General features: G+C 44.3%; 1 protein-coding gene across 1 annotated transcript; it reads left to right on the forward strand.

Moving 5' to 3' along the window:
- Nucleotides 1–25,709: 25,709 nt before the first annotated feature.
- Nucleotides 25,710–116,148, forward strand: LOC146857420 (uncharacterized). The gene is made up of 5 exons (XM_085647917.1): nucleotides 25,710–26,284; nucleotides 27,585–27,634; nucleotides 111,815–112,024; nucleotides 114,468–114,686; nucleotides 115,764–116,148. Exons 1-5 carry the CDS (start codon nucleotides 25,852–25,854, stop codon nucleotides 115,836–115,838), a joined length of 987 nt encoding a protein of 328 aa, XP_085504043.1. The 5' UTR covers nucleotides 25,710–25,851; the 3' UTR covers nucleotides 115,839–116,148.
- The last annotated feature ends 28,031 nt before the right edge of the window (nucleotides 116,149–144,179 follow it).

A 144,179-nucleotide genomic window follows, 5' to 3' on the forward strand; every position in this document is an offset into this window, starting at 1 on the left:
TCTGAACTCAGTTGGATGCCTCTGTGTACACTCTCCTGAGCCACTGACCTGACCTATGGGGAACCCTTCTGATCTGTGAACCTCATATGTGCAGCACCTAACCTTAGCTTGCTAACAGATGCATCCCATTAGGCAGACAGTACCACTACCAACAAAGTGATGGGCCTATTCCACCCTTTGGATCAGGCTTCTGTCCCCATCCCAAGGAAAACTCTTCCATTAAGGACAGTAATCAACAGACACCACTGACAGCTGTCAGTGCCAAGAGCCAGGTACAAGTACATCCAAGATTCTCTGACCTCTGAGGTTTCTTAGCGTCAGGGACAACAGCCTTGGGTTTTAGTCATCCTACTTCCACTCTCCTTCCCACCAGACCAGGGGTGATAGCCTGGGATTGGCTACTCAGCCCAGGGTCGGAACCCAGAGGCTGAATGGGTGCTTGTTGAGACAGAACCTCAGGGGTGACACACTCTGTCTGTGTCATGCAGGGGTCTGCCCAGAGCATATCTCCAGCCCTCTGTCTCTGTGACAGCTCAGGGAGCACTCCAAGTGAGAAGTGGCCTCACTATGGTCAGTCTTGGGGTACCCTGGTGTCAGAGATGGCAACCTCTGATCCACTGTGGACTGGGTCCATGTCTTGCCCCTCCACCTGGGCCTCTGTACTCTCCCTTTGGAGTGGTAATCCCAGAAAACTGAACTATCAGGGCACACCTGTTGGTAATTCCTCCCAGCTCTCCTAACACTGGGGGCAACTAATTCCCCTGACGGGAGTCTTTGCGGCATCTGGGAACTAACGTTAACCCTTCTCTAGGTCACATCCTCACCTCACTCCAGGGATACCACTGCCATGGGGCAGAAAAAGTCCTGCCCCTGGACCTGAACTACCCTACACACCTCGTTGGTGTACTGCCCTGGAGAGACCAGCCTTTCCATTAGTATGGTCTGGTTCAGAGAGGTAAAAGGGATCCCATTCACTTTTCGCTGGTGGAGGTGACGACCCCCCCCACTCAGGGATCAATAGCTCACCCACTGAGTGTGACTCTCAACTAAGGGAGATCATGGCATGATCTGTGACATGCCCTTGGGGACTACTTACTCCTGAGGCCATATTAGCCACACTTGTAGAGGTCCCACCAGTGTGTAATTTCCTAGGACTGACAGAGCTCCTACCTGGGAGCACTCAATTCAGCTGGGTTGGAAATGGGATGTCCTGGACCACGGTCCACCAGAACCTCCTCCCTATTTCTCAGAAGGGGCATGCGAAACCTTTCCCTCATCTTACTCTTGTCTTGGTCACTTTTAGCCCTTCCCTCACTCTACTGGGGGGAACCTGAACTACCCTTCTTTGGGTCTCTCCCAGGTACCTTCTTATGGACTCTCTTACTGAGCCAGGGGTCCTCCTCCTTAGCAAGCTACCTGGGATCGTAAAGCTTACCATCAATCAGGTGTCGGTGCAGATCTGCAAAACAAAGACTGAACATGTGCTCTCTAGCACTCTGCTCTTCACCCAACCACCATCCAGTTCCTTGCAAAAGGAATCTACACACATCACCCATGACTGATGGGCCAGCATCTGGCTATCCCTAAACGTTTGCTTATACTTTTCATAGATTAGATCATAATTCCTGCGAAGGGATTCCTTTATGGGGGAATACCTTATCCTGTCTACCTCTCAAACGCGGCATGGTGAGCAAACAAATGATGGATTTAGGTCCAGGTCTCTGTACTGGGGTGAATGTATGACATTGTTCTGCATTCTGAACCTCAACTGTTGTTTTTGCATTTGTCACCCCATGTGGGAAGGGTATGCCCAGACATGGGTCCCGTGCTCTCCATGCCACTGGAATTAAGCTATCCTGGCTGAAGAGGGGTGAAACCCCGAAACCGGTCCTAGGATGCTTGTTTCCAGTCCAGGGAGGACCTGACTTGGCAGTTTGGGCTGGACTGTACCCATGAGGCATAGGATCAAGACTGATTTGCATATGGCTGATTTCAAACTGGAACGGCATGGTGAGCAAAACAATTATGGATTTAGGCCCAAATCTCTGTACTGGGGTGAATGTATGACATTGTTCTGCATTCTGTCCATCAACTGTTGTTTTTGCAATTGTCACCCCGAGTGGGAAGGGTATGCCCAGGGGTGGGTCCCGTGCTCTCCATGCCACTGGTATCAAGCTATCCTGGCTGAAAAGGGTTGAAACCCCGAAACCGGTCCTAGGATGCTTGTTTCCAGTCCAGGGAGGACCTGGCTTGGCAGTTCGGGCTGGACTGTACCCATGAATCACAGGGTCAAGACTGATTTACATATGGCTAGGTTCAAACTGGAACGGCATGGTGAGCAAAAAAACGATGGATTGAGGCCCAGATCTCTGTACTGGGGTGAATGTATGACATTGTTCTGCATTCTGTCCATCAACTGTTGTTTTAACCTTTTGTAGGGCCAGTAGGCCATCCCTCCCCTCACCAGGAATATGCTTCCAGAGGCTATCCCCTAAATCCTCCTCAGGGATCCTATGCATCTGCGAAGCTACCTCATGACCTCCAAAGCACTTGTCAATGTCCTCCCTCATAACAAATGCAGGCATCAGACCATTAGGAAGGTGAACCCTCATCTAAAGAGGGCACTATAAATATGCTGCCATCAACAATGCTGGGCTCTGCCTGCCTGTCCCTGATGTCCAGCTCCTTATGTCTCAGTTCATGAGCAAACAACATGTTTCTCTCCTCCATAGCCAGTTTTACTTCTCAAAGGCCCTCTCAGCCTGATTTTCCTCCATGGCCAGTTTCTTTTCTTCCATCTTTAACTGGGCCATCTGCAGCCTAAACTCCCTTTCGGTCTTCCTGTCCACCAGCTTCTCTGGGCACAGGCCTTGAGAAGACATCTGCTCTAGGTTCTGGCAGGGAGCTCCAACTGAAAAGAGAAGTCATTCCCCTCAGCTGACTGCTGAATCTTAGGACATCTATCCAGGTCCTCTCCTTGCCTTTCCACATCATCATCTTCTTCTGTTGCTGTAACCAGTGACTGGTGGACTTCCACCCTGGCCCTCAGCACTTTTTGGGGCACCACTTTCCTGGTGTTGCTCTTGGTTGGAAGTCCCCTCTCCTTGCAAAACTCTATAAGCTGGGCCACAGTGTAGAACTCCATGCTGACCAGCTCATACTCCATCCTTGCAAGTGTGGTTTCAGGAGCTACATTCAAGTAAAATGAGAGGGAATTTTTGAAAAAGCAAAAAGGAGAAATGTAAAACTCGAAGAGGTCTTACATTATTTATCTGGGATTTTCATTGTAACACAAGATTACTGTATACCACTGCACAGACAAAAGTCCAAATCTTCATCGCTGATCACCAATGTAAAAATAATTAGGTTAATGTTAATGTTATCAGTACCTATAAGCGCACTGTGACCCAACGGGTATCCTGGCGCTAAGATACGTATGCCGTTACTGATTGAGGGGGGTTAAACACTACTCGTAAAGCAACCACGATCCTTGTCAGGGTGAAGTCATAAGCAAATCCCGAATTCACCTGTGCTCAAACCTCTGGTAGCTTGGCACAGAGCAGTCAGGCTTAACTTAGAGGCAATCAGTAAAGTGTTTGTGCAGAATTTCAAACATTAATAATGTGAAACCACAACACAGGCAGAATCCCAAAACAATTAAAAACATAGACTACATTTTAATAAATAAAACAAGACTAAACCTACAAAATTCCAATGTGTACAACCAGAGATATGCAAGTTTAAAGATGTTGGTGATAATAGCACCAAAAAGCTCAAAGTTCCAACCGTGGCTATCTGATCAAGCCAAACCTGAGCAAAGTCACTAGTCCAGGCCGAATGCGATGGAGCGCAGGACAGCTACGCGGCCCCATTTAAGCCCACTGAACACAGTACCTATATCCTGGTTGCATAGAGATGCAGAATCCCGTTTCACGGATGTGTCGAGCAGCAGAATTGATGCGAGGTATGGGCGAGATAATGCCTTGCGCAGCGGCAGTTCCAAGAAGCTGCAAAGTGATGTTCTTGTGTGGAGATGCGAGCATGCAGTAGTGGTTCAATGGGCTGCAAAGGCAATGCAAGGTCCTTGCATCAGAGAAGTCTTGCAGCAGGTGACGCGTCAGATCCTTGGGTGAGGGGTCGAGCAGCAAAGATGATGTGCTGGTTCTGTGGGAGATGCACCGTGGAGAAGATGAGTTGGTTGAGCACCTTCAGGCATACTTCCAAGGGTCCAAGACTACGGTGGCACCATTTGGGAGGGCAGGACTCAAAGATGTCAGAATCAAGGTGCTAGGTTCAAGATTGTTTGAACCTTCTGTCCTTGAGGTTTCTAATCAGGAACCAACTAGACCTTGAAATCACTCTGGGGTCTGGGTTTAAAGATGCAGGTCCAGTCCTTCTTACCCAGGAAAGAGGGAAGCAGGTCAGCATAGCAGCAGTCCTTCAGGGCAGCAGTCCAACAGGGTGGCAGTCCTTTCAGGAGCACAGTAGTCCTTCTTCTTGGCAGAGTGAGTACACAGGTCCAGACGTGTACTGATGAGTTGGGACTAAGGGTCCAATGCTAAAACGTGGTGTCCACTTTGAAGTGGAGGATGCTTCTAGAGGTTTTCTGAGATGTCAGACATCCCCTTCCACCCTGTCTTGGCCCCAGCTTATTTGGGTTAGAAAAAGACCAGTGACCAGCCCCTTTGTGAAAGTGCTCAAACAGAACCATTGTGATGTGCAAGTGTGGTAGTTGACTGCTCCTCTGCCTCATTAACACAGTGTGACACATCCTACCAGCACCTATCTTCCCTTTGCCTCACTGTCTGGAAGCCATACACAAAGACCAACTGCCAGCTACACCCAGTCATGTGACCCAGGATCAAGCTGCTGGCACCAAGGGTCTGATTACGTGTTTGGTGGTGCAGGAGTAGGACGTTTCCAGTCACTGACAGCCAGTTCTTTGGCGTTCCCACTACAGTACCTATGAAATAGGCACTGCAATGGGAACGTCAAAGAAAGTACCTACACGGCATGGACTGGTGCAGTCCATGCCATGCACTTACTGGGGTGCATACACACAACTTGTGCCCCCCTGCATGCACCCCATGGCCCAGAGGCAAGAGGGGACCCTATAGAGCCTGCTTTGTTTCCTAACAGCCACGGTTTTCATGGAGTAGGAACTGCTGTGAAAATCGTGGCAGAGAGGAAACTCGTAATATGATTGGCGGGACTGCGGCATGTCCCATCAAGCCTATTGCGGCCTCAAGAATGCCGTGCCACCGCCAGGGATCTCTGATCCCTGTCGGTTGCACTGTGCAATATCGGTCCGACTGCCCTAGTTGTAATAGGGTGATCAGGAGACGACCACTACTGCGCCTTCGTGAGTCTGGCAGTCCATTGACCACCAGATTCGTAATCAGGCCCCAAGTGGTTAAGACAAGAAAATGCCAACTTTCTAAAAGTAGTATTTTCAGAATTGTGATTAAAAATCCAACATTACCATTAAAGTAAGTTTTAAGTTACAAATCTTTAGACACCATGCTCGACATTCCTACCTGCTCCCAATTGATTTTTCACTATTAGGACATGTAAAACTTAAAAGTACATGTCCAACTTCTCTGTGCTGTTTAATACCAACACTAGGGGTGACTTATATGTATTAAAAGGGAAGGTTCAGGCCTAGCAATTGATTTATTTTGTCAGGTTGAAATGGCAGTTCAAAACTGCACACACAGGCTACAATGGCGGGCCTCAGACAAGTTTAAAAGGCTAGAGGTCCACTAGTAACATTCAATTTACAGGCCCAGGGAACATGTTGTACCACTTTACTAGAACTTTCAAATACAATAAATGTGCCAATTGGGTATTAGCCAATTTTACCATGCTTAAAGGAAAGAGCACAAGCACTTTAGCAATGGCTAGCAGTTGTAAAATGCACAGAGTCCTATGAGCCAACAAAAATGGGTTCAGAAAACAGGAGGGTGAAGGAAAAAATATTGGGGATGAACCGGCAGACAGGGCAAGGTCCAAGTAGTAGTAGTAGGCAGCTATGTGCTATTTTCCACCAGTACTTTTTCAGCATTCTGTCAACCTACCACGATGAAGTTCTCAAGTTGCCCATTTCAGGTGTTAAGGTTTCAGCCATGCCAAGGTTATTAACTGATATTCCTTTTCATTCTGTTATGTGTTGTCCTGCATTCAGAAGTGCAAAAATAAATCTATAAGTACCAGACTGCAATGTTATACGAGCACAAAGCTAAGGCTGTCTGTCAGCCGCGGCCCGTGGAGGGAGTTCCGTGGGGCAGAAAGGCGGGGGGGGGGGGGGAGGGGCAGGGTGGGGGGTACTAAAAACTGGAATATGGATAATTGGAGGTAAGTAAACAATTAAATAAATAAAACGAATTTCGTAGCGCACGCTGCATTGCATTTTGCGATGCAGCGCGCACTACGAAATTCGTTTTATTTATTTAATTGTTTACTTACCTCCATTTATCCATATTCTGGTTTTTAGTATCCCCCACCCTGCCCCTCCCCCTCCCCGCCTCTCTGCCCCACGGAACTCCCTCCATGGGCCGCGGCTGCTGTCTGTCCATTTCCCTCCAGTTATGATCCCCATTTGTTCCTCTCTCTTATGCAGCTATGTGATTGGTTGTTATAAATCACCATTCTAGCAGGTGTGCTCTTTTTTTTTCATCTTAGCTACCTATTGAGAGCATGACTATGATTTATAGAAATCACTGAAAGGAAAGAATGCAACAGTAGTACTGGAGTATAATCCAACATTTCCCAGAACCTGAATGGTACACCCGCCATTTTTAAAACATTGTTTGTAATTCTACATAGCACAATAACTAGCAGTGTCAAGTTTCCAAGGTCCCTGTGTGACTTGATGTTCAAGTCAATGTTTTTACTTTGCATTCCTTTACTTGAAATCATGTTTATCCCATTATAAATCCAGGACTATCAGTCTTAGAATGGAAAGAAAAAACATAGGTGGGAGTAGCTAGCCATACATGGACATCAGAAACTCAACAGCTATGAATAGCAGTGTGGTCCTTTTATGCTCTGCTTGCCCGTTGTGACACTGTTACCTGGACAATCAAACACAAGTGTCAATAGTGCAATGCACATTATAATGTGCACCTCATAGTTGTTGTGACCCCTGTTTTTTGTGACATCTTGAGCATGTGCTTTTTTTTATCTGACAGCACTTTGCATGTTTGGGTTTATGATTGAATACTTACATTGATAAAAATGATTCTACAAATCTCAGAGTGCAAAATCTTTGGTTAAAAAGCCAGGACTGTTGCAAATGACATGGTGCCACTTGCTATATATGGTGCCCTCATTTCAATATGTTTCTGCATATATTGCATTTCTGTTCTCATTCAGAGAGCTTATTAACCATCCATCGCAATTTAGTTCACTTTGCATTTTGGTGCTTGTATTTATTTGTAGTACAGAAAACAATTGGTCCAGGATCTTTCTTTTTTCAACCCTAGCAATTTCTGGGGGAGGTAATTATTTAGATGTAACTTAATGCATTCATATGGTCAGCAAAAGGTTACTTAATCCAGACAGAAGACCTTGATGTGCATTAGGCCTGAAAACATTCGGCATCTGTTAATTTTTGTAAAACACTTATTTATTGGTCACAGATTCAATTCAACAAATGGTGGACATTCTACCATATTCATTGTTTAAGAAGGAGAGGTTGCTCCACAACACAGAGAGAGTGATCATCTGTAGCTCGGGCTGGGTAATGGGAAAGTGTGGTACAGGCCTACATGGGGGTGAGCGTCAACATTTCGACCCGACTTAGAAGCAAGGAGGGTAATTGGTTCCTCAGCTGATGGGTCTTCCTCAGGACAGGAGACAAGGGGGAGAGACTCTTTTCGAAATGTACGTTGATCAAGGCTCCCGGGGTAGCGACCCGTACTCACATTACGGTTCGAGGGTCCAGTATTTCACATCACAAGGGATGGAGGTATCCTCTCGAGTCCATGTAAAAGATTGGTGAAACAATCGACATCCGCAACCACGTTGCGGTCTGGAAACAATGTATTCAGTATAGGGATTTCTCTTTTGCCTATGGTGAATGGATATTTTGAAGCAAATTAATCGCCAACTAAATTGTCCGGCAGCCCGGGACAAAGTCAGCACCTTTCTTGGCACCGTAGGCCTGTACCACACGTTTCTATTACCCTGCCCGAGCTACAGATTACCGCTCACTCTGTGTTGTTTGCACATTATTTGAACTAATTACTTGGATATTGATTGATGTTCGACAGGCTTAATTTGAGTGGTTTTGCTATCAGTTATATCCAGAATGATTTCAGTGATGTTTGTTCCCTGAATTTCTTTGACTTTGATTTTCCTTCCTTTCTCTTTCACTCACTATACACTTGAGCACAATTTCCCTGCACCCCCTCTGTGGAGCAACCTCTCCTTCTTAAACAATGAATATGGTAGAATGTCCACCATTTGTTTGATTGAATCTGTTATTTTTATTATTATTATTATTATTATTATTGATATAATACATAGGCAAATCACAATATATGCAAGAGCCATTCAGCAATGTACAACACCATATCACATCAATTGAGAATTAGAGTCACTTGGAACACAGCTGTACAAGCAAAGGGAGCCATCCACCACCTTAGTGGCTCACACCTTAGTATTGTACAGGAACATCAAATGCCAGGAATGTCATATACGCCTATACAGGCCAGTGATTGGGATAACATCCACAAGAGGTGGACGGCTGTTACAATGAGGAGAACAGACCATGTGGTGTAAGGGCCGGAACTCATACTTATACGGGTGGGCTTCCATCTTCCTTTTCAGTGGTGATTGGGTGTTCCAGCAGGTATTTCTGAAGTATGTCTGAAGTGAACCCCATATGTCCCTAGGGCGTGAGGAGGTTGGGAGACGCTCGGCATACATGCATGTTTGGTCCTGCCATAAAATCATGTCTCCCATCAATTCCTTAAACTTAGGTGCCCTCCCGCGACCCCATCTACAGGCCACACGTCGTTTGGCCAGCACAAGTCCAAAGGACACAAATTTGCAATGTTTCACTGGGATCTGCTCAGTATAGCTGAGTAAAGCCACCAGAGGAGACTTCGAGAGAGAAAGTGATACCATGCGGTCTAATGCTGTTTAGACCTGTTGCCAGTATGTGTGAACATCCGGGCATCCCCAAGCGAGGTGTCAGAAGTCCTCATCCTCTGCCTTACATCTATCAGATCTGTGTGTGTCTCGTAACCCAAACCTATGTAGTTTAGCCGGGGTGTAGTAGCTTCGCTGGAGAAATTTGCAGTGAGTTATAGAGAGGCGGCTGCTAGAAGAAACTTGTTCAGTTTGTTTGCAACAGTATACCCATTGTGTGTCAGAGATGGGATGCTCCAGTTCAGCCGACCAATTTTCCCGTGCAGCGCAGTATCTATGTATAGGCTGCGATATAATGCGGACACTGAGATGCAGTGGTTGCACGTAGTACATGATGGAGCGGGGTTACCATCACAGGCTCCAATGGGTAATCAGGGGTACAATCCTTCAGCCCATGTCGTAAGCGAGTGTAGAGAAAGGTTTCCATAGTAGAAGGTGGGGATTTGAATAGAGTTGGTGAAGGGTACGGAATTTACCATTTAAATATAAATCCCCTCAGTAGCAAGTAGTGGACTTCCTGAAAACCCCCTCCTGAAGTAAGGGCATCTGTGGGTGATAAGCAAGTGGGAGCAGCGGGGAATATAGGCAGGGCACCTGTAAGCGGTCAGCTATGCGGTGCCAGGCTTGGAGCGTGCACTCCACAGAAGTGGGGCGAGGCTCACGAGTCTTGATCGTTGAGAGTATAACCCCCTCTAAAGGAATGGGATCTGCAAGCCAATGTTCGGTTGCCACATGAGGTGTATGGAACCAAAAGTGAGCGAAATTTGCTTAGGCGCATATGTGATACAGTTCAAAGTTAGGGATATCAAAGCCCCCCTGTGAGTATGGTCGCATGAGTGTGTCCCATTTTATTTGTGGCTGTTTGCCTCCCCAAACCAGCCTGCTCAGCTCCGCACGGAGGCTGGAAAAAAAATGTTACCTGGATCATATGAAATGTTTAAGAACAAATACAAAAATTTCGGAAGTACCAACATTTTAATTAGGGAGATACGGCCCACCATGGTTAGGGGGAGGGCATTCCAGTGAGTCACACAGTCAGTGATGTGATCCAATGTAATTGTAATTGTAATTGTAATGGTATTTGTAGAGCGCGATTGCTGCCCGTGGGCGTCCAAGCGCTAAACTGACCAGAAAGTGACGGAGGAGGTGCTATGGTACAGTGGGTTTGTCAAACAGCCATGTTTTTAAGTTTTTGCGGAATGATAGAAGATTTGAGTTGGACCGGAGTGAGAGGGGAAGGTCGTTCCAGAGCCTGGCGGTATTCAGCGAGAACATTCTTCCCCCTGCTCTGGCTCGCTTTACTCTGGGAATGACGGCAAGGAAGGCCTCCTTTGATCGTAGGTTCCTGTTGGGATGATAGGGGGTGACAAGATTTCTGTTGATCGCTGGGCTTGTGTTCCAGAAGGTGCGGTGCGCCAGGCACAGTGCTTTGAAGGCTATCCTCTGCCTCACTGGCAGCCAGTGGAGAATTTTTAGAGCAGGTTTAGCAGACTGAGTGCGCGGGATTTCTAGCAAGGAACGAGCTGCACAGTTTTGAACAACCTGCAGTTTTCGAAGTGTAAACTCAGGTGCCCCCATGTATAGGGCATTGTTCGAGTCAAGGCGAGACTGGATTAGCCCTTGGACCGCAACCTTTTTGGCTTCTAGTGGCAGCAGCGGAAGAACCTTCCTCAAGGTTCTTAGAAGGCCAAAGCATGTGGCAGATAGTTTTGTGGCCTGGGTGGAGAAGGAGAGTTTGCTGTCCAACCACACTCCCAGGCTCTTCACGCTTTCCTTTGGGGTGGGGGGGGGACCCAGTGCATTAGGCCACAGGGAGGTGAATGGGACTGGAGAAGGTGGGCCTAGGAGCATGAGCTCCGTCTTATCTCCATTTAATTTAAGGGAGGAGTTGGTCATCCAACCCTTTATGTCCTCTAGGCAGTGTAGCAGATCGGCAGGGGAGCACTTGCTGTTCTCGGTGGCCAGCGAGACCACCAGCTGGGTGTCGTCGGCGTATGACACGATTTTGATGCCATGCGGTTCGACGACACTTGCCAGCGGCCTCATGTAGACGTTAAACAGCACAGGGCTCAGGGAAGAGCCCTGTGGTACTCCGCAGCTCAGGGGTTTGCTTGAGGATACTGTTACACCGTCGAAGATCTGAAACGACCTCCCAGACAGAAAGGATTCCAGCCACCTTAAAGCGTCACCTGAAACTCCGATGTTATGGCGACGGTCCAGCAAGGTGGAGTAGCTGACCGTATCGAATGCGGCACTTAGATCAAGGAGGATCACTGCCACTGATCCTCCTTGGTCCAGAATCCTTCTAGTATCTTCGGTGACTGCTAATAAGGCGGTTTCTGTCCCGTGTTGTGGTCTAAATCCTGTCTGGGATATGTGTAACAGCGAGTGATCCTCCAGGAACTGCACCAGCTGTGCATTTATGTGCTTCTCTAGCACCTTGCTCGTCCAAGGAAGGAGTGAGATGGGACGGTAACTTGACAGATCGTTTGGGTCTAGGCTAGGTTTCTTTAGCAGTGCCCGTACCATGGCCTGCTTCCAGGCTGTAGGGACAGAGCATGCAGAGATGGACGAGTTCAAGAGATCCAAGATTACAGGCAGGGTGGCTTTGCTTGCCTGCATCAGGATGTCTGGAGGGGCAGGGTCACGGGGAGATCCTGACTTGACCGCCCGGGCCACTTTGCTTAAAGTGTCGAGGTCGAGGGGGAGAAAGTGCTCGAGCGACGGCTGGCCTGGACGGGGAGGAGTTCTGAGGCGAGGTGGTTTGAACGCTTCCGGGGGGGTGGCTGCAGGTGGAAAGGTGGAATAGATTTTTAAAACTTTGTTATGGAAAAAATCTGCAAGCTCGTTGCATTGCTTCTGGGATTTGATAGGGGGGGGAGCCGTGGTGGCGCTAGAGCATTGTTTTATGATTTGGAAGATTTCCTTGGGTTTGGACTTCGCTTCCATTATTTTCTCTGAGAAATAGGTAGCCTGGGCTGCTCTAATCCCTTCTTTATATACCTTGATGGCCTCTTTATAAGAGGTCTTCTTTTCTGGGAGGAAATCTAGGCGCCAGGCTCTCTCTCTTTGTCTGCAAGTGCGTTTAAGCTGTTTTAGAGAGTCAGAAAACCAGGGGGCAGATTTATGAAGTCTTTTAGAGGAGGATTTACGCATCGGGAGAGTGGAGTCTAATGAGCGGGTGATCCAGTCTCTATAGATGTCATTTCCCACATTAGGATCCGAGCAGGGTGAGGGGCAAATGGAATCCAGTTGGTGCAGCCAGGATTCCAACGGGAGTGTTGACCAGTTCCTCCTGATGGTCACTTGAGGGGGTGCTTGGGGATTTTTATGAGTGGCCCACGAGAAAGGGACCAGAAAGTGGTCTGACCACGGAAGGGGAATGGGTTGATCAACCGTTAGGTCCAGGCAGTTGCTGAAAATGGGGTCTAGCAAAGTGCCTTTTCCATGGGTCGGAGCCGCCACCAGCTGGGTGAGTTGGAGGGCCTCCAGATCTTCTAGTAAGTCCTGTGCGATGTGATCAGCAGGGGAATTAAAATGAAGATTGAGGTCCCCCAAAATCGTGTGGTTGGCTGATGTGAGGGTTCTTTCCGCAATGATTTCTGGCAGGGACCTGTGGAACAGTTTTGCAGGTTCCGGAGGGCGATAAATCAGGGTGCCTGAGAAGGAGTTGTTTGCATCGAACTCTAAGCAGAAAGCTGCGCTTTCACAATCAGGGATAGTGTCTGCCGAGAAACGGCATTGGTACTGGTTTTTCAGAATGATCGCCAGACCTCCGCCTCTGCCGACCGGTCTATCCACTCTGAGAATGTGATAACCTACGGGTAGTGCTCGCACCACGTCTGGATCGGAGTGGACAGTGAGCCATGTTTCTGTCAGGAAGATTGCGTCAGGTTTTTCCTCCTCGAGCAATATGGCAATCTCCGTATGGTGTTTCGGTAGGGAGCGGCAGTTTAATGCAAACATATGGAATACTTGTGCCTTGGCCGACGGAGTTTTGTGGAAGAGGTGCTTGCATCCCTGACATGAGCCGGGTAGTTCGGTGGGGGCATATATAAGAGGGCATTGGGGAGTACAATTCCTACCTATTTTGTGTAGGGCCGCCGAGCTATAAGTCCTGCTCTGGGCGAGGAAGGGGCCAGGGGTTGTGGCCCTGGGTCCCGGCTGGTCGCGGACGGGCGCAGACGGGCTTGCCTTAGGCGCGCCTTCGGCGCGCAGACGGCGCTCCCGCTGCGCTCGTCCGCTGCGCTTCCTGTAGATGCACATTTGTAGGGCCAAGGGGCGTGGCCTCTAGTGGGCGTGTCCGGCGAGCGCGCCTGCTCTAATGGCGGCCGCTTTGTTGTTGTAAGTAGCGCTACAGCGTATGCACCGCTGAGTGCTTCAGGGGGTATTTGGCAATTCAATTTTTGTTTAAAAGCACAGATTTAACAAGTGACACCACACAAAGGTTTAAAACTTGGATTAGCCAAGTGTTCTTCGTTCAGTACCTCCAGCTCCCGGCTTCCGCCTCAGGACTGGGTCAGCTGATCGGTCGTTGCGCTGTGGAGCAGCGTTTATATAGTCAAGGGGGCGTGGCCTCTAGTGGGCGTGTCCGGCGAGCGCGCCTGCTCTAATGGCGGCCGCTTTGTTGTTGTAAGTAGCGCTACAGCGTATGCACCGCTGAGTGCTTCAGGGGGTATTTGGCAATTCAATTTTTGTTTAAAAGCACAGATTTAACAAGTGACACCACACAAAGGTTTAAAACTTGGATTAGCCAAGTGTTCTTCGTTCAGTACCTCCAGCTCCCGGCTTCCGCCTCAGGACTGGGTCAGCTGATGTACGTCCATAAATTAGCCTCATCAGTTCCTCGCGGCCCGCCGTGATAGTGATCCTGAGGTATTTCACCTCATCAGAGCAGCATGCAATGGGAAAGTCTGTGTCGAAGGGCGTGGCGGCATCAGTCAATGGTAAAATCTGGGATTTGATCCGATTTATATGAATACCAGAGTGGCCACCAAACTTAACAAATTCCCTGAGGAGTGGGTTAAGGTTTTGATGCGGCTCTTTTACATAAAGAGTGACATCATCTGCATAAAGAGATATGAGAATGGGGTGAAGGAACAGCAAAGCCCTTTTTCCCGATGGTGTTGCCGGATCTTGGCTGCCAGTGGCTCCATTGCGAGAGCGAATAAAAGGGAAGATAGTGGGCATCCCTGCCGGGTGCCCCGCGAAAGAGAGATCGGGGAAGAGATGTGACCATTATTCAGGATCTTTGCTGTTGGTGCTGTGTATAGGAGTCAATATAGGCTAAGAATCCATTGGGAAGTCCCATACTTTGGAGTATAGTGAAAAGGTAATCCCATTCCACCGAATCGGAGGCCTTCGTGGCATCGAAGAACACCACCACAAGTGCCAATTTTGGGTCCACATTTTGCAGTATAGAAAATAGTGTCCTGAGATTATGAGAGGTTGCCCTACCAGAAATGAAGCCGGCCTGATCTGGTAAAACTAATTTCTCCATGAGGAGTTTAAGACGGTTGGCTATTAGCTTGGCGAGTATCTTGACCTCTGCGTTAATTAGCGAGAGGGGCCGATAAGACTCTCATCGGTCTGCAGGCTTCCCAGGCTTTAGTATTGAGATAATCCGTGCTTCCCTCATTGACACAGGTAATGTCTGAGTTTCCTGGGCTTACAGGAATACTTCTTTCAATACTGGAAGAAGTTTCTCCATATACATTTAATAAAAATCTATGGGGAGGCCATCGGGCCCAGGTGCCTTTCCCGATGGCATCTGCATGATGGCTTCACGAAGCTCATCATCGTCAATTGGCGCCTCCAAAAATTCCCGCTGGTTATCTCCCAGCCATCCCAGCACTATATCTTCAAGATAGTGCAACAGATCCGGGGGAGCAGTATGACATGAGCTATACAAATCTGCATAGAAGTCAGTAAATGTATGGAGAATATTTCGGCTATCCCTATGTCGTGCCCCGGTCCTATCCACCACATCCAGGACAAAATTAGAAAAACTTGGTGATCTAATTTCAGTCGCCAGTGCCCGCCCAGGTCTCTCCTCTCCCCGCATCTGCGGGCAGTAAAATTCTTGCCACTGAATTTAGCTTCCGGGTCTACAGTGGTAGTATAGTCTGTCAGTTTTTCCCTTAGTAATGCCCTTTGGGCGCCTGACATCTTGTTCCACATACTAAGTTCAAGCTGCTTCAGCTCAATTTCAAGAGTTCATAAGGTTCGTCGTATGTCGCGTAAGACCCCAAAACTTTTGGACATGCATGTGCCTCGCATAGTAACTTTAAAAGCCTTCCAAAACATACCTATGTGTGTAACAGAGTCCTTATTTCTTGCAAAAAAGTCAGCTATTTCTTCACCTAACTGCCTGAAATAGAGCATCCAATAGTGCCTCCGGCACAAGTCTCCAACATTGTAGGCTAGCAATCAAGTTAGGTGGTGTAATTTTGAGGAACACAGGCGCATGGTCTGAATACGTTCTGGCCATACGCTCTACTGTGTGTATCCAAGTGCTAAACCCTCTGGAGCACACCCAGTAATCAAAGCACAACCAAGTGTGGTGTCCGGCCGTGTAAAAAGTGCCCTCTCTGTCAGATGGGTGGACATATCGCCACGCATCTCTAAGCCTGTGATCAAGAAATTATTGAGAAATTTCATCTTGTGTGTTGTTATAGTGGTGTGGGAGAGGATTGGATCTGTCCAGGGAGGCACCTAGAGCAGTATTAAAATCTCCACCCCATATGACATGAGTGGATCCTACTTTGATTCTCTGTCCCCACAGTGTAGTGAAGTAATCTGGATTGTCCTTTTTTCGGACCGTAGCAGCAGGCCAGAGTAATTGATTGCGTGCCCAGTGTACCCCAAAGTAAGCAGATTCTCCCTGAAGGATCACTATATGTTCCTCTGAGTATAAACGGTGTGTTCTTTTTTACCAATATGAGTGTGCCCTGTGAGTATGTGGAATAAGAAGAGAATACCTGCGTAGAGGCCCATTTACTGCCAAAACAAGGAACACGTCGTGGGTCTGTGCGTGTTTCCTGAAGCATTGCAACTTGTATATGGTGCCTGTCCAGATACGCCAGTATTTGTCAGTGCTTGCGGGGATCCCCAAGGCCTCTGACATTCCACGTAATCAGTTTAATTTTTCGAAGAGGCTCAGTGTGTGTCGAAATTCCGTGTAATATGCTGTATCAGGGGGTAGCGCTGTGTTGTAGTGCGTGTAGCAGTGTCCATGCGTTGTGTGTATGTTCCACAGAGATTCATCATGGCTATCAGATGTTGTCTCTTATACATCAATGCAAACATTAACATTCCCACCCTGACACCCCTCCCCAACATTTTCCCTAACATGTCGGCAATAGGTCGACTAGATAACACCCGTTCCACCCCCTCCCACAACAGCACCCCAATCGTGCTGGTACTTAGTTGCCCACCCATAATCCCCAATATGAGAACCGTACTATCTAGCACAAGAAAATCCAACCCAGTAGGGTAAAATACAACAAGAAAGAGTACATTATAAGCAGTAAGGGGGGATCTCCCATAAGGGGGTGTGCCAGGGGGCTACAGCAAACCTTCCCATGGTCCAACTCCAATGTGTTACAATCCCCATGTATACCGATGTGAGGGGGGGAGTAGAGCGGTAAGGGAAGGGTGCTTGGCAAAGCTGAGTTCAAGCCTACCAAAACAATGAACTTTTCTTTTCAATCATACAACTTAGACATTGTGTAAAACCCCAAGGGCACTTAGCTATCCATGTTTATCCTGTATGCGAGGTGGCTCATCCCAGAGGGTGGTCTCAGTCTCTCTCTAGGGGAGGCAGGGCGCCTGGAGCCCGTCAGTGTATCCTCCCCATCCAGCCACCGCAGCGAGGATGGGAGAGGAGAGATCAAAGCTGGTTCTTGTATTGAGGACAGTTTGGGCTCAAATTAATCTGAAGATGGAGAAGGAGATCTGGAAATGCAATCCTGTTGAGGCGATCGTCGTTGAATTGTCTTCAGCAAATCTTCCACTTGCTGCGGGGTATTGCAGAATGTGTCCTTGCCGTGGTACGTAATCCAGAGCCATGCAGGATACATGAGGGCATATTCGATCTGAGACTTGCGAAGTTTGAGTTTGACTGGCAGAAATTTGCGACGCGCCTCCTGAACCATCATAGTAAAGTCAGGGTAAATGGTGAACTCATTACCCTCGAAGGGCATTGTCTTTTATTCACAAGCTTTCCTGAGGGCCACATCTCGAGCGCGATAATTTAAAAGCTGTGCAATCATGGGTTGTGGATGACCTCCCGGTGGAGGCCGGGGGACCAGGGTGCGATGTGCCCGCTCAACCACCAGTTGCGATGAGAAGGAGTCCGCTCCAAAGGTAGTGGTCAGAAGGCGCTCAATGAAGTCCTCCATGCGCCTGGTGTTCGTGCCTTCTGGTATGCCAATAATTCGGATGTTGTCCTGGCGGCTTCGAGCTTCTAAATCTTCATTTTTGGCAGCTATGACTTTCAGCACTTTATCCATTTGTGACATTTGCTTTTGCATCTGGGTTGGGGCATCCTCATTTTCTGCGATTCGCCTTTCGGCCTCCTTCAGTTGTCCGTCATGTTTGTCAACCTTCTGAACAAGAAAGTCCAGTCTATTGTTCATCGCGTCCTTTTTCCCAGATAGGTCGCTGAGGCTGTGTTTCATAGCCAGGAGCTGCGTTTTTTACCTCATCGTCCGGGGTCGGCAAGGGTGCATGGGCCTGATCCGTACCGGTCTGTCCGGAGTCAGCCGAGGTGGATCTAGTAGTGGTTTTTTTTGTTGTCAAAGGTGAGTCTAGGTTGGCGGCCATCAGGCTCCCCCATGATGCTTTCGTGTTTGGTATATTTATTTGTGTATTTTTTTTTTTTCCCTGTTTTATCTCATTAGTCTCATGCCTTGCGCCGAGAAGAAGGGCGGTATGAGGAGTACAGTGAGAATCCGAATGTTGACAAGCCAGTCAAGGGAAGCAGAGATCAGACCATTAGATATCCGAAGATGGCAGCATTTCTTTCTAGGTTGGTCCTGTGGTAGTAGTGAACAAAGAATTTCAGAGGTGTATGGGCATGTCCCCTGCATGTAAGTCACGCATATCCTCAGGCAGGGGGCCGGCCCGTTTGGCGAGATGGCAGGCAATGATGGCGAGTCCTTGTGGTGAGGAGGTCGCCAACAAGGGACCTCCCGCTCTGCAGTGTTGTCTAAGCAGGTAGGGCTATGCCAGTAGGGCCAGCCAGCAACGCACCAGGCCTCAGCGGTGTATTTCCCTTAGATGAGATGCCGAGAGAAATAGTAGCCTTGCTGTGGAGTGGTGCCCAACTCTTGTCAGCGCATCAATGGGTTGGTCGCACCCAAGGTCGTAGCGCATATGCTCAGCTCTCCTTGCAGCTCCAATCTCCCACACAGTCTCGAGAGGGCCCTACGCATTCCCCAAGGATTTCCAATTGTCGCCGTGCATGCAGCCGGTAGCAGGTCTCAGTCAATCAGGCATGAAGCCAGTGCAGGCAGTTACACCCGAGCCCCAGCTCCCCAGCAACAGTCACCAGCCACCCGGCCAATGGAGATATACAGGTAGGCCCAGGATGGAGGCGCCTTGGGAGATGCGGGTAGGGTAAAGGATTTTGTCCTACTGGCTGTTAGAGGTTTCGTGTGTTCACAGCCTCCGCTGTCTCCCTACACTTGTAATATGGTGGCGTTGCACCCGGAGTGCTCTGTTGTTGAGGCGGAGATCCGAGTCAGAGCAGAGGTCCATAGAATTTTACGCGGCTCCAGTCGCACGCACTGGAACCAGAAGAGAAATGGCGCCAAACCCCTAGTCTCGTGCAGCCAACTCTCCCCCTCATCTAAACAAGGTTCATTCGCACTCCACCTGCCCCCGAGATTCATGGCATAGCTTGGGTCTGATTTGTCTCTATGTGGTAACTGTTCCTAAAAGTAGATGTAAGTGACCAATTTGGTCACAGAGATGAAGATGAGAGGAAAAAGTCTCTATAAGTGGTGTCCCTTGTAAATGCAGGAGTTTCTCTTTTAAGCATTAGTGCCCTCACACACCCTTATGAGTGTCATGCTTCATCATCGCGCATTGCTCCTCGTGGGGGTGGCGCTGCAGTCCCCCACGGGCCCCGCAAGAGGGCCCGTGGTCAGAGACAACGCACACAACACCTGAATAAGAGGTACTATAGGGATAAAGGGCGTCTATTCTCTATTCCTATTTCTTTTGCATTTCACACATATGGTCCTGACAAAGCGCATGGGGATCCACTAGGGACCCAACCACAGGTGAAACATGTTGACCAGCACACACATTCACTCACACACATTGGCACTAGGAGCAGTGGAGTAATACCCCGACCTCTATGCTATCTATTAATAGATGTGGCCCCACGCCCCTGTACCAATTTTATCCTTACCTCCCGGACCCACGAATAAAATTATCACCACGGTACCGGTGGGTAATTTCATAGCACCACCACATTCCCCTTTTAGGTCCACACACCCGCATGCACAACTGCGGCATCTCCTGAAAAGATCTCCAACAAAGAGCCCTCTTGCGGGGCCCGTGGGGGACTGCAGCGCCACCCCCACGAGGAGCACACCCGATGATGAAGCATGACACTCGCAAGGGTGTGTGAGGGCACTAAAGTTTAAAGGAGAAATTCCCCCACCTGCATTTACAAGGGACACCACTTATAGAGACTTTTTCATCTCATCTTCATCTCTGTGACCAAATTGGTCACTTACATCTACTTTTAGGAACAGTAACCGCATAGTGACAAATTGGTATTTCTTGGGAGTAACAGAACTGGACCTAGCTTTTTCTAACATACTCCCCGTCCCCCCTCTTTTAGTGTTACATAGCTTGGGTCCGCCCAGGGCTTTGTAGGGCACTCAGCAAGGGATCGGGAAGCGAAGCACGCATCACTGGGCCTACTGCCTCGTGAGCTTCCCGGGGCTCCGGTAGAGACATCCGCGCTCAGGTCAACCGGAGCAGTGGTGCCTCAGTCCCTCGCAGCCGAAGGTCCGCTCCCAGGGTGCCGCTATAAACGTGAGCGGTCCGATTTTTCACTCCTCTGCAAGGGTTCAGGAGGCCAATTATATAGCGCAGGGCCTACCACCTCGTGGGGTCCCCGAAGCTCGAGTGGATACGTCTGCTGCTAAGATCACTGGAGCATTGTTGTCTCAGTCCCCCGCAGCCTTAAGTCTGCTCCAGAGACTCCTCTCTTCATGCAAGAGGCATGAAATTCACTCCAGCATGGCTCAAGGTTCCGAGGACGAGATTCGCCGCCTCACTGTGCGATTTTGGGTGGTAGAAGAAGGATAAATGCCGGAGCTTTGTCGCCAAGCCTCCAAAGCCTCACAGGTGTGCGGCCATCTTGGATGTGCGCCACCTAGCGCCCCCTTGTTTGATTGAATCTGTGCACAATAAATAAGTGTTTTAAAAGAATTAACAGATGCCAAGTATGTTTTCAGGCCTAATGCACATCAATGTCTTCCGCCTGGATTAAGTATCTTTTTGCTGACCATATGCATGCATTAAGTTACATCTAAATAATAACCTCCCCAGAAATTGCTAGGGTTGAAAAAAGAAAGGTCCAGGACCAATTGTTTTCTGTACAACTCGATACCCAGGTCCAAGGACATTGTTTGGCTTACCCCATTACTTGATAATGTGTATTTATTTGTGAGTCTCCCTCCTCAAAAGTCTTAGAAATACAGAGCTAAACGTTTCAGCAAAATGTAAAACTGTAGTCTTCAAATTTGGAACTGACTGACCATCTCATAACTGACAAGGGTAATTTTAAAGCTGTAGATAAATGTAAAAAGGTGCTGGCCAGTGGTGGATGGCAGGCTGCTTATCAGTAATGTGCATTTTCTTCAGCCCCAAAAGTCCTCATCACAGTCATTTCTTACTAAAAGAATTCACCTTCCCCGGAAGAAAGGAATAGGAAATAAGCAAAGCCCCGCCGAACCAGAGTTCTAAAAGCTACCCTAGGTCATTTCCTGTAAATATCAAGCCGTATGAAGGTCAAGATCAAAGGAAGAGGTGGCTGGGTTGTAATGACTGTGACAAGGACTTCTGGAACTGGAAGAATTCTCTACATATATAATTTAGTAGAACTCCCTGATATTCAGCCCGGGAGGTAGCCACCCCGAGTAGCAATGCTAGACAGAAAGTAACACAATGATATAGTAAAGTGATATATCTACTAATAGTCATATTCAATGCCTTGACTCCCTGGTTAGAGTTTCCAAAAGTAAAAACCAAATGGTCAGTCTTTCTGAATGTCTTAGATCTATCCAAATAAATGGGAAGGGCATGTTTAACATCCAACAGATGTAAAACCCTATCTTCTATCAAGCTGAGGAAGAAATAAAAGTAGCTTAAAACAATGTCCTGCTGTCAATGTAACCTACATAGAACATTTGGTTAAAAAAACAGGGTTGGGCCTCAAAATTATCTCATCATCTAGAATGGAGAGAAAAGTAGAGTTACATAGGATAGCTCCAAATTCCTCAATCCTTCTAGCAAACATCACAACAGCAAGGAAATAAACTTTCATTGTCAGGGATAGTAGGTCTACTGAAGTTAAGGGTTGAAAGGGATCTACTTCCAAAACTCTTAATACTAAGGGAAGATCCCAAACAAGAACCGAAGGGCTGTTTAATAGTCTAGCAATAATAATGATTTTCAGACATTTTACAATTAGCTGGTCATCTTCACCAAAGTCTCTTCATGGTTCTCTGAAGGTTTTAATGGCAGCCCATTGAGATCTTAAAGTGGCTACTGCCAAATTCTTATTGAACCCATCCCACAGAAATTTGGAGTATCGAAGAGATGTTACAGGGCAGAGTAGTAAAAGAGAGATTCCCACTACCTTTGAAACACAGTCCAGTGTTCAGAGTAAGAAATGAATGTGGCCAGACAAAGCCTGTAGCACCTAAGCTAAATGCTTTGGAATTTCCTTGTTTTACAACTCTATCTTCTCAATCCCTGAACCGACATAGAAATCTTTGATAGAGGAACACACTAGGAGTGCATTGAGAACAAGAGTCAAGAGAAATGTCCTAGTGAAGAGCTATCACCATCTTCTTTGCTACAGGAAACCAGGAGTGGTAAGACCAGATAGGGAGAACCGTTATCACTGCCACCGCTTCCTCCCGAATCTTGAAAAGCACCTGAAGGAGGAGAGGAAAAAGGAAAATGAATAGAGAAGCTGATGAGGTCATAGTAGAGACAAGGTGTCCACTCTCAGAGATCCTGGTGCAGGAAAGTGAGAAGAACTCTAGTACATGATTGCCTTCTTGGGAGGCAAATAGGTCTACAGAATGTGTTCAAAACCATAGACTTATCAGAGAGAACACCTGTATGGAGAGGGACAGATATTTACAGAAAAGGAATATTCTGCTTAAGCGATTTGCCATTGGTATCAAATAAATTATTTTTTGCAGAGTTTCCATTTTAAAAGGAATGCTCCTGATCCACAATTCCAGTCTACATAGATCTATTATCTTTTGTAGTCTCCCAGAGGTTTTGGCACCAAAATACCCTGTAATAGCTGCCTTTCCCCTTCTGGTTTTCTGGTACTAATGTGAGGGCCTCAGCTCTTGCAACATCAAAAAATGCCTGAAAGGAATTGAATCTATTTTTGATTGCTTCCAAAAGGTCAAAGCATACTACTCCCTGCTGAATAGTCTTGAAAAGTCTTTAAACTCTGAAAACATAGACTATCAGGTATACGCTCCATAAATTCCAATGTGACATGAAAGGAGAGAACCTAAATAAGATTGCGTGAGAAATTGATCAATCTTTTTATCCATGCAGCCTTCCCAAAAACTCTCCTCAGTCATAGAGGTACAACCCACTAAGTTGGCCACCAGTGAATCCAATACCATTGAATCTGGCACATTCCTATCCATTTTTTCCAGGAATACAATTTTGTCATAAACCTCAGAATGGAAATGTTGTCAGGGTCCTTCCATTTCCTGAATCCAAAATCCAGCATTAGTACATGCATGGGAAAATCCATGGAAAGAGCTTTCTGGAATTGCCCAGGAACAGGATCCCCTGAAGTGCCAGGAGTCTCACCCCATATTGCTCCTTATTCTTCTCAAAATTTCAGGTAGATGCTCTTTATCTACATATCTGCCTTGCTGGTCTGGTGGTTCATACTCTAGATTCCCCTCTTTAGAGCTTGATACAGAGGAATCAAAGATAGAAATAAATAAATTTAAAAAAGATGCTATGGCCCATTGCTTTAGATGAACGAGGAGTTGGAGCGTGCATTTCTTTCATTGCCTTCGTTAAAAAAAATGTACAGATATTTCAAGGGTTGGTTCCCCCTCGACACTCCTGGAATTCTTAAAGGCAGGGGGGTGGCTAAAAGAAGAATGGGAAGTGGAATCCACATATATATTTTCTCTTTGTTGTATCTGCCAGTATGCCAGTCTTTTCCTGGCATCTTAAATTGGCAGGAAAAAACACAATCACTGGCAGTCTGACAAACAGTGCGCTTTCCTTATAAAAAAACAGATCACGCACCCCAAGAAAACGAACGTTGGTGCATGCACAGTCCTACAACTGACTGCATACGCTTCTCTCTTAAGCTATATACCCAAAAAGAGGCATGTAAAAAAAGCAGCACGCAACCCAGAGTACATTCCAGCAGAGAGATACTTCATCTGATATCGGTGGCCTGACTCCCCCACATCAGAAAATAAACCATTAAATCCAATAGTTCCAGCTCTCTTGAACATAACAGTTACACTTACCTACTAGTTTTCCTGAACTTCTTCCGACAGCCTGTCTTCAGCAGAGGGTCTCTATACTGGCTAGTACACCCTTCCATGTAGCGAGGCTTCGTTATGTATTGCACTACCCCTACACTCGTGCAGGCCACACAGTGGTACGTGGGAGTGATCTGCATAACTCAATCCAGCAAGGGTCCCCATCTCTCCACTTCCCTCTGTCCCTGCCTCGGACATGAGAAGAAGAAAGAAACACGAAGTGACCTAAGGAAAGCTAGCTTTTAGCACCCTGGGTGGGATCTAGCTCACTTCCTGTTCCCTTTTCCTGTGAGAGGTTGGTTAACCTAATAAGTATTAAAGGGACAAGGAAAGAGGAATACAGGGAAAATGAGTCTGTGAGTGTAGAACATTTGGCAAGTTCACTCGCATACTGAACAATTCAAAACATGTCACATGAAATGTGACATGTTCACTCAGTTATTTCTATTTTGGCCAACATATCTCATTAAGAGAAATGGGCCTTCACTACAAGTGGCCAATAAATTTGGATATGGGCAATAACTATGGCCTTCACATATGGGAAGTATGAGTTTTGTGCCAAATATCAGTAGGTCAAACCTGTCAATATTTATTTGGGTGCAAAATAGCCGGTAATACCAGAACTTTTGCATTTTTATGCTATAAGCACCAAAAGCCGCAGATTATTCCCCAAAGCACCAGAATTCCCAAAGTCTTGTGAAGGATGATAATCATCAAAAACAATAAATATCGAACACCTTTGTGTTCTAATTGAGTGTGATAATTATCGCATTGAATAATGGCCAACTCAGATTTAGAGCCTAGGAGCCCCATACTTTTAGTGCCAGTGGCTAGCTGGAGAAAAATGTAGCACACAAAAGCCAGAAGTGACTGTAGTGATCAAATATGAGATTGGCCACTGCGAGGAAATATGCAGCTGGACAAGCTGAGTTTTAAACTGACCCTATGCCATTAGGTTTAATTTCAGCCAGTCTTTGTTTTGTCATCCAAAACATTATCAAGAAAATTATAAAATTGAAACTTCAAGTTCCAGAATGCCTAGTCGTATTGACTGCTTACTGGTGGATCCTGTGTAATACGTCAGGGTGGCAACAAGGAACCAAGTTTGGGTCTCAGCATATCTGCTTAATCTTTGTTGTAAGCATCACAGCTGCCAAGTTTTCCAGGTCCCTGCTAAACGAGTTTGTCTAGGTGTCTGTTATTCTTAGAATTCTGGGACTTGTGGTCCTGGTTTTATACTCGGTTAAATAAGGCTCAAAGTCCCATTTTTATATGGAAAAAAAGGGACTTTCCTAACTAGTCATGCATTGACATGAGAAACTTGTCAACTATGACGTATCGACATACATTTTTGCAGAAGTGCTTTTTTAAGCATGGTATATGAGGCTGAGTTGCTTTCTTGAACCCCAGTTTATAGGTATCGGTTAAGACACTGGGTGAAATAATCAGATCAGTTTGGGAGTACTGAAAACGTAAAGGAAGACAGGTCTATCTCAGAGCCTCTTTGCTAGCCTATGAAACATGATTAGGACTATAGTTAGAATGTAATGTATCAAACAATAAACATTTTGACTGAGTACTGAAAATGCAAAGGAGTCGGCACATTTCGTGATAACCTATTGTAGAAATGGCCGTCGTCAGCACGCTAGATTCTCTCATTCAGAATGATGAAACGGTCAGACACGACGAGAACTGTGAAGCTCAGCTGGGAGTCTCGAGGCCATGCCCCGATTGACATCCAATAGCTAAAGTCGGTCGAAGGAAAGACAGCCGAGCCCCGCGTTTCCTTCGAGGAGATGGGCGGGGATTTCAATTAGTCTGAGATGCACCTGGTCTGGTTCTGGTGTGGGTTTTTTTCTGCATTGTTTGGTTACCTTTGAAGGAAAGACTGAGGGCAGTGATGCCTCCAAGGAAAAAGAGGGCTGTTCCGGAAAAAGGAGAAGAAAATGGCAGCCCTGTCGCTGTAATCGTAAATTCTATTCGGAAACACACTGGAGAGTCACCTCCGATGCAGGAGGATTCGCCAGCGAGGCCTGTCACAGAAGACGCATTCCCAGAGCAGGCAGGAGCTGCTGAAGCGAAAGACCCTTACAGCAAGATACGGAGGAGAACTTACGACGTTTACCCAGGTGGCGTTTCGGGGTACAACAGAAGGGAAACCTTTGTTGTTAGAGTGCGCCCCCCTTTGGCAGAGAAGACCAGTAGTATCATGGCTGCCTCGGACACCGCCCCGCGCGGTGCAGACTCCTTCTACGTTGGTGACGCTGAAACCTCGCCACAGGGTATGCACGAAGAAACCACTGCTACGGCCCACAGTAAGGATGGCACCACAGGTAGTTCAATTTTCTTGTACATTGGTTTTCAAGAAAGCCTGATGTGTGTAACGTGTCTGAAAGGTTGTCTCTGTTGGTTTGGGGCAGGGTGTGTTTATTTGTGCAATAAGGTTGTTTCACATTCTTCCGCACGGAGCCAATTTACCAAGCATCCCTGTCCCTTAGTAAAGTACAGTTTCAAAACTGAACACTTTAACGAAAGAACACTTTTTGACGCCAGTATGCAAGTGAAACTCTCCTTTCGTAATGGCTTGCGTGCGAGTAGCTGTTCGGGTTTGGCCTTTACATTTTAGAACGTGTTATCTAGTTGCATCCCATTATGTAAGTACTGCAAATTCTAGATTGTAAAGTAAAAACCTGCACCGGATAAACTGCTTAAGTGTGGCCCTGAGAAGCTTGAAGCTCTGGCGGGGACTCAGTGGTAAGGATTGCAGGTGCATGTGTGCCAACAAGGAGGCAGTGCCCCAGGCCTGAGCTTTCAGTTAACCCCATAATTCATTTTGGGAGTTGTGGTCCTTGTTCACTCTATGTTGACTAACACACCTGAAAACAATGGTTTGAAAAATAAAATCCACAGACTTGAGCAATGTGTGCTCTGTGACAGGGAGCCATGTGGTAATCTTTTTCCCTGCCGAACTAAAGACTTGCCCCATGTCCTGAAGGTGACTTTCAGTCAGACCAGGTAGTATAGCACTAAGCATTCTGGGACTTATGCTTTATTCTCTTCACAAATATAGGCCAATTGAACCCAGAATGCGTGGACGCTTACTTTTTGGTGGGGTGGGGGGGCGGAGAGGGAATGGCTGAAAGTCTGCTTCATGATATGGGAGCTCGTTCATTGCTATGGGAGAAGAGAGAGGCTGTGGGTTGGAAAGGGTCCTTTGGCAGGGTAGACTGAAGGCAGGGGGCAGGAAAGATAACAAGACTTCAGGGAAGTGACTGTAATTTTACCAGATTACCCCATCCCACGTTATACACCACGTTCAGTCTTGGACCTTATGCACATTGGTATGCTAGTGGCAATTGTTATGAATTAAAACTACAAGTCCCAGAATGCGGCTGTATTTCACTTGGAACTGGGTATTAGTTGTAGTCATGAAGTCTTCTGGTAACTTTAAATGCTTACCCCATTTGGTCAAAGGTGTTGGTGATATGGAATATGTAAGTGTTGCTTGCTTCTGGTTCTGGTTGTCCTTTTCGAGTGTGAATTCGCCCTCATTGTTTAAATACATGACAACCTCTTTTATCAATGGGCAAAAAAGGTAGTGCCTCCAATTTGTTCTGCTGTGTTCTCTTGTAGAAACCAACATTATTGAAAAACAACCTCGAGGAAGAAAGAAGAAGGGGCCGGTAAGCTCTGTGAAGACGAACTGTACTTTGTTATAACCAAATGTGGTGTTGCCAAGGCATGTTTAAATAATCGGCAAGTCACTTTGTGCTAAAAACCGACACTGATGCTAAACAGTTTGTGATGGAAGTGCAACCGGAAGTGGATCCTGCTCCAACTCCCTCAGTTTGGTATTAGTCAGGCCTGCGCCTGTAGGCTCAGCCACTTCTGTAACCCACACGTCGGTGGGAGGGTGGGGGCCAGAAAGGTCTCCAGCATGGATTGCAGAGAGATATTCCCGTATGCTCCTGGTGTGTGGCTATGGAAGCTCTTTGCCAGCCCCACTTCAGGGTTACCAGGACTGTGCAAACAGGGGTTTAGTAAGCTGGCAAGACCAGTTCCGGTTAGGCCACAACCACAGCTGCATGCAACATCATAATTGCAGCTGACCATCTCAGTTAGTATGGAGTGGTGACAATTAAGCAGTTGCTGCAAGGGGTCTCCAGTGACCTCTTTGTCCACGTTTGGCAATGTTCGGGTTTGCCAGAGTTCTCTCTACGTCCACTTGGCAGCTCATTGCATTCTGATAACAAATGACTTGTAAGACGAAATACTTGGGGAATGTCTAATTTTCCCCAAAATAATATTCCAACTCCAGTTCTGGAATAAACAAGCATCCCGGAATGTTTTAGGAAAGTTGCTCTCTCCCCCCCCCCCCCCCCCCCAAATTTCTAGTACTGGCGTTAGAATAGGAACTTTGTACTTCTTGTGTCTGCCACGCCCACTGCTACTCGGAGGGCGCAGTTCGGGGCCAGAAACACAAACGAGCCAACAGTGGCCCTGGGGACATAAAGGAATTTGATTTAGGGAGCAGGCGATGCTAGAAGACACAAACCTTCACCTGGGTGCAACCTGTCTGCAACATAATGTATTGTGCTTACCCATGAGGTGCTTACCCATGAAGTAATATTCTGAGAACACATTTCCATGGTCCATTATTAAGGGATGCGATGCCATTACTGTGTAGTGCTGTGGGATATTGTCAACGACCTTGCCTATGATGGCAGAATCTATCCATCCCAATAGGCCTTGATGCTTTTTCCCCTCAATATTTGAGAGCAACACTACGTTTCCGTATGCATTATTTTTTTCTGTGACTCGTGTTTCCGAATGACACCATTTCAGAAACTTCGCACACTATGCACAAGTAGTTTTTCATGGAAATATAAGCATTTTGAAGTACCTAGGTGCATTTTTGATTATTATGAGGTTGTATGATTCCTCAAGGTCACTATTAGACCTGTTCTGTTTTCACGTTTTGGGTATTTGTGCATGCTGTAAAGAGGCCATTTCGTGAGGACTGTGAACTTGCATTCCTTTAGCAACAGATTTGTAGCGTTCTGAAAATATTTCTTCACAATTACTCTGGCAATGGCAAATAACCTCCCTACCCCCCTTTGCTAATATTGCTCCCCCTTTATCAAAGTGAATGATGCTCTTGGGTTGGCGTTCCGAAATATGGAATATATGCTATCTGTAAATGCCATTCTTTCATAAACCTACCACACCATGTTTAGCCATATGTTTCTGAATATGCAGTACCAGTCCAAAATTCTCTACCACCCCATGAATTTAACCTATTTTGTACACAACATTCATAAACCCTGTGCCTTTAAGGAAGGTGATGTTGGTGGCCAGCACCCCCACAATGAAAATAGTTCAACACCACTCAAAGGACGATGCAGTATATGACACAATCACACGTTGAATGTTTTAAGTCCACTTTCAAATATTGGTCAGTTTAGAAACCAGCTTTCACAGAGAATTGGGACACTGTAAGTCAATTAACTTCACGCACCGTACAACCATTAATTATGTTCTGTATGGACAAGAACTTATTTTCTTGTTTTGTTTCCATCGTTGCTGCATGGACAAGGACTGGGCACAGCCGATTAGCACAAGTGTGACTTTTCTGCTCTTCTAGGTCCTCCTGCTGTGCTTTTATTACAACTGGAAATAATCGAAATGTTTTTTGTGCAGATATTGGTGTTATCTCTCTTGAATCTTTGTGACGGAACATCCAAAGTGATAACATTAGTGAGGCGGTGCAAGGGTGGCCTTTTTCATTTACCCCAAATTGGGGGGTGTCTTATTTTTTTTTATTTTTTTTTTCCGGTCTTGTTCAAATTTTCAAAAACGTGTGTGAGAAGGAAAAACTAATCAAAAACCAAAGGAAATGATGGACGGAGTGTTGAACATTGCAAGCACTCACCCCCAGTCAACTGATCTGGGTTTAATCCATCACCGTTCTTTAGCCCACTCTGCCACCCCAGTTCAGACATGGCCATATGCAAATCAGTCTGACCCTGTGCCTCATGGGAACAGTCCAGCCCGAACTGCCAAGCCATGTCTTCCCTGGACCGGAAACAAGCTTCCTAGGACCTGTTTCTGGCATTTCAGCCGTCTTCAGCCAGGCTTGCTTGAATCCAGTGGCAAAGTGAGCAAGGGACTCACGTCTGAGCATACCCTGCCAACTTATGGCGAACAAAGCAAAAACCAAAGGAAATGATGGACGGAGTGTTGAAGGAAAAACTAGACATTAGTTAGATGGATACGTTTATTTTTTTGTGATTGCACAGGTGAATTTTGCTGCTTTGTCAAGTTTCCATAATGTGAAATTCACCAGTAGTGTAGTCATGAGTCACTAGTGTACACAATGTTCAATGCTGATGCTTCGAATTTACCTAGTGAGAATTTGGCCCTGTCCTTAAATACATTGTATTCGAGGTGGTACTTCAAGGACTATATACACAAACCTACCTTGTAGAAATAAGGTGTGAATCTAGTCTAGAAGACCATCCCCTACCGATAATATCCGATCAATTAACCGCATCATCTTCCCATGCTAGACTGTGGAGCCCCTCGAGGCCCTGCAAGCCCTTCTCTGTAATCTGTTTGTGTTACCTTTTGCAATTTTTCGTTAGTTGGACCTGGTCAATTGTATGATTGCTAAAGGTGCCTGTGTTCTGGTTGACCTCAGAAACCATACCAATGAGGAAACCAGGTCACTGAGTTGCTACAGAGGAATTTAGAGCCAAGGGCCATAGATATCATTAGACATGGCATTTACCCAATTGCCATTTTCTGTGAATCGCAATTGGGTAATTGCTATTTGAGTGTATGAAACCCCATGAGTTTCATTTAGCATTTCCGAATGGGTTGCAAATCAACCTACCTCATTAATATTCATGAGGTAAGTGCAATTTGCGACCCTTTAGGAAACACACAAATCACAAGGGTGGTGACCTGCTGGGGATCAGCAGATCACTGTCGGATTGCTTTTAAATTAGTGTTTTTTTTTTTTTGTTTTTTTAAATGCAGGAGGACGTATTTGGAAAAAAAAATGAAGTCTTCTTGTAGTCATTTTTTATTACAATAGACAGTGGTCCTTTGGGCCACTGTCGGTTCCTAAAAACACTGTTTTGCTACCATTCACAAAGGAGAAGGGGATCCTTGGGGACCCCATCCCATTTCTGAATGGGTGACCACCTACATGAAGTAGCTGGTACAAAGTGAAGGTTTTGCGACCACATATTGGGCATAAAACATTCCCACTTACCGCTGTGATTCGGTATTAGAAAGGTTTGCCCTGAACATGCCCTTCCGAATACCGAATAGGTATGTCTTAACAATTCCAAATTGCGATTCGGTAAAATGTTATCGCAAATTGGAATTCATACATACTGAAATGCATTTTTGCGGTCCCAAACTGCCCTACCGTGTCGTTTGCAACTGCAAAAATGCCTGATACATATGGCCCCATGCTATGTTTTATCCCTTTGTATTCTTGACTGTTCTTCAAAATATAATATTACACATCCAAGTTGTAGAATATATATATATATATATATATATATATATATATATATATATATATATTCACTTAAAAAACCATAGGTTTCACACATGTTCTAGTTAGGTGGATATTTCACTCGTAAAAAACCAATGAAATTCCCCTGTTATAGTTAGTTCAGATAACTATAACTCGCGCGCCCGCAATCCACTGCTCATGACGTCACATATTACATCACTCATGACATGGTCAGTGGCATCACTCATGACATCACTGATGACATCATCCTTGTGATAGAGTGGCGGGCGCTCGAGTTATAGTTATCTGAACTAATTATAACGGGGGAATTTCATTGGTTTTTTACGAGTGAAATATCCACCTAACTATAACGTGTGAAACCTATGGTTTTTTTAAGTGAATTTGCAAGGTTTTTTAAATGCTAATTCCTAACTATAACGTGTGTGAAACCTATGGTTTTTTCAGTGAATTTGTACGTTTTTTTAAATGCTAATTTATTTATGTAATATTTTTTTTATATATTTAGTTTACAATAAACTACGTATTAAAATTATTTATTTATTTTTTTGGTTTTCACCGTGCGCGTTTTCTGCCTTCGGGGTCCTTCAGGGACCCCCTGACAAAGGCTAGGGGGGTCAGGAACTCTCTACCCTGCCCCCTTTTCACGGTCGCCACCTTCCTTTTTCACTCTCGCACAGAAAACAAACAAAATGGCGGCCGACACTTCCTGATTTCGACCGATTCGAACGTTGACTAACATGTAACCACCATGTAACCACCAATCAGAATTACGCTCGCGCACGTTAGGGTGCTCGCACGGTGCGCGCACCCTGCATGCGTATAGATATTGATATGCTTTTAAATGCTATTTTCTCAGGAAATACTGAACAGATTTACACCAGACCTGCAAAAGGCACTTCCTTGACCTTATGGCTACCTCTCTGCCAAATTTCAAGTAATTCTGTTCAGCCGTTCGGGCTGTAGCTGTGTCTAAAGGTCCTATGGGAAAATGCATGGGAAAAACGCGTTTTGGGACCCCCCTTTTTTCTTGGCCCCTACTTGACGAATCACCCCGAGACTTTCAGGGTAGGAGCTGAACGGAGCGCCCCATTCGTTTTGAAAATTTCGCGAGGATTCGTCAACCGGCGCAAAAGTTATTCAAAATAGAATTTTCAGATTTCCTATGGAAACACGATCCTAACTATAACTATCTACTGGCGACCGCCAGTAGATGATTATTTATTTATTTTATTTATATATATATATATATACACACACACACACACACACACACATTTTACCTACTGGCGATTGCCACTAAGTAGTTATAGTTGGGACCTATTTTCCACAGGAAAAGCTTTTTTTTGACTTGCCTTTATCTTTGCTGCCCTTTTGACGAACTTAACGGAATTTTCCAAAAAGTGTCAAGTCTTTTTGTGCATGGAATGTTATGGAGTGATCTGGGGGGCGAGGGGGTAAAGGAGTATGTTTCCCATAGAGATTTTGCACACGACTTCAACCCAAACTGCTGGATGGTATTACACCACATTCGACAGAAAGGTAGCTCTTGGTCCAGAAAGAGTGACTTTGTTATTTGGTGTAAATCTATTCAGTAGTTTTAGAGCGAGTTAAAGAAATCCAAATTTGGATTTCCATGGACTCGAAGGCTCTGTGAACCCTCCTGATCTGGTTGGCTGCCAACCCTTCAACTAGGAAGTGATGACTGTCAAATTGGGACTCCGCTTCAACTGAATCCCTGGAAAAAAAATGTTAAAAAGCAGAAAAGAAAAGGGGGAAGGGTGGGAATACTCTGATCCCTTAGCTCAGGGCAAAAAAAAAAACTTATTTTTTTTTCTTTTCATCGTAAATTGCAACGGATCTTTGAATCCACAGTGGAGAGAAAAAAAAATCAACGATGTGCCTGACATCTTGTATTCCAAATGCAACAGCAGAATGTTTGGATCCACATTGAATTTGTAAATTGATAGTGTATCGAGTACGCAGTGGAGACAAATTTAATTTAGGAGTGCAACTGGAACATGTGGTCTTGTTAATGAGCTTAAATAGTGACAGGCCACAGGTATATGTAAAATGAGGTCTCGCACTCGGGAGGTACTAATCGGATAGATGCTGTGGATATATACCACAGCGGTTAAAAACAACTATTATAAAGTGCGTGCCTCCCATATTTCTTCAAGTTTGATTTTATCAACATAAACTGCGAGGAAGCAGCACCTGACATCTGTTGTGACAAATGCAATAGGAGGTTTGATATTTTGAATCTACATTTTAAAGGGGAGTCGATGATGACAATGCACCGGTAACGTACCTCTTTGTTAATTAGCTTGAGGATCGACACGCTGCAGATATACTCTAAAGAAGCCTTTACACAGTACAGAATGAAACAAAGCCGCTGCATTTGAAAAGAGGGACTAGAAAGTCCATGCCTCCTACATCTTGTCGAGTTTGAGTTGATATAACGGTGAGGAAGCAGCACCTGACATCTTATGTGCCAAACTTAGCAGGCAGAAGCGTCCAAAGTGCCAAGATTGAAAATCCGCAAAGTGCAACAGCAGGAGAACCACTCACATAGGTGTGAGGACAGGACCAACATCGTTCTGAGCTGAGGTACAATACTGGGAGAGGAGACTGACCATGGGGTGGGCGGGAGTGTAGGGACTCAAAGGGGGAGAATGCTGAAGAACAACATGTCACTCGAGAATGTAGTGCTAGAAGCCTAGATATGCATGTTTGCAGATGCTCTCTTTCAATAGATATCGTGACAGCGAGGCACATTCATGCTCGTGACCACATGGAAATTAGAGGGATAGGTGGTGGTGCAGTGTAAAAATCTGGTTTCCAATACATTGTAACAGCGGAATGCTGATGCATTGGAGATTGTAGGTGATACGGAGCTAGCTTTTTTGGATGCACCGGACAGAGAGAAGAGGAGCCTAGTGTGAGTAGATAGTGGGTATGTCAGACGCTGCACAACAGATGTGTAGGTGGGGTTTCAATATTGCCACGGTTTCACAGTGCACTGTACAGGGGGGCTGACGGCATAAACCACAACTTCCATGTTTCGGTTTGTCTGTTCTTTTGAGAAGTGCTCCTCTTGCCGCAGAAAGAACATTGTATTCAGCAGCCAAGGGGTGCGGACACAGTGTGCTGATGCACAGACAATGCAAGCCAGGGAAGTGGTGTATTACAGCCTTCTTCCAAATCCCGCATTGGTGGCAAGATCACTTTGTCTATGGTGGATGGTTTCAGTGAGCATCACTTACATTTGTTCCACTATAAGACCACATGTGCAACCAGTGAGTGTGACGCTTTTGGCAGAACAATAACACTCTAAAAGTGACCTACAACACATGCCATACTCCTGTTCACAACACCAAATATAGGTAATGCATTCCACAAAGTGCACAGGTTCCTATTGAGGTCAGACCGGAGTGACCATGGGCGGCAAAGGCACCATGTAGGAACTTGGCTGGCTTCCAGAGCAATCATTTCAGGCAGTGTTTTCCTCCCCTGCCTGCTTGCACCCCCAGGGTCAGGGCAGCCAGGTAGGTTCCTCTGTGTGGTCAATATTTCATTTACAAGCTATCTTGTTTTAGGACATGTATTACCAAGCATGCTTTTTGTATTTCTTCTAATTGGCTATCCACTTTCAGAGCTGCTGCTTCCACTGGCTGTGAAGCTTCATGGTGCAAGTAGAAACAGTCTACAATGGCTCAGCGAGCGATGAGCCACTAAGACGGAATGCTTGAATACTTAAGCAGATTACACTGCTTAGAATTATTATGTATGGATCACTGTCATGGCATAGCATGAAGCCAGTGTGTTGTACAAATACATCATGTGCTGTTACCTGATCCGCTGCCCTGTTAATTGCTTTACAAGCATGGTGCAGAGGTGGCAGCTTCCTTTTGGCAGTGGCTGCTTGGAAACGCATACACCTCAGGAGTGTTTCTCTGCTGTCTCAGAACCTCTGTGCCTCACTTACCTTGGAGCACCTGGCACAGGAAGTGATTGAGGCCTGTTGTACAATGCACAACTGTGCTGCAGATCGTCTCTAGGTGCTTTAATGGTCAGGAGGTGTGTTGGAGACGGTGATGTTTGGGTGTGAGAGAGGGTACATGGCTGGCTGTATGGGTGTGTGAGGGTGTATGAGTGGCTTTATGGGTGAGTGGGAGAGTAAGTTTCTGTATAGGTAAGTGAGCGTGAGAGAGGCTCGATGGTAGTCTGTGGTTGTTTCAGTGACTTTTTAAGTGACTGAGTACATGTTAGAATCTGTATGAGTAAGTCAGTGGGTGTGTGATTGGCGGAATGCACGAGTACTTATATGGGTCTGTGAATGGGTATATGAGCAGTTGTGTGGGTGTATGAGAGGCTGTATGCGGTAGTGAGTGGGTGTGTGAGTGGTTCTGTGTATGATGTCATCAGTGATGAATTATGTGAGGTCATAAGCAGTGCATTGCAGGGGCATAAGTTCTAGTTAGCTGAGGTAACTATAGCTATAACTGCTGAATTTCCCTGGTTTTGCATGAGTGAATTGTGAACTTAACTACATCGTCCCTTGCAACCTTTGTTTCCTTCCTCTGTGTGTGTGTGTGTGTGTGTGTGTCTGTGTGTGAGAGAGAAATTCTGCAATTATAGCTACCTCCGCGAACTATAACTTATGCCTCCCGCAATGCTCTGCTTATGACCTCACATATTTAATCACTCATGACATGGTTAGTGACATCACTGACCTCCTTCAGTGAGTGTAAAGTTTTTCATAAATGTTTGCAGAACTTAAATCTATATAGTAAGCTACTGTAGAACTTACATTACTATTATTTCTACACTACTAATGACTGACATTTCATCTGAGTGGGTGTGTAAGTGGCCATTTGGGTGTGTGAGTGGCCATTTGGGTGTGTTAGTAGCTGTGTGAGTGGCTCTATGGGTGAATGACTGGGTTTGTGAATGACTGTATTGGTGAGTAAATGCATGTAGTGGTGAGTACGTGGGTGTGTTAGTGGTTCTATGGGTTTGTGAATGGATATGTGAGTGGTGGTGGTGTGTGTGTGGGAGTTTGGGGTGTGAGTGATTTTCTGGATGATATCAGTGATGTCACTGACCAGTTCATGAGTGAAGTAATATGCAAGATCATAATCAGTTCATTGTGGGGGCGTAAGTTATGGTTAGCTCGGGTAACTATAACTGCTGAATTTCACTGGTGCTGTATGAGTGAAATCTGAGCCTAACTATAATGTCTCTGTAACCTTTGTTTTTTTTCAGTGAATTTCTATGATTTTTAAAAATTATATATTCTAACCATAACCTTTTGGCAGTAGGGGTGTGAGTGGCTGTATACGGTGGAAAATGGGCATGTAGGGGTCTGAGTGGTTTTGTTGGTAATAGTGGCAGTATAAGTCGGAGTGAGTGTGTGAGTGGCTGGGTCAGTGAGTGGGTGTGTGAGTTGTTTTGTGGGCATGAGTAACACGGAGTCTGTTAGTGTGTGTTTGAGAGGTGGAATGGATTGGTGACTAGGTGTAAGTGCTGCATGGAGGTGTATGTGGTTGGATGGGCGTATGAGTTGCATGCTAGAAAAGGAGGGCGGGGCCAAAAAGTGAATGCCTCCAGTTGATCCTACAATTTTACACCTTATTAGTCCTTTACAAGTAGAACCATGGACTTCTCTAGCCAGGAGAGACCAAAAAAACTTATTTGTCAGTCATTACAGATTACGCTCTGATAGATCAATGATGCCTTCACCTTTATCAAGTAAGTGCTAGCTCTTTTGTCAAATGCCAGGTGCTGCTTCTACACTGTAACTGTATAATGGATCACAAGGAAATGTCTGTAGTGGACTTCTGTGCAATTTGGCAATGTGATTGTTCCTAGTGTGTCTTCCTCCAGAAATCGGTGATAACATGAATTCTTTGATAGAGAAGGCAACAAGACTAAAACGAGGTGAATCTCCATGTACTTTTTTTCTAGCTCTGTGAAGCAGGTGCTTCTTTGTTTGGTGAAGATGTCCTCATTTTCTTGGACATCGAGAAAGCAGCATCGTTTTCTTCTGCATCAAGAAACAGATGTGCCCAGAAGGCCTTTATATAAAAAAAAAATTTGTGAATTTGTTGTGAAAAATTGCAATACGTTATTCCGTGGATATTGTAGACGCTCTAGCCGGTGTGTCTTCTTTCCCTCACTTCCTGTCGAGACACTGGGTGAGCGCCATTTTGGTTGGCGCTCTAGCATTCTAACTCAATAACGATCCTTCCCTCTTTAAAAGGGGGACCCATGCAAGCGCGCAGCGGGTGCGCCAATGGCATGCCAGAGGCAAGCCCGTCTGCGCCCGTCCGCGCATTGACCGTGCACAGTGCCAGTCATGCTGCCGGATCGCTCTCCCGGCCCCCACGCCCTGCTAGTGTTTGCTATTCCAAGGACCAACGTATGAGGCTTGGTGGGCAGAAGTCCGAGGTAGGGGTTAAGGCTGGGAGGGAGGGACACCAGGCCTTGCGTACTGAGGGCTCGCTGATTTGAGGTAATGTGTGGTCTTGTGAATGCCAGGTCTCTCGTTAAACACTATCCGGAAATACACATCCTGCTGGAATGTCACGACCTGGACGTATTTTTTATCTCCGAAACCTGGACCCGCACTGATTCTTTAGTTGAACTAGGACTTGCTTGCCCTCCTTGGTATAATGTTTTTCACAAACCCCGTATATCGGGGAGAGTAGGAGGGTTGGGAGTAATCTTCAAAGATAAATGGAACTTCACCCCTCTTGAATTAGATGAGGCCGAAGGGTTCAAACTCCTGGTGTTTTCCTTAAGGGAAACTCACGGCCATCTATTAACCGGTATGCTTTGCTACAGACTCCTAGGAGGACCTAACACTAAGTGCTCTGCCCTGATTGATGTGGTGTGTAACCTGGCCTTGACACGCTCTAAACTGATCATCTTGGGTGATTTCAACTTGTGGGCTGATGGCCCGCTGGACACGGCATTTAAGGAATTGTCGGAAGCTTGCGCAAGCTTCGATATGCTCCAGCTGGTGTTGCAACCTACGCACCAGGATGGACATATATTTGATCTACTGTTTGCTAATTCCAACATGGTTACAATTACAGATGTTCTACCACTGTGCTGGACTGATCATAGGCTGGTAAATTTTAGGCTTACTCTGCCTAATGTGTGTTGTGTAATCTATCATCAGAGACCATATTGGCTGGGCAGAGAATGGGCCACATTGAGTAAGCTTAAAAATTCCTTGCATTGCAATTACTTAGACAGCCTGGACCCCAGTAGGTCGGTGGACTGGAATTACCAATTCCACTGTGTGCAGATCAGAGACAGGCTTGATAAGCATATTCCTGCAAAGAAGCTAAAAAAGAGAGAGAAACCTTCAGCCCCCTGGTTTAATGAGGAACTGCGAGCACTCCAGATGGGTTGTAAAGTGGCCGAAAAAGCCTGGAGAAAAGGATATAGTGATTCAGATGAGAATGCTTTTAAGAATCAACTTAATCTGTACAAAAACAGTATAGCGAAAACTAAAGCAGAGTATTTTGCTAATACCATTCTTCTTGCAGCTAATGGCACCAAAGCTATATTCAGCTTAGTAAAGAGTCTGTCTAAACCTGACTTTGCTAATAACAAAATTCCTGTTACTCAAGCTTTATGCGACAAGTTAGCTTCCTATCTGGAGGATAAAATCGACAAGATTGTTAGGGATTTTGAACCATCAACAGCGGTGGAAGAACCTGACCCTCAGTTGTCAAATGCTGAGCAGTGTTCTCTGCCATCACCAGACTCTTAAGTCCAGCAACCCAACCATTTTAAAACCCTGCCAGCATACTCTGGATTGCGTTCCCATTCCGGACAAGGAAACTTTTTGATACCTTAGCCAGGGGTGTCTCCTCTGGGTCCCCCTTGGACCCCCTTCCCCACAGAATCTGGAAAGGAATACGGGGCAGAGCTCTTTCCCTATTTACGACAGATTTGTGCTCTATCCTTGAGTACGGGGAGGTCCCTAAAAACTGGAAGGAAGCAGTTGTGACCCCTCTAAAAAAAAACAAAAAAAAAAAAAAAAAAAAAATTGACCCCGGGTGGGCCAACTATCGGCCAATTTCTTTATTGCCATATCCTGTGAAAATTCAGGAACGCATGGTCAGTAAGTCTCTATCCCAGTATTGTGAGGAGTATTTGCTCCTTGACTAGATGCAATTTGGCTTTCGGCCCAAGCACGGTACTGAAACGGCACTTGTTACCGTGCTTGATGATCTGAGGATGCGGGCGGACCGTGGCCAGTCCGTGATCTTGGTGCTGTTGGACATGTCAGCAGCTTTTGACACTGTAAACCACGGTATAGTGTTGGAGAGACTTAAAGACCAGGGTGTGACCGGTCGTGCCCTTGACTGGCTTTGTTCTTATCTAACAGAAAGGATACAGACAGTGTGCCTTCATCCGTTCTCTGCTAACACGTCTTCCTTACGACAGGGGGTCCCGCAGGGCTCCGGAATTAGTCCTGTGCTCTTTAACATCTATTTGCAGCCTCTCATTCCGCTTATTAGATCTTTTGGAGTGGAGGTGGTGAATTACGCGGATGATACCCAGCTCGTGTTTTCCTTGGAAGGGAATGATTCCATTTCCTTGGAAAGATTTCACAAGTGCATGACTAGCACCACGAAGTGGCTTAAGAAGAACTGGTTACAATTTAACAGCTCTAAAACGGAAGTGGTCCTGTGTTCTTCCAGAAGATCTGATCAGCCTGTTTTACCAATCTTTCAGCTGTCCCCTACTGGCGCACCTATTACCCCTTCTAGCACAATACGCAATCTGGGGGTGATGGTGGATCAGGACCTCCAACTGAATTCTCAGGTTAACAAAACGGTTGGCACTTGCTTCTCGCTAATCCGAGTGCTGAGAAAGATCCTCCCTTTTTTCCTAACTCTGCTAGAACGCAGGTTGTGATATGCGTAATTCTCAGCAGACTGGATTACTGCAACTCTCTATATCTGGGTGCACCTAACACCCTTATTGGGAAGCTGTACAGAATACAGGCCATTGCAGCGAAACTCCTTTTCAATAGGCAGCGAGGGACCTCCACCATATTAGCCTTGCGAGATTTGCGCTGGCTGCCGATCCACCAGCGAATTCAATTCAAAGCTCTATGCACTGTCTTTAGGGCAGCTCATGGAATGGGCCCTAAGAACCTGCAAAGAAAATTCAGCTGGTATTCTCCAACTAGAAACCTTCGTTCTGCTTCTGCATTTCTGATGAATGTAGTCGGGTTCAGGCGGTCCAGAACAGGTAGCAGATCTTTCTCTGCCGTTGCTTCTCGGCAATGGAACACTCTCCCTTTGGATCTACGTCAGGTCCAAAGTCTTATGGATTTCAGGAAAAAGTTGATGACGCTTTTATTCCCTAGGCTGGAGTAATTTCTCCTTCTGATATTATCTCTCTTTCCCTCCCTTCCTGTGTCACACCTCGGCTGCCCCTATTAACCTCTGGTGGGGACTCTCTTTTTTTTTTTTTTTTTTTAAGCGCCAGGGTACCCGTCGGGTGATAGGACGCTATATAAGCACCTCATTTCATATTCACAAATTCGGAGTGATTTTTTTGAAGGTCTAAAAAACATATATACACACATTGTAATTGTTTGTGATCAGTAGTTTACTAATATAATATGAAGTGAGATTTTCATAAGTAATTTTATGGTTCAACTCTGTTCTGCTATTTCTCGTACTTGCAAATTTGTTCAGATTCATGAATACCCCATGGCTATATAAGAAAGGGATTTCATTGGACAAGATGCATTTCATTATTCTAGAAAGGAAGTCCCCACCCAGTTTTTATTTTTTTAAAGTTCCAGTGCTAAGGTTGGAGGTTCTATTTCAACACCTACTCTTTTGAGGAAACTTTCCAAATTAAAAGGCATCTGGTTGCACAGAACATCAGCAGCCAAACCCTGATAAAGACAGTTCTGTGGAGGAAGAACCCCCAGCAAAGCATTAATCTATTGCATGGGAATTTTTCAGCATTGCCCTCCAGGGGGGAGAAAACTGTGGCGAAGCACGTGAAGTGCTCTTTGTGCGAGAAGACCCTGTCCAGGGGTACATCAAAGAAATATTCATGTGGCACAACCAGTATGTTGACCCACCTGAAGACGTAAAATTCCAACCGCTTAGTCAGAGACCAAAGGTATTGTTGTCCAGCAGATGCATAGTCGGGACGACACCCATTGCACCAGGGGACTTTATACCTACTGAGGTTCAGCAGCTTCACCCTGAAGTCCCTGGAGCTGCTAAAAATCGGGACCTTATTTTTGGACTGCAAAAAAAGCCCCTACTGTAGGGGATCAATAAGTTCCTGTAGTTCTGGAGGCAGTGTAACATTTTTTTTCTAAGAAGTCACCTCTGTCCCCAGTCCACAGATTTGTCTGCTAACCCTTTTTCCAGTTTACATTTTATTTGTGGAAAAAAATAAAAAAAAGTTAAAAGTTCAGAAAAAGGCTCCTGTTAGAACCACCTTTCTTGGTTTAAAAAAAGATGAACTGTGTGCGCGCGCATGTATATGAGCATGAGGGAGTAAGATACTTTGTGGCTGCATGAGTGAGGAACTGGATGTGTGCTTCTGTGTTTATGTGGATGTAACATTGGCTGTATGGCTTCATGAATAAGTGTGTGGGTGTTTGTATGTCAGTGAGTGGGTGTATGAGTGGCTGTATTGGTTAGTGTGTTTATGGGTGCTTCAATAGCTGCGTGAGGGCCTGTATGGATGAGTGGATGTATGACTGACTATATGGGTGATTGAGTGGGGGTGTGTGTAGATGTGTGTGGCTTTATGGCTTTGCAAATGTGTGATTGTTTGTATAGTTAAGTGAGTGGGTATATGAGTAGCTGTAAATGGCATATGATAGGGTGTATAAGTGAGTGAATGGGTGTGTGAGTTCCTGTATGGGTGAGTGATTTGGTTTGTTAATGGTTACATGAGAGAATGACTGGGTGTGTAAATGATTGTATGGGTGACTGTGTGGATGTGTGAGTGACTATGGGTGAGTGACAGGGTGCATGAGTGTCTGTATGGGTGAGTCATTGAGTGTGGGTGAGTGTGTCCGTGACTGAGAGACTGAGTGTGTGTGTCACTAGATATACGGGTGACTTATTGTCTGCATATGTGACTGAGGGGGTGCATGGGTGAGTGAGTTTGTAACTTTATGGGTGAGTGAGTGGGTGCATCTGTGTTTGCATGGGAGAGAGTGACTGGGTGTGTAGGTGATTGTATTGGTGACTAAGTGAATGTATGAGTTGTTTTCGGCAGCAGGCAGGAATGTCGGCAGGCGGGAGGGACGCCTTACCTTCGCCGTGAGGGCAACGGCCAGCAAAACCACAGGCCCCAGACGCCCCAGCCGGTCGCTTGCAGTGACGCAGCCAAGCGCGCCCGGAGGCGCTTTGAAAAACACCAGCAGCCTCCCGCAGCGCGGGAACAGTTTTCTGCAGCAGGCAAGAGCGGCAGCAGGCGGGAGAGATGCCTTACCTTCGCCATGAGGGCAACATCCAGCAAAACCACAGCCCCCAGACGCCCCAGTCGGTCGCTTGCAGTGACGCGGCCAAGCGCGCCCGGAGGCGCTTTGAAAAACACCAGCAGCCTCCCGCAGAGCGGGAACCGTTTTCGGCAGCAGGCAGGAGCGGCAGCAGGCGGGAGAGACGCCTTACCTTCGCCGTGAGGGCAACGGCCAGCAAAACCACAGCCCCCAGACGCCCCAGCCGGTCGCTTGAGGTGCTTTGAAAAAACACCAGCAGCCTCCCGCAGCGCGGGACACTCGCGGGCAGCGCCCGGGCCAAGGGCGGGCCCGTCCTTGCCCGTCAGTGCCAGAAGGAGCCAGGGCAGGGCCTCCCCCCTAACATTCGCAATACCTCTATGGAACTCTTCGTACACCTTATGCAAGGGTAGGTACCCTAGTGCCATAGACTCGTGTATATCCCGATACACGAGGGAACTGCCTTGACATTTACAATACTACTATCTCATATACGGATCCGGTTCTTTATTTGGATATTTTTGTTTTTATTTTTTATTTATTTATTTATTTTTTAGCTGCTTATTGGCAGTTATAATTTTGGATCTTTTTTTGTTTGATTCAGTGGGGTTTTAAATAATCAAAGTGTATTTTCATGTGATTACTTGATAGCACGTGTCACCTTATCCCGGCCCTATTTTCCTTGCAACTGCACTTTATATCCAGGAGGCTTGATGTACTTCAGTACTGTATTTTCTGCTAGCACGTGACACTTTATCTGACGGCCCTCTTGCTATGTATTTGCACTTTCTATTCTTAGAGGTTGCTTAAACATTTTACACCCAATTTTATGCTTAATAATTATAGTGTGATAGATTATTCCACCCTACCTTGAATTTGTATCGTATATAACGGACTGCGCTATTTTTATTCATTTTTTTTATTTTGGCTTCCGCATTTGTATAGTTTTCCCGGTAGAATTATGGCCAGGAGGAAAGTAGTGAAGCCCCCTAGCGTTCGATCATGTAGTACGATCGATTCGTTTCTGGTCAAAGCAGTTACAGTTCTCTCAGAAGAAATTAACCAAACTGATAGACGACTTTCTTTGGGTTCTAACACTATGGGGGCCAACCGAGGAAACGAGACTAGTACCCCCTGTGGTCTTTCCAGGGAGACGGAGATCGAGACCAATATGTCGACCAATAACCCTGTGGCTATAGGGGAGCCAGCCGCGGACATCATTGACATTAGATCGAGAAGTGGGGATTGCTCTCGAATATCACTGACCCCTAATTTGAGCCCCCTCGATAGCCCCCCGCCTTTGGGAAAAACTAGGGGATGCAGAAAGAACATCTCGGAACGGGGGAATTTACATCCTAACCCCAAATTAAAGAAGGTTAACAAGAATACTCGTTCAGTGAAACCAAGTCTGCCAAATGATCATTTGAATAGAACAGCCCCTACATCACAGCCTTTAACACTGGCCATCATATCGGACAAAATGACAGTTATTAAGGCCATTATACGATAAACTGGATACCCCGGCCAGGGAAATTCATAAAATTACAGGAGCACTGTAGAAAGTTAATGATAAACTTTTAAAGGAGCCAAGTAGAACCGATCAGAAAGTCGCTACATTAGGCCCAATTAACTTACTCACCCTACAGGAGAGGGATTCTCTTGACAATCACAAGGAGCAGCTCCTCGATCTAGATGAGAGTAATAGGGAAAACGAAAGAATCCCGGTATCTGGTAATCCTGCTAATAATCATAGATCTAAACCACCACAGAAGGATAGAATAGTGACTAAGCCAGATACATAATTCTGGAATACCGGCTAACTCGAGAGTGCCTGTATATGAGGAAAAGGAAATGACCCTAGTTACAAATCTCCCTCCGCAATGCAGTGCATATGTCACTATTTTGGCCAATGTACCCCAACTCAAATCCGGACAGGTAGAAGACCATGAGTCCCTTTTAAATAAAGTAGTGTTCTGGTTAACCAACAACTGTAATTTCCCAATAGAAGGGATCAACCAGATCTTAACAACTCGAAGAGTAGGGTGGATCTGTCCCTCTAGAAAATGTTTTGCAGGTGACTGTATAATTATTAATTTTGGGTCCCCGAGATGGGCATCCAACACATTAAACAATGCGCCACTACCCTCCCCCCGGGTTTTTAACACCACCCTTCTCCCTCTTGGATATTTTTATAGACGTTTAATGGGAATACCCGGCGATGGGTACGTAGGCCATCCCAGAAAAGGACACCAGCCGATTTCACTTTGGTATCCCCCTGCTCCTAATTTTGCCGTCCCAGTATCTAAGAAGTATCAGGTGCTGGGTAATTTGAACAGCAATGATTGACGCAAGGGATCATGTCTACCTAAAAATGCAATATGTCCACTCACTGCTTCCTGTGAATATATCCCATTAGATAGAATCATTACCAGGAAAGAGGAGGGACATGACGAATCCCTTCAGCAACTTGACATAACGAATACAGATACAGGGTATCCGGTCACCACTTGGAATATCGCTGGTTTTAATAGGATAAAAGGTACGCCATCATGGGCAGACTTCATATCAGCACAACACGATATTATCTGCCTTCAAGAGACGTGGTGTATTGATCCAATCTATGTAGAGGGTTTCACCTCATACTGGCTCCCGGCTCAGGCTTCATCTTCCGGTAGAGCCAAGGGAGGCCTTCTGATTCTAATTTGAACCAGCTTAAACAAATGTAAAACTAAAAAATGTATTAATGTGGGTTTTTATGCTCAGATTTTGTGGTTGGTTTCCCTAACAGGTAAAGATGTCCTCCTGATTAATTTTTATAACCATGTATTCAGTTCCACTCGTGGTTTAATCATTAACGATCTGGAAAGAGAACTTGAGGAGCTGACTAGTGTCATTAGGAAGCCAATTGTTATTTTTTGGGTGGGTGATTTCAATGTTCAAATATGTCCTCTTTCTTTAACTAAAGTCTGTGGCCCCAGGAGGGGGGAATCCGAATTTGATGACTATTGTTATATGCATTTCCCCCATTGTGAATACGGTATGGCTCTAAATGGTGCTATGGCCAAATGGGACCTTGAATTGTTATATTGTGCTACTGACAAACACAACAAGAAATGCCCCACGTTTACAGGCAGAAATGCGATGTCAATTATTGACCATAATTTCTTGTAACAGCACACACTTATTCTCCCGACCGTGGATAACAGAACAACCCACTAGTGATCATAATAGCATCTTTGTGTACTTATTCTGTTGGGGACCAAAACACACTCTTAATATACCCCAAAGCACAGCCATTGTCCCTACCAGACCAAATGGATTCCGGATAAAATGGGCTGGTGTGGACCCATCTGAAATTTTATATGATGTTGTCATTCAATGTCGGAATGAAATTGAAGTCTGTTTAGGAGACGTGGTTGATTCCGCATTGATGATAGAGAACTTTAATAAGATAAACAATACAGTGGAGAAGCTTTTGACGAAACCAGTCTGCAAAAATAAAAAACCTAAGGTGGGCTGGTTTGATACCAGATGCACAACGGCACTGAGTAATCTCAAACAAGCTTTGAGATGCAATCCCAGAAATCCAGATATAATTCAGACCATGCGTGCTGAATACGTCACAGCTTTAAAAAATAGAAAAACGGAACTCCAAGAAATAGCCTGGGAAGATTTAAGTCTGGCAGCTGATACTAAAAACAGTAAACTGTTCTGGGACACTGTCAACAGCACCTTTTTGAAGGACGATCATATCCCCGAAATTAACTCTCATATTAACTGCAATGATTGGATAACCCACTTTTCTAATATTTTTAACCCTATCAATACAGTTATATCACCCATTCAATTCAACCAGCCCCCCGATGAATGGCCTACTCTTCCTTTATCAATTAGTCTAGAAGAGGTCACTGATGGCATTATTAGTAGTAGAGGGGGTAAGGCTCCCGGACCCGACGGGGTCCCCATTGATTTTTATAAAAATGAACTTGTTTTATGGTCCCCTTTTTTAACCAGAGTTTTTAACGTTGCCATTGAGACCCAACTCCCTTTATCATGGGGTCAATCTATTATAATTCCCATATATAAGAAAGGACTCAAAACCGACGTTAGTAATTACCAGCCAATATCCCTACTCGATTCGTCTATTAAGATTCTGAGTAGGGTTATGCTGTCAAGACTTGAAGCCTGGGTCCAGGAGAAGGAAGTACTTACTCCAGTACAATACGGATTTAGAAAGGGAATTGCCACACTAGAACAGTGTGTCAATTTAGACCTTCTGATCGGAAAGTATACCTTAGCCAGGGAAGGGAATCTCTATTTATGTTTCGCTGACCTTAGCAGCGCCTTCGATCTAGTAGACCAATACATTTTATGGCCATTATTGCTAGACATGGGTGCTCCCAAGGAGATAATTTATCTGCTAGCGAGATTATATAGTACCCTGTCTAGTAAGGTGCGGTATGGACCCCTAGGCGAATATACCCCCTTTTTTAAAGTCAAAAGAGGTATCCGCCAGGGCTGCGTGCTGGCTCCATTGCTTTTTTCTTTGTTTATTAATGAAGCAGACGCAGCCCTGAAGTTGTACGAGTCGGATGCCCCTAGGGTTGACGGCTCGCCCGTCCCAATTCTATTATATGCGGATGACGCGGTTTTACTATCCCGTACCCCCATTGGTTTACAGCGTCTCATGGATAATTTTACTGTTTTTATTACCAAAAGGAAACTTTTAATCAATAAATCCAAACCTTTGCAATGGCTTGTGGCAGGAACCCTATAATATCTAGTACTTATTATATTGAGGGCTCTAAGGTCCAGACAGTTACAACTTTCAGTTACCTAGGTATTACATTTGCAGGAAACCGGTCATGGGGACCGGAACAGGATAATGCATGCTCAAAGATGTCGAGAAACATCAATGGCATCTTCAGATTCGCTGCCAAACTAGGTAACCGACGCATTAGAGACATGTTGGGTCATTTATGAGAAATGATGCGTTACCGCAGCCCTCTATGGGGCGGGTGTCTGGGGCCACTGCCAAGGAAACAAATTACAACCAATTGAAAACACCTTTTTAAAACGCCCCACTATCTGCCTCTACAGAATTGATCCATAGGGAGGTGGGCATAAAATATATTTCAGACTTGACTTTAATACGCCCCCTCCTACTATGGAAATCTATTTGGTCAAAAGAAGAGACACTGTTCACGCAATCAATAATACGGGATTGCCTCCGCTTGGATAACTGTTTAAAAATACCTTGGCTGAATTATAATATCCATTGGTTTAGACTTTTATTTAATTGCGATATCCGATTGGATCCAAAGTGTTCAGTTTCTATCGACAAATCTGAGATCAAAACTATTATGATGGCCAATAAAGTAGAGGCAAGATCTGTTGTTATCAAGTCTCAACCAACTCTTGTTTTATATTTACAAATTTCCAAAGTTTTGTCATTTGTGACCAGAGCATCTCATCGTTTCGTGTTGACACGATTAAGATTAGGTACCATACACCATCTTGTCAACTTCCCTGTCACGAAACAGAGTTCTGATTACCCATGTCCATGCGACGGAGTATCCCGCCAAAGCTGTTGCCATATGTTACTTTTTTGTCACTTTTACACCCACCGTAGGAAATATTTATCTAAAACCCTTTTTTTTATATTCTAATACTAGATCTTTTAAAAACGCCATGGAGTTGCTTTTTAGATTAGATGATCCGCAACTGTGTTTTTATTTAGCTACATTCCTTATGAAAGCTATTAGTGCTAGGAAATCTTTGATTATTGATAGCTGATTGTATGCCTTCGTCGACATACTCTGCATTTGCACTTTAAATTTGGCTCGTTTATGATCAAGTAATATGTTATGAGATTCTGATGATTTATGCACTTGCAGTTTTGTATTGTATTGTATTCTGTATCTCTGTATTTGATATTTTACATTTATGAATTCCGATATTTTTATGTTTTTCCCCCACTGTTTTTAGATCTTATTGTTTTTCTTTTAACCAGTTTGTATCATGGATGTACTGCTTATATGGTTGATTTTATTGACCGAATAAAAGCTTATAAATTAATTAAATTAATTTGAGTTGTTGTATGGGTGAGTGAATGCATGTTAGTAGCTGCATGAATGAATGGATGAGTGAGTTGGTGTGTGAATATCTGTAAGGGTAAGTGAAAGGGTGAATGAGTGGCTGTATGACAGTTTTCTTCTACAATACTCTTTAAGTTTCTGCAATGCTTAAGTTCATAGTATAAACAAAACAGTTGAATTTTTGTATGCTCTAGTAGTATTTCACAATATAGAAAACCATTTTCCTTCTTTACTGTTCTCAGCTTTTGTACTTGTAAACCATAATCATGTACTGTATAATGATTCATCCTTCATCAGTGGGGAAAAACAATCATAAAGATTGTTTAAAGAAAGAAAACAATTAAACACCGGCTCCTACTTTTTTTTTACATTCAATTTTGGTGCTTTTTATATCATTTGCCAATAAAATGGCATCTGGTGGCAGTGAGGAATAGTTGTCACACCCTGTTGAACAAAGTTCTTTGGAGAAGCAGCCCCCAGCAAAGCGGCAATTAATTGCATGCATTTCCAGGGCTACATCAAAGAAATATTCATGTGGCACTAAACGCATGTTGACACATTTTAAAGATTTATAACTCCAACCACTGAAGGAAAATAAACATGTATGTATTATATTTAATACATTTCAGAAACAAAACAGTACACATTGCTTATGCTGTAACAGTATATCACATTATAGCAAAACATTCAATTTTTCCTATTTTACTGTTCTCAGCTTTCATACTTGTACACCATAAATGATGTACTGTATAAATGTTCATCCTTAAACATTGAGGAAAAACAATCGCATAGATTGCAGACAAACCCAAAACTGCAAGTATATGACCACAAATAAGTGAAACTATGTATTGCCCTCACTACAATGATTTAGTCAATTGTTGTATCTACAGTTACTGAACTTGTCTAAATGTTAAAAATACCAGTTTTATTTTAACGGGTAGAATACTACTAATAGATATAAAGCGTACTTACGTTTTGGAGATCCTTTTGAAAACATGACCCCTGGTAGGCCGTAGGATGTCTTAAACACTGATACACATAGGAGAAATACCGTACACCACTTTAAAATTAGAAATTCTCCTTACAACTTTGTTTGAAGGAATAAGAGGTAAGAATTTGGAAGTTTGAAAGACAGTTTTTGTTTGAATTTAAGGTTGCTATCCGTATTCCGTCCATCTAGTTTCACTCTTTAAATGGACCATATAGTTTCCAGATGTTACATTAAGTCCTTCGTGAAAGATGACAGCCATAGTAATATGCTCTTCCAGACATTGATTTTTGTCCTGCTTTGAAGTTTGCAATCTTAGTTTCCAATTTAGATCTATCTGTTCCGCCTCGTTATAGAAATAATATAAGGTATTTTCTACCTCTTCCTACATGCAATGGAGACATAACATCTGCTCTACAATTTGGGCAGGTCATATTATTTTCATCAATCTTTCAGACAGTTTTCAAATCCGGTAGTGTTAAGTACAGAAATCGCTGAGACTTTGAGTGGTAGACGTAAAAGAGAAATCTTCACACTTATGGTTCCACGTGTAGTTAATTCAAAATAAGTCCTCAATACTGATTATTTATTCTTCTTCTAAAACTCCAAGGATGACCATTATAAACTCTTGTACATCTTTAGTGTTCTGAGTAAATAGTACTGGTCCTTACGTATATCTACTAGATCTCGAATGCCTGAAGCAAAATGCATTACAGTCCTATCACTATTTAAACGTTGCAACAAACTACACAGTGCAGAACATAATCTCTACTGTGGTTTCTGTTCAATTGTATTTATAAGATGTGCTAAATGAAGCCGTACATTGACAAATTTGCACAGCAGTTGGCACCAGAAGTCTTTGACTACTGGTGACCTACAATATCTCCCTCATTTACAGTTTTTTTTTTTTTCCTTTTTTCATAACACATTCCTTGTTCTCCTTTTCCTTCTTCTCCGCAACATCCATATATTGATTTGTGAGCTTCTGCTTTGGACAGATTCAGTTTTTCATAAATGGAATACTGTACTAAATGAGGAGCGTATACACTAATTAACTGATAGTAATCTCTGACGCAACTTGAATCAGCACTAACCTTCCTGTCATCAAAAACAAACCGGACAATGTTGTTCCTCAAGACTACTACATATGCCATACCTTCTTTAAACACAGTACTACCAATATTAGTAAAAGCTGCATCTACACTTAAACCTTGAGATTTATGTATAGTTACAGCATACGCTAGAGCCACTGAGAACTGCTGTTTGTGGACATATAAGTCCTTTCCAAGCATACAAGTTTAACACATTGGCTAATCTGCTTCACAACATCAATCTGATCAAATTTTATGGCGAATTATTCAACCTGATCCCTATTTGGAAAATAATTGAAATCGATCACCTATAGCACCATTTACTAATCCTTCCCCGACTTTTACATTACACAGCAAAATCACTCTACACTTTTTGCATGCACGCAAACACTATTTTAAGTCCTGCAGTCCTGGATATAGATTTCTCAAATGAATACAATTATTTTTGTAGTTTTGCAATTGGGAGCACTGTCGCCTTCTGGTGTCCTATTTTGTCAAAGACTATAGTTTCTAAAATATTTAATTTCTCCAGTTTTAGTAATTCTTCATTAAAATTGGAGAACTCCTGAAGTGCAGGCATTAAACAGACTATGGATTTCACCTTTTCAATGAAATTGAACATTAGCTGTACTGCTGTGTTGAAGAAAAATAGTTTTTTGATAAGACTACTTTCTAAGGAAAGTTTCCCCTCCTTTGTCAGATCTGACTCTGTTTCAGAATATTTCCGTATTCCACGTCTGATGCTTGACACATATTCCTAAGTAGTTCATTGTATTGGAACTCTAGGCAAATGTTTGCACTGCCATTGCTTTCAAAGAATTCAGAGTTTAATCATGGAGCAGTCTCTTTAAAATAGGCTTTGCTTCGATGTGGGCAAGATGCAGTATTTCACCGCAGAAAATTAAATGTCTCCTTCAAAAAGCATGTCCTACTCTGTTTTTAAAGTCTGTTGCAGTCTCAAGTGTACAAAGACAAGCATTTCATTTGACATCATGCTTACCTCAACAATGATTAAAAGTATTTTTTCAGTACTCTTGAGACTTCATGGCAAGCCTCACCAGATAACTTTTGGTTCTCCAGTTGTCATGTTCTACAGGTAGCATAAGTAGTCCATGTAAAGTCATTCCTTTAATGTTCTGTGCAGCTAATCCAGTTGATGCTGTTACTACACTATACATTTGATTCTGTAGTCCTCTCTAGGTAAGCAGTGAGAACTTTAATTAAAAAGCCTTTGCTGGTGCCAGCTTAACCACTGATGTTTTATAGTATTGGCCTAAATGATGAGAATTTACTTGATTCTTGTGGAGGCATCCATGCACTATTTTCTCTTTTACCTCCATATAAATGTATTTCTGTTCTTTGTTTAGTTGTCCAAATAACTTTAACAAGTCAACGCTTTCCTGTCTTCCATCGTACTTTGCACCTCATTCATAGCTATTGCAGCTTAATTTTCAATAATTAGTTGTCCAAGAGAATCTTTGCATGCTTTGTGAACTCTCCTTAGCTATTTCAACAGCAATTGTTTCCTCCTGTTCAATCTCCTCATTTAAAATTTGCAAGTGTTTAGAAAGACTGAGTACTGTCTTTCACAGCATTGAAAGACTCTTCGAAGCAGTCATAGTCTCAATGTAATTCCGATTCAGCACACCAAGGCTTGAAGAGTTGTAGAAGTGCCAAATAGAAAAACACTCTTCTGTCTGGAGTTTGGCAACTACGTTTTTTGTGGTTAATTACATGTCCTTATTGTGTCTGATCAAGCAATTGTCACATCAAACAACTGCATATTTCCATTCTTCCATGTTTTCTCTTAACATTGCTTGTTTATCTGTCATGTTGAAGTACTTCATAAAGGCACATGTTTTCTAGATGTGGACTCCTTCTTGGATAGTAGGTGTCAAACATTTGAATTCACAATGTCTGTACTTTCCGGATCAAACTCTGCTAGGTACTGCATTTCCAGGAAATACTTAAGCACTCTATTTCGCATGCTTGCTAGGCCTAGACTTACCCAAACATTCCCCTTGACTTTGAGAGCAAACATGCCAACCTCAATGGATTATAGAACTCATAGGAGCCTATCTCTCTATGGGAAAGAAATTTCAAGCTGAAGCTGTGCAATTTCTTGGTCAGTCATTTCTGCTAATCTCCTCCCACATCTCCTTTACCTCCATCTTCTCTGAATTTGTAATATATGAAGTGACATAGCGAGCCACAGCAATGGAGTTGTCTGCAACAAACTGAATATCCATATTCGCATTCTATATTTTGAGAATTACAGGCTAATAGTCCTTAATATACTTGAAGACCTCTGTTCTTAGGTTTTATGTGTTTTTTGTGTCTTTATATGTCTGACTGCAGATAAAAAGCTGTTCGCTCTTCCTTCGGAACTGACTCGTTCAAATCCAAACAGATATCCTGTGTACAATTTTCCTTTGCCTCTGTACTTTGACAGTACTTCCCACATCTATGCGTTCGAAAGCACAAGACTTGGTGTCTCACACCTTTTTCACCACTGTCTTTCAGGATTGCGATTGTCACATACTGTTCTATTAAAGAGTACAGACTCCTCACTCTCTGTTCCAAATTTTGATGCATCTTTTATCCATAACCACATGTGAATCTGAGGAGCACCTCTTGCTTGGTACTCTTACCACCAAAAAGAATCTGTTACTTTGTCCAGAGGAGGATTTGTTTTATTGCAGATGAAAGACCGCATGGCTTGAAACATATACACACATTGCTAGGATCCAAAGAGCAAAGTTCTCCTGCCATCTTCACAATAATGTCCTTAATGTTTTGTTTGCTTCTCTCAAATTAAATCCGGTCATCCCACATGTGCTCAGCACAACTGAGTGTCCGAAACCAAGTAGGTGCACCTAGGCTTCTCAATGTACATTTCAGTTATTCATGACGACAATGCCAGTACTCGGTGCCACATTGGCACGCCATCAAATTAATCCAGTTGTATTCTAACTTTTCATCCTTTCCATTAACTTTGTCAACGAATTCCTTTGCAGAGAGACTTTGAAGATTAACACCTGTCTTCAGTATGTGGTTAGAAGCATAAGATATGATAACTGTTCCAAGAGGCATTAACATTGGAAACACACATTTTGTGACCCCCCCTCCTATTTCTCTGCCCCTGCTTGACAGACACCCCAAAACATTCCATTCACAATAAGACCCACCTGCAGACTTTATTGTTGTTGAATATTTCTTGATTTGTCTACTAGCACCAATGATATAGGCATGTTAAACACTTTTCCTATGGAAACAAGGTTCTAACTTTAAGTACCTGCTGACGACTGCCAGTAGGTATTAAATATATGCTGTAGTAGTCTAGGCCAGCTTCTGAAAGGTGTTTTTATCCAAAATGGTCTGTGCTGACAACTGACCACGTCAAGCTACTGACGGCAAAAAAATTCATACACAAACTACAGAATGTACAAAGTGGGTCACTCACATTATCTAGAGCCTAAGGGAAAAATACTATGGGTCTACCAAGAGGTGCTATGAACTTGCAAGTCTGACTGTGAACCATCAAAATCGGCCTGCTCCTAGTCTGGAGGACAGTAAAGACGGGCCTTTTTTCTCCCATCTAGCATCTGTTCAGATTTCAAAGTTCTGGCAGTGACTGGAATACTAGCCACCCCCAAGAGGAAGGAAATTATTTAGAGTGCACAATGATTACAACATAAAGATCCTCATAATAAAGCCTAAGTTTAGGAGGCTTAGAAACAACCTTGTCCACTCACCAGATGTTAGAACTGGGGGTCTCTAGTTGGCTGAGGTAGGTACCTTAGTCCAAATAGGGACCCTTGCTTCAAGTAAGGGTAAGGAGGGACACACCCTTAGATAACCCCTGCTCTTCCCCTGGTAGCTTGGCACGAGCAGCCAGGCTAATCTCCAAGGCAATGTGTAAAGTATTTGCAACCACACTCCCAGTAACAGTGATAACCCCACCAATGGACGCTACACTGGTTTCATAAAAATAGCGGTATCTTTATAAAAAGGAATGCGATGAGACCAAACGATAGAAATCCAACATATGCGTATTAGTAATAATTCACTTGGCCGGTTATTAGGCCAGCAATCACTTGTAGTTTCTTGTGGTATTAATGAGCAATTCACGATCTCTAATGCAGTCCTAATGCAATGCTATGCAGTTTGTAATGCAGGTCGTAATGTAGTAATAAAACAGTCTTTAATGCAAGAATCAGGCAGTTCATAATGCAATATTATTGTGGTTCGTAATGCAAGAATAATGCTATATGACAATCTGCACGGTCAACTCGGGCCCCTACTTGGCCCCAACACCAGAGACAAAGGTCATAAGCTTACAGGGGCGGCCCTGGTACTGCTGGGCAGGTACAGGCTGCTCGGGGACTCAGCGCTTCTAACGCGGTGCAGCGGGTGAGAGCTCAGAGCGCTCTTGTACTCCTCCTGCACACCTCCCCAGGCCTCACACACTTGCAGCTCCCAACCGGAGTCCAAGCCTTACCTTGGGGGGGAGGGGGTGCTGTTTCTCTTTCTCTTTTTTTCTCTTTCTCTTTCCGCTCGTTGGACGTCCTGCCTGGTAATCCCGATCACTTTGTGGCTCTGTTGCTAGGCGACACTGTAGCCGGACGGGTTACGGCGCTGCCTTCTCCTTCATTGACTATTTTGGGCAGATTTCTCTCGGGGAACAACTATCGCGATCCCTTTCACCTTGCAGCTTTCTTAGCTTTAAGAAATCATTTAGCACGTTGCGGCTCGGGCCGGCGGTGGTGATCTTCACTCACAGCCTCCGTTATGATGACGGCTCGGGCCACAAACAGCAATACAGCAGCGTAGACTATGTTTCATGCTGCGGGGGCAATGCGATCATGGGGCACCTCGTAAACAGTACCACGGACCACACGGCAGTCTTCCAGAAATCCTGTAGCACGTTGCCGCTCGGGCCGGCGGCAGTGGTTCTTACTCACAGCCTCAGTTACGATGATGGCTCTGGCCACAAACGGCAATTAACAGCAGCTTGGACGATTTTTCACGCTGCAAGGGCAATGCAATTACGGGTCACCTCGTAAACCGTACCACAGGCCACACTGCAGTCTCAGGCGTGCAAAGAGCACACGCACACCGCGTCGTTGAGACACAGTCCTTCGTTTCAAGTAAGCCTTTACCATGTTGTGGCTCGGGCCGGCGGCGGCGATCTTTACTCACATCCTCAGTTACGATGGTGGCTCAGGCCACAAACAGCAGTGCAGCAGCGTGGACTATGTTTCACACTGCGGGGGCAATGTGATCACTGGGCTCCTCGTAAACAGTGCCACGGACCACATGGCACCCTCAGGCATGTAAAAGCACCATGCACCAAGCGTTGCTGAGACACAGTTGCAAACTTTTGCACCAAACGTCGCTGAGACACGGTTGGAAACTTTTATGTTCCTCAGTTTCCACAACAGGGGACCAGCTCTCCTCTGGCCCTTGGAGACATGATACTTCAGGACACAGCAAAGTCCCTTGTCTTCTCCTTAGTCAAATTGGCAAACTGCAGGCTGGCCCCAGAACACACAGCAAGGGCAGTCCTTTTCTTCAGTCTCTTCAGCTGTTCTTCTTTGGCAGAGGTTCCTCTTGAACACAAAGTAGTTTCAATCCTTTTTCAGTATGGATTTCAGTCTTGAGTTCAGGGGTTTCAGCTCTTACATTTATACCCCTAAATGCCTGTGAAGTCTTTGTGTTCATGGGGCTCTGACCTCGGTCCAAACCAGACCTGGGTGTCTTCCTACCAGTGCACACCCTCCTCCTTTGCTAGTCCAGGTCTGGGGCCCAGATGCTCAGCAGGAGGTTGAGCCATCCTCTGGTGGCAACCACACAGCCCTCTTCACATCCAGGGGGCTACTCCTCCCCCGACATCAAACGCAGGCCAGCCTGTTGCTGTCTCCCCTACTCCTCCCTGGGGTCAGGACACTTCCCAGACCCTGTCACATCCATACCCAGGCAGGCAATATACAACCAGGCAGAGGCACACCGGATGGTTTAAGACAAGAAACCAGCCGCTTCTAAAAGAGTGGCTTTAAACACACAATTCAAAAACCATCTTCACAAAATGATGTTATTAAATTCTGAGTTCAGGCACACTAAACGCCATCTCTCCATCTTATGCCTATGGGAAGATATGCTGGAAACATGGGACACAGCACTCCCGATTCTGTCCTATGGGCAAGATGGCCTTCCAACAGTGAAAAACGAATTTGGCAGTATTTCATTCTCCGGACATGGTACACTCCTCAGTAAATGTACTACCTTTCACATACACTGCACCCTGCCCAGTGGGGTACCTTGGGCCTACTATAAGGTTGTCTGATGTGCATAAAAAGGGAAGGTAAGGCCTGGCAAGTGGGTGCACTTGCCAGGACAACAAGGCAGTTAACAAACTGCGCGCAGGCACTGCAGTGGCAGGTCTGAGATCCCTTTTTAAGGCTACTTGTGTGGGTGGCACAATTAGTGCTGCAGGCCCATCAGTAGCATTTGCATTACCAGCCCTGGCACACAGAGTGCACTTTACTAGGGACTTTACTAGTAAGACAAACATACCATATATGGACAACCAATTACCATAACACTTTATACAGGGAGCACCTGCACTTTGACACTGATCAGCAGTGGCAAAGTGCCCAAAGCTTCGAAGTCGGCAACATTGTCAGAAAAAGGTCTAGGAGGAAGGCAAAAAGTTTAAGGAACTTTAGCCAAAAAGGGCCAAGTCCAATACCAGGCTAGTAGAAAACCTAGGTTTTCTGAGACTTTTTGATAGACAGATGGTCTTGCATGTGACATACATTGACTTGTAGGTCATTCCAAATAATGGGTCCTACGTGGCTAAATGACCGGTCGCCGATCCTTATGCTGTTGATAATCAATCATAGGCAATTGTATAGCGCACTGCTCACCCGGAGGGTCTCAAGGCGCTGGGGGGGAGGGGAGGGGGGGGGGAACGCTACTGCTCGAACAGCCAGGTCTTAAGTTGCTTCCTGAAGGCGAGATGGTCTTGCGTTGTCCGGAGGTGGATGGGGAGGGAGTTCCATGTCTTGGCTGCCAGGTAGGAGAAGGATCTTCCTCCGGCAGTGGCTCTGCGGATGCGGGGGACAGTGGCGAGAGCGAGGTTGGCAGAGCGGAGCTGGCGGGTGGGCTTGTGGAAGGTCAGGCGGCTGAGGAACTTGGGGCCCAGGTCGTGGAGGGCCTTGTGTGCGTGGGTGAGGAGTCGGAATGTGATTCTTTTGTTGACGGGGAGCCAGTGCAGGTCTCAGGTGTCCGGAGATGTGGCTGTGTCGGGGGATGTCCAGGATGAGTCAACTCTTACAGGAAACTCTTAGCTGGAAGGCAGCATCCACACACATTCCCTTATTTCAGGCATAACTGCTATATTTAATAGCAAAGCAAGAGGTATTTGATACATATAGTTTCTATAGACAAAACATGGTGATTTGTTTTTTTAAAAAAAGGATGCCCTGCTTACTACGGTGCGTTTGCAACCTTTTGTGCACAGTGATATTATTCTACTTATTTTTCCTTTTTTTCCTGGTCCAGATGCCTTTGACTGCCAAATCTTGGCTCATTTGAAGCTTCTATATTTAGGTCTTTTACTTTGGAATGTAAAATAGGCCATTGCAGTATTCTCTTTTTATTTATGACCTTCACAGAGGTAATGTTAGCGTGATCCTCTTTTTATACAAATGGGAAACCTTTCCGGAGTCGTTTCCGGACGAGAGTCCAAAGATATGTTGACTTGCGAGATCAAGTGTAGATTATGAAAGGTCAACCTGTATGGATTGCTCTGGAGAGGCACCTAAGTAGGATGGCAAACAGTCGCCATTCCATCTTGGAGTATCTTTATTAATGAATAGGAGTTTCGTTTTTTCACCGTACAGTTTCAAAAAGATATTACTTAGCCAGGCTTGAACTTCCCTAAGACCTAGATTAAAATAAGCCAAGAAGACAACTGCACTTTGGTCTAAATAAAGTAGAAGCTGATGATCATCAGCGTAAAACAGAGAAAATCTGAAAGACCTAATCGGCTCCATCAAAGGTTTGAGAGATGTTAGAGACAATAGAGGGCAGTGAGGAGCCCTGAGATCTCTCCGGTCTTTTCACTGATCACCAAGGTAGGAGGTTAAGAGCTAGGGAATTAACTTTAGCAAAATAAGTAAGCCATTTGAACACTGCACCAGTGATGGGCACCTCAACAATGAAAGCCAGAAAAAGAGACCACTCTGAGGTCCAGGAAAATAAGCACACAGAGTTTACCTCCACCACTGGTGGTTCATATCTGCTATAACCATGAGGAGCACGATCTCTCTCTGCTTCTTCTATGGTTAGATCCCATTTGATGGCTGGGTGAAGGTTTGTTATTCTCCAAATATAATGATGGTTATGTGGACATTATTCTTTCCGCTATCTGTGCCAAGAAAACGAGCACTGCAATAGAGCAGTACGAGAGAGTAGATCTTTGTGTGGCCATATATATATTTGGACTGATGCTGCTGGGTATATTAACTCTGTACACTAAGGTACAGCTGTCCAGTCATGAGTGTATGTGCTCTGACCCCCTTAATCATGGTAATATTAGTTAACTCGTAATGGACAAAATGAACTTCCCAGTAAGGACACAGTATAGGGTGAAGGAAATGTACCAATGGCATGTAAGAGTTAAAGGTCACATGTAGACTGGAGCAAATGTTATCCCATCCATGAGTCTAAAAAAGAAATGCAGCTTCAGGCCTACCTGTCAAATTAACCCGTTGAACAAGAAAAGAACCCCCATATCAGGTCTCATAATGCAGAAGGTGGGGTGACTGGTACAATCTCTTTATGTGCCCAAACCATGCTCCATCATGGTTGGAATGAAATTGGGCCTAAGTCCCAGTCAACTGTGAATAGTGACTACTGATGAGTGCTTTACATTTCTTGGTACTTTTTGCCTTACATTTTTTTTAAATCCTATCCCGGTTCCCCTTATTGTTTTTGTTTGGCACCATTTTACTTCATTTTTCATTCTTTTTCCAACTTGTTTGTGTGATTTGTTTTTTTTATTGTGGTTTGACTTTAACTTTCTTGCATATTTTCTAAATGAAGCCGGTCTACTCTGTTCCACAGTTACCTGGGGAGTTGAGCCCAGGTTTAAATAATTGAGATTGTGATTTGCCTTAACTTGTGACCTTCTCCTTGTGGATGACTCCTCACCATCCCAATTATTAATCCACTTTTTTAGAGGTGGATGTTTTCTGCCATTTTACTATCCAGGTTATCTTTCTTTATTAGATGGAGCACAACACCTTGTTTCCCAGCTTTGGGCTCAGTACCTTGCATGAATGAGAGATTCATTAACTTCGTGATTTTGTGGTGAAATACTTTCCACAAAGAGTTTAGTCAGGATGATAGGGCAGACATTAACTAGTGAGCCTGATTGAATCATTCTTCTCAACGTGGTTACTTCATCTAGGGTAGTCTGCGTAAAACACAATTAATTCAATTCTAATAAGACCTATGTGCGCTCCAAACAAGTCCTCTCACTAGTTTGAGATTGTTTAATTAAAGCATAAATGATCTCTCCTTTGGTGGATAAAATTCTGCCAGCTCGTTGCAGAAATGTAATTGGTACTGTTTGTGGTTCTAGAGGCTGGGTAAAATAATGAACCACCTCTAATAGTTTCCTAGTGGAATTTTGGATAGATGCTGAAGTGGAACCTATTTAAATTTCCAGGATAAGCGGGGGAAAGTTACTGGTCCAAAGTTCTGGCACAACATTATAAAAGACCTTTAACTGGGTGGAGGTGGACCCTTATCTCCTTCAAAAGGAAATCTACAGGACCTCCTTTGAAAATTAGGTCCGACTCCTCAAAACCTGTGCGTTCTAGGCTCCCTCTCTTTCGTCTAGTACCAGACTGAAGCATGTTTTCTAATGTTTCTATATTTAAATAATCATCCTGATCGTACATATTTAAATGTTTCACTTAGTTCACAAATTTACCTATATATGCAGTTGGTGTGCTATGTATTGTAAAGGTGAAAATTTGCCCCACTTTGATGCTAAGCTACTTGCAAAGCTGAGCATTATAAATAATCATATGACCTCTACATATCGGAGTCATCGGAAATTCTAGCTTTGTTTATGCCTTGATTCACCCAAAATACTTGTTCATTATGCGCACTGCTCTGTGTATGATAACAAATGTCACCTAGCATAACACCAGCTTCACAATTGCACAACAGCGTAGCTGGAGTACTTTAGGACTGGCATAGACAGACTCCTTTTATACTTTGAAAATGCACTTGGTTCAAAGTTGAATTATGGAATAAAAGTTGAAATCTGTGCATAACACCCCCTATTGTGGCCAATAATTTGACATTTGAAATCTTGTTAAAATGAAAGTGTGGAAAATCGGTGAAATTACATTTTTAACCAGGTCGCCATTGAACCAGGAAAACCAAATGCCCAGCCCAAAATCTCAAATGGCAAAAAGGACCCAACTGAGAATTGAGCAAAATCTGGAAGAAAAAGACCCAAAGCCGCATACAGAACAGTCCATCTAAATGTTGGCATGTGAAAGAACATGAACTCGACTGGAACTAAATTTCCACACAGTAGTTCTTTAAGCATAAACATACTTTTTCTGTATGTTCCATGCTTTCACATTATTGGAGAACATTTCTAGATATATTTTGCAAACTGACTACTTGTAATTTGGTTGCCTGACCAGTCTGTGTGTTTTCGGTCTGGGCTCTGCTTTAGGTGTTAAAGGTTTATCTTCGTTGGTAAACTTGTAAATTCTTTTTTGTACCTGGACCCATTGTAAATGAGCCCCATGCCATACGTACCACTTCCAGGCAAAGTTAATTTGTTGCAAATATCACTTTAAAATGGGGGCCTTATTACCTGTTTACAATTCGCACAGTGAGGTAAACACCTAAGTGCAGCCAGGGTAGAGGATTGGCAAATGAGTGCATGCTTCACTCTAAAGATGTCTTTTCTATGCTTTGACTGAGAATAATTTCTTTTGTGACTTCAGTGAAGTAACATTGGGTGTTGAGGTAACAAAAGGAATGGCTCCACTTTAGTGTAGACCTACAACAAAAAAATGGGTATCTAAGGAAAATATAGAATAGGTCAAGATTTGAAACATCTGAGAATGTTAAATACCATGGTAAATAATTAAAAAAAAAATACTTATTTATAAGAAGAGGGCAGAGTGGTGCAAAGTGGTCCAACAGAGCAAGTATTATGGTTCGTGTCACATGCTTCAACTGCTCAACCTTGTGCTATTCCTGCTGCAAGATACTCTTTACCATTGTCAAGCCACCTTGAATAGTAAATGTTTTCCCACTAATTGTGCAGGGCCTGCCATATGTTGTCCCACCTATTTACAGCTACACTGTTTTCCTTCTTATGGCTACCATCAAATGATGTGGTAATCTCTTGAATATGCATCTAAATGTTGTGCTACCAGCTGTTGCTAAATACTGGGCCAACTTTTTAGAAGTGCTCCAAAGTGGATCCTTGGAGCATCTGTCCTAGGTGTCCCTATTTATTTCAGCTTGTGCTTGGTGTCAGTTCACTACTTGGATTGTGTCCGTCTTTACAGCTATGTGTAAACTGTTGTCCCCCTCTGTGCTATTTATTATTTACTCTAAAATAGTATCACCTAGGACATCGTAGTCTCCAGTGGTGAACTCAGTCTTTATTTCGTTTTTAAGTGTTCTATATACAGAATTGCAGAGCTACAACTATGAAGTAAATATCCAGAAGAGTAAAGCTTTTACCAAGTCCATCGATGTGTCGAAGAGGCTGCACAAATTGGAAGCTTTTGTCATATGGGCTACCTTGAAAACTAAAGGATGTATTCAACAAATGTCTGGTGTTTACGCATTGCCTGGTGTGAGGTGTTTTATATACGGGCTATACTGGCCATCCCATCAGTCATTTCTAATGTTTGTGGTCAAAAGCTGGAGCACTTTTGAAGTTCTAAGGTCTGTGACTACCTGTTGTTGACACCAAGCACTTAAAGGTTTGAGAGAAAGCGGGAGAGGAGAAGATAATGGAAAGAGAGAATCTTCAAGGAAGCAGCAGACTGTTTGGGATTTTTTTGCCATGTCTACTTTTGGTTCTCAGCCTGGCCTAGCAGTTTATACAGAATAATGAGTTGGACTGGCGACGGGATTGTTGGCATACCCATGGAATAACTGCTTTAGTGGCAAAGGTCAAATTCAGTAACTTAGTAAAACCTAGTTAATAATACGGGGAAAGTGTGTGGCAATGGGAACCTTTTGAGTCACAGAAGGATTTATGGAGAACTAAGAGGATCGCATCTGCCAACCCTCTAAATTTTCCACAGCTTCATCAGCATGGCGGTACACATCAGAGTATAGCTTAGATTTACACATTTTTAAGCCAGTACATAGTTTTTTTGCATATTAACTGTTATGTAGTATCCTTAATGCAACTAAAACACACCCCCTTTTGGAGTTTGATTTTATAATCTTCTTTTATAGTCCAGTCAGGCAGCTGCAAATTATAATTTTTTTTCCTTCTTTATATATACATATTTTAACCACCTGTGGTCCACAGGCCAGTTTAGCTTCCCTTGTCCCCCAGCTTTCATTCTTGGGTGAAGCTAACCAAATAATTGTCCCACTAGCTTGTAAGACAATGTAACATAAGTGTAGAAGAGTGACAGAATCCTATACATGTACAAAACTCAGCGAAATTGCATATGTGGCTTCAATTTGTTATCTCTTTGGATTCCTGTTCCATCGAAAACCCAAAACTGCTAAACCTCTGTGAATCTGTGCCAGATTGTCCATGAGTTATGATTACGTTTGAAGACCATGTGTCCCAGGTGAGTGGTAAAGACCTGGTATCTTATGATCTTCTCTCCCGCTCCTTCTTGTGAACTGGTCACTTCTTTATCATGGTGAATCAGTAACTCCTTAGTTTTTCTGTTTTATTCGGAGCTCCATATTAGACCGGTGCTGAATTATGAAGTGACTTTCAGAGGTATCTGATTCCATTTGAAAGGCTGGAGCTGGGTGAGAATATTGAGCTGGGTGCATGAGATACATGTACACACAAATGGAAATTATGTACACTGTCTAAATGTACGTTGAAAGGGATTATTACCACCCTGGAAATGTGAGGATTTTTAGGGATCAGGTTGGCAGAGATTAGATCACACAGATTAAAAAATATATTTTTTTCTTTATTCAGCTGGTATGCAAAATATGAATCCGAGAGATGCTACAATTGATCTCACAATTTGGTACACTCACTCCATTTCACATCATCATCAAGGTTTTATAGTATCTTGTAAACCTTATACAGTGTGCGTGGGAGGGTCACTCCAGGATAATCTTTTCTTTAGGCTATTTTATATTTAAAAAACAAAATCCTGCAGGAAACCATTCCACAAATCAACTGTATTAAAGAGAATATTTACCATTGGTCTCCAACTTCTACCTAAATTACGCTCAGGAGGCTGTCGGCAGGCAGGACACTGTGCAAATGAAAGGTTTGCCCTTTCAAGGCATAGATTGTACTTAGTGTTGTGACACTTGTTGTACCAGAAGTATGTTGCTGCGATGCAAGTCATAATGCCCATGCACTTGTAGGAGAATGAGTTGTACTAACATTCTGCAGTGCTGGCTGTTGTGACTAGACATTCAAGATCACCAAAAATGATGAGGATGGCTAATGGGTACTAAAAGCGAATGGGCAAAGTCAAGAACTGGTCTGGATGTCTTTTGGGGCAATTGTTTTAGATGGATTGATATGGATATACATAATTTACAATTATTTAGTAGCTGTGTTATGCATGCATGGAATGTTCTTGTTATGGTGGAGCAGGGCCCACTAAGGAATTTAGATCCTTATAAGCGCAGAGACGCTGAAATATTGATACAGGATGGCTGCATAAGGGAGATAAACACACTATTGAAGGTGGCACCACCATTTGCAAAGGTAAGTATTACTATGTTGCTGTTGGGAGTCATCTGATATCTTTTTCCCCATCATGTATCTGGATATGTGTTTTTGAAAGGAAACAGCCTGAACAACACCGGCAGAGCCACGCATGCCGTTCCAAAACCAAGCACAACCATGCTTCCATTAACTATGCATGGCTAAGGCAATGCGTGGCCTAGATGCTGAGATGGGCGGGGCCCAGGAATGGGAAGGATTGCGAGAGGACGCAGTGAGGTAAGTGGTGGTGGTGATTGTAGGGGTTGGGGGTAGTTTTTAGGGCTTGTGAGGGTTAGGGCAGCTTTTATAGGGCTCTGGGTGAGTTGGGGTCATTTTAGGGCTGAGTTTAGGGTCGTTTTTAGGGCTTGGGGTAGTTGTGGCTTAGGGGGGTCAGGGTATATTATAGGACACGGGTGTCTGGGGTAGTTTTTAGAGCACGGAGGTTGGGTAGTTTTTAGGGCACGGGGTTCAGGGTAGTTTATAGAGCTCACAGGAGTCAGTGTTTTTAGGGCTCAGGGGGAGTCGTTTAGCTTAAGGGCTCAGGTTGGTATCAGGGTAATTTTTAGGGCTCGGGGCAGGTTGCATAGGGTGTGATCTTTACCACACATTCCTATACCAGTGATGCCTTTCCCACTAAATTGCATTATAAAGGCATGCGTTGTTCAGATGCATTGGTGGTTTAGGTAGCATAGTAGAGGCATGCGTGGTTTAGCCATGCTTGCCTCCGTTAGACAACCGTTTATGACCCTGGTAGTTGGGAATGAAAAAAACATACATGTGCACGGAGTTACGTTGTGGGAAAAGCACAATCAAAATTAGAGAATGCTGTTGCATATCTGTATTTTTGCCCACCTTCAGAAGGACTCCTCATTACTGACTTCAGTTGTGCCTGTCGTAACATGAAATAGTTTCAAAACTCAACATTTTGGAGATTAACTTTTTGCCAGATTTTTTTACTACGGTATAATAAAATATGACAATCCAGATCCGTTTCACATACATGGTGTCCATTTTACTGATCTTAGTAATGCGGTCTTTTGGCATAATTTGAATACTGCTGTTAGGTTTGTTACTGAACCCCTTTTGCCTGCATTTTTCCACCAAATCCAAAACCAGATTCAATTTAATTTACTGTCCTATTATTCTAATCGTAGTTATCTTCGCGATATTAAACTCACAAGAGAAAATAATTCAAAACAATGTCTCTTCTGTAAACCGTTTTACAGCCTAAAAGATTGCGAGGGGTGTGCGAAATGTGCATTACGTAATTAAGAGAAATTTGTAAAATGCTACACCTGCATCTGGCACTATTTTTTTGCTCAATGTCAGCTCATCCATTTTTGGCACGTGGAAACATATCACGCGAATTTTTTTAAAAATCACAAAAAAACGCAGGTGCCTCAAACAGCAGCCACTCTCGTTCAGGTGGTTTGCTTTGTTCCTGTGTGCTTGCGCTAATTTTTTCAGTGACCAGTGCATAATTTCAAGGCATGGTATAATAGTTACGCTGTGAGGCGCGCCACGGCTGTGCCCAATATTTAGGACACCACACTCAATGCTTTGGTGCAGAGTGACCTCGTGTGGTCATGCCCCCTTTTATTCAATGTGCTCCGCCTTCCGGCGTGAGCGCGTGGGTGTAACACTTCTGGCTGGGACAGTCGGGAAGCTACGTACTTCTGATACAGTCAGGGGACCTGGGGCATCCTTGATCGCCTGGGACTTAAGTGGATCCACTTGGATTCCTTCCTGGTTGAAAGTGTAACCGAAGAACTCTATTTATTTCTGGAAGAATAGGCATTTCTCCCTGTGGAGGGTGAGCTTGTGCTCTTGGAGTCACTTCAACGTGGCTCTTAGGTGTTTGTAATGCTCCTCCGCAGTTATTGAGTGGATGAGGATGTCATCACTTATGTTCAGTACTCCCGGCAAACCGGTCAGGATCTCCTTTATAGCCTCTTAGAATACTCCGGCTGCTGATGAGATCTCTAAGTTGAGGCATTTATATCTCCGCAGTCACAGGTGAGTACTGAACGTAGTGATGTAGAGGCTTTCCTTCACCAGTACCAGCTGGTGGTAGCCGGCATTCAGGTCCAACTTGGAAAACCACCGGGAACTGTTGAGGTGGGCCACATTATCCATTGTTGGCGTGATGTGGCGTTCGCTCTGGATTGACTTATTGGGGAGGCGCATATCTATGCACAGCCTGATCTTTCCTGACTGTCTGGGTTTTTCCTGCAATTACCATGGGGGATACCCATGGCGTTGGTCCAGAGACCTGTTCCACTAGCAGCCTGAGGACTCTTAGGGCTGTCAGGGTGACAGATGGGTCAATGTGCAGCTTGATTGGAGCTTTCTTGATCCGTCCCAGGCCTTTAAACAGGCTTTCAAATTGGTTAAGTAGCTCTTTTGTTTAGTCCGCTTGCACACTTCTCGTGAACGTCACCAGCCCGAGGTCTTCCGCTGCGTGGCTGCTTAATTGGGTGTCGGCCTCTTGATTTATGATGTGGACATCCTTGATGATCTCATTTTCTTCGGCTCATTGTGGGCACGGTCAACTTGCCCTTAAGGGGCAGGGGTGCATTGCTCCTGTACGCAAAGATCTTCGTCTTGGAGGGCCTGAGTTCTGGTTTGGGCCTCAACCGATTATACTGCAGAACCCCCCCCATGTCATTAACCGATGCGCTGGTGTCAATCACATTGCTGACTTCGGATCCAGCAATTCGCACTGTGCACATGGGTTGAGGCATTCTCCGCTTTTTGAGAACCTGTGCGAAAAAGACTGAGTACGTCTCTCCTTTGTCCTCTTCTGAGGAGGTGTCATCCGCTTGGTAGGTGGTTCGCTCACTTTTCCTTCCTCTGTGGGAGGATACGAAGGAGACACTCGAGAGCTGTCGCACCATATTCCGCAGGGGTGGTGCTTATCCTCAGTCTTTCTTTGGGGATTTCCTCCTGCACACAACGCGAAGTGATTTGGAATGCCACAGTTCGTGCAAGTCTTTCCCTGGGCTGGGCAGGACTGGAGGACTGGAGGGGTGGGGGGGGGGGGAGTGTTCCTTGTGCCCGCTGTATCCGCACTGGCCTCTCTGGTTCTGGGGCATTCAGTCTCTTGGCCTGATGCTTCTGTCGCGTGTCTTGACTGCATCAGCCCACTCCACTTTGATGGAGGCACTCTTTTTGGTCATGCGTGTCAATGCTAGGTCCATCTCGTCTGCACGAGATGCTGACAGGTCGTGTGACATGGCCATGACCAGTAAGTCATTCAAGGGTATGTTCGGTTGTTGTAGGATGAGCCCGCGCAGCACCTTGCTGCGTATTCCCTGGATGAGCTGGGCTCTGATTTCTTCTGCCGCTTATTCATCCACTAGGTGTGTGCTGGCTAGCTCCCTCAGCCTCGCGTGGAAGGTGACGAAGGATTCCCCTTCCTGGCCCCCCTGAAGTCCGGGTTCAGTTGGTGGTCAAAGTGCGCATTGAGTGCTGCCACCGCTGCCTCATAGTCATTTGGAGGTCCGACATCTGGGAGATGTTTGAAGTGTAAGTACACCTCTTCCCCGGCATAATGGAGTAGGAGCAACCTCTTGATAGCCCTGTCCATTTCCCTGGTGGCTACGAAATAGTTCTCAAGATGGCCGAGCCACGTCTTCCACCTGGGGGACGCAGTGGTGGGATCAGCCGCCTCACTAAATGGAGGTAGGGCGCTTATGGGAGGGTGCTGCGTGACTATGCGGACTGGTACTTGGTTCTCTTCTGCATTGTCACCCATTATGTATTGGGGCTATGACTCCGCCCCGCATGGTATGGGTCTGATGGGCTTCGTGTAGCTGTAGTGCCGCTACGCTATTCTGGATCACCCTCCCTCACCTGCATGGGTGTGGGTCAGATGGACGCTTGGGACTGATTTGCGCAGGCCTTATGCTGTGTGGTGTCCGGTCAGCTGACCACGTGACTTCGCCTTACCGTTAGCGACTCTGGCCTGTGTAGGGGGTCTGTTGGTGTGCTGGTAGCCGCTGCAGCTTAGTGCTAGGGAGGGGGGTGCCTGGAAAACCACCTGTGTCTTTCTTTGGGCAGTGTGCGCTGTCAGGGTTGTTTCAGCAGCACTGCCACCATCAATTATGCGCTCCCCGGGCCGACCCTTGGCTGATATGCCTTTCTGGTCTTGGTACACTGTCCCTTTGAACTCCACAGCTGTGCCGCTGTAAGGAGCTGGAGCGTGGATCTGGCTCCACTCCTCGTCGCCAGTGTAAAGAGCTCCGTGCTCTTCAAGTGCCCTAATTACGCTGCAAGCACGCCGCGGCTGAGCGCGATATTTAGGACACCACACTCTTTAATGTTGGGTGCCAAGTGACCTTGTGCTGTCACTCCCACTTTTATTCAATGCGCTCCACCTTCCAGTGTGAGCGCGTGGGTGTGACACTTCGGGCGCAGGCTGGGGCAGTCACCTAGACCGCTGACTTATTACATCAATGTAATTTGTTAATTTCGTTTAACGAGTGTAATGCAGAATTTAGGCAAGATTATGCTGCCGTAATGGAAGGTTTGCCCAGGCCTTGATAGGACCTTGGAAAAGGGTGAGGCCAAGAAAAGTTGACAATATATGACTGGACAAAAGAATAGCAAAACGCTAGAATGCAACCTTACTACTGTTTAGGGACAGTCTGCTTGATGTTCAGGGACAGTCTGCTTGATGTTCATTAGGAGCAAAAACCCATTTCTCACTGCTTTGTGCACTACCCCACAGTAATCCATACAAAGAGAACAAAAGTGGAAATAACTCTTGCTTACAAGTTGTACTGAAATAACAACTTGGGGAACTGCCTTTAAGAATTGCACTACTAATGGTGTTTTCAAAGTAAATTCACCAGCCCAAACATCCAAACCCTCTTGTTCATGTCCAGAGTCCACTCTTGATTAGGAGATTAAACTGCTTAATAATCCTCTGGGTTGTGTTCTCTGCAACCTGAAGTTAGCTGCAGATGTATTTTGTGAGTAGTGCTGTCGTGGTGGTTCGTCATGGGTACAATCCAGGCACAGCCACACCAATAAGGCATTTATTCTGTGGATCGGGTAACTAATGTGCTAATTCTGCTGTGTTTTACTCATCTGGTTGCCTTTTTCCTGCTCTTGTCTAAGCATTGGTCACTGTGCTTGGTCAGAATCCAATCTAAAGGAAAGTTTGCTTCCCAAGTCACATGAATAAATGACTTCAAGTTGTAAGAACATAACTGAATGTTAAATATATATGACTTACTTTACAGAGAGAAGGTACACGAGATTAGTTACTGTCATCTGCTGTTTCCCTTGTGCTTAGTTGAAAGGAACCGGTCATTGTTTTCAAGCTATAAATAACAAAAGAGGGAGTGGAGAGGTTGTGTCCTACACGAAACAATAGGATCCACCCATGAAGGATTTCAGTGGAGGATTACTTAAATCCAGGGCCATGTGCATTTCCTTCATTGGTTGGAAGCACATCGTGTTTCTTAAATACCCCTCACACACCAAAAGGGTCATGCTTCGTTATAGGGGTCTTCGCGCCCCTCTACCAGACGCGGCGTGCTGCTACCTGCGAATACACGCGAGCACTGATATTATTCACTGTATGGTGTGAAAGTGGGTGAAAGGAAGGGTCTGGAGTGAGTGATAAGTGAATGTTAAAAAATACGTAGCTCCTGTGGAGTAGATAACTTTAATATTCCATGGTACCGGTATTGTTAAAAAGGTGTGAGACGGAGGTATGTTGTGTCAATGTACAAGACCTACTGTGTGTGTGTCAACATGTTCTGAAGCGTGCTGTTTCTTCTTCAGGACAGGTTAACAGATCCCTACCCTACTCACATAGCATGTATGACAATGTCATCGGTGGTTAAATAGTACATAAACAGGTAGTGAATGCTACATGTAGGAGAACAGTGGTCTCAATCTAAAATACGATACCATAAGGCAATTCCTTAAGTGTAATCTGAAAGAGAAACACAATATTTAAAAACATCACTGTTACACACAGAATGCCTTGCATACCTGGTGACCTGCAAAAGTGATATATACAGTGCTTATTATTGATTTAGATGTGAACTATTTGCACTGGTGCAGTTTCCTGTAAAAAAAGAGACCATACAAGACGCACAAACATTTAACAGAAAGCACACACACTACACAAAAATGCCCCAAGGTAGTCCTTGTTGTGACTGGAGAAGTATTGTTATTCAGTAGTGGGAGATAAAAAATGATGCCGAGGGGGTTGGGGGTTACATACTTGTTGTATGGAAGGCAGGTGCCTCTTGAGCCTTACAAAACGAGGGGGACAAGGTGCTAATTGCACTCTGTAGACCAGATATTTAGGCATTAGACTGTTCTATAGTCCTGTAGTTGCGCAAAAAACAAAGGTTGGCTTTCCTGATGCGGCTATGCCGTACTTGCATATACCAGGTTACTACCTTGTACTGACGTCCCCTCCTCGCGGCTTCGTGGATATGGTCAGGCCGTGAGGAGCTCTTATTTATATTAGACTTAATTGCCTCGATTTCCTGCTTCGGGCGGTGTGTGCGTGTGAACCAGAAGGCCCTGCCCGATTCAGTTTGCTGCTTGCGGTCCACAGCCTAAGTTTCCCCGGAAATGATGAATGCGAAGCGTCTCTGCTAGAGCCAAAGTTTGCAATGCCTTCATATACCCGGAAGAGGTATGCTCGAAGCATTTAGACTAGAGCGCTCGCCTCCCAGTAAGTTTGTCTCACCAGGGTTGCACAGCTCTGATTGCCTGGAAGGGTGAAAAAGGGAGTCTTCGGTTGTTAGCATGGGAGCGCTAGCTTTTAATGCTCGATTATGTTTAAATGTGATGCGAGCGCTCTATAATACAAAATGCCCAAAAAAAAGGAATTGTAGTTGAGCGGGCAAAAAATCACCAAATTTTATTAAAAGGAATACGTATATATCTGTGTGACAACGTTTAAGACTCATTCCAACCAAATATCAAAGATTGTTAAACTTTGGAGGATCCTAAAAAATGGCAAGTTGAATCTAGAAAAACCATTGCTCACACACAAAAAAAGGGGGAGAAACCTGAAAGACATGCTCGTTCACACACAACCCCGGTCAGGCATGGTCGCAACCAGGGAAAACCCTACTCTTCAACCCATCCAAGGCCATCATCTGTGTGGCAACTGCAGCACTTGCCATCTCACCAAGAAAAGTAGCCTGATCAACTTTAGGAACGGCAGTGAGTGGGAACAAAGAAGATTCACTAATTGTAATAGCCGGAAAGCCTTTACATGATCACATGTCCCTGCATCTTAGAGTGCGTTGGAATGACATCACGTTCAGTGTAAATCTGCATTGGGGCACATAGGGACAACGTCCGATGCAAAAAGAGCACAACTAAAATGGCGTCACACTACCTGTCAGAAGCACATACTTTGGACGATCTACTATGGATGGTCATTGAGCAAATACAATCCGCAAGCGGTTTACCAGAGAAAGAACAATGGGTTTTCCGTCTGGGCACCCACACAGAGGGCCTCAATGATAACATAACATTGAGGCAATTCTCCTGAAATGAATCAGTATTGGATTTCCCTACGGACACCTACCTCCTGGGTGTCTCACATTAAGGATCTCAAATCACAACCTGTGAAATACTTGACTAGCAGTAATTAAAACGCGTGAACTAAATTAACACCAGGCGGCCTATCTATCGGCTTAAAATAATAAATTCTATTTTAAAGTATAGGATATCCAGACATCAGCCCGCCGAACGACAAACCCATTGTTTTTTATAAAAATGTGAATATATATTTCTAGCATATATTTTTATTCCCTTGGTTAGGCGATAATGCTTTTGCCTCAATCGGTGGGGCTCGCCTACGCACGGTGATATCCCCCCCCCCCCCCCCCATTTCCTTCTGTATCCTATAACCCGAGTATAGTTTCCTTCTCTGGTTACCCACGTACTCTTTTTTTTTTTTTTTTTTTCCTGAAAACATAGCCTACAATGATCAAGAGGAAATGCTATACGTATTCCTTTGAATTCAATTTGGTTTTTTTTTTATTTTTTTTTTTGCCCGCTCAACCATAATTCCTTTTTTTTTTTTTTTTGCGTTTTTTGGGGGCATTTTGTATTCTAAAGCGCTCACATCGCATTTAAACATAATCGAGCATTAAAAGCTAGCGCTCCCATGCTAACAACCTGAGACTCCCTTTTTCACCCTTCCGGGCAATCAAGCGGTGCAACCCTGGTGAGACTAACATACTGGGAGGCGAGCGCTCTAGTCGAGATGCTTTGCGCATACCTCTTCCGGGTCAACGAAGGCATTGCAAACTTTGGCTCTAGCAACGACACTTCGCATTCATCTCTTCCGGGGCAACTTAGGCTGTGGACCGCAAGTAGCAAACTGAATTGGGCATGCCCTTCCGGTTCACACGCGCACACCGCCCAAAGCAGGCAATCGAGGCAATGAAGTCTAATATAAATAAGAGCTTCTCGCGGCCTGACCATATCCACGGAGCTGCGAGGAGGGGACGTCAGTACAAGGTAGTACCCTGGTACATGTAAGTATGGCATAGCCACATCACGGAAGCCAACCTTTGTTTTTTCCGCAACTAAAAGACTATAGACCAGTCTAATGCCTACATTCTTTTTTCTACAGAGTGCAATTAGCACCTTGTCTCTCTAGTTTTGTAAGGCTCATGAGGCACCCGCCTTCCATACAGCAAGTATGTAACCCCCAACTCCCTCCTCTTGTGGCATAATTTCTTATCTCCCACTAATGAATAACAATACTTCTCCAGTCACAACAAGGACTATCTTGGAGCATTTTTGTGTAGTGTGTGTGCTTTCTGTTAAATGTTTGTGCTTCTTGTATTCTCTTTTTTACAGGACACTGCACCAGTGCGAATAGTTCACATCTAAGTCAATAATAAGCACTGTATATATCACTTTTGCAGGTCACCACTGTTGCACACGGAATGCCTTGCTTACATGACGTTTTTAAATATTGTGTTTCTCTTTCAGATTACACTTAAGGAATTTCCTTATGGTGTCATATTTTAGATTGAGACCACTGTTCTCCTACATGTAGCATTCACTAGCTGTTTATGTAGTATTTAACCATTTGATGACATTGTCATACATGCTATGTGAGTAGGGTAGGTATCTGTTAACCTGTCCTGAACAAGAAGGAGCACTCTTCGAAACATGTTGACACACACAGTAGGTCTTGTACAATGACACAGCATACCTCCGTCTCACACTTTTTTAACAATACCGGAACCTTGGAATATTAAAGTTTTCTACTCCACAGGAGCTAGGTATTTTTTAACATTCGCTTATCACTCACTCCTGAACCTTCCTCTCACCCACTTTCACACCATACATAGTGAATATTATCAGTGCTCCCGCGTATTCGCAAGTAGAAGCACGCTGCGTCCTGTAGAGGGGCGCGAAGACCCCTATGATGAAGCATGACACCAAGGGCCCTTTTGGTGTGTGAGGGGTATTTAAGAAACACGATGTGCTTCCAACCAATGTAGGAAATGCATTTGACCCTGGATTGTTTTCAAGCTGTCTTGAGTATTTTTTTGAATGCTGCTTGTTAGAAAAAGCATGTTCTTTATTGTAATGCTATCTTCGTTGTATTTAATGAAGCTCAAAATAGTGCTAACTTTTCATAGATTTTCAAGGTATGATTTAAGTTTTGTTTAATGTTTACGATAATACTTTTATTTTGATACTGTTTTTAGGTATATTGTAGTGGTTTTCTGCCTCTCTGTAGATACGAGCTTATTTGATAGTGTTCAATTTCTAGTCAAGTTCCATAGACCAGTTTTAATAATTTTAATTGTTTAATATGTAATGCAAGTGGTATTTTGCCTAAGCTTTTTTTGTCTACTAATATGCATACTTTTTGTGTTGTCGCTTGACTAACCTTTTTTTTTTTTTTTTTTTTTGTGTGAAGATCAAGAAATTGACTTGCAGAAGTCATTGCTGCCTAGTCCGTTGCACTGAAGAGGGCCATGTACAGTGTTTGTTCATTGTACTACATTTGGCGTGCACCTTTCATGATGATGGAACCCACAAGAATTGTCAGTTATATGTGGGGTTGCAGTGAGCATTAACCATACGCTCCCGTGGTTGTTGACAGATGTGCGGACCTGTGCATTGCCCCAGTTGGACAAAGAGGCCACCACAACTCCTCTGTGTGGCCCCGTTTCACACAATGGCCACATGTGGCATAGCGAATAAGTCGCGTGCAGTGTGTTAGGGCATGGTAATTGGTCTAAATACCATCTAGGCATGGCAATTCTGCTGCAACACATGCTGACCAGTCCTGCCAAATAGCTTTGTTTAGACGAACACTTTTTTAATGAATACCCCACATCCATACAGAGTTCAGTAGAAATCAGCTAAAAACATGTTTATTCATTAAAGCAGCATTAGCACTCTTCTGTTCTCAGTCTGCACTCCATGAGTACATTGAGCATGTGCAGAATCGTTACATGTCGGAGGTTGTCACGGACTTGACCCCTGGTTTGGTTTCTTGCACTTCTTCTCGGGCTTCAATGGTTCACCAACCTAATCTGCCAGGAACTGTATCGCTCATCCCTTACATCAAGACTAAACCTTCATTCCTCACTTTTTATCAATCTGGTTTCCTGTAACTAGCATCGCTTAGCTGACGGAACATCAAACTTAAGGAAATTGCTTATATGAAACATATCCATGAAGAAGAAATGTGTTTCATGACATACCGCATGTACCACAGCCTTTTCTAGGGACAACACATGAATACTTTTGCTGCAGAAGCTGCCTTGTCTCTGCTATCTTCTTAAACGTCTAGTAGTTATATATGATGTGTTGCAGAAAGTACTCCTTATACTATATTTACAGCTGAGCGAGAAAACCCCTGCTTGCCCCTTCTTTAAAGATGGCAGCTTTCAGAATTGAAATAAAATGACACACGGATATACACGGGCTTTTTCTTGTGTACAGGAATTTAAAACAATTATTTGCCCAAACTCCCTACCACCACCACGAACTCAAACGAAAAAAACCTACAAAAATTATTAATGTTAAATTAGTTTGCCTAATTATATTCACCAAAACCTTTTATTTTATTTTTGTACCTGGTGTTCCGAATAATGACTCCATCATATGTTGCTGATTAAGTGAATTAATGCTGAACGTACAGTTAATATTGATCTAAAAAATCTGTTTCTAATTGCCTGATAAAGTTCCGCTTGATTTGTGTTCAAGTTTTGCACCTTGGGTCCAATCTCTTCTACTAGCTGCATGCAGTGTTTATCTGTTTGTACAAAAAAATTCACGAGAGCCACAAGGCTTCGGTAACAATAATTCAGGACATGCATAAAACTGCTCAGGTGAAGCAGGAATTGATATTTGTGTTGAATGGCAATGGAATAGCGCGGTTTTTAATCTCATAACCTCTGGCAAGCGCAGTAAACTTCTCGTCCTTCCACAGGGACATTCAGCATGGCCGTGCCTCTTAAATATTCTACATCTATTGATTTCGGCTCAGCTAGCAGAGCAGTAGCTGGAGCGCTGCTCCCCCCAAGGAGGTTGTTCAACAAAGTGACTTTTGAGCGCCGAAGTCCTTCTTTTTTACCATTCGGAATAGAGGGCATATAGCTCCGTCTTCCTCATGTTCTCTAATGCTAAAAATTCATAGTCTGTACATCAAGCTAAATTATGCGGCACAGTGGTGAGGTGACATTTAATTGGTACATAAACTGTAATGGCTAAGATTTCTCTTGTTTGGTCATTTGTATTTGATTTGTATACGTTCAATGGAAGAACACCTTTTCTTTACAACTATCAGACCAGCCAGGTATTGCAGTGGGCTGGCGCAAATCCAGGCAATGTGCACACGTGACTGATCCTGACCATATCAACCCATCTTCAACCTCTTTAACTAGAGGGAAGTTTGTAGTTCAGGACAAGTATGAAAAGGCCAGTACGGAAAATTGCCCGCAGCCTAACATCCACTTTCAATTAAGGGATTAATAAGCATAGGTCAGAAATGGGAACAGTCTGTATTCTGACAGCCTTTTACTCTGGGGTTGGGTGGGTGGGTGAATTAGGAAGCCCTCTGTCGCCTCAGACACAAAGAACTGATCAACTAAGACCGTACCATGTGACTGCTCCTGAAGGGTAAATCTGCAAATTCGTGGGAAAGGTCTCCCCATCCAGTCCCACCCCCTCCCAAAGTAAAAATAAATAAAAATCTTTCCTTGAGGCCAAAATTCAGGTTCGAGAATAATGGAAGCATTGGGGCAGTTGGTCGGTTGGGCTGATTAAAGCACTATTTCTCTGCACATGAGAAGTCAACTTTTATATATGCAGGACCGAGCTACCTGCTTTTTCCACTGGCCATTTCCCAAGTGGGCTGGAGCCTTTGGAGGTCAGCTTTTAGGGCATGGGCCTACTACCGACGCTTCTGTCACTTTTTTACACATCCCCAAGGTAATCGTGCACGCAAAACGTGCAAGTCGCAGACCTTCGCCACCCAAATAACCACCCCATCCCCAAGGCAAGTGAGGCATTCTCCAGTTGTCTGGTATCACCATGATGTAGGTGTTCAATCAAGGAAAACATTAGCAAATGAAGTGGCAGTCATAAAGTGCTAGATATAAACACAAGGAAAGCAAGGAAGAGCACACTCTGATGGTACAGCAATTGACTTCAGGTCTAAAATGCATGTGTCCCAAGATTCATCATTCCAGTAATAAACAGTTCACACATGGATTGTAGCTAGCAGCTTCTTTCCATATGCATCCCCTGCAGGGGCCGGCACCAGGCACCCTCAATTCTCATTCCCCAACATGGATTCTATGGCAATTGATGTCATCAACATTCCTTTATGCAAGCTTTCACCTCTGACTAGGCGAGTTAGCTACATAGCCGTAGCATACAACTCAATGGCACCACATAACGCACCATCCCTATTGGGGTGTCTCTGGCCTGACAGGTCTCCAAGCGAAACCTCCATTCACTAACCACCATAGGGCTGACAGGTCAAGGAACACCAGCAGGTCAGTCTGCTCTCCAGCCAGCCCAGTTCCCAACAAGATCACCACTCCAAGGGGTCCATGCCAGCCAATCAGTATATTTCTAGGATACGAAGGTTCTCTTCTGCTCAAATATCCCCCTAATGCTCCAGGTGTGGGTGGTTGTTTGCTTACGATAGGCCCAAAGCTTCCGGAGATGTGGACCGCTGTGGGACAAGGGAGGAGCTCTCTGGCACCGCCTTCCTAAAGGCCTCGCTGCTTGCTTCAGCAATCCGAATGACATCAATCCCGTTACGAGATGAGAAGCCACCGCAAGCGTACCCCCTGGTAAGCTCCTGCCCATGGCAGGACTAATGGAATCCCTCTGCTGTGGGCAGGGTACACCTGCTCATTACAGCAGGCATGGGGGCTTCAGGTGAGAGAGAGAGAGAGAGAGAGAGAGAGAGAGAGAGAGAGAGAGGCAGGGGAAGGGAGTTGGGCTTGTTTGAAATGTTTTGCCACAGCTGCTTTTGGTACCTAGTCTTGCTCTGCATACATGTGCGTGTATATAACCTAGATGTAGGTATTTTCGGTTAACATTTGTATGTCATAGGAATGTGTAGACCGTCCATTGTTGGACATGCAAGGCATATACAGTCTTGGTCTTGACTGTACTTGATCTTGGGCACATTACAATGGCTCAGTGCTTTGGTGATAAACTGCAAGTTGAAATATTGTTAACATGTGTAGAGGAGCAGTATTTATTTTAGTTGGTCTACTACTTATTAGCATCTCATGTAAATCAGCCACGCCAAACAGTGATATGTGCCACCATGCTGTACCAGATTCACATCTGCTTGGTTTCTTTCAAGTTGTGTCAACCGAATGACTGAGTTGGATGTTAGGGTCCTTATATTATGGGATTATATTGGAGGTTGTTATTGGAATCACTGAATGAAAAGGTGGGTTTTAACTGTGAAAGGATGCACCCCTGCTTCTGTCTGTGCCTTGATGAGGGAGAGCTCCTGAGAAATGTACTTTTTCAGCTGTATGAAACCTAAGCATTATTTTACCAACTGGTTGGTCAGATTTGCGCCTCACCTTGAATGATGCCTCAGAACGAAGTCATTTTATATTCAGAAAGTCTTCCAGTGTAAGTGAATGCAGTAACTGGTATTGAATACTCTGGGAATGGATGGTTGGGCATGAACACCAAGAACCTAGTACCTGTGTTCTGAAAGGTCTCAATTATGAGTGTTCATCATTAGTCCTGCCAGAACTGAATCAGGGCTGGACAAGGAGCTAAAAGCACTTTAAAGAAATTAGTAAATATTACCCAGCAGGAATAGCTGATAAATGGGACCAGAGCAGTACCGGAGGCCATTCTTACTAGAGGTTTCCAATGTTTCAAAGCTCCACAGCTTTTCAATCCTACAGATTTATTTTTTTTAACTAGGGCAGCTCTGCAAAGAGGGTGACTCCCACTGTTAGGTTTGTTGTTTTAAATTACACAGCAGCTCAGGAACGTGGAGCAAGTGGGGTTGATGTGGCTCACCTCACTCACCTCCCCCCACCACTTTGCTGACCCACACCACCTTGTTGTGATCCCTAATCTATCGCCTGTGATGAAAATCTCAGCCATCCCAAATTCTCTTACAATTCCAAAGTGATACCCAGCCACTGCCTGATGCCTGGCTCGATATTGCCTACCAGCTTCACGGCAGCCCCTTACAAGGTTTCCAAAAGCACAAAGCCCCAACTCTGGTTATCTGGTCATGCCAGACAGAGACCAAGTCAAACGTTCAGGGCAACCACGATGGAGCTTAGACCGGATATAGGGACCAGGTTAGGCCCAGTGAGAATTGTACCCAAGTTCCTGAATGCAGGGTGCTGTGCTGCACAGGAGTTCCTAATGGGGGCTGGGAGGCAATGTCTCTGTCGAGTTTCATCGCACTGACTTTATTTTGATGGGAAGCTGCAAGGTTCCTTCAGTTCCTGAGGGGACCACAGCTGGACTGTCATAGCGCCTTTATTCCCACTTCCAAGGGGTTCAGGACTGGGGAGGCACCACTTGGGGGAGAGGTGGTTAAGACTAACAATAGGGAGAGTCCAGGTGGAGTGTTCAAGGGTGTTGGCAGAGGCATTCTTTAGTCAAAGGGCATCACCCTGAATTGGAAGTCGCCCTCTGGGTTCGAGAATACTAACCTCTATTTTGCACCCTCAGGCAGAGCCTAATGTGAGGTCAAATGTTCTATGAACTTTGCAGCACCCAGCCCGTCTGAGCTAATCAGCTGGGGGAGATGGGGTGATTGTCAGATTCTATATGGACTCAATTCAGTCACCAAGACGAAGATCTGGGGTGGTGCCCAGTGGGCTGGCCTTGAGAACCAACACAACTTGGCTGTAATGGGACTACCGGAGGGCTTGATCACCCCTAATACAGGCATCTTGGAGACTTGTCCGACCATCTGTAAATGTTTGTTACAGGCATACTGTCTCCAGTATTGTTTTTGGTACACAAGTGTGTGAGCCCAGGGGGTGAGGAAGAACAGGGTGGCAAACTGGCTGTCTGGTGTCTGAGTTGGGGAGAGGTTGGCACCCTCTACTGACCAGTTGTCCTCCTGTTTGAGGTCGCACAGAGGTTCACTCTCCCCTATCTTTTTTCATCATCTGTCACCAGAATCACTGTGCCCTCTTACCTCTCATAATGTAGTTCCAGATGGTTGGCATGGAGCACCTTTAAAAGTTCCAAGGGGTCTTGAGGTACACCAGGTAGGAGGCATCCTCGGGTTCCTCTTTCACCGGGTATGGTACAGACAAATGGTGTTGGAGGGCCCTGGGTTTCAAAGGCTCCATAAACCCACAATTTCTGGTCAGATTGAAACTAGACCAGAGTTGCCTTCTGAAACTCTAGTACGGTCAGAACTTCTGAGCTGGCCTCAAGATTCTCTTTAGCCTTCTTCCAGAAATGATGCACCTGGTTGCGGAGAGCCAGCATGTAGCAGACTAAATCATTGTGGGGAGCTTAATGGTACCCTGCTCCCACCCCTTCATCTCTAGGCTGAGAGATCTCCTCCCAAGGTTTCCATGGAGGAGCTCAAATGTCTCAACCCAGCTCCCTTCTTTGGTACTTCCCTGTAGGCAAAGAGGAGGCATGACCAGAGAGCATCTCACTTCTGCCTTATGGCCCTAGGCAGGTCCATAATCGTGCCTTAAAGGGTCTTGTTGAATCTTTCTACAAGCCCATTTGTTTGGGTGTAATAGGGTGTTGAGAACTTGTAGGTTAACCCTCACTCAGCCCACATGGACTTCATGTATGCTGACATTAAGTTGGTGCCTCTGTCAGATTCCACTTGTTTGGGGAACCCCACCCAGGTAGAAAACACCATGAGGGCCCTAGCCACTGCGGGTGCTGTAATTGATCTCAGAGGGATGGCCTCTGGGTCTCAGGTGGCATGGTTCACTAAAACTAGTATAAACCTGTTGGACAAGGCAGTTTTGGGGACCAGTAGCCCAACAAAGCTGATGCCCATCCTTTCAAAAGGGGTGCCAATGACAAGAAATGGAACCTGCTTTATCTCTCTCACTGCCTTGGCAGGTAGGACATGGGCTGCAGAATGAATCTGAGGTCGCTGTCATCTGGGTCCAATAAATATGGGTGTTAAGCCTGGCAAAGGTTATGTCCTGCTCAAGATGTCCTACCAGAAGTATATCATGAGCAGTCAGCCAGCAGCACCCATAGGAAGGCCCTATAGAACTGGGGGACCACCAACACATAGTTTGCCCCATGCACTGGAGCCTTCGGCTCTGTATAAAAGTCATTCTCACTATGTATTGGGTGACCTCCAGAGATGTCCCTAGCTGCCTGGTGCCTCAGCTTGCTGTGCTGGCTCAAACTACCTAGATGTGGGCTTTTTCTGTGCCTTGCAGAATTTCTCCCTCCTAGTACCACCCTCAACTTTCCAACCAGTGAGACTTGCAGGTCTACCGGGTTGGCAATGTCCTTCCTGGTAGGTTGCAGGCAGCCTCGTCTATCACCCCTTCAACCGAGTCATTGGGAGTTTCATGGGCTGGTTTCCCATGCCCCTTGCCCTTAATCTTCTTGGCAATTACCTGGGCACTTGTTCCAGGCCTCCTTGACCCCTCTCTTGGTAAGCCATGGACCGTATGGGCATGCAGACCCCTCCGGCAACGCTAACCTCTCCAGGTGTGACCTGAGCTTCACTTCTTCTCAGTGTGCTCCAGATCATTGCCTAACAGAAAATCTTCTGGCATGGCAAGGTCGCAGCTACTTTTAGGGAACCGAAGACCCTCCCCCACTCATAGGGACCAGAGCCACTGGGTAATCACCCTTACGGTTGTCTGCAAATATGACCTGGGGGGATGGTATTGGGTGCCACCTGTTGGGAGGACACCAGATGACCCCTCACAGTAGTCACACTGGCTCTTGTGTCTTGAGTGTCCACCCCCTGCCCATTGATGGAGACCCACTGTCTATACATGGAAGTATTTAAAGACATAAGGGCTTTGGGCATCATACCTCTAACTCCTAGAGACATTAATGTAAACCTCCTCTTATTACCAGGGGTGGGCGGAATTTGCGGAATTGCGTTACGCAAATCTCCGCGAAACGGTAAAAAATCTCCGCGAACACGCAGAAATTCCGCGAACACGCGGAATTGCTTGTTCGCGATACTTTTTTCCTGTTCGCAATTGCTGTTTGCGTGCTCGGGGTGAAATATCTCGCGAACACGCATATTGAGAACGCGAACAAGCAAAAAATTTCGCGAAGTCGCGGAACGCAGATTTTTGGGCAATTTCGCGTTCTCCGCGGAACGCGAAATTACCCAAATTCCGCAAATTCCGCGAGCGGAACGGAATTTACCGCCCAGGCCTACTTATTACCCCAAACTAACTGTGATCCCCTCCTCCACTATAGCTACACTCTCCAACCCAGGTGTCTGCCCACAAGGAGTGGGTGAGAGGGGTGTTGTACCCTCTTAGGACATTTGGTGTCTCCATTGGAGTGCCCACACTTGTAGCAATTGGTGCACTGGAGGTCAAACCTTCCTCCCTGTTTGCCCCCTTCTTCTTTGGTTCTGATAGGGACTGGTTACTGTTCACTTGGAAATTATTTTGGGGTTCTTTAGAGAACTACTTACTGTTAGGTTTCCCCCTTCTTTCTTCAGGTGGGATCCCAACCACCCTATTGGTAATTCCCCCCCCCCCCTCCTCACCCAAAAGCTTTTTGGACACTTGGGTGCTGACCCAGAAGTCAGCCTCCTTAGCAAGCTCTCTGAGATCATTTGGCTTGCTTATCCACTAGGTGTTGGTGCAGCTCTGTAAGACAAGTATTGAACATGTGCTTCCTCAGGAACAAGATGTATTGTCCAACATAATCATTGTCCTTGCCTACCCATGCCTAATCACTCGGTGTCTTGCTTGATTTATCAAGAAAAACCACCCATGACTGGTTTGGCAGTTTGACTCTCCCTCTGTCTCATGCAGTACGTCTGTATGGTGAGCCCAAACTTGGCAACATGAATGTATTTTATAGGGGCATCCTTCATCTGGTCCCCTAACTCTAGTGTAAGCAGGATGTTCCTTCTCACTGTAGGCATGTGTTTCCAATGACTCTTCTCCCCCATACTCCTCTAAGACATCATGCATCCCCCAGGGCTACCGCATCCTCTGAGAAACATTTGTACATATTATCCCCCACCACATAGCTAGGTAACAGGTCTTTGGGGATGCAGACCTTTTTGTCTCCATGGGACACTGCGGTATAGCTGCTAACATTGCTGATGGAATCCATTTGCCTAGCTCTAATATCCAACTCTGAGGTTACTTTCATGAGTTTTCCTTTCATCTGCTTCCATGGCCAGTTTATTTTTCTCCATATTAAGTTTGGCCATCTGCAGCTGAAATTCTCACTTAGCTCTCCTGTACACCAGCTCCTCTGGGGACAGGCCTTAGAAGGACACAATGCTCCCTGCCCTGGAAGGCAGTTGCATTCCTACAGACAGGTTGTCTTCCTCTTAACCCCTTCTGTGCCACGCCCTTTCCCCCTCCTGTGCCGGGCGTTGTATTAGTGGGTGGGGTTCATGACGAGACTATCTCGTCATGGGCACTGAAGAGGTTAAGACCATTGCGAAGGACCTGTGCCCACGTTCTCCTCGGGTCTCTCAATACCGTCCTCTTCATCCTCTGTTGTTGCCAGCAACTGGTGAGCCTCTGCCCAGGCCCTCAGTCATCTGGAGCTCCAACGTCTTGGTGTAAGCCCCCTTTTCTTACAGAACCCTTTGAGCTCTGCCACAGTGTGGCTCTCCAGATTAACAAATTAACATTCCATTCTTGCTGATGAGGTCACAGGCACAGACAATTATGTAGAATGAGAGTGGATGTAGGAAAAGCAAAGAGCCGATCAAGGAGAGTTTAAAACAGCCTCACATTGGAATCAAATTATTTATCTGGGTTATCAGTTTTACACAATTGCTGTATAGAACTGCACAAACACAAGTACTGCATTCCACAGCTTCCACCAATGGGAGAAATTGGGTTTTTGGTTGAGGGTAAAACCTTACTAAAGCAACAGCCAAAATCCTGGTCATGGTGAACTGCACAAAGCTACTAAATGAACCGGTGCTTAACCCTCTAGTAGCTTGCCACAAAAGCAATCGGACATAACTTGGAGCCAATGTGTAAAGAATTTATGCAGCACACACTCCGTAATAAAGTGAAAAGGAACACAAGAAAATCCCACACAAATTTAGAAAAATAACATAAAATTGAATACATTTGACAGCAAAATGACAAACATCTAATCAGTAGAACCAGATATATGCCAAGTTAAATATGTAGGTAAAAATAGTGCCTAAAAGCAAAAATGACCAAATGTGGTTATATGGCCATGCTGGACCAGGACAAAGTCTCAAGTTCAGGCCAATCACGATGGAGTGTGGGCCAGATACAGGGACCAGGTTGGGCCCACTGAGAATTATACCTTATGTCATATTTGGAGACTTGTCAAACAGCAGGGGCTCCGAGGAGTGATGGGAGTCCTACATCTAGTTACCTTGCGCTGCGGGGTCTGCGTTGAGTTGCAGAACACTGCGTCCGTTCCGATGGATAGCTGCGAGAGTTGCAATGAGATAGGTTGCTTCGTGCTGCATCTGTTCTAATGAAGAGCTACTAGAGCTGTGTTGGGTTGCATTGCACTGCATCAGTTCTGATGGGGGGTTGGAAGTGAAACTTTATCCCACTTCCAAGGGTCCAGGACTAGGGAAGAACTGTTTGGGAGGGGAAGATTGGACTCAAAGTGAGCAAAGTTCGCATGCAGTGTTAAAGGGTGTTTGAGCCTGTAGAGTGTGACACTGGTGGTCCTGGATTCAAGGTGCAGGTCCAGTCCTCCTTTGTCCAGTAGCTGAGCAGTCCTTCTTTCAAGCAGAGCAGCTGAGCAGACCTCCTTGTAACAGAGCATTTCTCCTCCTGAGTCTTCCATAAGTAAAGTAGTGATGTGAAGAGTTTGGTCTGAGGGTCTAATTTTTATACTTGTTGCCAGTTTTGAAGTGGGAAAAGTGTCTGGAGTTTTCCCTTACAGAGGTGTCTGGAATTTCGTGCCTTCCTGCCCAGGTCACAGTTCGTCTGGAGGCACATTAGGCTAGAGTGAAGTCATTTGTGTGTGAGAAAAGCAAGTGTTTAAAGTGCAAGTGTGGTAGGTGTCCACTCCACACCGCTGCCAAGTCGGAGATGACCCTGCCTGCCAACACCCAGACCCTCTATTGTGATGCTGGTTGGAAGGAATATGCAAAGGTCAATTACACCTAGTCATGTGATTAGGAATAGAAAATGCCAACTTTCTGAAAGTGGCATTTTTAGGATTGACAGTTGAAAACGGTCTATACCTTCAAAGAGGATTTTAAATTAAGTTCCTTGGATACCAAACATTACTTTCCCACCTGCTCCCAAACAAATCTGATCACTTATTAAATATGAGGTAACCCAATGTTATCCAATGGAAAAGGTAGGCCTTGCAATAGTGTAAAAACAAACTGGAAAGATTATCACTACTAGGACATGTAAAACTTAAACCCACATGTTATACTTTTTAAATGCAACTCACTCGGCCATGTGAGCTGTTGAGGGCCTATCCTAGGGATGACCTATGTGTATCAAAAGGAAGCTTTAGGCCTGGCAAATGTTTTTTTTCTTTCCAGGTCGAAATGGCACTTTAACACTGCTCAAACAGGCTGCAGTGCAAGGCCTAAGGCATTTCTCAAAGGCTATTTAAGTGGATATCACAATTAGTACTGCAACCCATTAGTGAATATTGAGAACAGTGGTCATCTCAGGTATCCTATAGTGCAGAGTTATGAAATAAACAGCTCAATCACTGCAGCATTCAATGCAAATTAAGGTAGGACCAGCACAGAGACAAGCATGTAATGTATGAGGAAAAACTCCAATTAAAATCCTGAGGAAGTAAACCGTTTTTATGTTTCCCCGTGACACATGACCTGAGTGCAGTGTGCAAGAAAAAAAAATAACCCAAATGTGTACAAGACATGAGGGAGCAATTGCAAATTTTCATTTTTATTTTTTTTACAAACAAACTTGGCATGCATTTCAAGTGTCACTGTCCGGGAAGATGGACATTTCTCCTCAAGGGAGTGGAGTATTCCAAAAAGTCAGGGGAAGAAACATCAGCAAAAACTATAATTATATGCATGTCTTAAAAATTGTTACCAGCAAATGAAATGTCTCGCAATTTGTAGCAATAAATTAAAAAACATTGCATACAATATAGACAACACATTATGCCACAATAATGGTAAAAGGTGATGAGAACAACACACAAACTAATGTCCCAGTGGCCAGACACTAGTCGAGCAGGGCCTCATTACATTTTGTGATCCATTTATACTCCAGGTGCTTTAGGACATGCAAGAGGTTGCTACCTCTTTCCTGCAGAAGTGTGACCTCCATTATCTGGCTACTTGATTTAATCTGCAGTCTCTCATTTCTGACATAGAACCATGGGAGCATTCTGTTACAAACCTTATTCTGCTGCGGTTCCGGACGAGTCTGGTCTTCACTTGTCTGTCCAATGTAAATGTTACCACATGGTCACCAAATGAAGTAGACTATGTTTCTAGTATTACAAGTGGGAAAATACATTTGGTCTATATCCGCGTTTTTGTGCACAAAACATTGTTATTTGTGCATCCACAGCTTACACAATTGCCAAATTGCTAGTAGTCTAATGGTCCTTTTAAACCCCAGGTAGTCTCGAGTCTCATTTTCAGGTCGAGCCTAGCGGCAGCGCACATGTGCTGCTCGCTCTGCAAGACTGGTGTAGTAGAGTATATGAGAGAAGCCGCGCCCGCTCGCCACCCATATTTTTCATTTGCTTGCTTCATTGTCTTTCGTAAATGCTGCCTTCGGATTCGGTAATAAGCTTGTTAGTCCCTCCTTAGTACGGCCTTGTCTTCATTTGTACCCTTCCATGGCGACTGGCCCTTTTTCTTCGGGTGTAACTTGGGACCTGTTATTTAGTATGTAAGCACTATTTACTTTATTGAGGTTCTCTTACTGCAGGCAGGACATGCGCTACTTCAGCTGAAACAGCTTGTGTTCTTTAAAGCAGCACTGCCACCCCCATATCACGGGTGCCTGCTTTCAATCACTTTAACCCAGCATTATCTTGTGTCTGTTTCAACCCCTCAAGTAAAATGGATTTAGAAATGATTAGCAAATAAAGTCCGGTGCATTCCAGGTAGCACATAATGGTTTACTAATGGGCTGAAGCTGACACTAGCACATCTGTGCTACATGTCACCTGAACTAAAACCACCTGACTGTTGTTAATAAAATATGCTCTTGAAAACAAACCGCCGCCGCCCAACAATCCAATCTCGCCGCCACCACCACCCAACAATCCAATCTCGCCGCCACCACCCAACAATCCAATCTCGCCGCCGCCACCACCACCCAACAATCCAATCTCGCCGCCACCACCGCCGCCACCACCCAACAATCCAATCTCACCGCCACCACCACCCAACAATCCAATCTCGCCGCCACCACCACCCAACAATCCAATCTCGCCGCCGCCACCACCTAACAATCCAATCCCACCGCCACCACCACCCAACAATCCAATCCCACCAATCCAATCTCGGCGCCACCAATCCAATCTCGCCGCCACCAATGCCCCCACCCCACGCCCACCCACCCGCCCACACTAGTGCTCGCTTGCCTTCGCTCCTTAGAAATAGGGGCACTGTAGGACGCCGGAGCAGCAGTCGAGTCCATCCCTCTATGCCTGCAACAAAGCACTGCCTGCCCTGCACTAGGAGGTGAGGCCAGGGCCCTACTACTGCTGGAGTATTTTTTTATTAGGCGAAAGATGGCAATGGCATTATGTAATGCCACACTGCACAATCAAATCACGGAGATGGCAGGAAATTACCCCCCCCCCCCGCTCTTCCTCCTTAGCCCCGACAGTGTCATCACAGAACAAAAGGTGTTGGAGTGCTTTGTTAGTGTTTATAGCTCGGATCATATGCAAGTCTCACTTCACACTTTGTGACTGTGTAATTTACAACACTTACACCGCTTCTTCACTGCACCATTTATTACTACTTTGACGATGCTGCAGGCCAGTCTCTTCCTCTGATATTTACAATCAAACAAGTGGTCGAGAAGACTCTTGATTGCAATGCAATAGGTCTCGCATTTGCGAAGGGTTAAGCTATTAGTATTGGTAAATGACAATGCCTTTTATTTATGTTTTAAAACCCAAAACATAAATTAAAGGCATTCTCATTTACAATGCCAATAGCTCAAACTTGCGTGAATGTGAGACCTTTTGCATTGCAAATGCTTGTTCTTTGGTTGGTTGGATTCCTGCTGATCTGTCAATATGGTCTTTTATATTCGTCTCTTTTAACCCCTTCTATGCCCATGACGAGATAGTCTCGTCATGGAGCGCGGTTGCGCTGTGCCCATGACGAGACTATCTAGTCATGGACCCCGCCCGCTAATGAAAGGCCCGGCACAGGAGGGGGAAAGGGCGGGGCACTCAAGGGGTTAAAGGCAAATGGAGGCTTTTCTATTAGTATGTCAGTGCCCTGTAGGATATTGCAGTGCTTTTAAAAGATGTTATATTGTTGTGCAGACTGATGGTAGTTACAAAATCCATTTTGTTAATTTTTTGGGGGCGTTCACTTTAAGAAGATCTCTAGGGTGGTACCATGATCTTTTGAAAGCTCGTCTAACAATCCTACTCGGGTTACCCCAATCGAGTCGTCTTACTTAAAATCCCGGATCTCTCCGAGTACTACTATACCGTAGCCGTATGAATTAGCCACAAGGAGTCCATCCCGAGGGGCACGTGGGTTATGGCTTTCACATGTATTTTTTTTTTTCTTTGTAGGTTTTCTGTAGTGTGTGGAATTGAGCCTCCCTTCATGATGTTTTATTGTCCGATCCAGGAACGAGATCTGTTTCTTATCGCAGTGGCAGGTGAAGCGCTGATTATTTTGAGTATTTTGAAGGTATGAGACAAAGTCCAGGAATTTTGACTCCGTCATTCCAAATCACAAGTGTCCTCTATATAGAGCTTCCAGCAGCTGATGAATGACCTGAAAGGAGTGATGTTTGTCCGAACATGTGTGCTCTAAGTCATTCACAAAAATATTTGCCAAAGTGGGGCAAAAACAGCCCCATTGATTTACCAGAGCACTGTAAATAATAGTGATTATTGTACCTAAAATAATTGTCAGCCAGAGCAATTGTTAGCAGCTTGATTATGTCAGTGGTAACTTACATTGGTCTGATACGGGTATTTAGTACATCTATCACCTTAATGCTGCCTCTGTGAGTAATGTTGGTGTACAGTGAAACAATGTCCAAGGTAGCTAGCATGCCTTTAATAGGACATACACCCTCTATCAAATTTATCAAGTTTCGTGGGCTGTCGGTGCAGGGTTTTGCCTGTTCCATACCTCGATCGACCAGTTGTTTTTAGAGGTCTGCTTCTTTTTCGGATTGAATGGTGGATTGTACTTTCTGCTAAGGATTCTAGAAACTTATCAATCCTATTTTTTTTAGGGTTTGCTGTACATTTAAAGTAATATGAAGGCTGCATCTATACCTTGAAGCATGTGTTTTTATAACCAACTGAATTAAATACTTGCTGGCTGCTCCACTCCGACCCACAGTATGTACTGCATTGAAACGCCACTCGTTTTAGCCTTGAATAAATCAGGTTGTTTGAACTAGTTGAAGTTAATTTTGTAGTTCCTCACTAAAGACGTACATTTCATGTTGATGCGTTATGAATCCTGTTTCTAATCTAGTTTGCTGCCTCCCATTCTGGGGAGCTAAATGTATATACCCAAAGAAAAGGAAGGCCTAATTTGTGGGCTATATAAGAAGATAGGCATGCGGATTACACAAATGTTATTCGCATGTCCCTTTGATATCTCATTTGCACTCACTGAGTGATTTATGTCCCCCTCCAGACTAAGCCTCACTTGTACCCTCCAGTCAATTTTGATAGCATCATTTGAACTTCCTGAATATTTACAAATATATGAAATAGCTAAAGGGCAAACATTTAGCGGATGCCGACTTTTGTAAGTGGCTGACTTTTGTAAGCGCGATCGGTTTCATCAATAAAGCAAAATAAACAAACGCTGTCAGTAGAAGATGGAAAGGAACATGCGTCTGCCCGTGGCCCCCACAGGGGGCCACCCTAAAAGGGCGGCCCCATTAGTGCCATTTGTGCACTTCCCCACCCCCCTACTAATGCGGGCCTCCAGGAGGAGTCCCCTTACCTGGTGCACAAAGTGCGTAATTTCCGGCGTGCCGTTGGGTGGGGAGGGTATTTAGGCCTCTTTCCCTCCCCCCCCCCCCTCCATTTTGGGTTCTCTTTGGCACCTGACACGCCATCTTGACTTGGTCGTTGTTGCGGTCTCGCTGATGCGTTTTGTCCTGCTCGGATTGCGTGGTGTCTGAGGCAGGCATCGGTGATTACATGCGGTGAGCCTGCCCCCCCCCCCTTGAGGGGCAGTGTTTTTTGCCTCATGATGGGGCATAAAATAAGTGTGTGAAAATGGCATCTGTTTATTTTGCCAGGATTTCAAGTGTGGGTGATCGGCCACTCGTTCGTCGCCAGACTGGCTCAGTGTGCAGGAAGTGGATGCAAGGGTTTTCACAAACTAAGTTTGTCTGGTGGGGTTTCTCCGGCATGAGATAGAACGGCCTCCTGTACAGGTTAGAGCAGGGTCTGGCTGGGCAGAGAGGTTTCCCCCACATATTAATAATCCACCTCACGGCCATGGGCAGGGGTGCTCTCCTACAGGCAATGAAGACTGACTTGGAGGAGATCAGCAAGGGGCAATGTGAGCTCTTCTGGTCTCAAATAGGGCCGTGCCTGGCTTGGCACGGGGCGAAGTCAAATGAGGCGGTTGAACATTCCCTAAGAAGGGTCAGTGGTGCAATGCGCAAGTTCACAGATCAAAGGGGCTTTCGGTTTATCAGACATGAGCTGATCCAAGTGAAGGGCTATTTTGATGCTGATGGGGCTCACTTGTCACAGGTTGGTATGGATCTGTTCCTCTTGGACATGCAAGAGGCCCTAGAAATAGTAGGTTGCAAGTGAGAAATTGCTGTTTTGGTGGGGGGGCTCCTTAGGAGACGTGGCCACCTCCAGAGCTGTGGCTGTTAGAGCGATCTGGAAGCATTATGGGTACAGAAGGGTACCGCTGCATGAGCACAATAGGGGTGCCAGAGCCAAATCCCAGGAGCCGTTAGTCCTTTGGGTGGATGTGGGCCTGAACAACCGGGGGCTTGCTTTACTACACTCTGCCCTGAAAGGGGCGTGAGTAATAAGGGACCAATGTGTCACTTGATCCAGTAAGGGGATCACCCCCCACAAGGGTAGTGCTGATTGGGTTCCCCACAGTGCTTGGCTCATCAGGCGGGTAGGGCAGACTAGGTTGGTACATCTGCCTGCCCTTGGATTGCCCGTAAGATAACCCACCATATTTGTATACTTTTGTATGGAATAAACTTGCAGCAATATTTTCTCCAAACAAAAGTTGTTGTGTATTTATTAATGCATGCCTACTCTGTTGTGGTGTGGGTGGGGTGTGTTGCCAATAATGGGACTATGGCCTGTTTAAAAGATTAACTACTGTTTGCGCAAGGACCAGCCGTGGAGTAAGTTTAATGTAGGAAGCAGAATGGTCGTCTGAGGAAAACAAACCATGGTAACTTCTCCGAATCATGCCAAACTCTCTTAACTTGCATGCTGCAGTCAATCTGGACATGCAGAATGGCTAATTGTGCCTGCCCTGAGCACACAGTAGCCAACAGAATGCTCCCTTGGTGACAGTGCTCTCATTTTCTCTCCCAGCTGCTTGTGAAGTGTTATCTGAAAAACACTTCAGTAGGTCTTCAGTCCTATGCACCTTTCGACACAAAGTCCGCATTACAAGAATGCAAGTCACGAAACAAGCCCTTGAAGGTGTGAGACCTGTAGCGGCGGCTGACGAGGGGAGTAACTGATGGTTTCACTCCCGTATTTGTAACGCACAACAATTAGCATGCATGCATGCATGGGAAATGCGCTGTGAGGCTGGAACCCAGCATAGGACTGAAGACCTACTAAAGCGTTAAGTTCAAGGGAACATACCTTGCTGAATAACCCATTCAATCATGGCGCCATGCAGGCTCAACAAGGGGCAAAAGTAAAGTAATGCCTTGTTGATAGCAACTAATGCTTTAGCCAAAGGGGGGGGACCAAGATATTTTTAAACACCAGCAACTTGAGAACTGTTTATTGTTAACCAACATTGAGAAAGGCACAAACTGCAGAAACTCGTTTGTTGGATCAATAAATGAATTCCAGAAACCCGTGAGTGCTCTGTCTCTAATGGGACTTTGGTTACACACACACAGATAGATAGATAGATAGATAGATAGATATTCTCTCCTACTGGCGGTCGCCAGTAGGTAGTTATAGTTAAAACCTAGTTTCCATAGGAAAACCATTTTTGGATTTGCTAATAACTTTAGTGTCGTTTGATGAATCTTTGCGAAATTCTCCCAAAAAGAAGTCTATCCAGGTCCGCTCCTATCCTGAAAGTTTGGGGCTGATTCGTCAAGCGGGGGTTGAGAAAGTGGGGTCCCAAAACACATTTTGCCCATGTTAATTTCCATAGGAAATTTTGCGACGAGCTACAGCCTGAACTGCTGAACGGAATTACCCCAAATTTGGCAGAAAGGTAAAGCTTGGTTCAGAAAGTGACTTTTTTTTTTTTTAAATGGTGTAAATCCGTTCAGTAGTTTTTGAGAAATTCAAAGAATAAGAGTCAAAAAATCAATTTCCCATTGGAAACTTTGTGCAAGGCTAGAGCCAAAACTACTGAACTGGAGTACCCCAAATTTGGCAAAAAGGTAGTGCACGGATCAGAAAGCGATCCTTTTTTTTATTTTTTTAAAAGGGTGTAAATCCGTTCAGTAGCTGCTGAGAAATTGGAAAAATAAGTTTCGATATCTGGGCAGAGCCGAAGCCCTGTGCACAAGCTTCACTGTGATTGGCTGTCAACACTCCAAACCAGGAAGTGTTGGCAGCCATCTTGTGACTCGGTAGAAGTGAGTCACCAGAAAACAGAGAAACAAAGGTATAAAAAAAGAGAAGGGGCCAGGGTACATATACCCTGACTCCCTGGGCCTGCTCAGGGGGCCCCAGAAGGACCCTTAGGGCCATAGAAAGCTGGGGTCGCAGGTTCCTGCGTTTTATTTTAATGAGACCCCAGGGTGGGCTAGGTCCTGGGGCATTTCTTAAAAAATACCAGGGGCTCGCTGGGGCTGCGTGGGCCCGCTGCGGTCCCTGTAGAACTGGGGCTTCACTCCTGTTGGGAGGGGGGTTGCGCGGCCCCCCTCCTGGAGTCCTCCATGTGCTTATAACTGTGGCATCGTTTGACGAATCTTTACAAAAATTTCCCAAAAGTTTCTCTTTTTTTGATCAACTCCTATCTTGAAAGTTTAGAGGTGTATTGAGGACGTACAAGGTTGGTTGTTGATTGAAAGCAAGTTTATTGCGAGATATTTGCACCCACAACTGGAGCCATCCAGCTGCAAAGACCTATTACAGGGTGATTGGTCAAGGTGGGGCTGAGAAAAAAGGGGGTCCGAAAATAAATATATATATATATATATATATATATTTCACTGAAAAAACCATAGGTTTCACACAGGTTATAGTTAGGTGGACATTTCACTCGTAAAACACCAATGAAATTCCCCCGTTATAGTTAGTTCAGATAACTATAACTCGCGCGCCCGCAATCCACTGCTCATGACGTGACATATTACATCTCTCATGACATCATCCTTGCGATAGAGTGGCGGTTGCGCGAGTTATAGTTATCTGAACTAACTATAACGGGGGAATTTCAGTGAATTTGTATGTTTTTTTTAAATGCTAAGTTGTGTATTTAATATATATATTATTTTAAGGTATTTCACAGTGCGCGCGCGTTGGGTGAACGGTGCGCTAAGCGCACCGTGCACCATGCGCGCACCGTACGTGCACCCCGCGATTTTTATAAAATGTTTATTTCACCCTTGGGGGTCCTTCTGTGACCCTCTGGCAAAGGCTAGGGGGTCAGGAACTCTCTTCCCTGCCCCCTTTTCACGTTTCCACCTTTTTTCCCCCTTTCCTTTTCAGTGCGAGAGACAAAATCGCGGCCGACACTTCCTGATTTCGACTGATTCGAATGTTGACTGACATCTAACAACCAATCAGAATTTCGCTCGCGCACGGCACCGTACGCGCACGGTGCGCGCATTTAGATATTTATATGCTTTTAAATGCTATTTTCTCAGAAAATACTGAACAGATTGACACTAGACCTGCAAAAGGAACTTCCCTGACCTGAGGACTACCTCTCTGCCAAATTTCAAGTAATTCTGTTCAGCCGTTCGGGCTGTACCTTCGACTAAAGGTCCTGTGGAAAAATGCATGGGGAAAACGCGTTTTGAGACCCCCCTTTTTTCTCGGCCCCCGCTTGACGAATCACCCAGAGACTTTCAGGGTAGGAGCTGAGCGGAGCACCCCATTAGTTTTGAAAATTTTGCGAAGATTCGTCAACCGGCGCCAAAGTTATCCAAAATAGAATTTTGAGATTGCCTATGGAAACACGGTCCTAACTATCTACTGGCGACCGCCAGTAGATTATAGATAGATAGATAGATAGACGTGGAGGAAATAGGGAAGCAAAGCTGAGAAAATTGGAAACACGATACATTCTGAATCTTGACACGAAAACTCCAGGGGGTCTTAACATCACGGAAGATCTATACACTTGCATATGAAACGCTGTTTACACGACTTGCATGTTTTCTTAAAATTTCAACAATATTTTTAAGAATTGTATAAACATGATTTTTTTATGAAGAATTTTAGGAAACGGTAGATATATCTCTTGTGTGTGTGTGTATATATATATATATATATATATATTTTATTTTAACATTTGTTTGCACCACATATTTGAGATGTGTGCTCCTTAGTTATAAATCCAAATTGAACACATATGCTTAAAATCTCCCATGCTGGCCAATATATACTAGAGGCCATACATTTCCAACGGCTATATATACTTGAAACTATTTAGACAGACAAGGATTTCTGTATTCAACAGTAACTTAAAATGAACACAAAAATAAATGACAATGTTTATTAACATTTGCATCAGATGAAAAGGAAAAATGTCCAGTGCAAATATTTATTATATTATATATTTAAGTAAGAGAACCAGGAAATGTTCCATTGCCATTTATTTACCAGCGCTGCAATTCATGGTTAAATAAAGACCTCATCTCCCACAATGCTACGCCTTTCATTCAGAATTGCCTCTTGAGGCAGGCGATTGGTGCATATATAATTGGCAGGTGGAGCCACTTCAGCGCTGTTGGCTGCATTCTATCGACAGAGGGAAACTTGAAACGCGTTTGGTTTGTGGCCACATGGAACATTTCCTTGTTCTCTTACTGCTCATACCTGTGATTAGCGTTGGGGAAAGCGGTTTGCTGTTCGAGTGCGGTTCGTCTGAGGGACATTCCCCATTGAGCTATATATATATATATATATATATATATATATATATATATATATATATATATATATATATATATATATATATATATATTCATATTCTACTGGCGGTCGCCAGTAGATAGTTATAGTTAGGACCGAGTTTCCATAGGAAATCTCAAAATTCTATTTTGAATAACTTTGGCGCCGATTAACGAATCTTCGCGGAATTTTCAAAACTAATGGGGCGCTCTGCTCCTCTCCTACCCTGAAAGTCTCGGGGTGATTCGTCAAGCAGGGGCCGAGAAAAAGGGGGGGTCCCAAAACACGTTTTCCCCATGGATTTTTCCATAGGGACTCCAGTCGCAGCTACAGCCCGAACGGCTGAACAAGAATTACGTGAAATTTGGCAGAGAGGTAGCCATAAGGTGCGTTTGGTGCCTTTTGCAGGTTTGGTGTAAATCTGTTCAGTATTTTCTGAGAAAATAGCATTTAAATCAATATATCTATACGCGCGCAGTGTGCGCGCAGGGTGCGCGCACTCTGCCGTCCGCGAGCGCACTTCTGATTGGTTGTTACATCTTAGTAAACATTGGAATCAGTCGAAACCAGGAAGTGTCGGCCGCCATTTTGTGTCTCGCACTGAGAGGGGGGTGAAACACAAAGGAGAAAAACATGTAAAGGGGGCACGCAGGACAATTCCTGACCCCCTAGCAGGGGTCAAGCGGTCCCCGGAGGTCCCCCAAGGGCAAGTAAAAAAATTAAATTTTTTTCGGTAAATCGCAGAGTGCGCGAAGAGTGCGCGCACTATTAAAATGAGAAATTCTGTGAGGTTCGCGCAGGGTGCGCGCACGGTATCAACCCTTTAAAAAGAATCGCAATGTCAATCCCCCAGTCCAACAATTTTTGCCAAAACCCTTAACAACAAAGCGTATCATGTGTCCTCCTTGTGCGGACGGTGCGCGAAGCGCACCGTGCGTACATGGCCCATTAAGCGTAACGTGGGTGCGCGGTGCGCGTAGCGCACTGCGTGCCCACCGTGCGTGCACGGCACTAACTGCGTAAAGTGGGCGCGCGGTGCGCAAAGCGCACCGTGTGCTCACCGTGCGCGCACGGAACGAACTGCGTGAAGTGGGCGTGCGGTGCGCAAAGCGCACCGCGTGCCCACCGTGCGCGCACGGCACGAACGGCGTAAAGTAACTTAGCATTTAAAAAAACGTACAAATTCACTGAAAAAACCATAGGTTTCACACACGTTATAGTTAGGAATTAGCATTTAAAAAACCTTGCAAATTCACTTAAAAAAACCATAGGTTTCACACATGTTATAGTTAGCTGGGCATTTTCCTCATGAAAAACCAATGAAATTCCCCCGTTATAGTTAGTGCAGGCAACTATAACTCACGCGACCGTAATCCGCTGCTGATGACGTCAGATATTACATCACTGATGACATATGTCTTTCTGAAAAAAAAAAAAAATATATATATGTATAGCTAAAAAAAAAAAGGAAGAAGACATGGGTATATAAATGTGTAAATACAGTGATGTAATATCTGACGTCATCAGCAGCGGATTACGGTCGCGTGAGTTATAGTTGCCTGCACTAACCAGAACGGGGGAATTTCATTGGTTTTTCATGAGGAAAATGCCCAGCTAACTATAACATGTGTGAAACCTATGGTTTTTTTAAGTGAATATATATATATATATATATATATATATTTCTCCTAATGCACGAGCTTGCCTCTGATCGGCTGTGAACATTTCAAACCAGGAAGTGTTGGCAGCTATCTTGTGCCTCACATCAAGTGAAAATATAACAGAAAGGTCCCAGGGGCAATTTAATATACCGGAGCTCTGTCTGTGCGATATACCCCATTCACGCTGCATCTCCCTACATCAGCAGGTAACGCACCCTTTTCCCCCATTAACAGTATACATCCAACAACATTCTTGGGCCTGCAAGTCTCCCTCTGCGAACCACTTGTCGGCTCCCAGCTCTTCGGGTGTGAGTTCTCGGACCCGCAGTTGTATCTGTGAAGCCAAGACTGGAAGTATATTGCAGGTCTCTCTCTGCGAAATACGCTCTTCACGGTCCCTCTCCCCACATCACTGTTCAACAGCTATCCCTTTGGAAGCCGATGGCCCGCACCTTTCCCTATACCAGTTGGCCCGCAGGTGTTCCTCTGCAAGCTGGCCCGCAGCTCTCCCTCTGCGAACTGACGGGCTGCGGTTCTCCCTCTATGAGCCTGCCAGTCGGCTCGCTGCTCTTCATCTACTAGCCAGCCCGCCGTCTCGTAAGTCTCTGAGAACAGATGCAATGGATGCAACGATCATGCAGGTCAGACACCCAACACTGCTCCGACATCCCCCAGCAGGAGCTCCTTGTCCACCATCCCCCCCTCACCCCCCACAAACAAATGTGACACTCACGTTAGGGAATGTGGAATGTAAAAAATTGGGTAATGTTGTAGAATTCATAATAAGAAGATGCCTGTGAGGTTGGACAAATAAGAATCTTAGTAATGTATGGATGTACATATAAAACATTTTATTAAAACAAAACTACAACAAATAAAACTATGTACAGCCATGTCGTGTCATCCCTGGACCATTTGTGAATCACAGCCTGCAAGACAAAAAGAAAGATAAGATGGTGCGTCATGCGTCCAGCAAAGGAGAGAAAGAGAGAGAGGAGTGTGAGAGAGGAAGAGAGAGAGGAAGAGGGACAGAGTGAGAGGAGGAGAGAGTGAGAGAGGAAGACAGAGGAAGACAGAAAGAGAGAGTGTGTGAGGGAGAAAGCGAGCGTAAGATGCAAGGAAAAGAGAGAAACAGTGTGAGAGGAAGAGAAAGAATGAGAGAGAGGAAGAGACCGAGAAAATGTGAGAGAAAGGAAGAGATGGAGAGGGACTGTTGACACTGGAGAAAATCTTTGCAGCTCACCTTTGTGCCACCGGTGTGTCTCCAACCATGTGCAGGGACATAGTGCACCCTCAAGTTTAGTAATCTGAAAGATAGTATAGAATTAGTAATTGCACAGTACATACAACTGCACACACCTAATTCTCTGTTTCGCCAATGCGCACTCAGGCTGCTACAGCCCATCCACTCCCCCTGCTCGGAGGTGTCTGTCCGCTCTTGGGCACCCAGGCTGCTGCACACTATCCACTCCCAGCGCCCAGAGGTGACTGCCTGCTGCTGCGGATAGAAGCCTTTCTGATCACCTTCTGCCACCAACGTGTGTGTAAGGGGGTCCACCACGTGCTGAAACAACTTTCTCAGGCATTGTCAGGATGGCCACGCATCATCGCAGGTTCTACACGCGTTCAGTTTTGGTCGGGGGGCGGGGGGGGTCGGGGGGGGGGAAACGTCTATTTGTGAATCACAGCCTGTTAGATAAAAAGCAAGATAAGATTGTGCATCATGCATCCATCAATTTAATCACTCACTTATACATTCAGTCACACACCTACTAAATCCTCCATCCACACACGTATACACCCACTCATTCTTCAATATACCTTGGCCAATATATTTATAAAACATATTTAAACTTTACAGAAACAGTCAGTCCATGTCGTGTGTCCATGTCTCAGTAATGTTATGTGTGACGTCATCAGCAGTGCATTCCGGGGGCGTGAGTTATAGTTAGCTCACCTAACTATAAGGGCCGAATTTCTATGATTTTGTACGAGTGAAATGTGCAACTAACTATAATGGTTTTTTCAGTGAATTTCAAAGGTTTTTTAAATGCTAATTTGTAACTATAAGTCCCTGAAACCTATGTTTTTTTCAGTGAATATATATATCGATCAGTTTTGGGTTCCCTTTTACACTGTTCCGTTAGTTTTGTTTTATATATGCTGCATACCCAGTTTGTAGTAAATATACCTTTTTTTTCTTCCTTTTTTCATTTTTTAACAAACCAATGGTCATGGTTTACAATCATTTCTGTGTCCTCTGACTGGTAACCTTGTTTCGAAGATTGTTTTTTTTCATGTTGAGGTTTGTGGTCAGAAATTTGACCATTTTAAAATGTGTTCAGTGCTGTGGTCATGGAGTCAGGATTCAATAAAGGAATGGTAACAGTAAATTTATCTTCTGTACTGTAAAGATATGGGTATTTTAGAATTAAGATATTCTTTATTAAGTTGTGTTGTGTCCCCTAGTTTAGGAAACCGTGTCATCTGCTGCTGAAGGTTCCTGATTGCTTTGAATTACTTAAGTGCACAAACTTCATTGTATACGCCTCTAGCTTCTTACTGTCTGCGGCTGTTTTACTTGACTCTAGAACAAGCTGCTGACTGGCGAACAAATATTTAGTGGTGGAAGAAGTATGGTTTCAAGGGATCTGTGTTTTTCGTTGCTGTGGCCAACTTACTGGATTTCTTTATTTCAACACCTAGTCACCTAACAACTAGACTTAGGAGGCAATCTGTAGTGCTGTATAAAACTCCCAATACAAAATAAATATAAAAAAGAAAGCAGCCTTTGTAAATTCTATCTTGCATGAAGCAGTTATTGCGATAAATGACACACTGTGGTGCCTGTAATCTATGTTCCTAGTATAATATGGAGCACAATGGATACTTCATTATATGAATGTTTCTACTTAATGACATTCGTATTCTGGAGATTTCTCAAGCAGTATATTGAAAAGCCATTTTATTTTTAACTCCTCCTATCCTTATTCACCGCCACTAGGCTTAGGATTCATTCTCTGGCTCATATTCTTTAATGTTAAGGTTTTCCCTCTGTTAGGGTTACAAATATTAATGTAACCAATTGAACAGTGTATTTCTATGTTCTTCTAGTTCCAAGACACAGACCTGTGCATGTTCATGCCCCCTTCCTGAGATGAACAAACTCATTTTTGTTTCCCTGCATCAGTGCATGTTCTTCATGAGCTCCTCTCAATTTTTAAGCTGTGCTGTGCATATTCCCTTCACTAGTTCCGTTGGGCACTACTGGAACCTTTTTAGCAGACCCGAATCCTTTCCACCTACTTCACTGTCTGCGGGATATAACAGTTTAGTCCTTTTATTTTTCCATAGGGCCCTACAAATGTGACCACCACTACAGTTGTCCTTTTTACGATTAACTCTGTTAAAAATTCTTCTATTTTCACAATCGACACTGGAAATAAATAAAACTGTTGCTTTCCTCCTGGATGATGTCTAACTGCTCACCAACAAAGCTAACGGTACAGCAGATAGTTGGGCGGCTGATTTACGTGGTGTATGTTTTCAGGTGGTAGGCCTGCATCTATAACGTGAGGACCAGATCGTGCCTCAGGGAGGGTCTTCCACTCTGGCTCATACCTTCTCCAATAGAAAAAAAGTTTTGGAAACCTACACTTGTTTTTTATTTTCCAAATTAACCACTGCCTCATTACACATCGGAGTTAAGTCTGGGTTTATTTTTCTTCACCTGTGCCCCTCGTATGTTCTCTGCCTCTACCTACCCCCAAGAACCACAGGGGCAGGATTTCTAACCCCTCACAGAAGGACACACTCAATGAACCAATACGATATTAGAAATCCTACTAAAATGTGAGCCCTACACAACTTGATGAGCAATACCACGCAGGAAGGGTTTCTAGTAACTATCGGTTCCAGAAGGTTAGTTCAGGGACACAGTAGAACACCAAACTCTTGTTGAATAATTCACTCAAATAGCACGAAGAAACGGGAGATATTCTTTAAAGTGTTTTTCTTTTAAGCTCTAGTCTAATGCATAACATATGAACGGTAACCACACAGAATGCATAAAGGAATGCAGCAGTGCATGCCATGGTCAGTGAAAACACCATGAACATTTCTAACCTGGTTAACAAGTTCCTATCACCCTGAAGGAATTTCTTGCCACTCTACTACCTTTTAGCAGAATATACCAAGCTTATGATTTGAGTTTCTTAAAATGGTTTGCATACCAAACCTGGTTTATTTATAAGAATATCAACTCGGTTTGTCATTACTGGGCAAAGCTGTGATCGAGCGTTGCAATGCTGGAATGAAGGCCACATCTCTGCCATTTTCTCAGCATGGCCTCCGACTGGGACTGACTTGTGCTGCAACCTGTTGTGTGACCTGTGGTAACATAACACACTCTAACTCAAACATGTAGAATTTTGTAGTGTCTGATCATTGATCTTCTCTTTATATTTCTGAAACAAAACTGCACTTGTAGATGCCAATGTCTAAACTATCATGGGAAAAAAATGCATCCTCTTGATTCACATAATGTGTATCCTCGTTGGTGTGATTTACAATTACAGGTAACTTATTTTGTCTTCAGCATTTTGCTTGGATATCCTGTTTAGTTTCAATCTTTGTTTTCACATATAATAATGCGGGCATTCCCACCTAAGTAATCAAACTCCCCAGGTACAGTAATCTTTATTATCCCTCCCTTTTTAAAACACCCACCCCACCCCTTAACACCATATAGGTTAATGCAGATAACAGAGTAGCCACACATATGTAGAATGTTGTCATGAGTCTCCTTGAATTATAGCTCTGTTATAGGACATCAGACCCACTGCACACAGTCTGTTGAGGCATGTGATGCCTCTATTGTCCTGGTTGAGGTACTCCAAGATGGGGTTCCCCATTCTAGCAAGTTTGTCAGTTGCACTTTTCAAGTCATGTGCAATCTTCTCACAAGCTAATAGCAGTCAGATCTTTTGCAGCCACATGGTTGTGTTTGGTTCCCTGTGGCTTAGTATGTGTTTTGCTGATAGAAGGTGAAAATGTATTTTCCCTTTAAGTTAGTAAATGGGGGAATCGTTCTTCTGTGGTAGCCCTAAGAAGGTTGGCATAGGGTTATTAACTAGGGGTGCCCACTCAATGGCTGCTAGGACTTCTTCCCAAACTTGACCAACGCGAGGGCAAGTCCACTAAATGTGGTGTACGGTCCCCACGCCACCACATTCTCTCCAGCACTCATTGGGTATATTTCTGTCCAATATGTGGAGTTGCACTGGTGTTTATAGTGCCATCTGTAGAAGATCTTGTGGAGGACCACCCTCCCCTGTGCTTGCTTTGCAAAGTTGATTGTTCATGTATGGATCATGCCCCATTGATTATAGTCTAATACAATACTTGGGTGCTCCTCCCAACCTCTCCTATTCATAGGATATTCTGTGGGGAGTTGGATAGTATAGTACATTATACCAAGTAGGTCAGATGACTGGACGTTGTGAAGCCCTTTAGGAGCTTTTCAAAAGACGTGAGGGGTCTTGTGGTGCTGCCTTTATGCAGGGTTGAAGTACCCATTGCCTGATCTGTATGTAATGGAACCTCTCTTGCTCCAGGATATGGCATGTCCGTCTAATTGTTTGAAGGGGCATGTAGATCCCTAATAGAATAGATCCTGAAGTGATCTATATCCAAAACTTGGATCCCTCCAAACCTGAAGAAAAGTCTATTTTCTCGCGTATCTTGGCCAGGGGAGATGAGTTTGTGATTGTCCACTTCTAGCGGGTGAGGTAATCCCAGGCCTTAAGGGTAACACTTGTTACTTTGAATATGTGTAGGTGTGACATCTCTGCCTCTTAGAAAGCCAAAGGACCTCTGCCAAAAGGTGAGCAGTTATATTTTGGTCTGTAAAGCACCAGGGATGATCTATTTTGTCCTGCAACATTCTGCTACATACCGCACATGGGTTGCAAGTTGGTGTAAGAAGGTGTTCAGAATCCCCAGGCCCCCGAGTTTCTGATGCAGCAAGCTGATGTGGTTGGACCAAGGGCTTTTTCCCATCCTGCATACAGGATTTACCTACATCCCAATTAGTTGTACTAATTCAGTCATCGTAAGAGGGAGTGGGAGGGACTGGAACATGTATAAGATCTAAGGGAGGGTGTTCATTTTAAGTAAGTGATTCTCCCCACCCACAAGAGATCATAAAGGCGCCAGGAGGCAGTCAGAGTTTTAAGTGATCGTGCAACGGGTTTTAAATTGCTTCTAGCATAGCGTACAGGATCTGAAGTCATACTCCAAAATTTGCCAGGAAGTCTAGTGGCCATTGGTCGAGGGCCTCTGATTGAAGGAGAGTCTCCTCCACCCCCCCCCCCCCACCCTCCACCCCCAACACCACTAAACTCATGGATTTCCACGGATTAACTTGAAGGTCCACCAGTGCCCCATATCCCTCTAGGAGTGGGGCTAGATTTCACAAGGATTGAGTTGCATCAAGCAGTGTAAGCAGGGTGTCTACCTCAAAGGCCGAAAACTTAAATGTATCCTGGTGAAATGGTATCCCCCCAAATTCCCTCATGATCTCGAATCTTTTAAAGGAAGGGTGCCAGATAGAGTGCAACTAGCAAAGGGGAAAGGGGGTAGCCCTGTCTTTTGCTGCTTTAGCTCTGGATGTTCTGTGAATAGGACCCATTTGCACTGACTCTTGTCCAGGGAGAGCAATAGTGCGCTTCGAGCCAACCCCGAAAACTAACCCCAAAGCCAGCCCCATTTAAGGAGCCTTCAGTATAGATCAGTCAAATACTTTCTCCTGCACAAGACCTCTTTCCTGTGGGGCTTCCATGCCCGGTCTATGGAATGGAGAGCCCATTTGGTACCGTTGCTAGTTCACCTGGATGGGACAAATCCCATCTGGTTGGTTTCCATCAGATTGGAGAGAGAGGCCTTGAGATGAGTTGCATGGATTTTAGCCATCCTTTTCCCATCGATATTCAAGAGTGGGTAGGGCTGTTCAATTGTCCTAGGCAAGAGTCCTTGTTTTGTTTGGCAATAAGTGAAATCATGGCTTCGTTTCCGCCGTTGCAAAGACAGACTACATGCCTAGGACATGCTGGGTTATACCTCAGAGAACAAGGGCACTATCAGGTGACCACCATATTTATAAAACACAGCTGTGCAGGAGTCAGGCCCTGGACCTTCACTAACCTTAAGTGCTTAATGGCTATTGGAACCTCTGGCTTTGATCGGTTTTATCTATAGCCTCTGTCAGAATGGGTGATGCAAGGTAGTGGTGAGAGGCAGCATATTATATAGGAATGTTCGGATTCTGCGCTTTCAGCCCTGTATAGGGTTCTGTAGAATTTATGGAATTCATTGGTTTTCTCGTCCTGAGGTACACAGGGTTCTGGCAGTGTTATTGTTTTCCCGGATATAACCCTTGGTTTTCTAGCCTTCAGTTTATTGTCAAGAAGGGAACCCGCTCTATTTCCCCCTCCCAATATCAGATTCTCAAGCGTGCCAAAATGCAGTTGGCTTTGTCGTATTCTATTGTACAGAGTTGATCGCGAAGGCAGGTAAGGGTACCTCATTGTTTCTTGGAGATCATATTTGTGGCACTATTCCGTGTGTATCAAATTCTCCGAGTCATAGTAACTCAACCTTCCTCATACGTTCAAGGTGACTAGCTTCTGGCATGTTATAGGCTACTGAGAAGTGTGAGTAGTCAATCGCCAAAGAATGGTGGTGATGCCAGGTGTTGCTCATGCCTAGATCATCTAGGACTGCTTTGCCCACCATTTATATGATTGGTGTACCTCCCTTCCTCTGTGCAGGCATATCAACTGTGTTGTGCATGACTCCGTTATAGTCTCCTCCTGATAAAAGGGGGTTGTCTGCGGTGCTAGCAAATTTTTGGACAATGGAGATTAGGAATGGCTCTTGGCTAGTATTTGGGCAGTACATGGTCCCTCGTGCATTGGGGGTACTCTCCCATGCCCGCATGAATATCCATCTCACCAGGGTATCAGTCCGGGCTTTATCTTTCTTGGAACTTCGTGGCAGCTGATTAACATTGTGATACCTGCTGTCTCAGTGGGGGTTGAAGCATGGTACCAGAGTGGGAAATCTCTGGAGTAGAGATATTGGTACCTACAAGCAGGTGTCTCTTGCAGCAAGCTTGTATCTGCCCCTGACCACCTCAATTCTCTCAGGAGACTAAGCCATTTCATTGGGTTAGTAAGGTCTGGACGTTATGCTAGCACCTGTAGAGGTGGTGGTACATGTTAGTTGTGGGTATGTGAGTGAGGCTGATCTGCGTCTTTGTATTTGCGGGGTGAGTAGGTCGCGAAGTGGGTCTGGTCCGAACCTGATGGTGTTGCATCTCCATGTAGTCTCCACATAAACTCTAAAACCATCATTTCTGAAGCTTAATAACCAAATTGAAACACTTGTGAGAAGAGAAAGTCTTGGTCCAGGAGCTCTGAACTAGGTAATGCTCAACCATGGGTCTATGAGGTAAAGGTGTAGTCTTCGTCATGGAGGCGTATCAGCACTGTGGAAGTACTCAGCCAGATCTCCCTGGGGTTTCCTCGCCCCCCCCCACCTTCCTTCACTTGAAGAAAAAAGAGGAAATTGGGTGAGTGTTAACTTATCAAGGTTAAAGTGTCGAAGTACTTATGTTTGTCCAGCAGTGAGTTGCTGCATTTCTGTGACTTCCTTATCCGTCAAGTGTTCCAGGCTCTAGGTGCTAATCATAAATGCGACAATCTCTCTGCATCTATCTCTTTGGTATTTGGCCTTCGGGCCTCAGGCCACAATGTACAGTGGTCCAATTCTCTCTGTTGTCGGGTATCTGGAACTTCCAAGGACCTTAACTGCTTCTCTTGTAATAATAAATGTAGAAAATTAAGAAGACCCGCTCATCTCAATGCAAACATCAGCAAAAAGGCGTGTACATATGTACTTGTTAAAGGAGAAGTACAAGCTCAAGTTTGTAGAATAGAAAACGCAAATAGTCAGGACTCTAGGGGAGGAGGAGGGAAGTAGACACAAGCTTCAGTAGAATAGAGAAATATAATCAGACACAGCAGAAGTGGAAAGTTACAAGCCTGCATTGCGAAAACCTGTCCCTGAGAAAACGTGTAGCTAAAGGTAGCGCACAGGCACAGGATCAGTGGAGATTAGGCTTTGTAGAGCTGTAGACCAGCAGGGAGTAGAGCAATGTTAGGCTTCAGAGACCAGTCAAGGAAATCTGGTAGTGCAAGTGGTAGTATAGAAGCGTACCGCATAACAGATGCACATGTATCTCATTCCACATCCCCCTTGATTAGCTGTTTTCATTGAAAATATTACTTTTTTGTTCTTAAGTAAAAGTCTGATTATGCAAATGTATGATTTATTTTCATTCACAAAAATGAACAAAAAAAACTGGCCACCACATTGTAATTTGAAGCACAGATACCACTTCATGGTGCTAACTGACCTTCCACGCGCTTTATATTAAACTTTATCATATATTGCTATAGAATTTGTGTAGTCTTTTCTTTAGTCCGACACTCTGAAGGGGCCTAAGAAGCAACTTATGGGTAGCTTAAAGCAAAGTGAGGGACCAGGCCTTTCCCTCCCACTAAAAAGTCTGAAGTGGTGACCCCACCGGTACTTGGTCCTTTTGAATCTCAGGAAGTCTGTGATGGGCTTGAAAGACTTGCACGTGGCCTGGGTGATAGGAGACCAGTCCTAGAGGAGCAGTACTGTAGCTCCATTGAAGGAGATCTGGTCGCTCTCTTGAGTCAAGTACATTAGGAGCTCTTTATCTTCAAAGAAATGGACCCATGTGAGGACATTATTCGGCGAGCTCCCTTGTGAGCATCTTGGTGATACTGTGTGTTCTTTCTACTGGATTCACAAGTGCGTCAGGTATTCCAAGATAGAAAGTGCACTAACCCCATATGCCCAAAAACTGATCCTGGATAATATTAATCAAGAAACAGAAGTCCCACGGGATAAATTTTTCTATCTCAAAAACAGCTCTGTGCAGGTTATAACAACATCACAATCAAATAAACAGTGACACTATTGCACAGTTCAAAAAGTGCTGTTGCAAGACCTTATCGACTGTTCACATCGAGTGCATATCCTGGTGAGCATGAGCAAGAGTGATGGCAGGACATTTCAAGAGGATGTTGGAGGACCATGATGGGGTGATCGAAGGGGGGATGATGGGAAATGTTCTAGTTGTATTGATGTTTTGGTTAATGTTAATGGTTACAACATTGTCCTAATAAAATGGCCTTTTACGCTACAAGTAATAGCGTGGAGGGTAGTTATTGCACGATTCCGGCTAGCAAAGACGCGACTCATGTGAAATTTGTGTTTTTCAGTTTCTGTGAGAAAAAAAACTGGAAAAAACTATGGCGACTTCGCACAACTCTAAATTGTATTTACGCATCATGGCCATGTGCTGCAAACCTCATAGTAACTATCCAAACATATTTGCTCGAGTTCACAGGGAACTCTGAAAAGTTTTGAGCGAAGTATTAAGCTGTGGCTGTCCAAAAACCCGAGACTGAAGGGGCGATTGGGAAGTTGTTTCCATGTGCACTTCGGCATGGGGCAGTACTTCAACTGTATTAAGTGTAAAAACATCTAAATATTTCGTGTTTGATTTAAATTGTCTCTCAAAATGGAGAAATATAATTATTTCCTGTTCACATTAATTTCATTTGCGAAATTCATTTCGAGTTGGCCTGATCCAAACAATATTGCAACTAAATGTCAAATTGGTAATATATACCCAATGTCTCAATGATCTGAACACTATCTGGAGGGAGAATTTGATCTCTGGCTACACCGCGAAATACCTGGTTATCGAAAGTACACTTTAGGAATGCAGTGTGTTTTGTTGGGCAATGATTTCAGGTTTAAATCATGTACATGATGCATAGGTTGTCTCTGCCCTTTAGCAGCTCTGCCACTCTTCCTGTCTCGAACAACCAGGGTAATTGAAAAGAATGACTGCCTGGTACTCCATGTCTATGTATTGCCTACTGCAAAAGAGGCTGAGTTGAAAAACTGAGAGGTTGCTGCTGATTGGTGCAAACTAAGTCCTATTTTATCCTTGCATTTAAGACTGAACTTTAGTATTGTATAGAGTGATGACCTTAGCACAAAGTGGTGTATGATATTGTGAGATGGGTACAAACCTGTACAGTGATGCTGAAAATAGCCCTTCTCCTTGGAATCAGATTTCCATTTGTATCTGGGAGCTTTTGTAGTGTCTTTAGGTGGCACCTTTCAGTTTTCCACTCCAAAGATTCTTTACCAAGAGACCGATTCGAAGTATATCATTAGTGTGTGAACAACTAAGTTTAACATTCCCCATCCACTCCCCACCACGCGTCAGTATGTCTAAGACAGTACGCTTAATGAACTAACTGCTGCCCCTCTCAATGGCATTAAATCAGTCATTGTTGTGTCCTTTGGCTTTGCTCTTTTTCTCGGTTTGCTATCTTAGCATAGAACTGGTTTAAGTATTTCTGGAAACTGAGCATATATTGATTCTTTCTATAGCGGCAGTGCATTTTGTATTGTGTACATTCAAGAATTGTCATGACTGCTTCCAAACTAGCTACTTCAATCACTCCTAAGTTATACTCTCAACGCGCCTGTAAAAAAGCAGGCTAAGTAGCTTCTTGTAATAAGACTGATGCGGTTAGTGTCTAAATATGGCTGCATTTTTGCTTTAGTTACTTTACAGCATTCAGGCTCATTCCAGAGTCTGCCATAATGAGATGATGATCTGCACTGAAAAGTTCAACATTCATTTCTCTTGACATATTGATCATCATCTAGTATGTTCAACTCTGTAGCTTAGGGATTTCAAACTTTTTCCAGTCTGGAGTTCTGAGACCTTCATCCAGGCTTGCACCAGAGGTGCTGCAAATCTGTTTAATCTCCAACAAGAGATGGTGGTGGTAGCCTGGTCATTGTGTGAACACTACAATAGTTCCCATCTCAAGTCATTTATTTTCTAGAGCTTAAAGTAATATTTGTATTATAAAGTTTGTGATTCCTTCTCTCTGTATACTGCTGAGTTAAAAAAAAAAAAAAAAAAAAAACTCCTCCAGTGCATGCAGACATTTTGTGTTGTCTTCACTATGATGTTCTCCATTGTAGGTTGACATTGTTCTTGATTACGCACATGATTAGTTACACACCCACCATCCTAGCAGTCCAATATGGATGGTCAAGACTAACACAGAACTGTTCTTTACTGTACGTTTAAGTTAAGCTTAGATACGTTAGCTTGTGATAGTTGAGACCAAGGAGATAAGAATTTCTCAAACACGGATTTGTTTTTAAAGCATAAGTGGTCAAATTCCTCCAAGAGCATGGGTTTTTGACCATTGACTAGGAGAGATAATCGCCAGAGGTCCTGCCGATGCAAAATCCAGATTTTGCTCTCAGTCAGAGATGCATCAGGAGAGCTAGCTGCAGAAGCTGGGAGCAGAAGTGCTAGGACTTATCTCCTTGGCTAAAGAGGGAGCCGGTTTTTCTGGGGCAAAATTCTGATAACAAACAGCCAGATTTGCTGTTTCATAAGGTATGCTCTAAAATCCATTCCAAATGCTCGACCGGTCAAAATATTATAATTTTTTAGGCTACTAAAATGGTGTAGGGTTTAGAAATAGCTTTAGGTTCTGGGATGCCATTTAATATGCAAAACTGTTTGAAAGGTATTTTCTGATCTCCGTTACAATTTTAACCACAATTTTATTTGTATTCAGTGTTGTTGCCATACTTTTATCTGCACAAGATTAAGGTTTTTAAAATAAACGTAAATTTTTTTTTCTCCATTTTTCTTTGGTACAATGGTTGAGTACATTGTCTGCAAGTCAAACAAATTGTTTCAATTACCACTGTGTCCCTGAACCTATTTAATGGGACTGGTTATAAGTAAACGGAAAGCCCTGCCTGTGCAAAGAACAGCTTATTGGGGTTGGTGTTCGGGCTGCTGTCCACTGGGCTTCTTTAACTCTGGCATATGCACTGAACTTGGACCTTGCACCGTGGGTCTGAGACCCCACCCTTGCAGTCCTGGAGCATATTCCTGGACTTCATCTCAGTCCTACTGGATGTGGAGGTCCAGGGTCTTCCTGAGATTTGGTGAAAATAGTTTATAAGTCTCACCTTACATGGGCTTGGCTCAAACTAGACCGAATTCAATGTTGTAGCCTTTAAAATCCAGATCTTTCCATCCATTGATGCTGTGGATGAAATGGGATGCTCATTGGTAAAAGTTGAATTTTTTTTAATTTTAAGACTTTGTTGATTACAATATATATATGTTCTCTTCATAAGATTGGAATTCAAATAACGTTGCATAGTGCTTTTCATAGTTGAAGAGAAGCTGTCATGCATGTTTGTGCATGAAGTATAGAATGGTTAAGCTGAGGAACGTTGCTGATGCCTTGTCCACATTATATTGATGAAGAAAATTGTAGGGGAATATTTTAGGAGCAAAATATACAACAATAAACATGGTAACTTTCATGCTGGGTTCGGGCTCCTTGTGCTGGAATTCTTATTAAATAAATGTGGCTGAGATCCAGCACCTGAATTCTGAGGTCATCTTGAAGGAACAAAGATTTTTCTTTTTTCCGGTGCACTCCGAATGTCCGATTTATAATTTGCACCGTATTTTACTTCAACCTCTTTTAAGGCTTTGGCAGACTTTTGCAGCTCATGAGCCACTGGCCTGTGCTGACTTAAATTTAAAAAGGCAACCAATAAATGAATGAGATTTGTAACCTCAATAAAGTGAAGTGTGTCTTTTCAGACGGTTTCCAGTTTGGAAGACCAAGGTCCCACCGCTGTAGCTGAAGAACAGCCTAAAAAGCGAGGTCGTAAAAAGAAAACTGAGCTGGTCACTGATCCCTCTAATCCAGTCATCCCAGTTACTGCTTCCACCGGAAAAGAACCTGGCCAGATGGATTGTATAGAAGAGAACGACTCTGCAGAGGATTTGTTCTGCTCCACAAAAGAACAGGTGAGCTGAGATTTATCCTTTTTAATGGGCTAAATCACTTGCAAGCGATATAGCTAAAGGGTTGAATTCCTAGATCCACTGATTAATAAAAAGAAGCAGTAGATTGCTTAGCGAAATTCTTTGTGTAAGTTGAGGGACCTCCACAGAAAGTGTTTTAGTATCAAACCCTGAATATTTATTAAAAATTAATGGTTTACAGAAAGCGAAAATCAAGTTGGCATCAATTAATAATCAAAATTTGTATGCATCACATAATATGCAATTCAAATTCGGTCACAATCTTATAAATCTTAATCAGTGGACGATCATGCATAAAGTCGCCTCAAAGGGAAGGAGAAGAATTCAGTCATCTCTACAAGTGCTCTAAATCTCCTACTCTGCTCCGAATTGCTCTCTAGTGTTCTCTAAGGAGACACAAATTCTAAACATTTTACACCCCTCTACACGCCATTCTACTAAGACTGTCAAACCAAGTTGAAGCAAAATGATACAAATATATGGTCGTTATGTTCTCAATGTTTCTCACAATACAAGCTTCTCTCTCTGTCCTTCAAACTTACGCCATCGGTAACGGATAAGACCGTCGCGGACGCTCCCATGAATTGGTAGTGGGGCGGGTAGGGGGGGGAAAATGGGGAGAAAATACAACAACAAAAACCACTTATCTGCTGGCTGCCGCCTCTCTTCCATCCTCTTCCTGGCTTCTGTTGGAGCATGAAGTAGGATAGGCTTCCCTAAGCCAATCACAACGCTGCAAAGCAGCATTGTAATTGGTAAGCACCTAGGCTCCCTTGAGCCAATCAAAACGCTGCAATGCAGAGTTGTGATTGGCCTCAGTGCAGTGATTCGGCTCTCAGATGGAGAATGGAAGCCTGGGCATGTTCTCCATCCAGGCTGCAATGCAGCTTGGGTGTAGAACATGCGAAGTGCACATGAATGTTTGGCTGGCCAAACATTCATGGGCACTTAGAGTGCCACCGCCCCTTCCCCCTGTACAGCCGAGGCCTGCCCCACAATACTGCCCCAGCGTATAAAAATAAAATAATATCTTGTTTTTATAAAAATTCCTTTTTTGCCTTGCTTTAAGGCAGTGGAGCGATGCTCCTTAGCAGAGGAGCTGCCCCTTTGATAAGATACATGAAGTGGCGGGTGGCAGGGTTGAACAAAAAAGAAAAGAAAAATGTACCTTTTCCCGCTGCTGTCTCAAGACGGCCAGCAAAGCAGTCATGCGCACTTAGTGTGTGCACACCACTCCTCCCCCTGTGCCACCAGCCCCGCCTTAACTCAACCCTGTAGTAAAGAAAAATAACGGTTATTTAATTTTGATTTTTTTCTGCTATGAGAGCAGTGGGGCAACGCTCCTCCATAGCGGAGGAGCTGCCCCTGGATAAATGGATTAGACTGCACACTGCAGGCGTCTTCTTTAATGCACTATTCATTGAAACATTCCTTGATAATCGCAAAGAAAAGAAAACATTTCTTCAAATGGGAAAGAAGGCAAAAGTACATTGTGTTTAAGAATTAGGACGCCAGCTAGCCTACCCGTTAAATGTTTGTGTCATAATACGAGATGGCAAATAGCATCAACATTCTACAATTTAGGCCAACTTTAGCTATAGTCAGTCTATACGTAATAAAACCTAATTTCTCTCTACAAATATCCTGAGCGTGGCCATGCATTAATGAAAGGATTTCCAATAATTTAAAATTCTTCTCTGTCTGAGAATTTAAAGCAAGTCCTAGTGTTTGGGTCCAGACCTTACACCTCAGATATGTACTGATAACTTGAACATGCTTCTGCTAAGCTTTCATAATGTCTCAAATCCTAGTATTCAGTGATGGGCCAAAAACACCCTGAGATATTCTTGGTACTTGAAATAGGCAACATTGGGTCTTGCGTAAAGCGTGTCCCAGCCTAAAGTACCGATGTAGAATTCCAAACACAAAATACAAAACGCATGAAATTACATAACCTGTGTCTACACATAAGTTAATTGTGAAAATAGGGTTATATAGTGATCCTTCAAAGTTGTGAGGTTCAAAAGAGGCAGAATTGTTGGGGTTGGGTGGGTGGGTTGCCCTGATGGGGAAAGCCCCTGACCTATGTGCATATGTGGTTTTCTAATAAGTGGTATCTTTTTTAACAGCCCCACATGACTGAACTGAGTTCAAAGAAACCTAAGTAAGATGTACATTTTATACATGGCCACTTCTATCATTTGGCTGACTGTTTCTAGCATCATGCGAAGTAGTGCATTGACCACACTCTGAAAGCATTTGGGTGGTTGGACATCAAATGTTTTATTTAGTGCCTCTGTGGGATAATAATTCAAAAATAGAAATGTTGTAGAGTTGCCAACAATTATTTAAAATATTGTCATTTCAATCAATATCACTTTGTTGATTCAAGTAATATTCAAAACTTCTATTTTTCTTTTTAAAGGAGCCTGACATGCCTGAAGGTGGTACAACTAAGTCAGAAAAAGAAGAGGTCAATGCAACAGAGTCAAAACCAGAGGCAGCCAAAGCAAATGATGCAGCAAAACCCAAAAAGAGAGGGCGGCCAAAAAAACCTCTTCAATTTGTTGGTAGTGAACATGCCGGTGATGAGGTGGAAACAACTGTTCCTGTTAAGGAAAAGTTAAAGAGGGGAAGGAAAAAGGTGAATCTTGCTTGATGCAGTCCTCTGTTGGTAGATTTGCATTGGTAATTGCAGAAGATATTTTGCAAAGGTGGTAACCTCGAACAGTAACTTGGAGTGGCCTTACAACAGGAGGTGCACTGTTCTCCATTGCATTCATTGCAGATCTTTCTTCTTTTGACTGCACTACTCATTTATGTAATCTGGTTACATACCTTAACACGACAGTAAATTTTCTCCCCTACAGCAACTATTTGTTTATTAATTGAACTCTTCTGTGTTTGTCTGAAGTATTTTTCTGCTAATGGCCCCAGCCTGCTGAAAGATTCTATATTACTGGGTTATTACTTCTTGAAGCCTATATAATATAGGCACGACAATGACAGAACACATTTTTCTTGCTTTACTTATCATTTATAAAAAAATATCTTATTGTGTGTACTTGTATAAAGACATTCCTAAAGGTTTCAGTTAATTGAAAACATTAAAGTGGGAAAAGCACATTCGTGATTGTATGCAATAAGTGGTTGTTATGGGAGGGGCACTATTTCGAAGTGAGAAGTTAATCTTGAATGACCGCTTCATCTCAGGGCATCCTGTTGTGTGCAAGTTTCTCTCGGTTCTCTTGGATGAGGCGGCATAGATCTATCCTCGCTACAGACTGTGTGGCACTTGGAGGGTAATGGTGGGTGGATTGTGATTTTTCAGGCTGAAAAAAAAATAATTCGCCCGCACAGGTGGTAGCCAATATAGGTCATTGATGGATATTGGCTCAGTCATTTGAATTTAAAGAGGGGGACAGCCAATTCCATTCTTCCAAGCAGTGTTGTGAATACAAGGCAAGGCCCTTAGCTGTATCTTTCTATGGAGGTAAGGAATGGGATTTGACAGACTGTGGGTGTTCTTATGCTTATGCTGTTCCTGTCCAAAGACCAAGTAGGAAATGCTAACTTCTGTCTGTTTCTCTCCTTATCATTTGAATGGAGTTCAACAACTATTGTTATTGACTGCCTCTGCCCCAGTAATGGTGTGTTCAAAGTGCTTTATCTGTTGGCCATTGGACGGCTAGTAAGACCTCTTTCCTGTCTGTCATTTCAGAAAGAGCAAGTTGTGGAACAACCTGAAGAACCACAGAATAACCCTGAAAAAACATCCCTTAAAGGCAAGAAATGAGTCTCTCGAAGGATGCAACGGATAATGCAAGTTCTCTGCACACTGCTGATGGTTGTTGGTATTGATTGCATAAAGAGAAAATTTGAATCGCCTCGGTTTTATGTAGGAATCGCTAAGAAGTATCGGCTCTTATGCTTGCCCCTGCATTCGTGTGGCGGTGTGTTTTCTGGTCCTCCAAACAGCAATCTGCACTTTTGCCCACGACCCTTTTCCTTTTGATAACTTAATTATTATGCGTGTCTAAACAGTATTATACACAAATGTAAAATTAATTTTATACGGTATATTAATAAAAGTTCATGGCAAATTATAGAGTTGCAATTGTTTGAGTCCTGCATTTCAAAGTCTACGATATTGACCGATTCTTACTAGTTGGTGATTTTTTCAATTATTTTTTATGAAGTGTTCTGTTTTTTTCTCCCATGGTTTTGTCTTCATGCTGATTTTAACTCATCCTGGATATGTATTGAGGGATTGTCCAACTGATCTTGAAGTGGGCTTTTTCCAGGGCATCAAATGTGTCAATCACACAGGCACTACTTACATGTCTTACCAATTTGCTCCATTTTCTGTGACAGCAGGAAATTTGGCACTTCATTCAGGATGTTGATCTTCGACATTTTCTTCCTCTGATAGCGTATACTAATTGACTAATTTACTTCTGCTTCATGAAAGAGGTCACCACTAAGGAATGTATTTATCCTCCATCCTAAGTTACCATCCCCAGTCCACCTTCCTCCTTGTAGATGTGTGTTTCCTCTCGAGCATTGAGCATTCATATCTCAACTTAATCACAGCCTCAAATTAATTTTAGCATATGCTTAAAGATTTATCCAGTGATCTTACGAAAATGTGTGTTTTACACATGGATGTATAAGTCACGCCTTTATGGCTCAATACAGGACAAAACAATGATAAAACAGCAATGATAAAAAATGAAATATCAATTATCATGCCTGATGTGGATTGTGGTACCACTGAACTTTACATTCCTTTCCACCATCTGAGACCATATTCAAGGCCAACACAAATATCACATGAACTTTTCATGTGGCTAATCAAAACCAAGGAGACGGCTGTGTCCACAAACACAATAACAACAAAACCTAAATCTGTCTAAAAAAGTGTGTGTGACTCATATACATTTGAGTGCAGTGAACCACTGGTTATATTGATCCTATGCACATCTGCTTAAGGAATGCAGCAAACTTTTCCTGAAACTGCTTTGTCAAGACTGAATTGGATATGACCTAAAAGCATTAGTCTGTTTCAGTGAAGTTCATAAATGTATACACCCACTAATCATTGGAAGTGGTGGGCAGGATTATCATTGTGACACACCCTTCAGCTGCTAACTAGAAGGACATTTACAAAGGTTTGGCAACACATATCTGGTCACCTTAGCCTATCCTTAAATTAACTGTTCAGATTTTAGGAGTAGGTGTGGGTGACCATGTGTGAAGAAAATACTGTTCACCCTATTTTTCCCCGGTTGGTAGGGGAACCACACGGTACTGTGGAAAAATAATTTAGGTTGAGGAAAAAAAGTGTTTACTTTGTTTTTCTTTGTCAGTTTCACATACCTGCCAACTTGAAGAACAATGTCCCCGTGAGAGATGGGGCGGGGCCTTGGAAGGGGTGAGGGCTCTCGCCGAGAAGTACCTATGAGGCTCTTTTGAATACCACTCTGAAGCCCCCTCCTCACCACCCCCCCCCAAAAAAACCTTATTGTCCTTGGGTGTTTTCACACCTCTTAATGGACATCAGCAGTTCAAAGCTTTGGCAAATAAGCTGGAAAACCACTATTTACGGTAGTTTACAGCTCGTTTTCCCTGGCACCGTGTGATATTGACACCTCACCTGGAGGCCGTGTAATGGAAGCCAATATAGGGTGTCACATGTTATCACTGTGTGAATTGGCAGGTATGGTTTCATGATTATTTGAGCCACTGGCATATCTTGTGCATGGTAAAAGGTAAACCACTTTTTATCCATCCTGTCAGTGACTTGATACATCTTTTTTAGGTTAAGCTTACCAGACGGCACAAGCTATTGTGGCCTTGCCAAAAACTTGCAGGCTGCCAATTGCTTACCATTGGTTGGCTCTATTGCCACTCATTTGATTGCTTCTCATTCAATGGCTTTCCTTATCCCAATCTTTTATTTGTCACTACCCTGAAGAATAGCCTCTGAACTTGCACTGGCTGGCTTTTATCCTTCCACAGGTCACTTTTATGGAGCCACTTTTCTTTTTTTTCGCTAAATCACTCCATGAGTGCAGGTGTTCCATGACTCTTCCTTGTGTGCTTCTCCCCTTGCTAAATTCCAGTGTTGTACCCCATGTTGTTGCCCTTCTCGTGTTGCAAGCTCTTACTCGTGTGTCTCCTCCAGCAACATTTCTCCCTCTCTTGCACCCCATGTTGCTTCTCGCTTATGTGCTTTGACCCATGTTGCTCTTCCTCATGTGCTGCTTTTCCCCTCCACCGCCCAGTCCCTGTTGCTTCTTTCCATCAACATATTCATTGCCTCCCATGCCTGGTGTCTTAGTTTTCGAATTTTTTATGTTTTATGTATTTTTTGTCGGCAATGAGGACCAGGCAGCAAATTGCTGCCAGTCACTCTTTCTTAATGGAAAAAAAGTACTTTTGCACTACTTTCCTTAAAAGAAAATGTAAGATACTGATAGAGAAACAATACTCCTTTTTTGCATGGTCACTCCACTATTTTTGTTTAATTCTATTGCTGCTTTTTAGACTCTGCACACTGGGGCATTTCTGCCCAGGGTAAAGTAGTCTGTTTTCTGACCCCTAAAGAATGTGGAAATTGGCTAATTGATGTATTAACAAGGCCACAGTATATGATGAAGAAACTGCACCTATGGCATGGCAATCTAAAATGTTGACTGTCAACTGCAGGACTCCTTGAGCCATCTACTAGCATGTCAAAGGAAGAAATGGCTTCAGCCTTTCCATTGTAGCCAGACTACTGCATTGTGAGCTGTTAAAAGAATCTGTTTTAATGGGTAAATCCCTCCTTTTAAAATATTAGTAAACCACCCCTATGTCACCCTTGCAGCCCACAAGGTAGGGTGCATGGGATTTAAAAGTGGGACATGGAGAAAATTAATGTTACATCTCTCTACGGTGAAGCTATTTTCACTGTGGTAGGCCTAGCTGTCATGTAGAACACAAGAGTACAGATTAAAATGCTAATACTGAATCTCTGGAATGGGACCAGCTAGAAAAATAATTAAACCACTATATGTAATACTTATTAAAAATCTACTTCAATGGTGAAGTCATATTTAAAAAAATAATTTTTTAAGAAAAGTAACTTTTAGAAAGTTACCCTTTCTTGCCTGAACTGTCAGAAGGCTAATTAGCATTAGGCTCTAAAAACTCTCTCAGCAGACTGTGAAGAAGTGTGAAATTACTCCCAGAACCACACAGTAAGCTGACCTGAATGGGCAGAGATGACTCCTCTGAGCTCAATTGAATATGCAGATGGTGGCTGTGACCCGCTTGTTGACACCACAGTATCACATACTGTATGACCAGTCTGTCTAAAGCACATATAAAAGTTTTGCAGCCTTCAAATGGAGCAAATCTGGAATACACAAGAATTGTCCTGGCATTCTGTTTGGTTGCTAAAGGAGTTGGCTTTTATCCTAACAGACTTCTATCTCTGAGTTTGTTGTGGGTACGGTGCTACTTCAAACTGGATTGTAGTGCTAGATGTGGGAGGAGACTGCGATTACTATGGTACTCTCCATTCACACCTTACGCTTTCAAGCCCAGGTTTTGACCTGACAATGCATTTTGAGCCTGTTTGTAGTACGGAAATTAAGAACTACCACAAACGTTGGTCAAAAAGGAATGAGGAGAATCTTAGAGTGCCCCCCACCCAGAAGCTGGTGAACCCTATAAAACTACACCCCCAGCTAGCCTTCCTTGGAACACTCGGGACTTGTGAAAGAATATCAGGCCGACTGAACCTGCTGCACTTACCTGTGACCAGTGATAAGGGCCTGAAGAGATTGGAATTCCCCACCTTCCTCCTGAAATTCTCAGACCATAAGTTCTCCGAGAATTATGTGGCTGAACCCTAGATGGCAAAAAACTGAAGAGGCCATTTTTGTGAACAATCTCAACTAGGAATGGGCGATAAATTCCGCTCCAACTGCAGAGTTTGTGGAGTTTTGGCTACTCCACATTTCACTTGCAGCACAGAGTTCCGGCTAAACTCTGCCAACCATGGCCTGGTGGATTTTTTTTCTCGAGTGCGGCTTCCCAGTGGTAAGTTGGTGAGCGAGAATTGCCATCCCCCAAGTACATTTTTTGACTCTAGGATGGCACCTGGGGAGAGTTTCTCAATGCAGGCAGTTGCGACCGCGGTGAGAGCTGGTGCTAGAGTAGAAAATCTGGTGATTTGCAGCAAAAAAGCAGTGCTCTCTGGTGTACTGCATGGTGCTGTTTGTGCTAATTTTGCAGTGCGGAACACGCCTCTGGCACTAAAAATCAGTGCAACATGCAGATTCCACCCACTTAGGAACTCCGGAATCTCGCTGAGTTTTCATGCAATTCCACAGTTTGAGTGAAACTTCGAGTTCCACCCACTCCTAATACCAGTCTACCAGTGGCAACTGGACCTGGGCTGGACTTTGCTGCTGCCTTCTGCCCGATACCTTGAGTCTAAAAGTGCTTCCCCTGTTCTCAAGAGGGATTTGGAAGTGTACTCCTATGGCTGTTTGGGATCTTTTTTTGAAACAGAGCTTCAAGGGGACCAGTCTCAAAAAGTAGTTCCACAACGTGTGATTAAATTTCAGGTATGGCCTTCACGGAGATTCATTTTTCTTCAGAAAAAGGACAAAGCACCTTTTCTAATTAGTTTCAAACCTTTTCAAACGTTCCTACTTCCAGATATTAGTGGGTGTAATCTACTTACTGTATCCTTTCAGTGCTTTATAGCAGTTTGCCTCAAATAGCGCCTAGGCCTTGGTCTGCTGCAAACATGGATTAATTATTTGGAGCTTTGCATTTTTTTGGAGCTATTTTTATTCAAATTTCCGGTTCCCCTTATTGGATTTTAGTTCTTTGGGCGTAATTTTGTTCATTTAATTTACTCCTTTGTAAAATGTAATGGAATTTTATTATGGTGTATGTTTGACTTTTTAAATGTGTTGGTACTTCTAAATGCTTTATACATTTTTGGTAATTTAGGCCTGTCTGCTCTGTGCCATCGCTACCAAGGGGTTGAACTCTGGTTTAAATTATTGAAAGCTTTGGCTGGGCCGAACAATGTAGTTATTTTAATACTTTAATACACCAATCCACCCAACAAACAAACTTTCTCACACCGATCCATCTCGGATCGGTTATTGGTAAATATGATAATTTAATGGCGCCCACCTTATTTTGTAGGCACGCATGTGTAATGACTCATGCGTGCACAGATCTTCACACGTGTATACACCTATAAAATGAGGCGGCTGCTTCTGTGCATCACTGAGTGCTTTTCACTTTTTTCTCTCATGGCCTTGTTTCACAGCATTGCCAAAAAGCATTGCCAAAGCCAATAGGTCCCATAGGCAAGACCTATTGTCTTTTCCATTGCTTGTTTGTGAATTTAATCTCCCTACGTTCCAAATGTGCCATTTTTAAGTTTTCTCATTGTCTTGTTTCTTGAATTTAAGAATGCATGGACACATAATGGGTATATCTGTCTCGTTACAGTTTCAAAAATAAGAAAAATCGGATTGAATATGGATCGTATAGCAAACAAACAGGGAAGCAGTATTCAGTATAAATGGGGACCCAAATTAATAAAACTTCATGTAAAGTCTGTATAAAGCAGGGGAAAGCGGGTGGGTAAAGAGCTCTAACTATTACTGATATTTAGTCCCGCAGAGCAAGTGAACATATTGGTTATCAATTTTTTTTTTTTTAGCATTGTAGACTTTTTTGGGCATGTAAGACTTTGTGGAAGAAAGTTCAACAAAGAGGAAGTAGGTCAGGAATAGAACTATCGAGTGTGAGTGAAGGCAATCTGTAGCTCAGTCTGAGAGCTATCCGACCAAAGGCACTGTATACCCAAAATAAGACTGCTAAGAGAGCTATGCAAAAAAAATAACACATTAAGGTTGTTCGAAGCTTCAGGTAGTTTTCAATTAGCTTTATCTTGTAGAGAATATCATGTGAGGAGATTAGCTTGAATGCTTACAGGTTGCTTTCCCCCAAGGAGATTGGGTTTCATATGACATCCATCTCAACTTATGTGATATAACTTTCTGGACAGAGAGAAAAGTGACCAATGAGTGTGGTATAAACAGGACAGCCAAGTTTAAAATTTAAATACGCATTGTAGGGAATTCAATATAATTAATTCCTGGCAGATATCAGACGTGCTTCCACCTTTTAGATCACCTGTTAGCCTTATAGCTAGCTTCTGCACTCTGCATATGAGGAAGGCCATATTTGAATAATTCAGCACACCCTTTTGAATGTAACCAGACTATTGCCCAAAACCCACAAGAACACTGCTCTATCTTGCCTGGTGAGGCCAATTAAAGTACTCCTGAATGTGTAATGTTGTGTAGTTCCTAGGACCCCCCCAGGACCTGAGCATTTTGGATGACCTAAACTGAGGGCTTGGTGTGTAGACACTCTGCTCACCCCCACAGGATGAGTCCGCTGTTAGACCAGCTAGCTCTTCGGTGCCGCTACCACCCCCCTGTATTCTAAAGTGGTGTAGGTAGCTTCTGGCAACCAGTGAACATGACAACCCTGATTCCTCAGGTATTGTGGAAACAATACGGTATCTTTCGCTCAGTCATTCGTGCTTACTTTTCTCAGAATACACATAGGATGATGATGATTGGTCAACCTTATACAGAGTAAATCTCCCATGCCTGGGGACATATTTATGCACGTCCGGTACAGGGATTAAGATAGGATACTGAGAGCCTGGTTGTCGAAGAGACAGAAGTAAGCTACTAGGTAAAAGGTCACCAGTGTTTAGGACCGTTGTCGTGTGGATGGGACAAAACGTATGTATTCAGTATGTATGTGATGGGACTATCCTAAAGAACATGACGGTACTTTTCATAAAATTCTCATTTGAACAAAATGTCTATTTGAAAGATATTTGATATTTTACTATCCAGTACCCACTGCAAGTTTCTGAACCTCACCTGCTGTAATGTTTGTTTTTATTTTTTATCAAAAGTAAAAATAAAAAACGGGGACAAAATATTCCCTGATGCCTCAGTGTCCTTTTAAATATATAGATAGCAGCTTCCAGTTTGGAGACATTCTGTAATACATAGCCTGGTAGGAAAAGGAAAAATATGCATTAGCAAAGCCGATAGGTCTGGCACTGAATGCCAGACTTTTGGCTTTGCCGGTGCTTGTTTTTGTTGTCTCATGGTTTTGGTAATCTTTATTGTTGGGGAAGCTACCTGCCCCTCAATGTTTTTTTTTATTTTTTTTAAAGTGGGGGGTTTTTCAAGTCTGTAAGCAAATATATCTTTGGGTCTCAAAAACCACACATTTCCAACGTAGTCTGTGGAAGTTAAGGGAACTATTTTTTCAGATGGATTTGTTCCTGGTGAGAGGGAAAAATGTTGTCGCTCGCAATGAAGTTAGGCAATGGCTGAAGTGCGCTGACTCACAGCCCTGTGCTGTATGCACTAACTGGTGGAAGAAAAATGTTAATGGCATCAGAACAGCTCAATGGATCATAAAAAGGATGGCTGAAAGCCCCTACATATACATTTAGTAAAATTAAAAGTTGGCTAAATATAATTTTCATTTACCTGTACCTGGCCCAAAAACATTCACTTTGGAGAGAGAGTGACACTTCCCCCAGCATCACCTGCTCCCCTGACAGGCACCTTATTGGACATAACCGAGGTGATCAGTGAGACTATTATCCTTACTACTCCATCTGTATATTGGCATGTTCTAGTTTGAAACACACCTGAGGATCACCTTTTAGAATTATGAACTACTTTTAACTTTCCCGAACCATCAGTTGATTGCATTCCTTGCATGATTTGCTATCAATTTCTCATTAACTTTTCCTATATGAAATAGGGTTATTAGATGAGCGGAGTAGAAGCCTTCAAATATTAGGCATAAGCTTTGTCAGAATGAACCACAAAAGTCACTATATAAACCTGTGCTAAACACTGGTAGCTTGCCACGAAAGCAGTTGGGCTTAATATGGAAAGTATTTATACAATAATCAATAATAAAGTGAAAAGACAAGAACTATTCCATACCAATTTATGCAAATAGACTTAATTTTAATAAATAAAATGACACCAAAATGACAAAGCCGATCAGTAGAATCGGAGATAAGAATTTAAAACAAATTCTTAAACAAATGGAGCCAAAAAGCACATCACCAGTTGCGGATATCTTGTCCTGCTGGCCGGGGTCAAAGTCACAAGTTCAGGCCTATCTCTATGGAGCGTGGGTCAGATACAAGGACCAATTTTATCACCTGTGAAGAGTTTTGCCTTCTCTGAGTCCCAAGTTTATTTGACGAGCTGCGAGCTTTATTTTGGTGGTCCGTGTGGCGAGCAGGTCGGTATCACGAATGGTTGCTGCTTGGAGCGAAGAGTCGCTCATCATAAAGCTTTGAGTTGCCGGTTGGCACGGACTATCGCAGTTGGCCCAAAAACTTCTGGATTTTCACTAAGAGCTCAGGATTTGTACTTTCTGAGGCAGGAGAAGTACTCTAATGCCAACCAATGGTCCAGGACCTGGAAAAGCACCTCTTGGGGGGATCAGGACTCGCTCAACAGAGGCCAGCGGCAGGGATCACGCAGATCTAGTTGATGCTAGTCAGAAGCGCAGTTGCAGAAAAGGCCTCTGGAAGCTTGTTGTGCCCTTGTAGCTTAAACAGGAGGCCAGACAGCTTACCCTTGGATCCACTTTTTGGGATTCTGGGATCAAGGCAAGCAGGTCCAGTCTTCCTCTTGCTGAAAGCAGGATAGTCCTCCTTTGGATTCTTTCAGGTCTAGAAGTGTTTTGATGAGAGGTTTTAAAGGTGGCACTTTTATCTCCAGTGTCACCCGGCAAGTGGGATATACCTCCCCCCTTTATTTAACATTCCCCCTTTTCTTGGGTTTGGCTCCAAACTGTCTAGGGTAACAAAGCTCTTGCCAGCCTAGGTGTGAGCTGCATATGTGAGTTGCATGACAAGTAGCCCTTGGAGGTTGGGGAGGGGTGGGCATAGGCCTGAGGCTACCCATGGAAGCTCGGAAAGTCTGCGCACAACCCTCCAGGAGATCCTTCTTAAGAGAACACCATGCCTCACACCCAAGGCCCTTTTGTTCCCTTCTCTAGAAAGAATAAACCGAATTTCACAGGAGAGCCATCCTTCAGTCGTGATCCTGGCAGAAAGCACATTTGGTTTAGCAGAAAAATGCCAACTTTCTAAAAGAATGAACAGGGGTTCGGCCCAAAACGGTTAGAAAGGGCCTCACAAATTTCAACAAAAACAATGAACTAACAGTCCCTTTTGAATTGCTGTTAACAATTTTAACAGACTAAGGCCATTAAATGAATCTTATGGTATTAAGTATTTTTTTATCAACATACAATAAAATGTACATGTCAAACTGAACATATAACACTGTTATACAGAATAATACATAAATCACAAACATTATTGAGCCAGTCATTATTTCTGAAGTGGACAGCAACCTAAAGACTATTTTTTGTGAACAAATTTCTATGTCAAATGTTTGTTGCTACTCAACCAAAGGGTTACACAGGACCAATTTAATTAAATGCATGTTCGGCAGTACACACAAAGAGGAACATGCATTTAATTAAATTGGTCCTATGTAGGAAATACTACAAGTGTTTACCCCCACTAGGTTTAGCAACTTTCCTCCCCCACCTTTGCTTGAGCAGCAACTGGGGGTGGGGGGTAGAAAGTCCACTTGATTACAGGGATTTTGCTTTTGGGGAGAAAAAGTGGTGCAGGTGCTGCACTCTGGCATTGGCCACACCCTCAACCCCCCAAAAAGATTCAAACCAGTATTTGTGCACACTGGGGCAGACAGTAGGTTTGCCCCAATCTGCTCATGGGGTCCAGAATGTTTTTTTTTTTCTTACAATATAATGGGGGGGGGGGGTTTACCCATCCAAACATCTGCCCCACCCTTAAAGCCTCGCCAGCCATTCTGCTCCCCTGCAAAATAAAAAATCACAAACGAGAGGACATTTGATTTCTTTGGGTGGTATTTTCCACATATGGGCCAGGAGATTGTGGCTAATTCCCAATATTGTTCCACTTGCAATGGTGAATGGCTGCACTTCTTAGGCTTGGGTTGGAAACTTCCTGGGAAACCCTACCAGCCCCAGGCAGTTCTGAAAACTATAGACACCTGGAGACATTTTCATACCCACAGTGCCCTGCAAACCACAAACCTAAACTAAAAACACACACTTTCCTGAGGTTACAGAAGAAAACCTCGGTAAACTGTGGCAAGCCACACATTTCCTACCACCAGCATTTCCCCAAGCGTTCTAATAACAATGGTACCTCCTTGTGTGGGTTGACCAAGAGACCTTGACACACAAGGCCCTAAGAGTCTGTTTGGATAGATCGCAATTGGTGTAGCTGTGCTAGTCCACCACCCATGGAAACCTACAAACCAAAACATTTTTAAAAACTAGACAACCAGTGGATTCCAGGGTCCCACAATGCCCTGCAATCCTCAAACTATGCCTGAAATCACACTTTTTTTCTTATATTTCTGTAATGGAAACTTCCAGAATCCCCAAATATTTTACCACCCAGCATTACCCCACCTGTGCCTATAAAAATACAGCACCACTTGAGTGGCTGGAACTAGTTCCGGCAACAGAGATGGATGACCTCGGTTTGTATGAGTGGCACCACAGCATGGTCCCAAATACTGCAGCTACCCCAAGTGCTCATCTCTCAATGTGGCACTTTTGGGCCTTTTTGTGTTTTGGTCTTGTGGCCCACTATAGGAAGCTGGCTCTCTATATACTATATAAAAATTAAGTATAGTGTGCAGAGAGACCAGTGGATCCCCAGAGGCTTTACAGAGGCTAAAATTGATAATACCAATGCTCTTTTGTGCTAGTGTGGGCGAGCTGCTGGGCTTATCAGAGGGCAGTGTTAAGCATTTGTTGTACACAGTGGCAATAAATGAAACACACACTCCATGAATAAATCAAAGACCAAGTTATAAAAACGCTGAGTTAGTTAATTTGCAGAACAACAAAACTTCGCCATAGGTAAATACATTTTTCAATAAATACTTTTCAGTTTCAAAAATGGACACAGTGCAATTTTCAGACTTTGCAATGTTAACTTATGGGAGGAAGAAAACCTTCAGCATATCCAAGGATTACATCAACTTACAAGACAAGTCTTCGGAAGTAAAGGTAAGTATTGGCCAAGATTCAGTTTAGCACTAACAGTGCAGCACTAGCCGCACAGGGGCGGCCAGGTGCAGGGTTCAAACTTGAAGTAGAGCACCCAATGCAATTCAATGGGGATTTGGGGCAATTGTTCAGAGGCTGCTTACAGGTAAGTAGCAGTGGCTTGAGGGGTGGCCAGTCTCCAGGGATTGAAGCAAACACTGGATGGGGCCCAAAGCAACACAAACACTACACCACCAGTGGCACAGGGGCTCCTGGGTGCAGGGTGCCAACACAGCATTGCGTGTCCAGTGAAATGCAATGGAGAGAGGCCAAATCGAACAAGGACTGCAGGCTCGGGCCAGGAGGCTGGTCGAAGGAAAACAGCTGGGCAGATAGTTTCCGATGCTTGGGGGTGTAGGGGAGACCTTTGATCCTCTTCATCAACCAGTGCAGGGGTGCATTTTGGTGTATAACAGCTTACCGGAGCGGGTCATGGTTGACTGGGTCTCCATGCAGAGACTGAAGGCGACATAGAGGAGTCCAGGAGTGGTCAGCTCAGGGAGGGCTCGGGTCCTGGAGCGCTGAGCAACTTTGCTGAAAATGGTAGGCCACTTGGACTCGGGCCAGAGGCAGTGGGTGCAGAGGTAGAACCGGGGACAGGCTTGGAGGTACTTCAGATCATAGAGTCCTTCCTTTGAAGATCGTTGCTTGGTGGACAGGTACGATGTTCTCTGGAGTCTTGATCTTTGTTGAAGACAGACAGTCCGCCCAAGGCTTTGGAGATCTCTGGACTGCAGGACTGGTCATCTTTTGGCGTAGGAATGTCGAGGGCTGCGGACAAGCTGGTAGGGATATTTCACTATCAGGACATGTCCCACACATCAGTACATGTCCTTCCTTTCAGATACCCTGCACCCTGCCTCCAGGGGTACATTGAGCCTACCTTGAGAATGACTTGCCTAATAAAATGGAAGGTAAAGGCTTGGCAAGTGGGTGCACTTGCCAGGTTGACATGGCAGTAGACTCTGCGCGCAGACACAATTTACGCAGAGAGCATGTGCACTTTAGCACTGATCAGCAGTGATAAAGTGCCCACAGTCCTAAAACCAACAAAAACGGGGTCAAAAATAGGAGGCCAATAAGCAAAAAGTCTGGGGATAAACCCGCTAAAAAAGCCAAGTCGAACAGCGTTATTTTTGAGTCTAGACTTGTCAAACTGGGTAGATTTATATTCAAGATACAAACAATATCATGACTGCTAGCAAACTAACACGCTTCAGCTAGTATCTTCAGTTAGACATAACATACTTTTTAAACGGACAAGTCTTTGGAACACAAAATTATCAGAAAAACGTCAGCAGCGTTTTTCTGTTTACCAAGGCAACCTCTATTGAACATTGTTGTCCTCGCCAGAGACACGTAACCGGCTACAAGGAACTATCTGCTGCACTAGCGCCTTGAAGCCCACTGGTCAAATAGTGCTTCATAAAAAGATATAGATGTATCATACACTATACGATGTGTAACCCTTTCATCTGGGAATAAAGTAAACAAAAATATTCTAACTGTAGAATATGCAATAATGGCAGTTGATTCGAAGTCTGTCTTTCTCATGTGTATGTGGACAATATTTCATTTTCGTAGATATTTGCCTAATTAGGTTTACTCCTTCCCCAGGCCATGGCCATCTTCATTTGGTATTGTTTTTTCTCCATATATTTGCTCAATCGCTGCTATCATTATCCTTCGCTAACCATCTGTAAAAATGCCCTACGGTGGGGACACCGTTCAGAACTCCCTAGACGTTCTACGTCCCTTTCAATTCTTCATTGATTTTTTTCTTTTTACTTCTTCTACATCACTGGCATAAATAGACGTTATACATTCGTTGTAGTATTCTCCATGGCTCTAATTAAGTATTTTAATGTCCCTAGTTGAAAAGCCAGTGCACAAGTTACAAAATGGTTTGATTAGATTCTGATGCTGGCTTGTGGGTTTTTGGATAGTTGAATACATATTTTCAGCTAAAAAAAAAAATAGGGGGATAGTAATAATTAGTTTTTTAAAAAACAAAGCAACATCTGAAACCAATAAATACCACCGGTACTCCGTAACTGGTTCCCTGCCTCTGACTGCTGGCTAAGCGTCGACTGCGATAGACTCCAGTACCAGAGCCACGAGGGAGCGGGACAGGATCTCAAGCTGACGGAAAGGATGCGCTTCGTGCCCCAACGGCTTGAAAAACACACGCATTGGGTCACGGCTTTCCTCCTGTTAACACCCAATTCTGCACACAAACATTGGGGTCGTTCTCTATCAAGATGTTCGTGTCTGTCTGTCCAAGAAGTTCTAGAACAGCGCTCAAGTGCGCCGGGGATCACACGGTACTGTTCATGGTGGCGTTGGTTCTCCCGCCTGATGGGGCTTTCCCAAATGATAAGAAACCGGACATGCTGGGACCTTTATAGTCCAGGAAGAATGAGCCAAAATAAATGTGTAGGTATTCCTTGGAAGCTAAACACCACCTGCTCATAGCATGTGCCAGTCTGCTTCAGAAACGTCAGGAGGCGTCGATACACTGTCCAAGTGATGCCGTTTTGCTTGGTTAGATTTCCAGGCTGAACTTTCCTGCATTATTTGTGGGACCCTTAGGCTTAGTAGACAAATCACCGGTCTTGAAATTCCTGTGACAAGAGTCTGAAGTCTGTCCAGTACCTCCATCCATTGGTAAAGGTTTACTCCCCAGGGCTGATGAGCTTTCTGTTGGTTTGTGGTTTTAGGGGGGAGGGAACACGTACTGATGCCGTATTCAATAATTGCCTAAAATGAGTAACTCTGGTAAAATCCCTTAATTTTCCTCTCGGTACTCCCGATATGCGAGTGCTTAGAAACAACGACATTTCTGTATTGGTGCTATAAAAAAAAGTACAATTTAAACAACGAGTATTATTTTTATGTCTTTCTACTGATGTTAAAACTAAACGTGATCTGTATTGTTGTTCCGATGTCTCCAATACGGGGTGGTGAAGTATTCAGGGCGGAACGGGTATGTGAAGTTTGTACTGGTGTAAAAAGAGGCATAATCCTATCTTGTAGTGCTCTTGCTGCTTAAAAGATTGCAAATGCAGCAAAGAAATTGTGCTCCAGTGTATAATGCATACCGTTGTTTTTTTCTTTTTTTTGCCGGGCAAAGCTACGGTAACCGATTCTTGCACGGAAAGTAGCTAATCTAGTTGACTAAATGCTTATTTCTGTAATGGTTTTTATTAAACTAAGAAAAGTCAGGTCCTCGATAAACCACGTTTTTTTCCGATCAAAAATGTATCAAATGTGGGTCAGCCTAGGTTTGGTACAAAACGGTCGGCTCCATTTTTTGTTAAACAAGCAAACACATTAGTGATATAATGAATATTCCCGTTCCAGTTCGTTAGCAGTGTAAAAGGCAAGCTTGGTGCCTCGGTGGAGGACAGCTCCGCGAGTTACACGACAGTTCCGCAGATATATTATTTGCTCGCTGCAGATCATACATTTTTCAATATCGGCATGACCGATTCAGCTGTTTGTTACTCTAGGACTGGAGGAATGAGTTTCGTCGAGTGTAGTGCTATGAATCGACAAAACAGCGATAGCAACTGCTGTGCAAATTGTAGCATTTTTTCAGAATCAGTAGATGTGTACACTTTATTTTTCCTCTAGATGGCACCAGCGCATCGTACTATTTATCCCTGGCTCGTTCTCCTTTTCAGACCTTTCGAAGAGACCGGGCTGCTAACAGAAAACTTAAGAGCATTTCTCCTATGTTTTTTGTGTGTCAATTTCTTGGCAAGATAAATGAGGCTGCTTTGTCTTCAAATCCAAATTGACAGGGCAGTTGTCAAATTAGGCAGCATCTGCTCAAAGCTCAGCCATGTCAAAATCTGAAATAAAGGGGGGACGAGGGGACAAATTGGATAGATGGTCCCGCAGTGAGAGAGATATTTGGAAGTAACCTTGGAGAGTTAGAGGTATGCGCGGGGTAGATAGAAGGATTTTTCTTTATTTGAGGCCTGCCCATATTTTTAACGGGGCTTAAAACCGTCCCTAAAACCACTCATCCATCTTGCAGAATTTCCTCTCCCCTAGCAACCACGGGGCCGCTTCTTGGACCCCATTCACTAATTTTACTCAACTTTTTTTCTGTTTCTAGCAGTATAATAGAGTGAGCGAAGCGAATGGCGCAGAAGATGGATGTCCTGTTTGGGAAGTTGACAAGGGCTTTATTTCCTTGTGAGAGACTGAAGCTTCTAGTGGTGGGCGCCACACCCGTGCCCCTTGACTTGAGGTTTGCCGCCTTCTCGGGTACGCGCGTGAGCGACGACGCTGCCCCAACAATTCTAGAAATGGGCCTTTGAGGATATTAAGACAGACCTGGCACATTTTCGATTGGACAGAATTTGGGGATGGCCGGGACTGGGACAGCGTTTATCTCAAATCAGTCACGGATATTAGGATACTCGTAGCGTTCCTATGTGCTGTACTCGCCACACGAGCTCTTCCCTACCTTTTAGTAACATAGCACCCTGCCCTATGGACTACATAGGGACATGTGTAATAAAAGGGACGTTAAAGGCTTGGCAAGGGTTTTTTAATACCAAGTCGACATGGCAGTAAAACTGCACCCAAAGGGTCTGCAGTGGCAGGTCTGATCCATGTTTAAAGGGCTACTTGTCTGGATGGCACAATCAGTCCTGCAGACCCACTAGTAGCATTTAATTTACATGCCCTGGGTATATGGTATACCACTGTACAAGGTACTCACAAGTAAATTAAATATGCCAGTTGTGCATACACAAATGTTACCATGGTTACAGCAGAAGCACATGCACTTTAGCACTGGTCAGCAGTGGTAAAGTGCTCAGAGTTCAAAGGTCAACAAGAGGATCTAAGCAGGCAAAAAGCTTGTTGGGCAAAGACCACCCTAAGACTGGCAGGCTTAATAGTATAGGATTCTGTATGTCTGTTTGATTATTGAAGTCAGTTGGATCCTGTTAGAAATGGGATTTCTGGTTGGCTAGGGCTTGCGCCAAAGCCAGGCAGAAACCACCACTCTAAGTCAGGGCTGGGGAGTTAAACGCCAAAGATAACCCCTGCTCACCCCCTTGGTAGCTTGGCACGAGCAGTCAGGCTTATCCCGGAGGTAATGTGTAAAGCGTTTGCGCGCACACACAGCAACATCCTAGGCCCACCACAAAAGGAACTCCACACAAGGATATATATAAAAATAGCCTTTGTATTATAATAAACACATTAGATAATATTCACACCATTTACACTGTGCCAACTGGCACTGGACGGAATTTACAGGGGACTATTTACACCAGACAGGGCCAATGGACCTTGTCAGAATCATCACAAATCACCAGTTGCAACTGTAGAAATGTAGAACAAATAATAAATGTAGCGCACAACCAGTAACCACTGGTAAAAGGTAAGTACACCCTACGCAATCCTAAACACCTTAGGCATATATCACGCAGGGAACCATGAACTCACTAGCATAACCTATACTAGGAAAACAGTCTCCTATGCATACACAGGAATAAAAATAGCATAAAGGCAATGCACATTGCGCAAACGTACACAGGTAAAAATAACCATGTACCCTAGGTGAGGGCACAATACAGGAAAACTGTCCCCAGGCCAACTTGGCCTCTCAGGGGCTCAAACGCCCTTTGTCCAAAATGTCAGGGCTGGGCTGCGCACGCAGCAGAAACAAAAGCGCACAACCTAAACGTTGCAGCTGCCCACTAATTGCTGGGCAGCTGTGAAGAATGAGTCTGGGCACCAGCGTGCCCCCTAAGCCCCCACTGGGGCGTTAGAAACAATATGCCCCCAGGGGAAATTATCGCGGGCACCACTGTGCCACCGAAGCCCCCCCCCTGGGACTTCTAGACAAAACGTGCCCCCTTGATGCAGCTGCCCGCAACTGCGGCGCAGCTGTGAAACTGACTTGGGCACCACTGTGCCTCCCCAACCTGTGGCACCTGCAGGGCTTCTTAGAATAAAAATCACCCCCAAAGTTGCAGCTGCTGGGCAGCTGGGAGGAAGTGCGCGGGCCCCAACGGGGCTTGGGGGAGCCCCCACCGGGACTCTACCGGAAGAAATGCCCACACGTTGCAGTGGCCCTCTACAGCGGTGCCACTGAGAAGCAAACTGGCCCAATCACCAACCACGTGGAGCCCCACTCACCTGGGACTCCCGCGTTTTCTCCGCTCTTCTGGTCTCCCGCGCTGCTTCCTCCCACGGGCCTCAGAGTTTCAGGGCCCTGGCCGGAACTCTGCTCACTTCACCGGGCATGTGCAGGACTCCGGTAACACTGGCGAGGCTTCTCGGCAGCAGGACACCATGCGGAGCTCCTCTCCGCTCACGGGGGCCCCGCCTTGATTCACCGATCGCCTGACTTCACCCGGGCCCCCTCCGGGGACCCGGGACTTGGAGGTAGAGCCCGCGAAGCCCCAGACTTCCTGCTTCTGTCCCTTCCTTCTCTGGCCGGCACTTCCTGGAGATTCAGTGGGCGCGGGGCTTCCCTCGGGAAAGCGGAAGTCCCGCCCCATGTCAGGCAACTCGCGGCCTGACTTCCGGTGTTTCCGTGTTCTTGGTGGCTCGGGCCGGCGGCGGTGAAACGGGGCAAATGAGGGGTAGGCTCCCTCGTAACTAAGACTAATAAGCGGGGTGGGCACCCGCAATATGTCACAACGCGGGGGAATCCCTACGGCAGGGATTCCCTCTGGATGAACGGCCCGGCGCTGCAGAGCCCACACGCTCCTCAGGTAAGAGGAGCGCTCTATATAATAAAAGTAAAGCGCTCTCTCAGTGCCAGGGTGAAGTCAAAGGTTCAGGATCAAAAATGGCGCGGTCTTCCCAGTTATAAAGTGCAAAGTGCCCTTTCAAATGGAGGCTAAGTTCAGGGGGCACAAGGCTGGGCTCAGGCAGGCCAGCACACAGGGCCCTCCAGCAGGGAGGCAGTCCCTTGTGGCGGTTCCTCCTGGAGCCCAGCAGCAGCAGCCCCCAGCGTCAGGATCAGCACAGCAGAACCTTTTACATGGAGTCACAGCTCCTTTTTATACACAAAATCCTTTGTCTCAGGCTGCAGGGTTGAGGAAAACCAGATGCAACTGGTTTTGGAGCACTCTGTTGTGCTCAGCCCCTCTTCCCCACTCACTGGACAGGCTAGGGGCATCAGTCGCACCACACGGGGCGCAGCCAGCATTGTGTAGGGAAGGCCCAGCCCTATTCAGGTCCCAGGTGTACTCTTTCCTGCCATCAGCATGCAGATCTCTCCATTCACCACCGGGGCAGACCCATCCTGACTCCGGGAGCCAGGCACACCAGCCAATCACAAGCCAGACAGTCACTTCACATTTATTACACAGATGTGCCAGCTTCAAGAAGTGGCACTTCTACACTAGACACACTAACGCCGCACACATCATCGCGCAGCATTCAATCTCACGAGTTCGCACATACCAAACTCGACCCTGCACTCCCCACGCATCAGGAACTACCATGGACACATACATTCCCCATGCATTCCTATGGGAAGGCAGGTCAGTCTCACTAAATGTAACACAGAGCGCACGCACTTTACACGGGGACACCGTGCTAAAGTGCCTAGGGGTCTAAAACCACTGACACTCCATAGGGAAAAAGCTAGGATAATTGCAAAAAGTTTAGGGGTGAACCTGCCAAAAGGGCCAAGTCCAACATATCCCTTTTGGAAGCCCTTTGTTTAGCATGGCACAAGAAGCAGAGCGAGAATAGTTTTCTAAAACACTTGAAGTTTATCGCCTGCATTTCAGTGGCTAGAGAAACCCTTAATGCATTCAGTATACAACACAATACAGAAACTTTGTTGTCTAATCTATGAGAAGGGTTGTTGTAGATGGATGTTATTAGTGTAGAGTGCACTCAAATTGTATTATTCTGCACAAAAATGTGAGAAGCCCTATGAGATAAATTTTCAATAAGAATTAGCCTTGTGTTGGATGCTCACAAAAAATGAGATGTACAGAGATTTTGTGGAAGAGAGATGCTTACCAATGTAAAAAAACTTGCTGTGAGAGACATATAGGAGTAGATGCTCAGAGAAGATGCGTATTGTGAGAGATGCAGAATGAGGTCTCAGATGAACACCAGGAACAGTGTTTGTGTGTGAAGCTTACAAAGGTCACAAATGAGTACTGTGTGAGATGCATTAAAGCACAAAACTGTTATATGGTTGTCTTGCAAAAACTATAAAATGCTCAAAAGTAGCAAAGATGCCTCATGCTAGGATTATTCGAGCCAGAATTTTGAGCATTTCATCGAAATAAGGATTGAAGGCGTGGAGGCCTTGCTCAAGACTGAGGATTTATTTACAAGTGACATTTGGAGAGTTGCTTTTTAACAGTGAAGTAATCTTTGGGGAATAGTTTGTGCTACTGAGAAAAGGAGTGACCTGGTTTGGTAGCTCGCATACAGACCTCATTTTCTCGAAGCGTATGTATGGTTGGTGTATTTGCTTTTATGTTAAGATGCTTCGAGGAAAAATACACTCTGTATGTGATAACATTGACAATATTGGGATGTGAGGGGGAGGATTATTGGTACCTTGTCTCTTTGAGGACAATATTTTTCAACAGGTTACAGAATTTAGAGATGCACGTTTTGATTGCTTGGAGAAGCTTAAGTGAAGATGCCAATGATCTGGTAGAAGGGAAAACCTTGAGCCATGGAGGGGTTACTGATTCATTATGCCATGTGAAACAATATTTCCCATATTTTATGGAATAGTCCATAATAGATGCAATCAATTAACTTCTCATTTGTGGCTACAGTACTTGGTGGCATTGTGTATTTAACCACCTCTTTGTAGAACTGTGTGTGCTGCACTTAGGCTGATGATTTGTGTCCTGTGCGACAAATGATGTACATTTTTTTTATATATATATATATATATATATATATATATATATATATATATATATATATATATTCACTGAAAAAACCATAGGTTTCACACATGTTATAGTTAGCTGGACATTTTACTGATAAAAAACCAATGAAATTCCCCCGTTATAGTTACTGTAGGCAACTATAACTCACGCGACCGTAATCCTCTGCTGATGCTAATACTGTATTTAGACACTTATTTGCCCATGTCTTCTTCCATTAAATTTTAGCTATACATGTATTACAAATATTTTTTTTTCATAAAGACACATATGTCATCAGCAGAGGATTACGGTCGCGTGAGTTATAGTTGCCTACAGTAACTATAACGGGGGAATTTCATTGGTTTTTTATCAGTAAAATGTCCAGCTAACTATAACATGTGTGAAACCTATGGTTTTTTCAGTGAATTTGCAAGGTTTTTTAAATGCTAATTCCTAACTATAACGTGTGTGAAACCTATGGTTTTTTCAGTGAATTTGTACGTTTTTTTAAATGCTAAGTTACTTTACGCCATTTGTGGCGTGCGCGCCCACTTAACGCAGTTCGTTCCGTGCGCGCACGGTGCGCTTCGCGCACCGTGCGCTCACAGTGAGCACGCGGTGTGCTTCGCGCACCGCGTGCCCACGTTATGCTAGATGGGCCATGAACGCACGATGCGCTTCGCGCACCGTGCGCACATGGAGGTCATATGATGAGCATCGTTGTGACAGGTAAAATATAGGTTTTGTTTATCTCTGATGAGCCATGCACAAAAGGTGCCCTTCGGGCACCTTTTGCACACGGGGTGGGGAGGTGTGGATATTTTTTTTTTTTTATTATTTCTTACCGTACGCGTACGGTAAGCGTAATCGGCGAAATTTTCGAAAAAATTAAAATTGCCTTTTTTCACTTGGGGGATCGTTGGGGACTCCCTCGACATGGCTAGGTGCTTGGGAGCTGTGTAAACAGCCCCTTTACATGATTTGCACTTTGTTTTTCAACCCCCTGTCAGAGTGCGAGAGAGAAAATGGCGGCCGCCGCTTCCTGGTTTCGACCGATTCGAATGTTTACTAAGATCTAAGGGCCAATCAGAATCGCGCTTGCGCACGCCACCGTACGCGTACGGTAAGCGCACCGTAAGCGCACCGCACGCTGGCTCAGATATATATATTGATTTAAAGGCTATTTTCTCAGAATCTACTGAACAGATTTACACCAAACCTACAAAAGGCACTTCCTTGACCTGAGGACTACCTCTCTGCCAAATTTCAAGTAATTCTGTTCAGCCGTTCGGGCTGTAGCTGTGTCTAAAGGTCCTATGGAAAAATGCATGGGAAAAACGTGTTTTGGGACCCCCCTTTTATCTCAGCCCCCGCTTGACGAATCCCCCCGAGACTTTCAGGGTAGGAGCGGAGTGTAGCGCCCCACCTATTTTGAAAAATTTGCGAGGATTCGTCAACCGGCGCCAAAGTTATTCAAAATAGAATGTTGCGGATTTCCTATGGAAACGTGGTCCTAACTATAACTACCTACTGGCGACCGCCAGTAGGTAATATATATATATACACACACACACACACACACAGCTTTTGGGAAGTGTGAAGAGGAAGATCCAGCAGCAGGAAGAGAAGTAATTATATTTGCCTTTTGGCCAGCTTTGCAGTACAGGGAAATTTTAGGGGGAACTGGGATAAGAAGACTTTGAGAAACAGTACTTTTGGCCATGCTTCAGGGAAGAAAACAAAAACATGGAGATAAATTGAAGCTGGCTTGCATAGGGATGCACTAATCAATGAAAAGGAAGTAAAAAGGGTGACAATTAAGTCAACTAACAGTAAGTAAGGGGGGCGCTAAAAGACACTGTCTCTTAGAAGCCACTTTCTAAGAGTTTAGCAGTGCCTGAAGCTAAGTGAGATTGAACGACGTGTCCAGGATCACACAACATTGAGTGGAAGTGGAGCCAGAATTAGGGTAAAAAGATTCACCCTCACACTGGCTCTAGTGAAGATCTTTTACTCTCATTAAACACAGCATTATACAGACACAAACAAACGAGTAAGGGAAATTCTCAGAAGTATCAAGGGAAGTGACTTCTGTTGTCTTGGAAGCAAGCAACTAAAATATGAGCTTGCCTGAGGAGAAGTCGTACAACACAACGTATTGTTTTTAAACAAACATATCACTTCTTTTAAACTGTGTAGATATGAATGCTGGTGAAAGAAGGGTAGTGTCACCTACACAAAGAAAAAGCAATAAAGAACACCACAAAAGGTTAACTGACATTGGCAAATGTGAACTTTACAGAATCACTGTGGAAAATGAGAACATACGTACATTACAGCGTCACTGTCAACAATGAGCAAAAAAGTGCCCTACTACTCTCCTTTTGATAGTGCAAACCAAGGCAGATGAGCATTTATATAGGATTTTAGAAACATAGCACATACATGCTATGGTGGGGTACTCTGTTCAGACTGTGTTCAGAATGTAAAATTATGTTTTTATAATGGGGCTTGTATTTATTATGGTTTTGCGCTAAATTGAGCCATCATGAACACTAAGAGCAAAGACAATGTGATGTACTGGCAGTGACATCTATTATATCTAATCGTATGTAAAGGTATGTCACTGTTGTCACCTCCTGTGAGAGACAGGCTTTTGTGGACAATTCTGAGGAAGGTTAAAGAGTAGCAAGGTTTGCTGAGCATTTGGGACAGCTATCTGGTGTAATAGTGCCTAATTTTACGTGTTTAGATTAGGGCCGATGGTCACCAAGTTATGTAACTGCTGAAAAGAGAGATTGCCATCTAAAAATACCTAGATGACACTCTAATCTACCTTAACACGTTTTCACAATTGGAATGCTCATTCTGTACTTGTAAACATTTACAATATTTAAAGAACTTCTTTATTCTAAATCTACCCAAAAATAATTCATCATGTTCTTCTCCAAGGATAAAAAGTCTTTCAAACCCTACCCTGCTGAAACAATTAACATTATTATTATTTAAATATTTGTAAAGCGCAACAGCTACTCAATAGAGTGTCCCGGTGCTAAGTAGCACATCTGATCCCTAAATAACAGAAGTACTAAAAGGTGGAACCAATGAGCCAGGTCTTAAGAAGTCTCTTAAAGCTCAGAATATCCCTGGGAGCAGGGAGCTGAACTGAGAGGGCATTTCACTTTCTTGCAGCCAGATAAGAGAAGGAGCTCCTGCTCCACTATTCTTTGACTGCAATGAGCGATTACTACCAGCAAGGAGTTGGGTGACCAAAGATACTTAGCTGGTTGCTAAGGTGTGAATTTGTTGACCAGTACTGAGTTGATTTGTGGTTAAGGAAAAAGCTCTCTGTGCCAGAACCAAACCTTTGAACCTCACACATTCTTTTATAGGCAACCAGTGCAGTTCCTTTAGGCCTGGCTGAATGTGGGTTCTCTTGGGAAGGCGTAGTAGAAGCCTGGCAGAAGCATTCTGCACCAGCTGTAATCTCTTCAGGAAATAGGCCGGAAGGCCCCAGTACAGAAAGTTCACATAATCCCCTTGTGAGGTGATCACTGTTATCTGCTGCAGGAGGAGAAGTTAGAGACATTTTAATGTTTTTTGCAGGACAAAGCAGGTGCCTACTACCTCCTCACACCTGGGGGGTGAAATAAGCAGTAGTATAGAATTTTACGCCAAGATTTCATGCTACCATCGTAGGGGGATGTGGCGGGGACATTGTTGGGCCAATGGTCATTGGCCCAGCTGGGTAGGGGGACCCCTAAGAGCAGAATTTCTGTCTTGTTAGTATTACATTGGAGGCTGCTATCTCGCCTCCACTGTAAACACAGATGTCAAGCAGGTCTTGAAGTTACGCTGTGCATTATGTGAATTTCTGTCAAGGGTGAGGAGCAGTTGTGTATCATCTGCATAAGATTTGGTCTGTACTCCAAAGGATTCAGTTATGGGTGCCAATGGGGTCATATCCACATTGAAAACAATGTGGGACTTAGTGCAGATCACTGAGGGACCCCATAACCCAAATGGTTTACGATCGGAGGCAAATGGGACCATCCAGACTGACTGGGACCTGCCTGGCAAAAAGGAATGGAGACATGCCAAAACAGAACCAAAGACACCTATGGGTTCAAGGTGCTGAAGGAATGTTGAATGTGAGACTGGGCCAAAATCCACGGATAGATTAAGGAGGATCAGTTCCACCTGCTTTCCTTGATCTACCGCTAGACTAATTGCATCTGAGACCTCTAACAGTGTGGTCTCGGTGCTGAAACACAGGCGGAAGTCCGAGTAGGGTGAAGAAGCGTGTTTTGTTCTCAAAATGCAGAGAGCTGCTTGTTTATGAGCTTGTCTAAAATATTGGTAAAGGATTGTATCAGAAAAATGGGACCGCAATTGGCAAGATTGGTCTGGTCTCTGGAGGGTTTGTTTAAAAAAGGAATCAACTTGGCCTGCTTCCAATCACTGGGCACTGCGGCCAAATGAATTGACTGATTTAAGAAGCTGGTTTAGAACAGGGTTGATGGCTGTACAATTGGTGGCAGGAATGCGAGGAGGACAGGGGTCATCTGACAAACCTGATTTGCAGGCACTCAAGGCCTCAGTGGGCTCCTCAAGTGAAATTAGGGCAAATTCCTGTAGCAATTGGCCACAAGGGGGCACTCTTTCTACCTGAAGTGCTGTGTGGTCACTGATGCTCATCAAGGCAGCGTCCGTGAGATGTAAAGCATCAATGATGGTTTGGATTTTAATGTCAAAGAAGTTGGACAATTGGGTACATAAATTGAGAGGTTTTAAAGGCTGAATAAGGCTTCTGGGTGCATAAACTTTTTGATGATTTCAAATATCCCCCGGACTTGTTTTGAGACCGGTCAATCTGACCTGTGAAAAAAATTGGACTGAGCTTTCTTAATTGCATGATGGAAGATATTTAGAGCCTTGTTGTAGAGCGCTTTGTCATTACAAATGTTATTATGCCTACATGCAGTTTCCATTTTCTTACAGTGCTTACAAAGCACTTTAAGCTCCACACTAACCCAAGGAGTTGACTCTTTTTCGTGAGGAATTAACACCTCCGTGTTTAATAGGTATGATGTGGTTAGCCACCTGTGTAAGCCAGAAATCGACCGACTGACATCGACCTCCATGTCCTCCATCATAGGTAGAAAGTGCTTGCTCAAAGCAAGACTAAACTCCGTAGAAGAGACAGTGGCCCATTTATGAAGTGGCAGAGAACTGCAACACCTGCATCCGGGAGTGCTGAGGTCCAATGACCAATGGAAGTGAATGAGAGCATGGTTGGACCAAGTCCGGGGACTAATGTTGAGTCCCGAAACTTAAGTGCTAGAAATAATGGTGTTTAAGGTCTGACCCGCGATGTGAATGGGCTGAGTCACAAACTGTGACATATCCCAAGATGACATGCTCCAAAAAAAGGTTGACCCGCCGGTTAGATGTGTCCACATATATATTAAGGTCCCCTAGAACTGTGAAATTCAACTACTTCAACATATACTTCAAAAGGAACTCCTACAGGGAAGACAGAAACCCCGCTGCATGCCCGGGTTAGGCAATAGATCATCATGCCAGCCATGATTTTATAAGCGGACAATGACATGCAAAATCCCATAGACATTGCTGACTTCACATCAATCTCACCCACTGTTTCATCGCTCATCATCATGTTTGACTCATCTGTATAAACATCTTTAAAGTGGCAAACTATTACCTCTGGGCCCTGAAAAGATGAAGCCATTCTTGTCTCGCTTCTACTAAAAAATACTGTCTTTTCTTGACTTCAGCCACGCCATCCTTGTGGTTGTCTAAAAAGCCTGCCTCTTGCCACTGAAAACTGTCCTTCATGCCAAACTAGATGCGTGTCTTTATCTCTGAATTTCAATCACATTACTCTAATTCCCATTGAGTTACACTGGCCTCTTAATAAGGCAAAGATAACATTTACATTTTATGCCTAGCTTACAAAACCACTGTAGGAAAGTAGGATCTGCTTTCGTGGTTACCCCCACTTTTTCCCAGAGTGTCACTGTGTTCTGCTGGGATCTTGTTAATCAGGACCCCAACAACTGTGCTTACTCCCTGAATTGGCACTGGTAAGTAATTTGGGTCCGCCACAATTGGCTACTGGTGTACCCTTATAAGTACCTTGTATATGGTACTAAGGTACCCAGGACATAGATACACCAGGGGTCTCCCATGGGCTGCAGCAAGTATTGTGCCACCCATGGGAGTCCACTTAAACTCTGACTACAGGCCTGCCATTGCAGCATGTGAGAGAGGGTGCTTTCACCTCTCACAACAGATATACATTTCCTTATATCTGAGGTCACTGCACTTAAAATCTCTAAGTTACCCCTTTGGTAGGCCCTTCAGTCCTGAGGACAGGGTGCTTGGTTACAAGTGTGAGAGTCCACCTGCAGGAGCAAGGCACCCTTAAAAACCCAGGAGTCGATTCGCCATGCGTTGTAAGTGCATTTAGCCATTTTACGTTATATGTTGGACGTCAGTCATTATGAGATGTCTAACTATTTAATGGCTTTACCGAACCTGGTCAAGTTTGGTACCAAACATGTTGGAATCATACCCCAACACCAATTCTGGTGCTAGAAGTATGATCCCATGTACAGGGGGGCTCCTTATGGGACACCCTATACTCTAGGTAACAGCCTTTCAGAGTCTGCCAGAAAGCTAGTGCTGCTGCCAACCACAGACACAATTCTGCCCTTCTGCTGCTGAGCTCGAGCAGGGGAAGGTAGAACAATAGGTTTCCAGTCACCGGGAAGTGTGAACACCTCCCAGACAGGACTTTGTGTGTTGGGCTGAGGCGGGGGCGCTTTCAAGCACCATCAGACTGCTTTGAGAAGCACATTTGGTGCCCTCCTTGCATACTCCAGTTTGAGCCAGTTCAGGAACTCTTGGTTCCAGCTCTGGCACGAAACTGGACAGGGGACTATTCTCCCCTCTGTCCAACCCCTCCTCTGGGAGGGACCCCACAGTCGTTCCAACCCTTTCCCTAGGATATTTAATGGCTCCCCTGTGCGTAGGTTCTCGGATTCATTGTGGAACAAGACTCATCTCTGAAACAAAGACACTCTTCGACCATCTGGACTCTTGGACTTCACTGGAATGGAGACTGCATCAAGGAAGACTACTGCTGCTCCTGGTTTCACTTTTCTTCAAGTCTATTGCGTTTTCTGTACGTCATCCAGGTACTCCAGAAGGCCTGTGGGCATCAAGGACATCCAAAGTAATCTCATTTGGAGTGATGGAGTTACTCCCCTGCATCTGGAGGCACAGCAATGAAGCTGACCAGTCTGCTGCTCCTGTCGTCCTACAGACTTCCAGAGGCCCAGCAACACAGGTGGTGGTTCTGTAACTTGCTAGAGGCCTAACATGTCTTCTCAGAAATTTTGAGGACAAAATCCCTTGTCTGAGCCACTGGGACCAAACCCCTGTGGACTGCATCAACTTGTTGTTGACAAAGCTGGTTGGCTCAGCACTCCAGAGATCTTCAGGCTACAAGAAGCTCCAGTCTACAGCACCTCATAACTTGAAGATCAGCCTCCTCACTGCATCCTCTGCACTGAGGGTCTCTATCATTGGTGAGCTGCCTGAAGTCCTCTTGGGACTCCTGTGCCTTCGGCCTGTAGGTCTGCTCAAGAGTCTTACTTTGTTTCAGTGGGCTCCACTGCTTGCTCGGGTCCTGCTCTGACTTTTCTGCACTTGATGAGTCCCTTGGACCTTGCTGGCCCCAACATTTGCATCTTCACTTTCCATACCAGTTGCAGCTACCAAGGCATGTTGGTGCTTCTGCCAGACCCGACCACCTGTACACCGACACCCGAAGTGGGACAGCTCGTGCACGGCTTCTGGTCTTCCTCAGCATTGCCTGGCCCTCAAAGCTGCAGCAACATGGTCACCATTTTCACTCTTGAACCTCCCGACTTCGGTAGGCATTG

The sequence above is a fragment of the Triturus cristatus genome, chromosome 3_2, assembly GCF_964204655.1.
Source record: "Triturus cristatus chromosome 3_2, aTriCri1.1, whole genome shotgun sequence".
Lineage (NCBI taxonomy): Eukaryota > Metazoa > Chordata > Amphibia > Caudata > Salamandridae > Triturus > Triturus cristatus.

Bases quoted from the DNA above. Each gene is read 5' to 3' on its own strand.
- LOC146857420 (XM_085647917.1), top strand. From the start codon at position 25,852: ATGCCTCCAAGGAAAAAGAGGGCTGTTCCGGAAAAAGGAGAAGAAAAT. The intron at 26,285-27,584 runs GTAGTTCAATTT...GTTCTCTTGTAG, and splicing joins CAGTAAGGATGGCACCACAG to AAACCAACATTATTGAAAAA. The intron at 112,025-114,467 runs GTGAGCTGAGAT...TTCTTTTTAAAG, and splicing joins TCTGCTCCACAAAAGAACAG to GAGCCTGACATGCCTGAAGG.